The sequence below is a fragment of the Drosophila novamexicana genome, unplaced genomic scaffold, assembly GCF_003285875.2.
Source record: "Drosophila novamexicana strain 15010-1031.04,08,12 unplaced genomic scaffold, DnovRS2.1 tig00000817-arrow-arrow-pilon, whole genome shotgun sequence".
Classification (NCBI taxonomy): domain Eukaryota; kingdom Metazoa; phylum Arthropoda; class Insecta; order Diptera; family Drosophilidae; genus Drosophila; species Drosophila novamexicana.
In genome coordinates, this window is record NW_020824827.1 from 231,824 (window position 1) to 338,509 (window position 106,686).

Sequence of the window (106,686 nt, forward strand, 5' to 3'; positions counted from 1 at the left end):
TCTCAGCATGATTTGTCATTAACACACTCACACGCAGACACACACGCACACAACAATTGCCAGTTGTCATTCAATTGACTCACAATCGGAAATTCTATAATAAAATCGAGCGCGAGTCGGCAGTGCACGGCTAGAAGATACCTTAGACCCGTGTTAAAGCTCCTTCTTACAGTTACACACACACACGCACACACACGCGCACACACACACACATATGCACTCATAGCTTCTTCTTCTTAGAGACACCCCTCATAAGCAGCGCATTCTTGAATAACTTCGGTGTTTATTGTCCGATCTTTATAAAACTTTCAAGGCTTCCAACTTTCTATTCTATCAAATCGAAGCATATCGTTCGAAATTCAATTTCCTGTATAACAAACTTTTCGATATCTTAAGATATTTTAATTCAAGTTTTAGTTTACGATCAATATCTTTCAGCTCTAAAAGAAGAGTTTGAAAGGAGTTATACATTAAATAAAAAATTTTATTAATTATGTATCTTAGCCATGTCTCAAAATAGCTTCATAGCTTTATATAATAGAAGAACTTTGCTGACTTTAGCTCTTATAACTTTTGAGAATTGCTCATAAAACATGATTTCGATAACGATTTTTATCGATTACTTGGAAACTGGCAAGCTTATTGACTATGGAAAATAATCGATAGTATATTATCGATTTTTTGTCTAGTTTCTCGACTCAACTCGTTGTTCTCATCAAGAAAACATGTTCCTAATGGAGCATACATTTGCACAAAACCAACATAGCCTCCTTTTGTTCAAATGCTTGCTGGGTATTTATAAAAAAAAGAAGCACAACGCGCCGCGCTCAGGGGTGGCTTTGGGTGAACAGACATAGGTCAGGCCAGGCCGTGTGTAAAGTGCACCCCGCCAGGGCATAAATTGGACACTTTTTAGTCCAATTAAGCAAATCAAGAGGACCACAACAAAAATAAAACAGAACAACAATATGATTACGATAACTGATTGCGGCCTGGTCGACAGATCGCTGTAAATCGTGCATTTTAATTAGTTAAACACACAAACACACACGAATTAATCTGGAAACGGAAACAGAATCGCGAACAGAGACTTTTCGTGTGACCTTAGCCAATGTTGTTGATCCACAAAAAAAAAAAAACAAAAATATTGCCCGGTCACCGCGCGGCCAACACCTTCGACCGACAATTATGTAAATTACAAATTACATGCCACGCCGATAATTATGGAACGATTTTCCAACAAAACGAAAAAAAAAACAAAAAACAATCTAACTTAAGTGCAACCTTGGTCGGAAAATTATAAAGCCACACTAGATATATATATATACGATATGCGATATCTGCCTAGAATGCGCCTCAAGTGCACTTCAAATGCTGTCTAATCGTTGGATCATACAAAAAAAAAACACAGAAAAAAGCTGCACAGAATGGAACATTAATAGTTTTTTGTTGGCAATTGCTTAGATTTCACCTCATCAACAGAAGCAGCGATGCGATGCGGTACATTAAATCGATGATGTGCAAAGCCAGCCAAAGTGTGCTCAAAACATTTTAAAACTGGGCCGACTAACTGTATACCCTGTACTCGAGCTTCAGCTTTAAGTCGACCTCAAGTTTCATTTGAGTAGAGCTCTGTTTTTGTTACTAGCATAGTTATCGATAAGTATATGCGAGTAATCGATAACCTGTAAAGAAAATATCTTCATCATCATTGAATACTATAAGGGCTCATCTTGCTTTTTATTTGGATTTAGAGCAAACGAGAGGCTATCAAAGCTATCGATAAATATACGCGAGCTATCGATAACTTAAAAATGAACATATATTCAAATATTGACTTCACATTTTGTTCTTCTTGCGTTTATATGGACTAAGAAGCAGCGGAAGGCTATCGTAGCTATCGATAATTATATGCGAGCTATCGATAACTTTAAACAGAAAATGTATTCAAATATTGGCATACCTAATAGCTCTTCTAGCGTTAATAAAGACACAAAGCCAGACATATGAAAGGTTAGAAAGTACTTTATGGGTTTCCAAATGCCTCAGTTTGCCTGCCACAGACATACATCTGCACAAAACCAATACACCCGTCTTGAACCAACTTTAAAGCCTACAGGGTGTTTAAAAGTGGCTAAGAACTCGAGCTGAAAGCAATTGTGGCTGCAATTGTGGCACAAGAATGCAGGCGATCTGCTGCGGACAATGGGCAAAGATGCGGATAGAGAGATACTCGATAGCCGAGCGTGGCATTGTATGCTAAAATGCATGCAAGACACACACACTCTTACACACATGCATACGTGTGTGTGTGTCGACAATTTTCATTTGATTTGTTCAAATGTGTGCAACATGTACGGCTAATTGGGCGCACACGGCGCATACGTAATGCGCGCTTGGGAAATGCTCGCGGAGCCATTGAATTGTGCATATTACGTATACGTACGAGGCACAAAGCCACAAGCACACACACACACATGAATCCCAAACAAAACTGTGGACAGCGCTTGAAGCTGTCAAAAAAAAAATGTATGCCACGCCAAGTCTTTGGCGAACAGCTTTTAATAAACTGAAGCCAAATATTATGCAATCGCGTGTGGAACTTGTTTTGGCGCCCAGAACCAAAAGCCAATTGGCCGCAATTTTCTTGGCGAGAAATCGGAAATTAATTTCAAATAAAAAATAAAAAAAATTCATACATAATTCATAGAGGCAAAGGTTTTGTACTTCCTGGAACTGGGACTGGAACTGGGACTGGGGCAATGCCAATGTAATTGAGCGACATATTTTATAAAAAAAAAAAATAAATAACTAAAACAATAACACAAGGCACTTAATGCAAGCTTCTTTTGTTGTTGATGTTGTTGTGATTTTTAAATGCTTCATTTAAATTTGAAATGTAGCCAGACTAAGGACAAGTTGAGCGGTAATTGCCTGGCTTTATGTCTTTGATTGGAGCTTGACATTGGCAGCCGGAGAATTGGAGAATCGGTTTGTTGTGGAGAACCAGAAGTCGTCTGTCTCAATGGCATTCAGCTGGGCTTTTTATGACATTAAAATGCAGCTTAAAGACGGCAAGACGGCAAGACGGAGACCTCCAACTAAACCAAGTCCGACAGCTTAACGAGACCTAGTCCATTCATTTCACATTCACACTTTGTGCACTTGACGAGCTTACAAACAAATCTCAGCTCATAAATTCAATTTAATATACAAAGTCGACGATTTGGAGAAGCGAACCAGAAGTTGTCAAGAGCTCGAATATGTATCTATAGGATCTTTCAGTTTGGCACAACTTCAAGTTGACACGAATCGGAGAATCTGATAATTGAATAACCAGAAGTTGTCGAGAGCTCGAATAAGTAACTATAAGATATATATTAATTAATATGACAATTACTTTCAGATTTGCCCCAACTTCAATTTAACAAATATTTCAAGTTAAAGTTGAAGAACCAGAAATTGTCAAGAACTCGAATATGTATCTTTAAGATACATATTAATCGATATGACAATCTCTTGCCACAACTCCAGTTTAACAACCATTTCACAAGTTTGTTCGTGCATAAAACTATTAATTGCCGCCATAAACAACAATTTGTAATTTTGTAAATTTGATCTAAATTTTGACTACCTCATACCCTGTAAACAATTAAGCTATGGGTTAGCAGCTGGCTGGGCTTATGGAAGAGCCTAGCCGAGCGCCGAGATCTGGCGCGCACGGACCAATCATTAGCATATACAATCTTTTATTATAGTTGTAAAACTTGATATGCATATGATTAGCACTTAGTTAATATATATAGATAGTTAGTTAGTATTGTGTAAGAAGAGATAGGCGAGGGGGAACGTGCTACAAGTCAACCTATGCCACTTATGCAAGTCCTCCCATCCTCCCACAGCCGAGTCGACATTTCTTCAATTACCCAACTGCGATTGGGGTCATTTAGAGAATTCATTTGTCGCAATCTTTCAGCTTCATATTATGATAGTTGTGTCCACTTACCTAATCCTAACTAATTGTTGTCTCTGCTTCCAGATGGGTTCGCTGCCACAGCTGTCGATTGTCAAGGGTCAGCAGCAGGACTTTGTGCCGCGGGCGCTGCATCGCATCTTCGAGGAGCAGCAGCTGCGCCATGCCGACAAGGTGGCGCTCATTTATCAGCAGGAACAGGCCCCCCGGGCGCCCAGCCAGAGCAGCTATCGCCAGATGAACGAGCGGGCCAATCGTGCCGCCCGTCTCCTTGTGGAGGAGGCACACGGACGCTTCCTGCAGCCGAACAGCGATGGGGACTTCATCGTGGCCGTTTGCATGCAACCGTCGGAGGCGCTGGTCAACACCCTCCTGGCCATTTGGAAGGCGGGTGGCGCCTATTTGCCCATCGATCCGAGCTTTCCGGCAAATCGGGTGCACCACATTCTGCTCGAGGCGCGTCCGATTCTGGTGCTGCGCGACGATGACATCGATGCGCAACGTTTCCAGGGCACGCCCACGCTCTCGCTGACGGAACTCTATGCCAAGTCGCTGCAGCTGAGCGGCAACAATCTGCTCTCCGAGGAGATGCTGCGCGGCGGCAACGATCACATCGCCATCGTGCTCTATACCTCCGGCAGCACCGGGGTGCCGAAAGGCGTTCGTCTGCCGCACGAGAACATCCTCAACCGTTTGCAATGGCAATGGGCCACGTTTCCCTATACGGCCAGCGAGCAGGTGGGCGTCTTCAAGACAGCGCTCACCTTTGTCGACTCCATTGCCGAGCTGTGGGGCCCGCTGATGTGCGGCCTGGCCATACTGGTCGTGCCCAAGGCCGTGACCAAGGATCCGCAGCGTCTTGTGGCGCTGCTCGAGAAGTACAAGATCCGGCGTCTGGTGCTAGTGCCGACGCTCCTGCGCTCCCTGCTCATGTATCTGAAGATGGAGGGCGGCGGCGCGGCCCAAAAGCTGCTCTACAATCTGCAGATCTGGGTCTGCTCAGGTGAGCCTTTGGCCGTGCCGCTGGCCAGCAGCTTCTTCGACTACTTTGATGAGGGCGTGCATCATTTGTACAATTTCTACGGCTCCACCGAGGTCATGGGCGATATCACCTACTTCACCTGCGAGAGCAAGAAGCAGCTGAGCATGTACGATAATGTGCCCATAGGTAAGTGCAGCAAAGGCGCTTTAGTCCAGAGTCCCTCATAGGTTAACTCATTTTCATTACAAAAGATAAGATAAGATAAGATAATGATTCGCACAAATGAAGTTCGAGCTGTTCGAGCCTGCAACATGTTCGATTTGAGGCACAGCCAAACAGACATACTTGTTCGATTGAACCGAACGCTCACTCGAGTCGACCTACTCGACTTTTTCTCTGCAACTCGAACAGCTCGAGATTAAACATTTCGAGTTATAGCTCGCCCTCATATAGCCTCATCTCATATTATATATATAATTCGCCAGGCATACCCGTGTCGAACACTGTCATCTATCTGCTGGATGCGGACTATCGTCCCGTCAAGAACGGCGAGATTGGCGAGATATTCGCCTCGGGCTTGAACCTCGCAGCCGGCTATGTGAATGGACGTGATCCCGAACGCTTCCTGGAGAATCCGCTGGCCGTGGAGAAGAGTAAGTTAATAGCTGCATTCGAATGCTTCTTCTTTAATCCTCGCCTCATGTGATCCACAGAATATGCGCGTCTCTATCGCACCGGAGACTATGGCTCGCTGAAGAATGGCAACATCATGTATGAGGGTCGCACCGATTCCCAGGTCAAGATACGTGGTCATCGCGTCGATCTGTCGGAGGTGGAGAAGAACGTCGCCGAATTGCCGCTGGTGGAGAAGGCAATTGTGCTGTGCTACCGCGCCGGCCATGTGGATCAAGCCATACTGGCCTTTGTGAAGCTGCGCGACGATGCGCCCATGGTCACCGAGCTGCAGCTGGAGGCCCGGCTCAAGGATAAGCTGGCCGACTATATGACGCCGCAAGTCATTATACTGGAGCATGTGCCGCTGCTGGTCAATGGCAAGGTGGATCGCCAGGCGCTGCTCAAGACCTACGAGACGGCCAACAACAATGAGGGCGACTCCAGTATTGTGCTCGACTTTGACTACAGCCAGGTGCCCGAGGAACTGAAGCTCACGGCTCGCGATCTCTTCGAGACGGTGGGCGGCGTAATTGGACGCTCGACGCGCGCCAGCCTCTCGCCGCACAGCAACTTCTATGAGCTGGGCGGCAATTCGTTGAACTCCATTTTTACGGTCACCCTGCTGCGCGAGAAGGGCTACAACATTAGCATCTCCGAGTTCATAGCGGCCAAGAATCTGGGCGAGATTATCGAAAAGATGTCGGCCAATCACGATGCCGTGCAGCTGGAGGAGGAGACCCTCAATGCGTGCCCGCATCTCAAAATGGAGGCGGTGCCGCTGCAACTGGAGCACCGTCAGGATGTGATCGAGTAAGTTGGCGGAGCATCTCTCAAGGATTCCAGTCGTAATAAGCAGATTTTCCTTGCAGCATAATTGTGTCCAGTTTCTACAACAAGGCCGACTTGGAGCAGTGGCTCAAGCCGGGCGTCCTGCGCACCGACTACAGCGATATACTCAATGTAAGTGAAGCCTGATCCACAGCCTGGCGAATGCTCATCCTTCTCCTCTTTTCCGCACAGGACATTTGGAGCGTTCTGGTCGACTGCAAGCTGAGCTTTGTGATATACGATCGGAATACGGAACGCATCATTGGCACCGCCCTCAACTTTGATGCACGCTGCGAGCCCGAGGTGGACATCAAGTCGAAGCTTCTGATCATCTTCGAGTTCCTCGAGTTCTGCGAGGGACCCATACGGTAGGAATAACCCGCTCAAGACGTTCAAGGATTATTAACTAAGTAAAGACTATTTTAGCGACAACTATTTGCCGAAAGGTCTCAATCAGATACTGCACTCGTTCATGATGGGCACCGCGGAGCAGCTGAATCCCCGCGAGAATATCGCCTGCATGCACTTCATGGAGCACGAGGTGTTGCGGGTCGCGCGCGAAAAGAAATTCGCTGGCATCTTTACCACCAACACGAGTCCACTCACCCAGCAGCTGGCCGATGTCTATCACTACAAGACGCTGCTCAATTACCAGGTCAACGAGTATGTCAGCTCCGATGGCAGTCGACCCTTCCGGGATGCACCCGACGAGCAGCGTGCCATCGTCCACTGGAAGGAGGTCGGTGGCAAGTAGGACCAAAGGCCAAAGGTCGCGCGCACTCCTAGCATCTAGACGATCGAATTTAAGACGCACCTGTGTTGTATGTAACCTGTAGTATGTAGTTTGTAGCCTGTAGTATATAAGGTCTATAGCAATAGATCCACCTTCTAGTATTATCCCTAGGCATTGCCCAATGAAATTTCATCAATGTATGTTGACTAGTTATAAGCTTTCAATGCAATTAAACAAAAACCATCACCGAACGATTCAATTTAAACAAAGTCTTTTCATTATCCATGTGACTGATTGACTGATTGCTTGATTGATTGAGTGCTTAATTGATTGACTGATTGATGACTATTTTTAAGCATTTAGTGTAATCGAACATAAAACATTATCTGACGGTTCAAAATAAACTAAGTTCATGTGCTATATGACTGATTGACCAAATGACTGATTGATTGACTGCTCGATGTCCACTAGTTTTCAAAGCAATTAATCGGAAAACACAATACTGAACGATTCAAATTAAAAAAAAATAATAATAATTTTATTATTATATATTTCATGGACTGCCTATTCGGTTGATTGACTGATTGATTGATGACCCGTTGTAAGCTTTCAATGCAATCAAGAACACCCAATATCAAATATTTAGTTCAATAAAAAAAACACATTGTTAAGTGGTTCAAAATAAACTTACCGTTTTTCAAGTTCTTTACGACTGATTGATTCACTGATTGATGACTAGTTGAGAGTATGCAAACATTATTGAATGGGTCATCTGATCCTTTATAAAGCTGATCCATCAATTCTGTAGCACCACGTCCTTGGAAATTTCCCAAAGCTCCAATTTTTCCAACTGAGGTAATGCTCGACATTTCCGGGTAATATTCAGCATTTGTTTACATTGAGAGTCGATTTAAACATTAAAGCCATAAATATGGTTGCTTTATTCTAGTCTATTACACAATTCAAGATTAATATTATTTTTGCTGCAGTTGCTCTTGCCAATATTTTTGTTTTGGTTGTTCTCTTCGTTTTTTCTTGCCGTTTTTTTTCTTGTTTTTTTTTTTTTTTTTCTTTTACATACATTCATAATATTCATAATATTTTATATAGGTTTTGAATTTTTTTGTGTTTTTTTTTTGTTGTAATATTTAAAGTGAGCTCCAAATAAGTATTATTATGCTTCTGGCTAAATTAATTATACATTTTCTTTACTAGAGAACTAATTACATAATGCTAAGTATGCATATATATATATATATATATATATATTTACGTATATATTTGCATATAAATGTGCACAGATAATGTGTGTGTGGGTGTGTGTGGATGTGTGTGGATGTGTGTGGATGTGTGTGAATGTACGATCATTTGCATTTGCCATTCATTTCATCTTTCATCTCTCCAGTCAAGCGTGCTTCTAATCATACATTATGCATATGCTTGGTTTTGTGAAGTGTGTGTGTGTGTGTGTGTGTAAGTGTGTGTATGTGTATGAATGTGTTTATGTTTGTGTGTGTATTTGTGGCATGATTACTAAACGTTTTAAGCGCTAGCATATATACTACATACATATATACTAAGAACTGTACAGCTACTAATTTACGTTAATTGTTTTATAGTTCATTTATTTCCAACATTTTGGAAAGCGGGGGAAAAAACTGGGTAGCGACGTAAGGGGGAGCGAGGGGATGGGATGGGGGATTGGTTAGTAGCCTAATTAGCGAATAGCCAAGCACAGCTGCTGGCCACGCAGAACGAATGACGCACAGACAACTCCAGTTGTAGCAATAGCATTCTAGGGTATACGCACAGCACGGCAAATCGGGGGGAGCCCATCGGAGGTCCACCTAGGATTTGCGCACAATGCGTATGACCCTTGTGGACTATGAGGCAGCCGTCTGATCCAGGAGCCTGTAGTTCTGGAATGTCTTCCATTCGCCGGTGTTGTAGTCCAGGCGGATGTGCGATTCGACCAGGCACAGCGCCGTGTTGCCATCCTCTTGTTGCACTTTTTCCTGTGAACGTTTAAATTAAAGTGAATAAATTCTGGACACAGATCTATGCGAAGGACACGCACCTCGGTTTCGCCCAGTTTGATGACCAGCACATTTTCAGTATTGGGCCGCGGATTCTCGCGTAGTCCGGCCATAAAGCCCAAGATGAGCGCCTTGTCTGGTCGCGAGACGCGATTCGCCTTGCGGAACATCTCGTGCGCCTTGTGCACGTGCTCATTCTGAAGGGGCGGAGAGCGAGAGATTAGACTAGGTTTTTAAATCTGAAGAGTTGGGAAATTGCTTACCGATAGCGACAAGCCGCGTCGCTGTGGCGCCTGCTGTGCCGCCGGAGCTGTCGTCTGCTGCTGCTGCTGCGCCTGCTGCTGTGTGACCTGCACCTGGACGGTGCGCGATATGGCCGCATTGTTGTTGCCCTGCTGTTGCTGCTGGAGCTGGGCGCCCGCGGTGCTCGTCGAGGTGACCAAACGCTGCTGCAGGGCCGGCTTATGCTGCACCAGTATCTGTTGTTGCTGCTGCTGGCGCGGCTGCTGTTGCGACGCCGCCGCCGCCGCTGACTGCGTTATAATCGTACGCTGCGCGCTGCTCGGCGGTGCCGCCTGCACCTGCACCAGCTGCGGCTGCTGGCCAGGACGCTGGATCAGCGTCAGGCCCTGCGGCAGCGTGGTCAATCCTCCGCCCACATTGGTCATGACTGGCCGTATTATCGTCTGCTGTGTGGACTGAAAAGCCATTTGATATTAGTTTCTCATCTCGCACAAACTTAATTCAAAGTCGGATTTCATTTCTTCTTCGCAAAAATGAATATAAACACAGACGGAATTGGACGCAAGCTGAGAGACTAAATGATTATTTATTCTTATTGTCTGATTTAGTCAGATTTAGCTAGATTTAAGCTAGATTTCTTAATCCCCTGCTAGAATAAAACGCAATCAATCATGAGCTTCGCTTACAAACTCTCGGATACTCAAACAATTCATGAGTTCGAACGAGTCATGAGTTCGAGTTGCAAACAGAAAATATTTCTTTCAAACAACTAAGCTCCAATTTTTATCTAGATTTCTAATCCCAATCAAACTCAATAGTCATGAGCTTTGTTCACAAACTTTCGGATACTCGAACATTTTATTCGCTCAAACGAGTCAAAACTTGACTCAAGCTGTTCGAGTTGCGCACAGAAAATCGTTCTATCGAACAAATTAGTTTGAAAGGATGGAACGAACGTTTCGTATGTCTGAGCCAATTGCTCGAACTTGTTGAATGCTAGAGTGTTTCGCTTTTCGCTTAATTCGCTGTGAATTTAGTCTGTGGCACCCAAGATGCAATCTCGAACTTGTTGCTGACTCGGCTTAATCCGAATGACTAACCGTATGAAAAACAACTCAACTGAATACTATATAGAATATATGCCATGTATACGCAGAGGCATTTGATCTGCGGCACCCTCTTGCCTGCCTTCGCTTTATGGCTCTGCCCGCCTCGAGCTGTTGCACTTACATTGCCAATGACACTCGTCGGCGTCTGCTGCTGGACGATGACATGTTGTCCCCCAATCGTGTTGGTTGGTATCAGCGTGGGCATCAGCTGTTTGCCGGGCTGCACGCTCTGCTGCTGCTGCGGGGTCTGCTGTTGCAGCTGTATGGTGTGGGGCTGTACGCTCGTTGACGCCGTCGTCTTGACCAGGCTGGGCGGACCGGCCGCCGTGGTTGTCATGAGCGTAGCGCCCGCACCGAGTCCCGGCAGGCCGCCCACATTGCTAATGGGTATCTGATACATGTCGCCGCCAATATTACGCAATATGACGCCTTTCTGGGTGAGTATGATGGTCTTGTTCTTGCCCGCCGTCGTCGGTGAGACATTCAGTGTGCCGCCGGCTATGGTGCCGCCGGGCTGCATCAGCACCTGCGACAGCTTTGGCTGTTGCGTTGCCGTCGTATTGGCCACAATCGTGTGCTGCGGATGCGGCTGCTGTTGCTGCAACTGTGCCTGCATGTGTTGCTGCTGTGCCGCCTGCGAGGCGGGCTGTATGGTAACCGGCCGATTCGGCAGCTGCACATTTTGTATATTGAGCGTCTGCTGTCCGGCGGCGAGCGCTGCATTGGTGGCCACCAGCGGCGGCGGATTATTGGACACCAATGTTGTCGCCTGCTGCTGCTGCTGCTGCTGCTGACGCAGCGGCGTCATGACCACGCCCGATGTGCCTGTTGTCTTGAGCAAGATCTTGGTGGGCGTCTGGCCGGCGCCGCCACCCGCTGCCGTCTGATAAAGCGTCGCTGTCTGCGGCGCCGGACGTGTCTGCGTGAAGGAGGTGAGCGTGGGCAATGCCGGCTGCTGCTGCTGTTGCGGCTGTGGTGCAGCCAGAATGTACTGCGTGGTTTGAGGATGTGACAACTGTTGCTGCTGCAGCTGCTGTTGCTGCTGCTGTTGCTGCTGCTGCTGCGCGGCTGCTGCCGCTGCGCTGGATGTGGCGCCCTGCTGCTGCTGTTGCTGCTGCTGCTGCTGTTGTTGGGCTCGCTTGGCGGGCTGTATAATGGTCTGCGAGATGATGACCGGACCGCTATTGGCCGCCGTCTTTAGCTGACTCAGCGGCATGGTCTTAATAGCCTGCGAGGGTATTGTTGTTGTTGTCGTGCTGCTGCTGCTGCCGCTGGCGCTGCTGCTGGCTGTCAGGAGAGGTTTCTGGAAAAAGAGCCGCTGCTTTAAAGACCAGACTTGACTTAATTATTGCATGCACTTACCGCACGCTGCGCGCTGGGCGTGGAGGCCAATATGACGGGCGTGGAGCTGTTGATCAGTATGGGCTGCTGCTGCTGCTGTTGCTGCTGCTGCTGTGCAGCTGCTGCGGCTGCTGCTGCAGCCTGACTGCTGCTGCTGCTGCCGGCGCTGTTGCCTGTTGTTGCTGCTGCCGCTGCCGCCGCCGCCTTGGCCTTGGCGGAGGTTATCTTAACAGAGATATTGTTGGGCAGATTGGCCAGCGGACTGGCCGCCTGTCGCAGCTGCTGCGGCGTCAATATGGTGGTTGTCGTGGTCGCTGTGCTGCTGGTGCTGGCGGCGCTGCTGTTGTTGGGCACGCTTGAGGCAGCCGCTGCGCGCAGCATGGGCTTTATGTCCAGCTTCTCCAACTTGATGGTGGTATTGCCCACGGTTGTGGTGGCCGTGGCCATTGCCGTTGTTACTGCTGCTGCCGCATTGTTGTTGTTATTTAGACGCTTCGGCTGCGGCGCGCTGCGTATAAGCAAATTTTGTGCCCGCTGCACCGGCTGCTGCTGTATAATAATGCGCTGCTGTGACGTGGACGTGGGCGTGGTGATCACCTGCGGCTGAGCGACGCGATTGGGCGTCGTCGGCTCAATCTTCTCCAGCTTTATGTTCGCCGGCACGATAATCTCCTCGCTCTTGATCTCGATTTCCTGCTTAATGCGCTTCGGCGTTTGATGATAACTATTATTATTATTATTGTTGTTATTGTTGCTGTTGTTGTTGTTGTTCAGCTTGGCCGCCGTCTTGGCTGCCTTCGCCTTGCTCTCCGCCTTGCGTGTGGGCGTGGCCACCACAGCCGGCGCATTGGTTGGGGTAAACTGCAGCGTAGCAGCTGCTGCATATTCGGGCGTGCCCGGCGTCTCCGGCTGCAGTGCAGCCTTCGCCACCAGCTCGGGCGTCTTGAAGTCCTCGTCCATTTGCTCCTCCAGGCTGCCGCTGCTTTGGTTTAGCTGTGGCTCCAATTTGATTTCGAAACTGTTATTAGCCGATGTGGGCGTGGTTGGCGTCTCACCCACGCTCGCATTGGCCACCTGCGACGCATCCGTGGGCGGACTCTCGCTGTTGTTATTGCAGCTGGCAGCTGCTGCGGCAGCAGCCGCTGCGGCGGCCTGTTGCTTCTGTTCCTGTTTCTTTTGCTGCTCCTCCAGCTGTTGTTCGCGCTTGCGCTTTTTAGCGGCGGCATAGCCCAGCGGCTGTTCGGTGAATTCGAGTATCTTGATGCCACCATCCTTGCGGCCGGCTGGCGTTCGGCTGAGATTGGGCCGCTGCGCGTTGCCCGGCACGCTGGGCGAACGAAAGCCCGTGGTCGGCATGCGTGAGGGTATGCCCTTCAGCGGCGTTGTGTCCGTCATTTTGCGCGGCATGCCGCGTGAACGCAGCGGTATTGTCGGCGCCGATGACTTCTTCAGCGAAGATTGCGCATCCGCCGACTTGTGCAGCAGCTCTGTGCGCAGCTGAGCGCTCTTGGGCTTGCGCTTCAGCGTGAAATGCTTAACTGGCGCCGGCTGTTGGCCAACCTGGAGGAGATGTGCAAAGGTTAAATGCCTGCTGACTGCATTTGTGGGGCTGGGCAACTACTTACCACCGAGATCAACGCATTTTTGTTGAGATACTGGCACTCCAGGGGCAGCATGCCCAGATCTGAGTGCTTGGTGACCAATTTGCGCAGATCGTTGACCATATCGGTGAATATAGGTCGCGTGTCCTCGTAATCTGAGATTTCTGTGTTCAGCGAACTGGTCGCCGGAAATGTTTTCATCGTCTCCGCCAGCATCGAGACCCATAATTCCGAATCCAGACCGGCAACTTCGATTACCTCCTCCAACTCGCTTTTCCACTGCAAATTAAATTGATAACATGCATCAAAGTTATTGTAAAAGAAATTCATATTAGAATCTATAAATTGTGCAAAAACTGTTCATGTACAGTAAAAGCTCGGCGGAACGAACACCTATGATTCCAGCTGTTTTCTCCTTTTCCCGTGAAGGTTTTAAATCCAGTTTTATGTGCATTTTCTATGGTTATAAATCAAACTAGATGTGTGTAAACTTCTTCTTTCTTTTGATCAATATATATACAATCATAAGTACTTCCTGAACGCAAATATGCTTTATTCCGGGTGTTACATGTTTAAACAAGAGAATTAACCCTTTTTTTCCCCAATTTTCAATGAGTTCGGTGCATAAAAATAGTGTTTGCAATCAACGCTTGAAAGTTAAAAAAGTTGTCCACACAAGCGAGCTTTCACTGTACTTTTAAAAAAGCGCTACGACCAGCTTTTGTTATGTTAACAGCATGTTAACATTGCCTACGCCAATGTTTTGATAACAGCAATTTTATTTTATTGTCATTTATCAGCATTATTAATGTGTAACAGGTTTCTGTAATAACATAATTTTTGTTTTTGGGGTAGGGGCACATCTTCATCTTAATAAAATACACATATATGTTTTTGATCAGCAGCAACAACCGCTGTTAAAGTTAACATTGTCCACACACACACACACACATACAAACACAATCAGATTCCCATTAGTTCACAAATAACTGTTTCCTATTTCGCAGTAGTTCATCAAAAAATAAACAAGGGTAACAAATGGCGACACACATTCAACAGTTTTGTATTGACCACCCGCTTAACGCCCACGCATACACACACAAAACCAAAATAAAAAAAAGCACCAACACTGAACTCTCCTATACGCACACATGTGCAAACAAGTCGTTCGCGCAGAAGTGGCGGGAAATATTTGTATCTCTTAGGGCCACAAAAACAACACACAACCAACACTTGTATGTATGCGTTGTCACATATAAATATATAGGGCATATTTGACTTTTTACATTTCACGGTTATTAACAGAGATTTGTTTGCATTTAAGGGTTCGCAGCACCATAAACTCTTCACCAACGCAGCATGTGTGCGTGTGCGTGCGCGTGTTTGTGTGTATGTGCATGTGTGTGTATGTGTGTGCGTGTACATGCTGGTGTACTTTTTTTCCACTTTGTATTACACGAACGAGATATTGAGATTTACCTCTTCGACCAGACGGCGCGGAATATGCAGAAAACTGAGCAGCAATTTTAACTTGACCTGCGTCTGCAAATCGGGAAAACACTCTTTGATGTTGCGCAAAACCTCCTTGTTTAATTGCGAGCATATTGAACCATTTATCCACGAATCGTTTGATGTGCCCAGTTTATTATGCAGCCACAGTGATGTGTCGCTGTCCCTTACGTTCGCCATTTTAACGTTTACGCGTAAACACACACGGCGCACATAAAACTTAGCACGTCCAACGATTAAACACAATATTGCAGCGCAATTTTCAATTAATATTAGTTTTTTCTTTAGTTTTTGACGAAAAACACACACGAAAAACCCGTGGAAAATTGTAATAGGAAGCTACGACTGAAAAAAGTGTTGCCACATGTCAGATATAAGTGTGTACTCATGATGCGCTGAACGTAAACGAATACTGCAACACTGGCTGATAACTAACGATGTATCGATATGCTTTGCAGCCCTGATTTTATTTTATTATTGGTTAATATTTTAAATTATATTTAATAAATGCATTAATTAGTCGAATTATTAATAATTTTTACTAAAAAGGACGTTTACTTTCTTTATTCAATTAATCAAATAATATAAGATGTTATTAAGAGTAACAGCCGGATACACATACGATCAGCTGTGATTTGTTATTGTCTGTTTTGCAATAAAGTTTATGTATATTTAAATGCAATGGAAATTTTAAATGAAAGCGCACAAAAATCTGTTAAGAAACAGAGCATGTCAACGGGCGGTAAACTCCTAATTGGCGTGACTGGTGGCATCGGAATCGGCCTGTCAATTGTGTGCGCCTCGTTTGTGGCGCCCGCCTTTCGCAAATTCTGCCTGCCCTATGTGCCGGCTACAACAGAGCAAATACAAAATGTATTACAATTCCTGCCCAAAAATGCCAGCGGCAAGCTGCTAGACATTGGCTCCGGGGACGGACGCATCGTTGTGGGTGAGTTACAGTTATGGCGCGCTGCAAATCTTTTGTAAAAGCTTATGTAATCTTCTCTAGCGGCGGCCCAGCATGCCAAGGGCCTGAAGACGGACGGTGTGGAGCTGAATCCTTGGCTGGTCTACTACTCCCGGTTGGCTGCACTGCGCCATGGAGTTGGCCAGCAAGCCCGATTCTTTCGACGCGATCTCTGGAAGTACAACATAAGCGAGTACAACTATGTGGTAATATTTGGCGTTGAGCAAATGATGCAGGATCTGGAGCACAAACTGATTGCGGAATGTCCGCACAATGCCAAGATCATAGCCTGTCGCTTTCCGCTGCCGCAGCTGCAGCCGGCGCGCATCATCGAGAACGGCGTCAACACGGTCTGGTTCTACGATCTCCGGGAACAGAGACAACCAGATGGGCTCCCGGCTGCAGTTAATCAATTAAGTTGATATGTTTTATTTATTTCAGTTAAGTTTTATTGCTTTTTGTGCAGAGAAAAACCATATACTTAAATGAAATGCTCGAGAATGTGGGGGAGACAGTCGGATCGATCGTACGCATCGATGTGTACACTGGACCCGATGTGGTCAATACTAGAGGACAGCCGTATAAAAGAGTTTCACGATAAATATATAAATGACAGATTATTAAGATTATTTAAGAACAACTAATGCACATAGACAGTTAATTAGGAAACCATAAAGACCAGATGCGCAGGCAGTGTTCACGTGGATGAGGCCCATTGATGGGGCTTGTGCGCGAGATCTTAGTGTCGACTGCTAAAAGCGCCGCCCCAAATAAATGCACTTGCTGCGCCCGTCGCGATAGACCTCAACAAAGCCAATCTTCGTGTAGAAGTTCATCTGCTCCTTATCCTGTTCGGGCACACAGACGTGCACACCAAAGCAGCCGTTGGCGCGCAGCGCGGCCAGCAGGACGGTCAATAGTCGCTTGGCAATGCCGTTGTCGTGCTGTTCCGCCTCCCTTAGAATGGCGGCGCTTATTACCGCCGGAAAGGTGCCGCACACCTCGGTGGGACACAACAGCTCCTCGTCTCTGTGAAAATCCTCTATGAAACGCACGCTCAGCTTGTGGGATTTGCTGTTGTTGCCATCGGCTACAGTTTCTAGCAAAGCTTTTGGATACTTCTCGCGCAGCTCCGTTAGCCAGCAAACCTCTGTGTTGCGATGAAAGATATTTATGTCCGGGGCAGCGCAGACATATCCAACAATCGCGTCGCTCTGATCGTAGGCCACAAGGCACAGCTCCGGATGAATAGTTAAATGCGCCCCGACTAAGGCATCGGCAACAATATCGCCCAATGGAGCGGGCAGCAAGATCTCATCGCCATCCGGCTCGCTCTGCCACTGCAAATATGTGCGCGTACAGATCTTGTTGACCTGCGGCTCATCGGAATTGTGATATGGTCGCAACAGATAGTAATTGGCCGTCGGTTGCTCGGGCAACTTGTAGACAAACAAATCGTTACCCGAATCGACGGGCATCAGGCGCTGCAAGTCGGCCGTGAGGCCGCCGCGAAACACCCAAGGCTCCTGATCGCCAGACATGAACGCCTCTTTCCAGCCTTTGCTAAACCCTGCAAAGAAACGGGAAACATTCCCAAATGAGTTGCCGTAAATATTGGATATAAGCTCAGCGAACTTACACGTGTAGCTGCCCTCCGTGTAGGAGGACATGTTCGGCGGGAACTGACCCAACGCCAGCCACTTGACATAGCAATTGAGCAGCGACAGCGCACCGGATATGTCCCACACATACGAATACAAATCATGGCATATTTCCTTGTTCTCACAATTTGCAATTTTGATCAACAGGTCGAGAACGCCGCCGCACAGCTTGGAGAAGAATTCGGAGCGTTGCAGCCATTCGCTAATCTCGGGCTTGATGGCCTTAGCATCGGGATGGCCGCCGCCAGCGGCGCGATCGTGGAGCAGCACATTCGCATTGACTTTCAGCCATTGGAACTCGCTGAGCAGCTTCAGGCCACGACTGCCGTGCTCAAAGGGTAAATAGAATAGATCACAGAGCAGGCTTAAATCATCTAAATTAATCTTGTTCTCGCTAGCAATTGATCTGAAAAATAGACTATGTTAATAAGTTGCCGATTGAGTTGAATTAGATGTTTACTTGTTCGCCAAATCTTCCAGCTCCTCCTCCTCCGCCTCGTGCATCTCCGCATTAGACTCTGGCGACCCCGAGGCGCTTTCCACGTGCATGCTCTGCAAGAAAAATAAATTAATCTCAGTTAAATTGTTGAATTTTCGAATGGGCTTTCCCGCTCGGGGAATAATAAAATAAAATATAAATAACAGCCCACGGTAGATACGTAACTCTACCCGTATTAGGGTAGAAATCCCAGCTTATTACAATGCTTCCCGGGTTCCCAGCTTCCCGGCTTGTCAATCAACTGTAAAAGACAGTGTTGCACATATTTAGATAGCTTACATTAACATCGTTGACCGATTCCTCCATGACGACATCATCGCCAGCCAACTTGATAGCTTCCTTTGGCGAAATCTGCGAGTTAATGCTGCTGCTGCACTCCATGGGCTCGTTGGCGCTAGCGCTCAAGGGACTCAGACTGTTTTCATCCAGCATGGTGTCCACATTCAAATTGGCCACCTGGTCGCGCTTCTCAGCTATGAGAATATCATCGGCAGCAGCCGGCGCGATGTCGACTTTGCTCACGTCCGGCGCTGGCTCCAGCTTAGCTGCCGGCTCGAATGCTTCACAGCTCAATTTGATGGTCTCCTCAACGCTCTTGGCCTCCATTATGGGCGCCGGCACAATCGAGATGGGTATCTTTTTTGGCAACTCAATATTGGATGCAACTGTTGTGGGTATGGGATTAATGATCTCGTCATTGGTCACAACTTTCGTCGGCGACACCAAAGAGTTCATCACCGGATTGGAAATGGGCGTCAGCGAGGAGCTAACGGTGCTGCAGACATCGGCCAGCGCCTGGAGCTGGGTGGTGTTCACCTCGGGCACCGTGCGTGTATTTGTCGACGTTGTTGTCGTCGTCGTCAGGGTCATGCATGTGTTAATCGACGGTATTATAGGAATTATGGGCATGACCATTTCCACCTGCGGCTGCGGCTTGGTTATCGGTCCAAAGGCTTCCTTTGCCACAAAAAACTCCGGCAGCCACTCGCTGATAGCATTTCTATAGGATTAAAAGCAACTCATGTGTCAATCCAGTTAATAATATTTCTTCGACTTACTTGAGCGCCAAGCGCGGATGATAGACGTTCTTGGACAGACACTCCACGGGAAATTCGTCCTCGTTTTCAGTCTCCAGCTTAATATCAGCGCTCAGGGAGCTGTTCATCTTTGCGTCCAGACTGCAGCGCGACCAGAAGGCCAGCGTATGCACTGCTATGAAATTGCCATAGAACTCGCAATTCGGATTGGTCATAACACCACGCAGATAGGGTATCAGCTCCGGCGAACGACCCGAGTACGGGCCAAGGAAGACACGTTTCTGATCGTAATCGTTCGCATGGAGATTATCCCAAATGACAGGCGGACGACGCAGTATCTCGGTTATTTCCCGTATCGATTCAATCGTCACAATCTTTGATATCACCTTGTCACCCGTCCAGAGTATGTCGATGTCGTTGTTCAGCTTGGAGCCCAGCGTGTTCAGATATTCCGAATCCGCAACGCTGGGCACAGCACGCGAGGCACAGTATTGCGTGGGGCAGAAGAGAAACTTTGGACTGCCCAAATGGGTGAAAATCTCATTGGTCACCGAGACCTGGGCGTTGGCGAATGTCTGGAACACCTCTTTGTCGGCCTTGGACAGCTCCGATTCAATGTCATCGAAGAGCAGGGCATATGCCTCGCAGCCAAACTGTGATACCTGATCTAGCTTACGCTTGAGCGTGCCAATCTCCTTTGGGCTGCTATAAGTCATATCCAGACCCGGCGACAGGGCATAGTAGAACACAATGCCCGCTTCTTTGGCGGCCGAAATCAGACCTACAAATAATTGCAGCATTTGCAATATGAGCAGGTTTTGGTTGAAATTACAAATAAATACTTGATAAGTGATCCGCCTCCTCGACCGTGTAGAGCTCACGCCAGTAGGCGCGGTGCTTGTAGTCATCTTTGGGTGCGTACATATACGAGTCCATGCCCAGTTTTTTTAATTTGCGAAACAAATCTTTTCGCTGTTCGGTTGTCCATGGTCGGCCGTAGAAGCCCTCAATTACGCCGCAAATGAATTGGCGTTGACGATCCTGTGCGGTATGCTCTAAACTTTCACATTTTTCCCTCATGTGGCCGTCTTCCATTTTCACAGAATCAGGATAAATGCGAGTTAAATGATTATTTATTTCAGCAAGCAAACGCTAATGCGGCAAACGTATTAGTGGCCTTTTGTCAGTGTGACCGCATTTCGCATATGCAAATATTCGGGCGAAAACTATGCACAACTGCAGCATCGATAAGTATCGATAAATATATTTTGCCGATAAGTAGTCATAAAAAGGATTTGAATGTTATATATTATTATTATTTTTAAACTTTAATGGTCGACAAAACGAGTGCCAATATAAGCATTGAATAGATACGATTAGAAAAATAAAAAGCTGAATTACGAATCAGAATACAGAAATGTCGTACACGTAGGTATGAATGAAGGCCGATATTTCCTGGTAGATCTGGAGAATCGAAAATTGAAGACGAAACAGAAGAAGAAATGAATCTATGTCGCCGACAATCAACTTAGGTAGGATTAAGAAGAAACAAAGCAGAAATTGCATCTGAACTAAATTAAGGCTGAAGCCGGGCAAAGCCGGGTAATGCGTACTGGAATAGATTTTCACAAGCAAAGTTCAATTTAGCTTGTAGTTCATAAGATATTTCGCCAGCTTAGTTATCTTAACAAAACTCATGAATCGTAATGATGAACTTTCACAAATATATTATCTTGTGGCCGGCACAGAAACCGCGATACTGAGCGATAATCAACAAATGTTATCAGTTTGGCACAGAGTATATAAATCTGTGGACTCCGTTGAGTGGAAATAGTTAAAGTCCACGTTTCAGTCAAAATGGATTTATATTATTCGCCTTATTCAGCGGCCAGTCGGTCGATCCTTATGACTGGCAAGGCAATTGGTGTTGAGTTCAACAAGAAAGTCATAAACATTGTCGAGAATGAGCACCTGAAACCGGAATTTGTGAAAATCAATCCACAACATACGATCCCTACGATCGTGGATAACGGCTTTGCTTTGTGGGAATCGCGCGCGATTCTGGTTTATCTGATTGAGAAATACGCCAAAGACGATGCCCTTTATCCCAAGGACCCGAAGGGACGTGCTCTCGTCAATCAACGCTTGTACTATGATATGGGAACGCTGTATAGGGCCTTTGCGGATTATTACTATCCTCAGTTCCAGAAGAAGGCGCCAGCCGATCCGGAGCTGTTCAAGAAGTTGGAATCGGCTGTGGAAATTCTAGATATATTCCTTCAGGGTCAGCTGTATGTGGCTGGCGATAGATTGACGATTGCGGACATTGCCATTCTGGCGACAATTTCGACTTTGACAGTCGCAGACTTTGATCTGAGCAAATATTCCAATGTTAGCAAGTGGTACGAGAATGCAAAGAAGGTGACACCCGGCTGGGACGAGAACGAAAAGTCTCTAAAGGAATTAAGGGTTCTGGCTGAAAAAATGAAGGCACAATGAGTGCACATTCAATAAATTGAACTCAACGTATAAGCTTGTGTTTTATTAAAATACTCATTCAATAAATAACAAATCCCTTTGATTTTCGCGCGTTGTTATTCGGTTGAATTCTTAACGGCTTTTTCATTTAGTATTTTTAATTGATACTTGTATCGATAACTCATACTATCGAAAGGCATCGATATGTCTGCACAGTTATGTGCTGCAGTATTTTTGTGATATTCGGCTTGCGGTCGCACTGCTTGCTGGTGTTTTTATTTTGTTTTCGTTTTGCATTAAGAGTTTAAGGTTTTTAATTTAAGTAGCAACAAATGCAACCATTTATTGTTATACGCAACTACCGGGAAGATGACGAACTCAAATGCCAAGAGCTGGTGCGCGATTACATCATGTCATTCTCCTCAAAGTCTTTCTTTGCGTTCTGCTTTCGTGAGGTAAGCCGACAATTGCGTGACTTATCTATGCCCCAAGCGTGGGCGCATCTTGTTAAGCCGCCGCCCTTTGACCCGATCAAGTGGTGATATTTGTAAATCTAAATTTCAGATAACACTACAATTCATAGTCATCACTTGGGCCATATTCTTCATATTTCTGGGCGTGCCGCTGCTCTTCTGCGTGCTCACGATACCCGGCTGTGTGTTCTTTCTCTTCACCAGCACCTACTTCTCCTTCTACGCCAAGGCAGTGGAGCTAATGAGGGTATGTTGTTAGATAAATCAATGCCTAGTATTGCTAACCTTACGGTTTTTAGGAGAAGCCAGCCCAATCCTTGGTTGCCGAGTGCTACGAACCGTTCATTTTTCGGTGTGCACCAAACGAGGCTAGCTATCAAATCTTTATGGATCAAGCTCCATATGATGAATCGTATAAGAACAAGTTTCGTCGACGCATTGTGGCCACCATTAGCGTTAAGAATCACCATGCTGTCTACAATGCCGCCTGGATATATCGCTTTGCCATTGCCAAGCTGTATCCACACAAGAAGATTATGGAGCCCATGATCAGTATTGTCTCGAAGAACTGCGTCAATGCCGGCTACGCCTCGCTGGAGTGCACAATATCCGAGTGGCAGGAGAGCGAGCGTGACTTCTACGACGACCTAGGCTTCGTTACCCGCCAGATCTATCACAAACAAATCATTGGCAGCAGCGTGACCGTAATGAAAACCCAATTGACGTACAATTTGAAGACAGATGATGCGCTGCAAAAGCAAAACTAGTAGGATGTAGAAAAAAGACTACATAGAGAATCTCGGGAAACTTAACTGTGAAACATAAAGCAATATTATATTTGTTTGTAATTTATATTCATATTGTATTGTATTGTATAAACATTCCCAAACACGCGATGTCCGCAGTCCACACGAATTTATTTATGTCCCATAAAAGACATCGCATTTTGTATTAAGTGAAAGATGTTAGTTTCGTTTTGTCCTGCTTTATTATATATATATCTTGTTTATTCTTTGACATATTCTATTTAAATAAATAAAATATATATTAATAAATAAAACTTGCATGCAGCTAATTATACACTTTCTTGAATTTGTAAGTAGGTACATTTATTTCTCTTTCTTTGATGCATTCCTCTCGGGGATTAGCCGCTGTAGTACTCTTTAATTGTATAAAAAGCTTTGCCAGAGTTGTTTAACTAATTGCAATTTGTATACATTTCTGGGCTACCCTGGCAGAGCTCCTCTAGCTTGGGCTGGTCGTAGATTAGATTGAAAGTTTTATCTTACAATATCGGACTCTAATTGGCAGACTTATTTTCTTAAATGCTTATGTAGTTCTGCTAGGGTATTACAACTTCGGCCGGTGCCGATGCCGATGATGTTTCAAGTTTTGGTTTTCTTATAGAATTTAAATAGTATCAGCGCAACTAATGCTTAAAAAAATAAACTGGAGCTGCCGTGTGGCGCAGTCCGTATTTCAAATGTAACTATTTATCTTTTTTTTTTGTTTCTTCATGTTTCAACTATATATTTAAAGCGTGTTTCGAAAACTGGCTGTGAAATTAGCATAGTTTTTCTTATATTTTTGTTTTCTTTTGTTATTGTTTCAGGCCATTTGCTGCCATTGTTTAATAGTTAAGAACCACTCAAAAAGTTTAGGTAATTAATTGTTTTGGTTTCGTCGCAGGCTGCAGCTCGCTCGGGGCAGCGTTCAGCCATTTAGAAGAGCTTAACGCGTCGCTTCAGCTCGTTGCGCCTCCACTGGGGCAGCCTGTAGAACTCAGATCTGGCGCACTGCAAGATGTGCTCGAACTCGATGTCGGACAAATGACGCTGTGGATTGAAGGGAATATTAGAATTTATAGATAAAAAAAATCTGGTTATCAAATGGAGCCCACCTCCAGGTTGCAGCGATCAACGTCGGATGGTAGACGATAGTTCGTTATAAGCAATATGTGATACGGATAGATCTTGGCCGGCTCGTGCACCAGCATCGAGTGCGCCATATTGGGCAGGCTGCGTCTAATGAGTCCTGCCTGCGGATAATGATAGGACAAGGCGCCCGAGTATGTGCTCGAGGCGGGCAACTCACCGCCCATCAGAGCGCGCCTATCGCCCTCAGTAATTGAGTCCACCGAAGCTGCAAAAAGAAGTTAAACATATTAATCTGTAAAACAGAAAGCAAAGATAATACATTCTCCCCAGTTGTGACAGGAATTTCCCGAATTTCCATTCAAAATTCTCACTGACATCACAAAAGCTAACTTCTGTACAAAATTAAAATTTCTAGCTCCTTCGATTTGGCCAGCGCGTTGATAATCAATCAGTCAGTCAGTCAGTCAATCAATCAGTCAGCCAGGACAAAAAGTCTTAAGGAAGGTAACCCAATATGTTGATAAACTTCAAACTTACCCTCTGATTTGCCGCAGCTCAAGTCCGTGCTGTGCGTTTTGTCGCCCAGACCTCCATACGAGAAGTCCTGTGTGCAATGTGGAAAGGTAAAATCGATTAGACTGATGTACGCAGGACTTTGAAGGCATGCCAGAAACCGAAATGAAAAGGAGAACAGTGCGTGACTACGAAAGTGTGCGTAAGTGTGATTGATGGCTTGGTGACCAACTAGAAAAGAAGAAGCTAAGGCATTCCAGGTAACAAAAAGCTCTACGAGAATCGAGATAAAAAAATAAAAAAAAAAGGGTGGAAAAGCAACAACCAAAGCATTCTTACGGTGGCACCATGCATCGTGGCGGCGGCGGATGTTGTGGAACTGAATGTGTGAGAGCGTGGGGCCAAGCCGTATCCGGGTTTGGGTACATGACGCAGAGCGCTCACCACTGAGCCCGAGTTGTGTGTGTGATGTGATGTGATGTGATGTATGTAAGATGTATGGCATGATTGATGTAGTGTGATAATTGTTAGTGATAGGTGTGGCAGGCACATAGATAGCATAGGCAAAAAACGCACACACACACACACACACACACACAGATAAAGACACAAGGCACAAGGAAGCAGCAGACCAACCAGTTGAGATTATAGTTAGTTAGTAGACCGAACCAAGGAACCGAGCCGGAGCGCAGCAGCCGCATCAACGGGTGGAGAAAGAGAGAGACAAATGGAGTTTTGGGTGAGTGAGCAACAGGAGTTAGGCAAGTGTTACTTAAAGATACGACAGTTACAGAAGGCTGTTTAATTTGGTTTAGCTACAAAATGCCAGGACAATTTGACTCAGACAGGCAAGCAGGGAGCAGCCAGTCCCAGTGCTGCCAGCACTTACGGAGCTGTAGCCGTTGCGTATGTAGGGCGGCATGGTGCTCGTTTTGAATCCATATCCGGGCTTGGGCGGCGAGCGATAGGAATGTATTGCTATAAACGTAATTGGTCCAGATATAATATATATATATATATAGGTTGACAAAACTGAACCGAACGAAACGCGCCTACGATCAGGTTCTACAAACTAGCCCTAGCAACAGGGCTGCAAACCTATTCAAAGCCTAGCCGGTTCGATAATCTACACAATTACTCTCTTCGAACTTGTACAAATAATTTAATAAATATTTTAGCTACATTTTTAGTTTCAGAAAGGACTAACAATTCATGCTCTGAATGTGTGTGTAATATAGATTCAGATTAGGTTCCATGAAAGAGGTTCTATTGGAAATTTTAATTTTCCAACGATTGTTTATTTTGGATCCATATAGTAATGCTCCTCAGTATATCTAGAATATATATAGAAAAACAAAAACGCTTTTCAAATAAATCTATAAATATTACGAGAGGTTTCTTTACATAGACAGACAGACGGACAGGAGACATGGCTAAGACCTGGCTATATCGTCTTGGATACTGAACAAGAGTATGTATACATATGGAGCTGTCTCCTTGTATGCTATATCCCCTTAATTACAAACTATAATACCCTCTAATGGATTACATAATAAATTGTCCCGAACTGCTCTTCGAACACAAATCGAGCCTCAAGGCTATTTTTGTGAGATTTGCGGCCGTGTCTGGCACTTGTCTAATGTTTACCATTGTAGCTGGGCGCATTGCCCAGCGATTTGCCCAGTGAGCCGCGATAGCTGGTGGATCGATCGAACATCTCATCCTCGTAGAAGGGCTTCTGATGATCCAGATTGCGCGACGGCGACGCGCCGATGGGCGATTCGTATCTGTTCGACGCACAAAGTTTAGATTCGTATATTAAAGATTTACTTGAGAGGCCTACCTCAACTTATATACCGGCTCCTTGGAGGCTGATGGCGTGCGCGAGGCATTGCGCGGATCCAGATTGTTTTGCTTCCATTTCCTGTACTTGGCGTGCTCCTTAAGGTCCTTGGCAATGACCGAGCAAATGCCCGAGTTGAGCTTCTCCAGCTGCTCAGCCTCCCGATGCAGGCGTCTAGAATGCGAAATTCAATTAGAATCGGTCAAAGTGGTTTAACAGATACCCTAGCGCTTTTTTTTTCTTTTCTCTGCTCCAATACGAAATTTTTCACTCTTGATTAACTGTTTTTACGATTAGATTAAATCGATTAGATCGATTCGGCATTTTTATCGATATTATGAAAATGGAAGAAGGTATCGATAGATTAAATCGATTGAAACGATTCGGCTTGAATTGATTCTTATCGATATTATAAAAATGGATGCAGATACCGATAGATTACATCGATTGAATCGATTCGGCTTGAATTCATTGTTATCGATATTATGTAAATGGTAGTAGATATCGATAAATAAAGAAGACCAAACTTGAGCGCGAATACGGTATTGTTTTTCTTCTATTTCATCAACTTTTTGTTCTGATCGCGAATATATATACCCTATAAACCTCTTCTAGACAGTTGCATACATTAACAAACACCCTACCCTGTAATCGAGGTTAACTTACGACTGCTCCTCGCCATTTTTGACCTTGCCATTGGTTCGCTTGCCGTTCTCGTTGTCCTCATCATCGTCATCCGATACGGGCACACCCTTGTAGGTGTCGCTGTAGCGCCGCCTGCGCTCCGGATCCGTATAGGGATAGGGCGGTGCCGGGAAGTCATCTCTTTCGATTTTGGGCTGTTCGCCCGGTGGCGGCTTCTTGGCCGCCGGATAGTGCGACAGCTCAATGGGTTCCTCGTTGTTCATGCCGGGACTCTTCGGACGCGGCGTCTCCGAGCGTATGGCATCCACCAGCACCTTCATGGCGCTGCGCGTGCGCGAATGTGGACGCGATGGCGGCCGGCTGCCGGCCACGGAGCCCGCATTGCTGGTCGTCGCATAGGAGGCGGGCCTATGGAAATGCGGCGACAGTGGCGTCTTGTCGTACGGATCGATCGGCTTGCGCAGATAATGCGGTGCATCTGTCAGATAGCTATAGGTATAGATGCGCGATATATCCTCGCCAATCGGCCGGCCGTACTCGCGCAATATCAGACCCGGGCTGACGGTGCGATAGTGCTGCAATACAGAGAAGAGGGAGGGGGGAAAGGGTATACATATAGTCGATCAAGTGGCAAATCGTTGTCTCTTTATATAGTGTGACATGCGGTGCTTGGGGTTTTAGTTAAGCTTGGCTATCGCAGCTAAATAAATAAGTAAACAAATAGAACTTAAAAGTTGTTTAAATAAAATCATAAAACAAACCTTGCGGCTAGAGGAATAAACTGAACCATTAAAACTCGGTGTTCTGGAACGGATGTACTGAAAACGAACGAAAATAAATCAAAACGCAAGCTCCAAACAATTAGAAAAAAAAAAACTTAAATGCACAAAAAAAAAATAAATAAAACAAATCATAATAAAAAAGAAAAGAAAAATAAAGTGCAAAATAGGTGCGAAAGGCAGGTCAAGGTGTTTCGACAGTTGTGTGTGAGTGTGTGTGTGTGAGTGTGCTTGTAAGTGTTTGTGTGTGTGAGTGTGCTTGTAGGTGTTTGTGTGTGTGAGTGTGCTTGTAGGTGTTTGTATGTGTGAGTTTGCTTTTGTTTGTGTGTGAGGTTATGTTTCTACACTCAGAGAAAAACGGCCTAGGAAAAATTAACTTATTCCTAGAATTTTCTTACTTCAAATAAGTAAAAACATTCTCAATGTAAAAATATATGAAATTTGTATCTTATATTTAGAATTAAAGAATGTAAAAAACTTTTTAAACTAAGTTTTTTATTTTTAATTTGGCCTTGTTAGGATTCTAAAGATTTTACTTGAGTTGAGAACAAGATTTCTGAATTTTTTCCCTTGATGCTTGATTTTAACAGTTAAACTTGATTTTAAATCCAAAACAGTCTTGAATTTTTAAAATAAGATAGAAATTATTTTTAATATAAGAGTTTTGCTCTCAGTTTAAGGAATTTTGAATTTTGCCAACGTTTCCACTTGATTTAAATCAAAAATTCTTGCATTTAAAGCATTTGGAATCGAATTTAAAGGTTTAATAATTGTAAATAGTTTTTTGTTTAATAAAAACTTATACAAGATTTCGGATTTTAGCTAAATTTTGAAAGTTTTACTTATTTTGAGAACAAAATTCTTGCATTAAAGTTATTTGAGTCTTAAATTTCGGGTTTTTGGAATTATAAAGATTTTTTAAAAAACATTTATACAAAATTTTGTACTTCCGCCGAACATTTTTCCTTGATTCTAATTTTTCTAATTCTTAAGATTTCTTGGATAGAGCAATGTCCGACTCTTGCATTAAGAAATTTTGGTTATAAAATATTCTTAAAACAAGAACTTTCAGAAATTTCGAGCTTGTCACGCTTGTACGCGATTTTTTCTCTGAGTGTAGCTAGGCATTCGTATTAGTAGCAGGAGCAGGAGCAGGAGCAGATGTATTACGCATCCTGGTGCCCTATGCCATTCAGTTGACCCGAGCATAGTTTAGGGATTCCCTAGAGTCGCCCCCGCACCTACCATGTCGCTAAGCGCACTGGAGCTCATGCGATCGCATTCGGTGTCTGTAAAGTTGCCATTGGAGACGCCGCCGGTGACGGATGTGGTGCCCGGCCTGGCGCCGCCGGCACCGTTCAGTATGATGCCGGACTCGGAGGGACCGGGACCGCAGCGCGGATGCCAGATGGCGCTGCCCTGCAGGTACATTTCCTCGCCATCGCCAAAGGGATCGCCGCACTTGGTGCAGCGGGCACAGGTCGGATGGAAGTGATGATTGTCGCCTGCCTGGAGCACCTTGCCGCTAATGAAGCGATTGCAGTAGGCGCACTTGACGCCGAAGCTCTTCTGATAGCACTTCTCGCAATATGGTACCCCATCCTTGCCCATATACTCGCCATTGAGCACCGCATTGCAGGACTTGCAGCGGAAGCACCAGACATGCCATTGCCTGTCCAGAGCGACCAGCGCCTGGCCCTCCTTCAGCAGCTCGCCGCAGCCGGCGCAATCATTCGGATCATAGTCTTCCTTCAGATGCGCCTTATGCGACAGCACACCGCTCGTCACCTGCTGATGGGCGGTCGCCCGTGTCGGACTCTCCGCCGGCGGCGCCGGTGACGCAACAGATGCCGGCCGTGCTGCCGCCGCCGTTGTTGGCGACTTGACGACCGATCCGCCCGTGACGCACTGCTCGCAAAGCACCTCCTTGCCGGTGTTGGTCACCTTGCTGCCGGACTTGAAGGGCAGCTGGCACTTGGAGCAAGTGAAGCATTTCTGATGGTACGTCTTGCCCATGGTGCTGACCACCTCGCCCTCCACATACAGCTGACAGGTGGCACACTTTGTGCCATACAACCGCTGATAGTCCGGTATGCAATAGTAGGCGCCATCCTTGGTAAAGAAGCCGCCCGTGGCCAGGGATTTCTTGCATTGGCAGCACTGGAAGCACGCCTTATGGAAATGATTGTCAGCCACGCGCAGCACCTCGCCGGAGCATTTCTTTGTGCATTTTGCACAGTAGATTTTTTGTTTACCTGCAGTTAAAAGGTAGGGAGAGAGAGGAAGAAAATTAGAGAGATTACTTGAATTCATTCACGGATTACGTATACGCCGCATTGTACATATACGCTGATGTCATATGCATGTGATGCGATAATACCCCAACCTTGTGCCGTTTTGAAAGACTCTTGTCTGAGCGCAGTTCAGATTTCTTATAAATATATATATATAGATATATAAGTATATATAGTTTTTGCTTCTATATAGGTGTGTGTGTGTGTATGTATCTTATGTGACAGTCAGTCTTTCATCTATAAAAGTATATATATTCTATGTGTCTGTCTAATAAGTCCAGGCCCACTCACACACACACAAACACACACACACACACACTTAACTTATTATTCGCATGAGTCATGCGCATGGCGAGCAATTAATCTTATCATTGATAAGGCCAAGGGCGACCAAGATATCTATGTCTACAAATACACTGAAAGCTCAACTAAAGAACCTCACATTAAAAAATTAAAAAGAATATATTAACAAATATCTGGACATGTTCTGACAGCAATATGTTTAATTTTCTTGAAATATATTTTGTATATATTTCTTAAATAAATATTAAAAAGCAGAAAAGAAATGAAAAGAAATATTTTTATATGCCAACAAATAGCATTTTTAACATCAATTCTTTTGTGTTATCAAATTAGTTTTCTCAAAATAAATTTGATTTATATTTTTACAAATATTAAAAAGGAGAAAAGAAAAATTAAAGAAATTTTTTTATAAGCCAACAAATAATTTTTTCAAAATCATTTCTTTTAAATATTAAATTTTTTTAAATATATTTAAAATTTTTTTTAAAATATTGTTTACCCATATAAAAAAAAGAAAAAAATTATTGTGAAATATTTTTGTTCTTTACAATTCTTTTGAATATTAATTTTCTTAAAATATATTTTATATATTTTTTTAACAATTTTAAAAAGATAAATAGAAATAATAAGAAATTTAAATTAATAGAAAGGATATTTTTCCTCGCTTTTCTGTTTTTCTCTCTAACCTAAATATAATCAACAGCTAACTAAGCAGGACCACTGTAGCGAGCTTTCACTGTACATATACCCTATAAGGTAGGCGCAAGTGTCTAGTTGTTGTATCGGTTTTTGTGTGCACAAGTGTGGAACAACAGGTAAGCCGCAGAGCACAGGCGAGAAAGGTCTGCTCCATATGCAATTATATTAAGCTATTAGGGGACTTTCTCAACAGTTGTCTTTTGTACAATATGTATCTCTATCTGTATCTGTATCTGTATATATATATATTTACAATCATATAACATATGTTTGTATATAGATAGGAAGTCAACAAGGTGACACAGAGGTTCCCAAAGGTGCAAAGATAAGAGATAAAATAACCAGAATACAGTTTAAGCAAGCAGAATGATCGATAAGTGATAAGTGAGCGCAACAAAGACAGCGAGAGAGAGCGAGAGAGGGAGAGAGGGAGAACAAGAGAGGGAGAGCTTAGCTGATAGAGTATTTTGTTAGCCATATTTTGCGGGAGTAAAAGATATTAAATAAGGAAAAAATGTTGAAATAATAATATAAAGAGGGGGAGAATCAAGAGAGGAAGTTTATCTGATAGATAACAAGAGAAGGGGGGAGAAACAGAGCAAGAGGAGGAGGCAAAAGAGAGTGAGAGAAGGCGAGATATATATAAAGGGAAGTAGAGAGAGGCAGTGAAGTAAAGAGAGTAAAGAAGAGTAGAGATTAAACAAGTAGAGGGAGAGAAAAGAGAGAGAGAGAAGCGAGAAAGAGAGAAATAGATAAGAAAACAGAGAGGGAGAGAAAGTGAGAAATAAAGAGAGGGACGGAGAGCACATAGAGAGAGCAAAAAAGAGAAAACAGAGCGATGTAAAGGGAGAGAGGGAGAGAGAGAGAGAGGGGGAGATTGAGAGAGAGAGAGAGAGAGGCAGAGAGAGAGCGAGAATAAGATCGAGAGAAAGATGACTGGAAATATGTATAAAAACAGATTAAGAGAAAAGTCTAACAAGTGCAAGAGAGACAAATATAGAAAGATAAATAGAAAGCAGAGCTGGAGAAGTAAAGATAACGTGAGAATATATGTAATACCCTCTAAAACCCGTTGGATTTAGCCATGTGTTGTAGGATTTAAATAATATAACTAAATATCTCTCTGATAGCTCATTAAAAATGTTCCTAGTCACAAGTATTGAAAAGAAGTCAAAGTCCAAACACTTTTATATTGTCTCTACATTCAAAAATGATTCCAAATCGAAATAATTCTTTTTTAAAGGTAAAAATGCATCAATTGAACCCTGAACCCTGAACCCAACGCAACTTTTCATTATTATTTTATTTTATTTTGCTTTCGCAACGCTTTCGCTGCGAGAATATCCAAAGCATAATAAATATAAAATAGTTTAACCCAAAGCCAAAAAAGCTTTTTCTAGAACTAACTAATGTGGGGCCGTGGTGGGGTCTGTGCGGCGGACAGGGGGTAGAGGGAACGGGGAGAGATGGGGGAACTGAGGGAACTGCGACAAACACGGTCGGAACAGGTCGAAACAGAATGGAACGTAACAAATTGCCGGCCATGACGGATGTGTTGATCTTTTGTGTCGAGCCCAAAAGCCTCGATTGTTTTCAAAGATAACGAAAATAAAAATAAAACAAGTGAGAGGTTCTAGTCGGGAGCTCCCGACTAGGTGATACCCTGAACCCTCTTCTTCCATCATCGAATGCATATATATCTATTCTATTTTAGAAGCTATATGTCAAGTTTTGTGACTCTAGCTCTTATTATTTACTAAAATTGCCCAACAAAACGGGATATCGATATCGATTTTTATCGATTGCTTGAAAACGGAGTAAGTTATCGATTATCGGAAACAAACTCGATCTGCGCAGGCACTAGGAGCACCTACATCTAACATTTCTCTAGCTCTTATAGGTTCTGAGATCCCTGCGTTCATACATACGGACGGACGGACGGACAGACGGACAGACAGACGGACATGGCTAGATCGACTCGGCTATTGATGCTGATCAAGAATATATGTATATACTTTATGGGGTCGGAGATGCTTCCTTCTGCCTGTTACATACATTTGGATTTTGCACAAATACAATATACCCTTATACCCATTCTTAATGGGTTCAGGGTATAAAAAGCCAAATAAATAAAATGTGCACAAAGAACAACAATATATTGCTGCACTTTTCATGGGCAAACGGGAAAATACAAAAGTTTGTTCATTATACAATTTTCATGGAAGCTATTTGGATATGCTTATTATTTTTTCTTGTTGTTTATTTTTGGCCTTTTTTTCGTGCGTGTGGTTGACTTTGGGCTACCCTGTAAAGGAAAGCATTGCTAACGTCATAATGTATATATATACATATATATATTCCTCTATATATATGCCTATACTCCCCGATCCTAGGAGAATTAAAGAGCTATAGATCTCAAATGTTGAATAAAAGTATTGCATTCCCCATAAAAATTATCTTAAATTATCAATAGATCGGAGGTTTCATCATCGATAAATGCCGATAAAATATCCAATTATCGATAGTTTGGAAGTTTCTGTATCGATAAATATCGATGTAAAGCAACCGTTTTTTATAGCAATATATAAATGTAGCATGCACATTTTATGGCTACTTCAAACTATCGATAACTTGGGGAGAGTATTGGGGAAAATATCGATAAATATCAGTCGCAGTTTTTGAGCATATCTCAGAGATTAAACAGATGGCAATATTACGTATAGCCAGACTTTTCTTATATAAAAAAAGACGCTCTCGCGGGTAAAAAAAAAAAAGTGGCATACAAAGGTTTTTCGTGATTTTTCCCCACATGCGGTTGGAATTTCCCACATAAGGTAACTATGGTAAAAGTTTTGGATTCCTAGCTCAATCAGTCAGTCAGTCAATCAATCAGTCAGTCAGTCAGTCAGTTGGAAAAAACAGCATGTAGACATTAGAACATACACAAATATTATATAAGAGTGACAGAAGATGGACAATAGCTACGTTTGCTTAAAGAGAAATGCGATTAAGAAAAGACAGGGTATCAGGCAGTCGATCAGCTGTTTTTTTCGTGTTCGTTGTTGACTTTTTTGAATGATCATATTTGATTTTCCTTGTTGTTTTTGCTTCTCCTTTTTTTCTGAACTTTTGCAGTTCGCTTTTGTGGCGCTGTTTCGGTTACTTTTTTTTTGCTGTTCTCTGCCTCCAAATAGAATTTTTATTGATAAGCAAAGCCGCGCGCAATAAATAGCAAAAGGAACAGCAACAATACCGTTAACCCAATACCAATACAGTTGCATTCAAATGGTGACGTCTGCTCGCTGAACGAAGCTCGCAGTTAGCACACGCACGCACACACACACGTACGCACACGCACGCGTACGCTCACACATGCATACGCGCGCACACACACACAACACACTCGCGCGTAATACGCATACGTGTGCTTCGTTTCAATTAAATTTATTTTATTTTTTTTTAATGCTGCTCGCTGCTGTTTATTATGCAATCACAGACATTTTTTTTTCAGCATTTCGCATTTTGTTTATTGACTCTAAATACCCCCACCCCCTGACCACTCACCCCTCTGCCCTTTCCCCAACCCACTCTCGTTTAGCAGCTTTATGTTAATTACATGAGCCTCATGAGTTTTTCTCTGTAAACTGTGGCGAAAACTGTTATTATTTCCATGGCAGATCATCTGGGCTGCGGCTCTCGCTTTTCAGTCCCGGCTAAATAATGGAAAAAAGTTTTTATTGTAATTACGGCAGCGATTTTGTAGTGCCTCGGCTCCGGGCATGATGTCATCCGCATCGTCGTTGTCGTCGTCATCGGAGAACCGAATGCGACCCACCACGAAACGCGCGTTGAGTTCAAGTTATTTGGAGTTGTGCCACAAAAAAGACCTCACAAACTGGTTATGGGAACAACAACAACAACAACAACAACACTCGGCAGCGAATTTGAATTCAAATTTGAATTTGAGAAACAAACAAACTTGTTCCAGAGCCAGACGCAGGCGCGGGGGCAAGTCCAAGGTTTAGTTGTTGTTGTGCATATCGTTGGGCTTTGCTGGCGCTGAGAGGTCAACTGCAGGCCGCATTTTTAATTAAATCAAGCCGCGCCCCGCTCTGGCAGAACATTCCTAACCTCAAAAAACATAGCGACGCCGTTTGACGCAACCGACTGCGCAATACTCTGTTTGCAACGTAATAGCCGATGCAAACAATTGGAATGGTGTCTGCTTGGGATGAGTGCCTTCAAACTGTAGGTCAGTGGCTTTGAAACTGGAACTTAAACGAGTTGCTGGAAATTGTGAATTCGGTAGATCTAAAACTGTAAGCACAGCTGCAAATACTCTCAAACTGCGTCTAGAAAATATCGATCGTTTTGCTACGATTTGTGGGATTGGACGGGAACCTTCTTCATTAAGAGGCGAATGGCTCCAAAACTGTAGGGCAGTGGCTTTGCAACTGTGATTAATATAAATTGCATTTTGCGAATTGCAAAACTGGGCGTGGTTCGATCTATTTGGAGTATAATAACAGTCTCTGCAGATTGTGCATACGGTACGGCTTTAAAACTGTAAGCGATGTCTAGAAAATATCGGCCTTCCAAAGTATAGAGTGAGTGGCTCTAAAACTGAGAGGCGAAAGGCAGTGACCCTCAAACTGTGGTGTTGAAAACTATTTATATATCACGATTTGTTGGATTGGGCGTGATTCGATCTGTACAGGTAAAAATAGTTGAAGAAAAGTCTTCATGAATATGAAACCAGTGGCTCTAAAACTGTAAGGCTTAAGCAATGACGTTCAAACTTTGATATTGGGAAATTGGGTTGTACGATTGGGTATGATTCGACCTGTGCAGATTAAAATAGTTAAGAAAAAGCCGAAAATTGCTTTCAAACTGTAAAAGACTCCTTTATCTTCTAATATAACTGATACGTTTAAAGCACGTATTTATTCATATATGTATATGTATTCGACGGATTAAGTCTCTAGCCTCCTCAGAAATTACATTTATACGGACAGGCGGACTATGCGCATAAGCAAAATACCCCATTCCCACATCGTACAGAGCATAAAAACTGTGCGAAGACCCTGAAGAGGCCAATGCCAACTCACACAAACACACAAAATACACTCAAAGAGCTCGCAGGTTGCACATTTTGTGTGCCCCAAAACCAATCCCAGCCCCGGATCTCTGTCAGTTAAATGTGCGTCAAGTCCGTGACACACGAAAGCTTTGCGTATCGGGATAATGTCGAGGACAATGCAGGTCAAGGCTCAACGGAAAAACCGGTCATATTTAACAGACAGCGAATATTTTGTATATTCTGTAGATTTTCCATTTTTCAATCAGCTCGCAAAGCCACGCCCACACACACTCGTATGCCAAATGGCTCTACACCAAATACATGAGTATCTGTTTTTATGGTGAAGAGCCATAACATAATCGAAAATACATATGCACACTCTTATACACGCACTTGTGTGTGTATTCAACGAATTACTCATCAAAAATTCAAATTTCTTTGCAAGTGTTTTTTTATGCGCTGCTCTACCTGGCGTATACGTAATATTTTATGGCTTTTCTACATACAATACACCCAGTAGAGCCAAAATATAGGGTATGCGTTGCTAGTATCCATTAACATATGAGAAAAAATTATATATAAGATAATAAGATGCCTTTTGGTCGAAATTTATATGCCTAAACTATTTAAAACTTACTCTACATGTGATATACCCTATTAATCAGATATAGGGTATCCTATGTATATACTATATCTATATCTATATCTATATCTATATCTATATCTATATCTATATCTATATCTATATCTATATCTATATCTATATCTATATCTATATCTATATCTATATCTATATCTATATCTATATCTATATCTATATCTATATCTATATCTATATCTATATCTATATCTATATCTATATCTATATCTATATCTATATCTATATCTATATCTATATCTATATCTATATCTATATCTATATCTATATCTATATCTAAATCTATATCTATATCTATATCCATATCTTTATCTTAAGTGTGATAATCTCGCGAAAGTCGATTGTGTAAACTTATTTTTTCTCAAACTCATTCTCAAAGATCTTTGTGCTAATTCATTTGAGAAGTGTTTCACACTTTATCATATAAGTCATCCTTTCTGTGTGGAAATTAGAGGTCAGGTAGAACTCACTCTTAAGGAATTTTGAGGTTCACCCCAGTGAAAAGTGGACAGAAAAGTGTTGAGTGTACTTTTTTCTCCTACATCCGATCGACTTTAAACCCATTTTCAAACACATATGATCATTACACATCTGTCATCTATTATAATTTGGCTAAATCAGTTATATCTAAAATTTAAAGAAAAAGCCGAGTAAATGATATGCTAGTGCGATTGCAGGGTACATTTTTAGTCTTGCACTCTCTCGACAATGGTCACTTTTACGGTTATTTCATTTGCTGTTGATTGTGTTTCCTGTATGCTTATTAGACGAAAAACTGAGAAAGTGAAAAGAAAAGCGCAGCGCAGCAAAGTACGTAAATGCGAGAGATGATGATGACGCTGCGTCTACGAAAATAGCATTCAATTAGTCGAACGGACGCCGCGACGTCGTATTCCCGGCTGAAGAGTAGCTGAAGAGGAGTCGCCGTCGCTTTCTATGCAAGTGCTCTGACCTATATAACCCGTCCGAGGGGGAAAGGGGAGAGCGCAGCATGAGAGACAGACGTGAACAAATCAACGGCCAAATAAATGAGAAAAGTGCCACTATAGTGCACTATAGGGAAGCGAGGGGCGCGGAGGGTACAACAAGCGGGGGCAGCTAGTTTTTGCCCCCTTTGGAAAAAGGAAACTAAGTAAAAAAAAAAAACATCAAAAACCGCAGCCAAAAGCGAGGCCCAGTGCGAAGTCAATGCGCCCGACATGAATTCATGTTGAGCAGCAGTTGTTGTTGTTGCTACTGTGATACCCTGTACACATTGTAAATGGGCACAATATAAGGGTAGTTGTGGTAACAGCCAGAAGACGGCATAGCTTGCATAAATTTATATATTTAATACGATTAAATGTAATTTTTATGTTTGTAATATTTAATAACAGCCGCACAATAAATATACTCGCCTACAGGGTATCTCTTAGTTGCACACCCTTGCCTCTCTCTTCAATGCAGTTGTTGTTTTTTCTGGCTATTGTTAAGCCTTTTGCGCAGAGATCGTTGAACGAGCGCTGCACATTATGGACATGTCGCCATATTGGGCGAGGGGGTGTGAGGGTGTGAGGGGCGCCCAAGTCAATTAGGCATTTTAAGCACGCACACAACTACAAGTGTTCGCTGCCGCAGTCCAATAGCCGAAAGCCGAGAGCCTGAGCACATGCACTTAATTAGGGCCAGAGAACCGGACGAAGAGCCAAAGCAATTAATCATAAACAATTGTAGAAGAAGAAGTAGTAGGAGAAGCAGACGCAGAAGAAGAAGCAGAAGCTGAAAAAGGGCTATGCAATTACAGGCTGGGCTAGCGGCTAGGGTTACCATCGGAATCCCAGCTGCAGTTGGTTCCCAGCGACCGTGGCGAACGGTAAATTAACAGGTATTCATGATGACGACGCCCTAACGGTATCGTGTGTAATTGCAGTTGCATTTTGAATCTGATTCGCCTGATATGGCCGACAATTTGGGGCGCTGTCCGGGTGTAGTGGGGCCAGTGGGCAGGAAGGTATCGTAAAACCGAAAAAAATAACTTGTTCTTACAACAATTCTGACGTCATCGCAGCTGAGAACCAACACGGGGAGTGGACGATGATACCCAATCGTATAAATATATATATATATATGTGTGTGTGTGTGGTTTATTGGTGTTGCTCTCTCAGATGACGATGGGCTCTACCAGCTGGCCAATATTGATTAACAATTGCATACACGCAAACACACAGACACAGCACTATTTTACTGGTTTTTCTTATGCCGTGCCATAATACGCGACTAATGCGTTAATACCATCAACTAAACTATATATGTACACACGCACACATCCATAACTATGAGAGCACACACAGAGAACGAAAATGAGAGCGAGAGAGAGAGAGAGAGCTGGCGGCACTGGCCACCCTCTTTCACTGGCGCTCGTGGTCTTTGCCTTTGCCTTTGCGCAATTTCGTACGCTCAACCACACACACACATACGCAGTAAGACAATCGTATTCAGTGTCGGCATTACGACTACAAACAACTTACCCATTGCGAGAAATACTGCTATGCTCTTCACACTAGCGCCTGCAATATGGGGGAGGGTAACACACACACACACGCACGCACGTATAGAAAGCAACAACAACAACAACCGCTATATAGGCGCACAGGTCACCACTACTAATTCAGCCTTCCCCTTCAATTCACTTCACTTCACTACACTAACAATTTTTTCTTCTGCTTAGAATTTTTTCTATTTGTATCTTTCTTGTATGCATTCGCAATTCACGTGTATTTATGTATCAATTGTAGGTGGCTGGCGCAGTGAGTGTATGTGTGTATGTATGTGTTTGACGCGAACTCGATGCGCATTCGGCTTTTTTGCATTCATAAAATGGTATTTATGTCCAAATAACCGACAAAATCACAGTGAAATTATATTTTCGGGTTTCTTTCTATGTACTTCTTGCTACGATTGCTTAACAAATATATATTCCAATTTGAAGCTATCCACAAAAAAAACCCCGCGCAGCAACAAACGGCACCGACAAGCGACGACGACGGCAGCAACAAAGCGACTATCTTTTAAATGAGCCGCATTGAGAGAATATCTCAGATACAAATAGGGATGAGCCAGCCAGACTATCGATAACCAGCGCCGAACTATCTATCGATATCAAAGGCGGTCGTTCTAAACGAAATGAAAATCTGTTTTCTTATAAGTTTTATTTTGTTTTTAATGCGTTTTGCGTGTACATTTGCACAATAAGCTTTCTTAGACATTAGAATAATAATAATAATAATAACATTACTAACAAAACTATTACAATTAGAATAAAATTCATAATTCATATTCACCCACATTGGTGCTCTCTTTCACAAGTTAAAATTTAATAGTACATCGAGATTTTGCATAGTTTAAAAGTACATACATACTTAGGTAAATTTATGAATCATATACATATATAATTTACTGTGTTTATACTCTGTTTTTTTGTTTTTCAATTTCCATTCGCGCTACGATCATGTATTGAATTAAAATATTCATCTTTTTAATAATTTAAACTACTGTATAATATTGAATTATGGATTTTGTTTTTTTGTAATGTTGCCTCGTCTGCCCCCGCTGGCGCGCAAATAAATTTGACTAAAATCCACTAACGTTAATGTGGAAACGGATATGAAATATGTATGTATGCATGTATGTATATATATATATATATTATCAATTTATGTATTTTAGTACTTTGCTGCTTAACCTTTAGTTTGCCTGCAACTACAACTTAATAACTGCTATATTTATGTATATATATACATATATCTATATATATGTATCTTGTTTTTCTCTATATAGATTCCATTAGCTAATTGCATGTGCATAGGAGCTGCTATTGCATTCAAATCAACCGTTTTCAATTGTTGCCTGCTACCAAAGTAAAATATAAATTTCTTGTTTGTTTGTTTGTTTTTTCGTATATGTATAGACTCTCTTTCATAACCAATCCATTTCCAAATCCATCAACCAAGCGAAAATTGCATCAAAGAAGACCCGAGGCCCTGTTTACTGCGTCCTCCTACTCCGCTACTCCTCATCCGAGTCGCCATCGCTGGAGTAATGGGTTATCTGCGGTCGACGCACAAACGGCGCTGTTATCACTTGTCTAAAATGTTGAATCGATCAATCAAGGCACATTCAAATATTTATATATTAATATCTATCAATTGAGCTGCACTCACGCAATGCGTCTGTAATGATTCAGCCATTCTTCGAGCATTTGTGCCACCAGCAGCGGACGCTTGGATAACTTTTGCTGTGCCACCAACAGACCCCCATCCGTGACACAAACGTCCAGCCATTGACGCATCATGGTCTCCTCATTTCCGACCTACAAGCAGAAAAGATGGTCAAGTACAAGGCAAATTCGAATTTCGCAAACTCACCTCCGTTTGGGTTAGAAAGTGTATGGGCAGCAGCTTCAGCTCGCAGTCCATAAGCGGCAGATAGGTGACATCCTCGGCCTCGTCGCGTCGCCCATCGATCCGCGAGAATGGCTCCATAGGCACCAGAGCGCTAAAATGGCCACGCGTGTAGCCCAGCGCAATGGGTGATTTTGTACAAAAGTTTTGTTCCCAGAATAAAGGTAGATAGACGCCTGGAAAAGTGAATGTTAGGGAATTTGAGAGCTCGTATTTATAGGCAAAGATATTATTAATGTTGCCAAGGTCCCAAGTGCGAGGGATTCTTCGAAAAGTGATCAAATATATATATATATATATATATATATAACTTATCGGATCGTAGATGTCTTTTTTAATGCATTACACATGACAAAATAAATATGCCCGTTTTAAGGGTAAAGAAAATCATACTGGCACGCACCTTCAAATCGGGCGTAGCCAATGTCCTCGCCCCGAAAGCTCTTCACGTATTTGACGCCATAGACAATAATTGGACGTCTTAGGATGTGGGCCAGGGCGAAGATGTGCAGCTGTTCCAATGACGAGCCCGGCTGACTGGCCAACGATAACAGCGTGCTCCAGTCCTCCTCCCACTGTGAATCCTCCAAGGTGAAGTGCAGCATGGACGCCTGCAGCATTTCATACTCCTTCCAGCGGGCAAAGAAACTAAGTGAATCAAGAATAGTAAACGATTTTCGTTGAAGATTGCATCAGGTTCACTTACACATGACCGCACTGGTGTAGGGTGTCGGCCAGGGCGCGCCTGAGTATGTTGTCGCGATCGAAAACACCCCAGGTGGCCTGCATTGCCGAGTCCAGGAGGCAATCGCCGGCACTGCGATTCCACAGGACCAGCAGACGTGAGCTCAGGCGTGCGGTTATCTCTAGCGACCAGTTAAGGGCCGGCGGCGGCATCTCCAACTGTTTTTGGGCATCGCGATCGAGTAGCTCGTCATACAGCTGCTCCTGTATGGGTATGGGCAGCTCTTCGATCTCCGAGGGCAGCGCAAAGGTAGCATGTTTCTGGACATAGTGACAGGGCAGGCCGGATTTGCGTATGCGCAGCGTATTGGAAAAATGCCGGCGTATATCCGCTGCCAGATCGGGCGCCACATACGAGGGCACACGCTTAATGCCCGGCCCAGAGCCCGAGATCTGTGCCAACAGCATCGGAAGCATTTCCTCGCGATGGAAACGTATGGCCAGATGGATGAGCGTGTGGCCCACATCGAAAGCCGAATTACGATTCAATGCGGCAATTTCATTACTGGTCAACGAACGCGCCGGATTGCCGCCGCACGACAAATACGCCTCCACGGCGCTATAGTTGTTCTCCACAACGCCCAGGCATGCGTTCAACCATTGCCAGTCGACCTGCCGCCTGATCTGACGCTGACGACGCTCCTGGCGTTCCTGCAGCGTATCACAGTTGTTGATGGTTTCCGAAGAACCTGTTGCAGGCAGAATAACGAAAAATATTAAACGGAATTTTCAACCGACACAACATATGCATATAAGTATATATAATACTCTACGGATTAGGAGAGGTATCCTACATACATTATACATTGTGTAAGAACTAGATTTATGGCCTTCTATATGACCTTCTGCCTACCTAGTTGATAAATATGCTTCTTATTGAACGAGTTGTTGACACTGACGGTGTCCGAGTTCTGCTGCTGTTGCTGCTCCTCCTGCTGCTGCTGGTTCAACTGCTTGTTGCTGCCGGATATGCTGCTGGCGCAGGCATGCAGATCGCACTGTGATCCCGAGCCGCTCAGCTCGCGCGTCTTGCCGCACATCGAGCACTTCAGACTCTTCGGCCAGTTCTCGTAGGTGCATGACTAAGTTATAAAGAACATTATGTTAAATATATATTATTGCTATTATTGGACTGGCCACTCACATTGCAGGCCCATTTTGCCACGTAGCAGTGCTTCTGCTGCAGCGCAGAGGACGTGGTCGAGTTCTGCTGCTGCTGCTGCTGCTGTTGGTTTGTCAACTGCGGCTGCGACTGCGACTGGGACTGCTGCTGGCTGTGAGATGTGTTCGCTAAGTTATTGAGATGCGTTGAATTGCTGCAGATTTGCGGCTCCATGCTGGGATTGCGGCGATTTGAGTTGGATGCAGCAGCGCCAATCAGTTGCCTGCCGCTGCTGCTATTCTCCGTACAATTCAGTTCCGTATCGGAGCCGCTAATGCGCAACGCTTGCAGCGCCTCGCCCGCACTGTTCGTCTCCTTGTCCGCAGCTGGTTCCATTGCGGCGGCGCCGCCACGCTTGGTGCAGCATTGCACGCAGCGCAGGCTGCGCGGCCAGTTGAGATAGGTGCACACCTTGCATGCCCATTTCTCGCTGTCAGCTACGTTGCTGTGTCGCGCCAGCTGCTGCTGCTGGAGATGGGGCTGCTGTTGGGGCTGCTGCTGAGTCTGAGCCTGGGGCTGGCGCGCAAAGCATGTGGATGTGGGCTCGACGGGCAGACCAGCTGCCGCCTCCTCCGCGCTGTAATTGTCGTGTATTGTCTGCGCTGGACTGAGACTGTCAAGATATATCAAATTGTGACTAACCAGTTGGCACAGATGTTAAATGTCAAATGCTTACCGAAAGATATCCTCGTTAAGCAACGGCTTGGATGCCTGGCACATTGTGCATTTTAGGGAGGATGGATAGTTCTCATAGGTGCATATTTCACATTTCCATTTCTGCGCCTTGTCGCTGGTATCGCACATCTTTTGCGCGACAACAAAGTAGCTTTAGCTGTTTACAGTTCCGACTTCCACTTTTTCCACGGGCTCTGCTCTGCTATCTCTCTCTCTCTCTCTCTCTCTCTCTCTATCCGGGCGCCGTTCGTTCAGCCACAAAACTGTCGACTTGGACGGTCAACTGTTGTAAATAAAATTGAATAAAATATATAGAACATTAACACACACGCACACACACACACACATATAAATATATACATGTATATATAAGCTTTAATTGAGCTTAAAAGATGGCCTTGAACCCCGAACCCTCGACACCCGACCCCAGCAGCTTGTGCGGAGATATGCACAGAGTGCAACAGAGCAGATATTAACAATTCGGTCGATGATTTGAACTTTTTTTTATTGAACTGCGGCGGGTATTATAAATATGTCACTTGATGTGTCACGATTTAAATGGAAAATCGCCATATATAATCAGTATTAACCACCGATTCAATTCTTTATAATACATGGCATTATATTCAATATCATAATTAAGTTCATGTATAAAAAACATTGAATTATTCAAGATATATTGAACGAATGAGCCAAATCTTACGAACATTGGACAACATTATCATATATCTGAATATCTTGAACATTTTTGAGTTTTTTCAACTTTGAACTTCACTATTCTTATCACATATGTGCAAAAGCAAAAGCCATATGTCTACAAGGCCGAAGAAATGCGATTTTTTGTTGGTTAGTTTTTCACACTTGTTCGCAAACAACTCAGTAAATGAGTAATTATGAAAACACTACAGAACTATAACGCACATGTGTTTTATGTATGCAAGGGTATTTAATCTTCGGCTGCGTCGAAATAACTGTTTCTTTCTTGTTTTCCACTGTGGTGTCGTCACAGGCAGCCTTCGGGCGCTGCGCTGCCTGCAATTGTTGATAGCCAGTGTGGGTTAAGGTGGATTTAGGGGGGGTGTTGGGTAGGGGTTGATGGGTTTGGATGTAAATAGTTTCGCGCTAGTTTGTTTTTTTCTGTCATATTCTTCTTCTGTCTTATTGGTACCTGGCGCAAATAATACAAGGCCAATTCAGGGGAGACGACGCGATTTATATATATAAATCGAAAATTGATGTCAGCCACGAGCAGCGCTCATACCGTGCGAATATTGGCTCAAAAAATGGCAGCAAGACTAGCCAAGAAAAAAAAAAAAAAAAACAATTACAATTACAAAACAAAGGCGAGAAAACTTTCACTCGTTGAGGCTATTTTTTTTTTATTTTTTTTTTAGATTGGGGACAAAACAACAAATTTGGTTGCACTTGCCCTTGCTAGACTGTGGCTGAGCGCACAGTCTGTTTATTTGCGAGCACAAACACAGCACAATTTGGAAATTTGGAATTTTAATTAAACGTCGTAGCGTAGCTGTTGTGTTACATATTAATTAAACGTCGAAATTTTTTTTTTATTTATCGTCACATCATCTATCAGCTGCTGCTTGCGAAACTTACCAATACTTATCGATAACAGCGCCAGCCGATTACAAACAGCTGCAACCCTGGATCCAGCACAACAAGAAAAAATGGCGGGTAAGCGTTTTGTGCTGCGCATATACTACGTTGTGATTTTTAATTTTTATAAGTAAAACAAACGTGTAATTACGCATTTTGAGGCAAAATGGTTAAAGCAATTCAAAGTCAATTGCGCAATAAAACTGCCGCAAGTAGAACTGAAACTACAAAAAACCCACGATTCTTGGCAACAGGCAACACAAAGATAAACATAGAAGCTAGCGCAGATGCGACAACAATAAAGCCGCTGACAGGGCTTAACACTAAAAAATTAAGTATAAATCAAGTAAATTGTGTGCGCAAGTGTTATGTTAGACTTAAACGCCTTAAGTTAAGAACAAACAACACTGCGGCGCAGAAGTGCAATGTAAATAAATCGGCTTCAGGTAACGGTGATAACTTGCACGATGTAAGCGTATTCGAGCCAGGTCGGAACTCCACCATGTGCCAGTCCAGAGTCCAGGACATAGGTAAGCGACTGTTTAAGTCAAGTACAATATGCGTCTAAACACATGCTTTTAGGTGCCATCATATCGCCCTGTCGCGTTCGCATCAGGCGCGCCGTACAGAAGCATCCAGAAACTTCCGAAAAGGCGCAGGAAAACATGACAGTATCGAAACGTGTGCATCGCTTTTTTCACCGAGATCAGCCGCCAGCCCGAAGCCGTTCCTCCGTCACACGGCACGTCTATGAGTTTCTTTCGCAGTCGCAAATCGAGGACAACGAACCGCAGGATCCGGCGGCGGACATAATCAAACAAATGGTCGAAGACGGACGAGCCTGCGTGATGGTCCGAAACAAGGGCAAGACGCGCAAGCGGACTGTCAAGAAAAAGGTTCGACCAGTGGGCAAGCGCAAGCAATGCTCCGTACGCAATATAGCTGAAAAGCAGCCAAACATGCCAAGCAGCAACAAGGCCCCTGGACGGCAATTAACGCCCGTTATCGAGCTGGACGGCGATTCAAGTGATGACAATATGGAGGCTGTGCATGTTGAGGTGCCCGCCCAGATACACACGCCTCCAGCAAAACTGGCGGCTGCCATTGCAAATCGAACTAATATCGAGGGCGCCTACAGCCCGTTGGCGCGTTCGCTGATGCTGAATCAAACCAAGGCACATCACCAGCAGCCGCAGGAATCCATGGAAAGGCGACGAGAGCTCTTGAACATGGCCAAGAAATTTGTCAGCACACCCGTGAATCGCAAAAATAACACCGTCGCGAGTATAAATACAACAAAATTTTCCCCGATTTTAGATAATGCCAGCAGTAGAGCTGGAAGTCTAAGAGCTGGCTGCTCTCCCGGCTTTAAAGACAGTTCGCCGGCAGCTTCAGCTGGTGCTGCCAGTGCTGTATGCTCTTCCGGCAGGCGACATATGCCGCTGGCAGCTTCAGCTGGTAGTCCCAGCGGCGGCTGTTCGCCTTGGCGTGTCTCTGACGAGGTGCCCTTGCCAAACACATTCTCATTCGGCTTGAATACATCAAATTTGCCATCGTATTCCAGTGACTTTATACGCAGTCGGCATATCTATGTGCCGGATGAGCCCGAGCCGGCGGAGTCTAGTTGTCCAGCGCCCAACGAGCAGGAAACTAGCTGCGCTGCCAACGACTCGAATGGCGAAAATATGCCGCCTCCAGTTGTAGCAGTCGCACAGGCGACGCCTATTAAACCAAGCGAGGACCAGGAGAACGAAAATTTTGAGAACTATGTGCAATTACCAAATCCGCGACGCACGCTACAGCATCGCAGTCCCTTAAAGGACATCAATATATTGGAAGTGGTCGTTTTGCCTTCGTGGAAGAAAAATGCGCAACCAGACAAGACGCCCACAAAGGTCTCCACGGCCAAAAATCAGAACAATGTAGCCATCAGCAGCCCCAGAGAGCAGAGTGCGCGGGCACAGCAGCCACCCTGCAATCTCTTTGGCTTTGAGGATTTTCTCGACGAGGAAGATGAGGAAAATGCCAATGCTCGTGCAGCTAGCCAAAATGTGACATTGCATGAGAAGCTGCAGCGGCTGAAGGGTCTGCGGCCCGCAGAGGAGGAGCTGCCACAGACAAACAGGGCACCGTTGCGGCATGACTACGATGATCTGCAAGCGCGTGAGCCCAAACAGCGCAATATCAAGGAGATGCTGTGCTCGACCATGATTGGCACGCCGGCACGCGTTCCGAGTACGGACGAGTCGGTGGCGTTATTCAAAGACAACGACCCGGAAGTAACGTTTGATGAAAAGGTAAGTTGTAAAATTTGACAGATCGCTGGAACAGACTTCCAGGCTAACTTGATTCTTAATGTCGCGCTCGACAAGACGACGACATTGTCCAGAAACGTAAATGTTCTCGTTGTCACTGCGCTAAATTAATTCCAAATCGAGAATGTTATTTATTTCGATTGAGCCAACAGGGCCGCAAAGATTTAAGCCCATCTTTATGCGGTAGTAAGCAGCTCGCACAAATTTAAACGCACAATTCTAAGTTTAAGCAAGCTAACTAAAACTATTTTAATTTTCAGCAACCGCGGCGCACCTACGTCCGGGAGCGGCCGAAGCGGAAGCGCAAGCAACGCGTTCATGTGCTCTTCATTGACTCGGATTCGTCGGATGAGGAGGGGAATGAGCAGGACTCCAAGGACAAGAGTGGCGAGTCACCAAGAAAGGCGATGCCGCCGCAAAAGCGCACTCGCAAGGATGTGGAGCACGAGGCCAAGCTGCAGCAGTTCATCACGAGCTTCAATCAGGAATGCGCCGAGGTCGAACGTTTTCCAGTGATCGTTGAATAGCCACGCCCAAAACGTTGGCGTTTAGTTCATTTGTTTTCCTTATTATTATTATAATTTTTTATTTTTTTTGGTACTTTTAAAACATGGTTCTTAACTTGAAGTTAAGTGAGATTTGAAATGGAATTCCGATGAAGTATTTTAAAATCGTTTCATTTAGTTACAAATACAAAATATTCTTATCTATAAGTACAAAGAGGGCTGGATGTATATTTACGTATATATAAATAATAATAAAAAAACTTAAGCGCTCGATCAGAAGTACAATATATAAAATTGTTTATATATATTTTTATATTAATATGCCTGTACTTTTACTTATTGAAATTTGATATTATCTAGCTACCACATTAAGCATAAAATTCGAACAATACAGGGTATTAACAGACCAATCATTTTTGTTGCCCCCATTTTATATTGTCCTGTTAAGTGGCAACACTGGCATCAAACAGCTGTGCCAGCCACAGTGGCAACACCGCGGCACAAGCAAAACAAACTTTAAAACTTATTTTAAAACGAAATATAAGAATGGATCCACCGTACGCGCCTTTAAGTGAGTCCTGTGCCAAGGCGCTGGGCGACAAAATGTACGACAAGCGGAAAGTGGCCTCCCAGGAGATTGAGAAGTAAATAATCAGTGCAAACGCCCCTCGAATAGAACTCAAACTAATAACAAATACACTTTCTTATGCTTTACACACAGAATGGTCATTGAGTTTAATGATAAAAATAATGCGACACAAATACGAAAACTGATCGAGGTGCTCTCCAATGACTACGCCACATCGCGCGATGCCAATCGCCGCAAGGGTGCGCTCATCGGGCTAGCCGCAACGGGCTTAGGGCTGGGCAAAGTAAGCAATTGCTCATCTATTAGTCATTGTTATACCCTTGCAGAGGTATTATGAATTTCTTCCTCGGCGTGTAACCTATTGAAACAAGTCTCTTTCAAGTATTTACCATATTCGTGATTCAGTATCAACAGTCGGACTTCTAATTAATAAAAGAGATGCTTAAACCGGCAGTTGGCAACACTGATGACTAAGCGTTGCCAACTGCCGCTCGAAGCATCTTGCCGAAATCCAATTGGCAATAAATAGAGCTGCCAGAGCTGGCATTAAAATGCCAAAAATGGCTAACCCGTCCTGGCTGATGACCTGTCAAAATAGCCAATTTAGTTGGAAAATAGCTGAATTGGCAGCACTGGCCATGGGAACAATTTGCAGAAAATGGAGTTTTTATATGAAAAACTTAATTTTCTGGATATTTATTTTATGAAAAATATAAATAAAATCGGAATATTTTATAGGATAGTTCCCATAAGTTTAAAAATGTATTGCACCTCTTCTATATCTCTGCAATGGTATTTAATCTTCGTCTACAAGTTGAATATTAATGTTTTTTTTTTTTTTTGCTAAGGATTCGGATAAATATGTCAACGAGCTGGTGACGCCCATTATGAGCTGCCTGTCCGATCCGGATTTGCGTGTGCGCTACTTTGCCTGCGAGTCCTTGTACAATGTGGTTAAGGTGGCCCGTGCGGCCATTATACCCTACTTCCCGGAGCTGTTTGCGGCTTTGTCGCGTCTGGTTACCGACTCCGATCAAATGGTGAAGGACGGCAGCGAGCTGCTGGATCGCTTGCTAAAGGTTTGTTGTGCTCGACATTGTATATATATTATATTTAATTATGTTCATATGGACGCAGGACATTGTCACGGAATCGTATGAGACCTTCAATCTGGAGGCTTTTATACCCTTGCTGAGGGAGCGCATATATGTGAATAATGCCTTTGCTCGGCAATATGTGATCTCGTGGATCTCAATATTGAATGCTGTGCCCGATATAAATATGGTCAAATATCTGACGGATATTCTGGACGGCCTCTTTGTCATGCTGGAGGATAATACGCCGGAGATTCAGCGCATGTGCGAGAACACAATCAGCCAGTTCTTAAAGTCCATACGCAATGATTCGTCCTCGGTGCGCATGGAGGATATCATCAATACGTTAATCACACACGCTGAATCCCAGAACGAGCTAATCAAGTCGATTGCCATCACCTGGATACGGGAATTTGTGCAAATCTTTGGACCCAATGTATTGCCCTACGCAAGCGGCATATTCACGGCCATTCTGCCATGCCTGGAGTACAATGTGGAGTCCAAGCGCAGTAGGTGGACTAAGGCTTAGACTAAATCCAGTTATTAAAGGCTTTCTTTTCAGGCATCAAGGAATGTGCCGTCTCGGTGAACAACTCCATGATGCAGCTGGTCTCGTCAAAGGAACTGAAAACCCAAAATGTGGCCAAAATTGATTTGCGTTCCATTATGGAGGTACTTTCGCAATATCTCACGCACAACTCAACGCACACAAAGATCGCGGTGCTGAAATGGATACATCATCTCTTTATCAACTTTCCCAATGAGATGTCGCTGCATGCCAACAATCTGAACAACAATCTGCTGGCCACGCTCTCGGACAACTCGGACGAGGTGGTGCTCCAAAGCTTGTGTGTGCTGGCCGAGATTATCAACTCGCAGGACACAAAGGGTGCGGGCACAGTTGGGACTAGGCCCATTGCAGATACATATTTACAATTTAATCTTTCTCCAGATCTGGAGGATTTCAATAAGCCGCATTATCGCAAGTTTCTGCTGAGCCTGCTGAATCTCTTCAGCGAGGAGAAGGTCATACTGGAAACCAGAGCCAGTCTAATTATAAGGTGAGCCTTACCTATTATAACAAGTTGATGTTAACTCGTTTCTCTTCGTTAGACAACTTTGTGTGCTCCTCAATGCCGAGTATATTTATCGCACCTTTGCCGAGATCATAGCCGAGGAAATGCCGAACCTGAAATTTGCCTCGACAGTTGTCCGGCTGCTGAACAACATTTTGCTTACCTCCACGGAGCTGTTTGAGCTGCGCACCAGCCTGCGTGACATATCCAATGAGAAGTCCGCGGATCTCTTTCAATGCCTCTACAAGAGCTGGGCCCACTGCCCGGTGTCCACGCTGTCACTTTGTCTAATCGCCCAGTGCTATCAGCATGTCTCCGAGCTGGTTATCTTATTGTACGTCTCCAATCTGTTCCTTTTGTTCGATCGTAGCTAATGCCTTGACTTTCAGCGCCGATGTGGAAATAACGCTGGAATTGCTGGTCGAGCTGGATAAGCTGGTGCAGCTCATTGAGTCGCCCATCTTTGCTGCACTGCGTCTCACGCTGGTGTCCAAATCAAATAACTGCGCCGATGCCCAGTATTTGGCGCATGCGCTCTTTGGAATTCTCATGCTTCTGCCGCAAACCTTGGCTTTTGATACGCTCCGCAATCGCCTGCAATGCGTGCCCAACTATTGGGGCAAACAGCCCCTGTGAGACACCTTGACATCCTCAATCTGTTATCATAATAATATTGTATTGTATATCTCTTTGCAGAGATGAGCGCAAATCCGTAGAGTTCAGCAGCGGCATAGACTTTGCTGCACTTCGCGCCCAGTTCGTCGAGCGCCAGAAGACGCATCGCGCCCAGCGCATAATCCAGCGCAAACGTAGTGTAATTACGCCGGATAGTAATTAATATTATATTAAAAAAAAAAAAATTATATTATATCTGTGATTAAGCTAACAATAGGCATAAAGCGTAATTTTTATTGCAAGATTCATGTACATCATGTCTAGAAATTTTTTAAGCCTAGCCTTAGGAAATTGGTTTATAATTTGTAAAATGCCTCTCAAAGAGCGAGGAATACGATAAAAAGGCTTAATTGTCCACCAGCTGCATAATATAGATATTCCATCCGGCCAGATCCAACCAAAAGACTCCCTGCAATAGAAAGGCGGAGCTAAGCATAGTTTCATGATGCTGATATCATCAAATCTGAGACAAGTTTGGTTGGATCCGCCGTAGTTACTGATCCAGATTAAATATATGTATATATATATATATTATACGTTTTACATTTTAGTACAATATTATTATACAAGGGTTCTACGTTCTACAAAATTGTCTAGCTAAAGAACTTTCAACAGAAATCTCACGACCATTCGCTCAATCTCAATCCTTTCCAAGTTGTTTTTTAAATCTTTTAATTTGTTGATTTCGCAACAATTTAAACCTTGCTTTTGCAGCCATATTCTAACAGATAATTTATTTTGATTTATTTACTTCTTTTTATTATTAAAATTGTCCTTAACTTTTCCATAGTAAACTGTCGTGGTGATATTTTGAACAAAAATTGATATAATTATTTCTTTAGGGCGCCCATACGACTGGCATCCTGGCTGGGATAGGGCATTTGGCCAGGCGGCGGTGGAATGGCATCGAGATTCACACCGGAGGTACTTGCGGCTGTTGAACTAGAACCGGAGGCAGCTCCACTGCTGCCCAGGCCGCTGTAGGGCGCAACATAGGTGGGCTGAGCGTACATTTGGTATGCCGAGGCAGGCACCAGATTGGAGGGCAGCTGATGCAGCTTCATGCCGGCGGGCATAACGTTGATTTGCTCCTGCCGCAGATTGAAGTAGTCGTTGGGCTTGGCGCTGGGCGGCGGTATGCCGGCGACATCAAAGCGTCGATCCGTCTTGGCGGCGGTGCCCTGTTTCGCCTGAGAGTGCGCCCACTTGATGCTGACCTTGCGGCCGTGCATCACCAGTTTGTTGAATGTGCGCTCGGCCGCCAACTCGGCGGCGCTGCGTTTTGTGTACTGCACAAAGGAGCATTGCTGGCGCGGCACCAGCGCAATGGAACGTATCTCGCCATACTGATAGAATTGGTCACGTATTTCTGGCTCGGTAATCTCCTCCGGCAAATTGCCCACATACAGTGTGGTTATGTTGCGATCCTCGGGCGGCTCCAGTGTGGGCAATGAGGCGGCACGCTTCATTATCTTCTCGGCGACCGGATCGTTCCGACCGTAGTAGCGATCCTTGATATTTTGCTCGCACAGCGGATCGTCAGGTTCGTTGGGCTTGTCGTGGCGATAGGGACACTCCTCGCCACGCTTGCACTCGCCCTTCACCCAGAAGGAGCAGATGTGCGGCCTGTTCCGTTTATAGTAAGGCGCCGTGCGCGCCAATTTGGACAGCATTTCGTTGGCCGCCAAGGAGCGACCCACCGCGCCGGCCGCCTCTGTACCATCGCCATCCTGGAGCTGAGCATCAATGTTCTGTATGTAGTACTCCTTGTTGACATCGCTTTGGGGCATATTGTCCGCCACTTTTAGTGCCGCGTCGCGCACCTGGATGGGCAGACCGTACTCCAGATCTAGCAGGCATGTTTGGCACACGTTCTTCAGGCGGGCACACGTCTGGCAGACCTCGGTTTTCTTAAAGCGCATCCGAGCACCGGGACACCAGCGGAATATGGTGAATGGCCGCGTGCAGATTTTGCATTCCTTGCCGAAGCGCTCTTTAATCATGCGCACGTACGGGTTATCGCCCAGGCAGGTCTGGCAGAGAATTGGGAATTCGGCATCCTCCCAATTCTGCCGGTTGTACGTATTTGTCGTCTTTGACATAGACATTGCTACGTCCCAATTATGTTTGTTACTTTAATAAAAAAATTACAATGCAGAACATAAAAAAGACTTATCGGAACATGTTCGATAAAACGATTCACCAGCGATATATCGTTTGTTGCCAGTATTTTTCGGTATTTACTTGACTCGATATGGTAGCCCTCTCGGGTCTAGTGGCAATTCCTATTATAATTTGATTTAAGCAACGCAATCATATTTTGTTTTGACAAGATACAACATAGCTGAGCCGACTTTTGGCAATCTGAGATGAATATAGAGAACAAATCCTTTTAAACCACAAAGCTTTTCAATATCAATTATATAAAATAATGGCATTATTGCAGTTTCGCGCTGTCGGCAAGTAATTAATCGATCATGGTGGCAAGGCTTTTAATAAAATGTAGGCTATGTGGCAATGCCTTATTCGCGACATCTTTTCTAGTACGATAGTACGATATTGTAATTTATCGAAAATGTGCAGTGTGCACTTATCGATTCGAACCATGTGGCAACGCTCAATAGGCGAAAACGTTTGGTTGCAAAGAAAACGTAAACAAAAACAAAGAATTTGTTGATGAAATTGACTAAATATGGGACCACCAATTAAGCGTTACAGACGTAACTCAAGGTCATCCGATGAAGACGAGAAGGATGACAGCTATGTGCCCTACGTGCCGGTCAAGGAGCGCAAGAAGCAGCATCTAATGAAACTGGGCCGCATCGTTCAGCTGGCAACAGAGACAACACAGCCAAAGTCTTCCAGTGAGAATGAAAACGATGATGATGCACAAGGCGCCCAGGATGCGGAGACCTGGGGCCGTAAATACAACATCAGTTTGCTGGACCAGCACACAGAGCTGAAGAAAATTGCCGAGGCTAAGAAATTGAGCGCCGTCGAGAAACAGCTGCGCGAGGAGGAGAAAATTATGGAGAGCATTGCGCAGCAGAAGGCGCTGATGGGCGTCGCGGAGCTGGCCAAGGGCATACAGTACGATGAGCCCATCAAGACATCCTGGCGCCCACCACGCTATTTAGAAGCTATGCCGGAGGAGGAGCGGCAAGCGATACGCAAGCAGCTGAGAATCTTGACGGAGGGCGAGAATCTCAGTCCGCCCATACGTAGTTTTCGCGAGATGAAGTTCCACAAGGCCATACTCAACGGTCTGGCCGCCAAGGGCATCAAGAAACCAACGCCCATACAAGTGCAGGGCCTGCCCACGGTGCTGTCTGGCCGGGATCTCATAGGCATTGCGTTCACCGGATCCGGCAAGACGTTGGTCTTCGTGCTGCCCATTGTGATGTTTTCCCTCGAGCAGGAGTTCCGATTGCCCTTTGAACGCAACGAAGGTCCATATGGCCTTATCATATGCCCGTCCCGCGAGCTGGCCAAGCAGACTCACGAGATCATCCAGCACTACAGCAAACATCTGCAGCTGTGCGGCATGCCGGAGATACGCTCCTGCCTGGCAATGGGCGGACTGCCTGTTAGCGAGGCGCTCGATGTGATATCGCGCGGGGTGCACATTGTGGTGGCCACGCCCGGCCGACTGATGGATATGCTGGACAAGAAGATATTGACGCTGGACATGTGCCGTTATCTGTGCATGGACGAGGCGGATCGCATGATTGACATGGGCTTCGAGGAGGATGTGCGCACCATATTCTCCTTCTTCAAGGGCCAGCGGCAGACGCTACTCTTCTCGGCCACCATGCCCAAGAAGATTCAAAACTTTGCGGTCTCTGCGCTCGTCAAGCCCGTGACCATAAATGTGGGACGTGCGGGCGCGGCGTCCATGAATGTCACCCAGCAAGTGGAGTATGTGAAGCAGGAGGCAAAGGTGGTCTACCTGCTGGACTGCCTGCAGAAGACGGCACCGCCCGTGCTCATCTTTGCTGAGAAGAAACAGGATGTGGACTGCATACACGAGTATCTGCTGCTCAAGGGCGTTGAGGCTGTGGCCATACATGGCGGCAAGGATCAGGAGGAGCGTTCGCGTGCCGTCGACGCTTACCGTGTGGGCAAAAAGGATGTGCTCGTTGCCACAGACGTCGCCTCCAAGGGTCTCGATTTCCCCAACGTGCAGCATGTCATCAACTACGACATGCCCGATGACATTGAGAACTATGTGCATCGCATTGGTCGCACGGGTCGCTCGAATACCAAGGGCCTGGCCACCACGATGATTAACAAGATTACCGAACAGTCCGTGCTGCTGGACTTGAAGCATCTGCTGCTTGAGGCCAAGCAGGAGGTGCCCGATTTTCTGGACGAGCTGGCGCCCGAGGCGGAGCACCAGCATCTCGATCTGGGCGACTCGCACGGCTGCAGCTACTGCGGCGGTCTGGGCCATCGCATCACCGAGTGCCCCAAGCTGGAGGCGGTGCAAAGCAAACAGGCCTCCAATATTGGAAGACGAGACTATTTGTCTAACACGGCGGCCGATTACTAGATTTAAGACTACACTATCTTACAAAATAAACAAGACAAATGTGCAAAACATATCCTTCACTTTTGTAATGTCTTTTAAAGTCTTGAATTTTGGTTGTTTTTTAGTAAGCATAGATAGTTAAATATATTTACTAGAATTTGTATCATAGGATATGTCTATAAATAATATCCATCCAATTGAGTTATTTTTAAAAATTCCTTCATATCGTATGTGAAAAGCTTTTTAATAATTAAAAAAAATATTTTTCTTAATATCAATTAACTTCATTCTTTAAAAATAAGTGGATATTCATTTTCGATAAAAAAAAACTAACAAAAAAATTTTTTTTTCATTCGAACAAATTTGTTGCATAGTGTTTTAAGGTTAGCCTAGAGTACCTAGACCTTAGCGCGCTATGTTGAAAGCTGGGAATTCGCAGCCAGTGACATTTAACCTGGTTTCCTGGAAAGCGTCAATTGTGTTTTTCATTTGTTTACAGTTTGTTTTTGCATAGGTACTTTTTGTATGCGGCGCGCGCTTATCGGCCGAGCTGCGTCTTATCAATCAGCTACGTTAAGCCACACTGAGAGAGAGAGAGAGAGAGAGGGAGAGAGCAACAGAGTGCGAGTTAAAGTCAGCTTTGAGCGGCCTTTTATAAAGTCGACGACATTCGTTGAGTTTCGTTCAGTGTCTCAAGCTGCGTTGCTTCGATCACTACACGCATCCCGAGTTCGTTTAGTCGCTACCAAGGCCTGGAAGCGGTCAGTTCATTGCAGTGAAGCAGAGCGTAAGTGCTTTATTTGCATAGTGTGTGTGTATGTGTGTGTGTGTGTCTATGTATTTGTTTTGTGTATTTTGTAAATCAAGATAGCAGCTGCCATCTAATACGTAAGCCCAATCGAAATAGATTGAATTGAAAGCAATTAGATCGGATATCATTGAAAAGCTCTATAAACCTATTGATAACCTTAGTGCCTAGTATAAAATTGAAGAATTGCTCAATTGTCAACGGTATTAGGCTCGACAGTGTGCACATAGTATAACGTATTGTATGCCAGACATACATACATGCAGTCAATCAAATTGATTAGGCTTATCAATTGTTTTGAGCTTAGCTTATCTTGGGTTAAAACCTTCGGGCTAGCCTTTGATAGACATGCCTATACTAGGTACTACTATACTACTAAAAGTGTTGTCACTTGTATATAAAATATGTTTTTTAAAACATTGCTTTTTATAGCAAATGTTAAGCCATTTAAAGTTCCTTTTATGATCACGACTGGAAGTCCTCTAAAAAAAAACAGTTCCAGTGGTTCGGTTCATGCTGCGAACTAGTTTCGTTCAGTTTTGCACATACTTGAACCCAGGCTAGGGTTCAAGATTCTTTTTTTTAATTTAATTTAAATACATTTAATTCAAGATTTCACGTAAGAAAATTATTAGAAAATATTACAAAAAGTATTTAATTAAAAAAAAAAAAAACATTTTTCGAATAAATTATATAAAAATATAAAAAATATATACTAATTCCGGGCTTTGAGTGTATTTATTGTATAAATTTAGTTTAAACAAAGTTTCCAGTTTTAGCAAACCTATAAATAATACCACAATTTTTTCTTTAGCTTTTATATACAATCTACGTACACAGCTAAAAGGAAGTGATATTGTTTCTTAATTATTCTTTTTTTTTTTTTTTTAACACATTTATAATGACATATTAAAACGCAGTTGTTCTTATCGCTTTGTATATTCGAGTAAATATTTATTTATGAGTTAACAAGTTTTTAAGCACAATTCCTAATGAGATTTTAAACATGAATTTTTGTGAGTTCTTTGCGTGCGGCTAACTCTTCAACAATTGTGATAAACGAGCTCCAAGTGGAAGCTGACGTTATTCGTGGTAATTATAATAATAATAATAATACTTGGAATACCTATGGGCAGATATTTGTTTATTATGCAAGGCATGTTTACATACATTCCCCAAATAACAAGTCGAACTTGAAAATGGCACACAAAATTGTACAAATACGGCAAAATTAGGAATGTGTGTGCTGTCGCTTATCATAAATCATCATAATATAAATATAGTTTTTTTTTTTTTTTTTTTATAATACCCGCGACCTAGTTGGAAAAAGAGAAAAGGGCTTGCCCGGCAATCTCCTCAATCGTGATATCATACGAGACACAGAAAATGTCGTCAGTCGGCAAAACTAATTACTTAAAAAGACAAAAATAACAACAATAAACGGGTAAGAAAGGCTATCTTCGGCACGCCGAAGATCTAATACCCTTGGAGACCCAACCTTTTCATGATGCTTATAGTGCTTTGACCGTATCTAAGAAGCACAGGGAAAATAGTTAATGCCGAGTTTGGGCAAGATATCTTGATAAACAAAATATTTGTTCATACAAAAACTTAATTTTTGACCGATCGTTCCTATGGCAGCTATATGATATAGTGGTCCGATCTTAACAGGATTTTGCATATATATGGGGAGTATAGTAAAGCTAATAAATGCCGAGTTTGGTCAAGATATCTTGATAAACAAAATGTTTTTTCATACAACAACTTAATTTTCGACCGATCGTTCCTATGGCAGCTATATGATATATGATAGAAAGACGGACTTCTGCAAAATTTCATTAAGAAAACTGAGAGACTAGTTCGCATAGAAACAGACAGACGGACAGACGGACATGGCTAGATCGACTCGGCTGTTGATGCTGATCAAGAATATATATACTTTATGGGGTCGGAGATGTCTCCTTCTATGCGTTACACATTTCACGACAAAATTGGAATACCCTCTGCAAGGGTATAAAAAAACACATGCGTGACATGTTTTAATTTACAGTCTCAACGAATGATATAAAAAAAAAGCAAAACTATAAATGAAAATTAGCCAAAGACAAATTTTAACATATATATTTCTTGTTGTCCAAATAATAATAATTATTTTATTAATTCTAATATTTTTATTTAATATACACAAAAACAAGATAAAAGTATGTTATTTTATTTTTATTATATTTATTTTATATGTTAGTTAACAATTTCAGAGAACTAAAAATATTGTTATTAACTTGTCAAAAACGAACTTTTTTTTATTTTCAAATTTAAAAAACATTTAAAAATAAAATAACAACATTTGTAGACTCAAACTACAATATTTAAATATATATATATATACATATATTTATATATATACATATATATTTTTTTTATAAATTATATTTTTTATTTAAATTCTACATATATATAATAAAAACTATACTCAATTAGAAAGCTTTTAGAGTAGCGTAATAAAATAAAAAAAAAATTAACAACAAATTATAAATATACTTATATTGTATTATGCTTGATTATATTAATTTTGGAGCATTAAATAATATTTATTTGTATTATTTATTAATTAAAACTTCAAATTTAATAATTTAAGCTCTTTAATCTTAAAATGTTCATTTAGTTGGATTTAATTTATTTTATTTATTTACGTTTGAGTTGAAAGCTGGAGCGAAGTTTGTTCTGCAGCTGATTTATTATTTTATATACTATATATATTATTATTAACCGCTTTATATCTTTATTGTTTCCTATATATTGTTGCAAGCTTAAGCATCAAGAAATCTTTGTTTATGTTTGTTTTTATAACTTGTTGCTTCTTTCTTTCTCTTTTGCAGCTCACGCGCGCTCTCTCTCTCTCGCTCTCTCTCTCTTTTGGTTTGAGTTGGGAAAGATAAAAACAAAGGCGAATACTACATAATAATAGCAACAATTCACCCGATACAAGTTGTTATACACGCACACAATTGTGTATATATATCAAGAAACAATAAACAAAAGCGCCCCCCCTCCGCCTTCTTCCCACCCCGCAACCGGGCAGTAGTCAACGCCGCGAAATGGCCAGGCAAAGCGCCGCCCGTCATCTGGCAGTCATCTGCAGGTAATGCAAGCGAACAGTTCAGCTAGCTAATAAGCTGCCGTCAAAACTAGAGTACACACAAGTGCAAATACAAAATATTACTCATACGTCGCGTGTTCACAAAAGTCACTTAATTATACGCTCATAATTGTAAGTGGCCAATACATATATATATTTCTGTGCAATTAGACGTGCAGATGGGCTGTCTTAAATTCAAGAAATAGTTCACAAAATGTAGTCTGTAACCATGTTTGGGTGACCTTTTATGAGGTCATGACTCACGGCCAGGGTCGGGTCAGCTCGTTGCCTGTAAAAGGCGTCAACTAGTTGACTTGTCATCGCGCTTGACAATTGTGAGCTGAATAATTTGAAGCACTTTATTTACTTTACAGCTTGGTCGTGTTTATCGCAATCTCGACCAGTTTCTGCTCAGCCGGCACATTTAACCAACGTCCCGCGTTCCCCGTCCAAACCGGTCAGATTCAGCCCTCGAGTGGTAACAACAACAACAACAACAAGCAGCCAGGTCGACGCGTCATGCATCCAGCCTTTGCCAATGCCGGCCGCGCTCCTGGCCTGGAGATCTGGCGCATTGAGGTAAGTCCAACACAAAATATCAATAAATTTGTGCTTAAATTAAGTACAAACTGTCATCATTTGTTTTGGGTTCTTTCGAAAAATGTCTGCAAAATTTCTGTAAACACGAGCCAATAAATACTGTACTTTATGTTCGAAATGTACAGTTAATGCTCGACATAAACAACCAAGTATTTTCCACTCAAATCAATATATTTGTGCTTAAATTAAGCACAAGCTGTCATCATAAACTTCTTTATTTAAGAACTTTCTGAATGCAAGAGACGTTAAAATACTGTACTCTTTGCACGAAATGGTACAGTACAACAATCAAGAACTTTACACTCAAATCAAGTACAAACTGTATTAAAACAAAACTCAAATGTTGTGCTTTGAGTGAAGAAGAAGTCAATAAAAATTCTGTCTAATTACGGTCAAGTGCAAAGTATCTTTATTAATGTATAAGAAACACATTTCATAAACACTTTTAAGTCCAGAAGTGCTTAATCTAAAGCTTGAATACTTTAAAGTGAGTCAAGAATTTCGTACTTAAATCAAGTACAAACATGCTGGAAAACCAGACAAGGCCGAATTAGTTCAAGCTGTCAGTAGACTTCAAACTTAGTGCTTGAATTGAGTTTGTTATGTTCAGTCTTGAATTAAGTATGTTTAACTTAAAACAAGCACATTTTTCTAATTATGCTAGCGAACAATTTCAAAAGCAAGAATGAATCACGATTAATTAAAATTTCAAATGTAGTTCGACACTTTTGAAAGAAAATCTTTTTGTTTTATGCTAGCAAAGTAGTGCCAAATATTAAGAACTGGCTGTTCCGCTTAAATTAAGTATGTTTTACTTAAAACAAGCATTTGTTTTGTAACGAAAAATTTTGAAAGCAGGAATGATTCACAGTTAATTAAAATTTCAAATATACTTTGACATATTTGTAAGAACATTTTTCTGTTTTATTTTAGTCAAAGTCGTGCCAAATATTAAATTAAGTATGTCTTACTTAAAGCAAGCATACTTTTCTAAAGAAGCATTTCGAAAGAAAGAATGAATCACGTTTAATTAAAATTGAAATTTACTTTGACATTTTTGAAACAAAATCTTTTTGTTTTATGCTGTTCTAGGCAAAGTCGTGCCAAATACTAAGAACTGGCTTTTCCGCCGAGTGCATCTTTATATTATTTTGAATGTGCTCACATTTTCACTTTTGTATACTTATTTTGTATACTAAATCTGCCCCATTTACGAGAAAAGTTGATATAAATAGTTGTTGCTGCTGCATGTTTACATCGTTTGGGGGAAAGTTCGCAGCTGCCCACGCACGAATGCGTTGCTCATCCAGCTTGTGGCATTTGGCATGCAAAGTATTGCCTCACACACACACACACACACACACACACCTGCATACCTGCACACCTGCAGAAACACCTTCACTCTGGCATAAAGGAATTATTGACTTGTGCCTGACTTGATTTTTCTATTCGCTGAGCACACGCAATTTTAAGCAGCAGCAGATGCTTTTCTTTCTTCACTAGCGAGTCTTCACTGTAGCAAAACATGTGTACAGTAAACATCAGCATATGCCCGGCTCGTGTTAATTAACTTGGGGAAACATTAGCAAAATTTATGAGACGCCGCTGCCGGCACATGCAAAGTTTTTCTTTTTTGTTTTGTTTTGTTTATAGAAAATTGCTTTCGATTTTTTCACATAAATATTTTGACACTGCCGGCAGCCGAAAAGGCATTTATATCTATATATATATTTGTACATATATATCTGTCTATCTGAATATTAATGGTTTTTTTTTTGCAATTTTTTTCTATTGTCTAGAATTTCGAGCCCGTGCCGTATCCGCCCAACAACTATGGCAAATTTTACACTGGCGATTCCTTCATAATTCTGAATGTAAGTAATAATTTATTATAAGAAATTAATTATACCCTGAACCCATTAGAAATGGGTATAAGGGTATATTGTATTTGTGCAAAATCCAAATGTATGTAACAGGCTGAAGGAAGCATCTCCGACCCCATAAAGTATATATATTCTTGATCAGCACCAAAAGCCGAGTCGATCTAGCCATGTCCGTTTGTCCGTCCGTCCGTCTGTCCGTCTGTCCGTATAGATGAACGCAAGGATCTCAGAACCTATACAAACTAGAGAAATGTTAGATGTAGGTGCTCCTAGTGCCTGCGCAGATCGAGTTTGTTTCCGATAATCGATAACTTACTCCGTTTCCAAGCAATCGATAAAAATCGATATCGATATCTTGTTTTTTTGGGCAATTTTGGTAAATAATAAGAGCTAGAGTCACCAAACTTGACATATAGCTTCTAAAATAGAATAGATATATATGCATTCGATGTTGGAAGAAGAGGGTTCAGGGTATCCCCTAGTCGGGAGCTCCCGACAAGAACCTCTTACTTGTTAAATAGTTTTTTAGTATTTTTATGCTATATATAGGAATAATTGCTTTTGTTGAGGTCAGTTTACAGCTCGGGTTTACTTGTGGCCTTTCCATCTGAAAAACTGACTCATTTTAATTGCGTAAATGGAAAAAAGCATCGCTACGATTGTAAAAACTGGCTAACAAAGATTCTTTGTGTAAATATATACACTTTCTAGATAAGTTCAGAAATGTATTTAGCATTATTATGACTAACATATGGTGTTTAGGTTCTCATCAAATATAAAACAAATATTAAGTTAATTTAAATGTGGGAATCGGGAACTTATAAATATTTAAACAGTTGAAAGGCTAAAGAATCGTACAGCGTATGATTGGGTTAGCCTATAAAATTTCACAAATAATTTATTTTGGTTGAAACTAGCTTTGGTTACAGTTTCTCTAATAATTGGAATAAAAGTAGGGTTAGGTTTATTTTAAGGTTAAGTTATGCATTTTGTGAACTGGTTTAAGAATTCGTTTCATTAAACAAAGCTGAACTATTTTAATAATTATTTTATCGGTCGGTTTTAGGTTAAGTTATTGTGTTGTTGTGAACTGGTTCGGTTCAGGGTTCAGCTCGGTAATAAAATAAGAATTCGGTATTTAAACCGGTTTTAGAATTCGATTTTTGAACTGGTTCGATTCATGAACAGTTTTTTAAAGTTGAAGAAACGTAGGGCTATGTTCGTTTTGTAGGTAAAGTTATTTTTGAACCGGTTCGGTTCAGGTTTTGAATCGTTATACATAAAAAAAAAATTCGAAATTTGCACTGGTACGGTTTTAGGCATTGCATTTATATATCAAAATCGGAAACATTAAGATAAGGTCTATAATTTTTGAGATTTAAGTTAACTAGAAAATATTTGATATTTAACTAAACAAATATCAAGAATTTTGTTTATTTTATTAGTTTTTATACTATATAAAAAATCAATTAATTAAATACTTAACTCTTTTTTTGCGAAATTTTCACAGACCAAGCAGAACCCGAAGGACAAGCAGCTCACATGGGATGTGCACTTCTGGCTGGGCTCGGAGACCTCCACGGATGAGGCTGGCGCAGCGGCTATATTGACCGTGCAGCTGGATGACATCCTCAATGGCGGACCCGTGCAGCATCGCGAGGTGCAGGATCACGAGTCCCAGCTGTTCCTCGGCTACTTCAAGAACGGTAACTAGAGCTTGCTTCGTACTTGGTTCGCATTTAAAACTGGCTCGCTTGTTTCAGGTGTTCGCTATGAACAGGGCGGAGTTGGCACCGGCTTCAAGCACGTGGAGACAAATGCTCAGGGCGAGAAGCGTCTGTTCCAGGTGAAGGGCAAGCGCAATGTGCGCGTCCGCCAGGTGAATCTGTCTGTCTCCTCGATGAACAAGGGCGATTGCTTCATACTGGATGCCGGCAACGATATTTACGTCTATGTGGGCGCCCAGGCCAAGCGCGTGGAGAAGCTGAAGGCCATTAGCGCAGCGAACCAGATTAGAGATCAGGATCACAATGGACGCGCCCGCGTCCAGATCATTGACGAGTTCAGCACAGATCTAGACAAACAGCAGTTCTTCGATGTGCTCGGCTCCGGCTCGCCCGATCAGGTGCCCGAGGAGTCCACCTCCGACGAGGACGGCGCCTTCGAGCGCACCGACGCCGCCGCCGTTACCCTCTACAAGGTGTCCGATGCCAGCGGCCGGCTCCAGGTGGACACCATTGCCCAGAAGCCGCTGCGTCAGGCCATGCTGGATACGCGCGATTGCTTCATTTTGGACACCGGCTCCGGCATTTTTGTGTGGGTGGGTCGCGGTGCCACGCCCACGGAGAAATCGGATGCCATGGCCAAGGCGCAGGAGTTCCTGCGCACCAAGAAATATCCTGCCTGGACGCAAATCCATCGCATCGTCGAGGGCGCCGAGTCGGCGCCATTTAAACAATATTTCGATACATGGCGCGATTCCGGCATGGCACACACACGACTCGTGCGCTCCGCGCTGAACATCGGCTCGGACGAGTCACTGGATCTGGACGAGATCGATGCGGTCGTGCAGCAGCTGAAGAAGAGCGGCGGCCGTGCCATCGGCTTCATGCCCGATCATGGCCAGAACAGCATTGGCGACATCGTCCAGTATGTGAGCGAGCCGGGCAGCAATGAGGTGCTGCGCAACCGTGTGCCCTTCGAGGAGGAGTTGCCGCTGCTCGGATTCGGCTCCTATGTGCTCAGCTACAACTACGAGGCCAACAACGGTGACAAGGGCGTCGTCGTCTATGTCTGGCAGGGTGCCAAGACTAATGCGGCCGTCAAGGAGCGCGCCTTCGAGGACGGCCTGGCGCTGGCCATCGAGCAAAAGGCGCTGCTGGTGCGCACCACGCAGGGACACGAGCCGCGTCACTTCTACAAGATCTTCAAGGGCAAGCTGCTCGAGTCGTACACGGCGCTGCCCGTCTCCTCACAGCTGTTCCGCATACGCGGCACCGTCGAGAGCGACGTCCATGCCAGCGAGGTGCCCGCCGACAGCTCTTCGCTGGCCTCCAGCGATGCTTTCGCGCTGGCCTCCACCAAGACGCACAAGGTGTACGTCTGGCATGGCCTGGGCGCCTCCAGCTTCGAGAAGGAGGCGGCCACAGCACGCTTCGCCCACTACTGGAGGGATGCTAAGCTGGAGCTGGTCGAGGAGGGCGCCGAGCCGGATGAGTTCTGGGAGGAGCTGAACGGTGAGGGTCAGTACGATCGCAATCTGGAGGATCATACGGCGCCGCTGCTGGAGCCGCGTCTCTTCCACTGCCGCCTGACACGCACCGGTCGCGCCAAGGTCGAGGAGGTGGCCGATTTCCAGCAGGAGGATCTCGACACGGACGATGTCATGCTGCTCGATGCCGGCGACGAAATCTACCTGTGGGTTGGCGCCGGCGCCACAGCCGAGGAGAACGGCAAGATCTTGGACATGGCACAGGTAAGCCCAGCACAAGCCCCATTGAACTTCTCTTTAATCTTCTTTCCCCTCCATTTTAGCGCTATATCGGCTCGGAGCCCACCGCCCGAACCATGGACACCGTGAGCATTGTGCGCGTCACCCAGGGCCACGAGCCGGGCGCCTTCAAGCGCATGTTCCCCGCCTGGGAGGACAGCTACTGGCAGGTAAGTAGATCGCTGCCCAACTGAATCGCATGCCACATTCAATTACATAACAATCGCCTGCTTTGCTTAATCTTGTTCTCGCTCACGCTCACACTCATGCCTGATCCCAAACACTCGACTTGATCGGTGAGTGAGTATCTCGGCGTCCACAAGTCCACCAGCTCACAAATCATTCCACACTCTCCTCCATTCCTTAAACACTTTATTGATCTTCGCTTTTTATCACAGTCCCTGCCCTCCTATGAGGACATTAAACGCCAGATTATGGATGCCAACAACGAGGTCTGATGTGGAACTCTCAGCTAGAATACTCAGCAAAACTGACCAAAAAATTTATGTTCGTTTTTGCCTTCAAAAAAATACGAAAGAAAAAAAAAACTTCAATGTAATGTATTGTTTTTTCTATGTATTAAATGGAAATGTTTTTTACTCACAAAAATTATTTGTAATTTTTTCAAATTTCATATTTTATACGGTTTTAGAGAAAAACATTTTTAAGAGATTACATTATCTGGAAAAGCTCTTTTAGCAAAATTGCCTTAAAAAAATACTAAAGAAAGTAAACTTTAATGTAAATCCATTTTTGTGTAATAAATGAATATATTTGTAATCTTATAAAGTTAAAAATTTTAAATGGATAAAACTGTTTTAAAGAGATTCCATTCTCTGGAAAAACCTATTTCCAAACTAAAAAACCTCATAACTCAGTAATAAGTAAAACGAGAAAATGTTTATTTTTTGGTTGGATTCTATTTCTATTTGTGAATTATTAAATAATTTAGAAATCGTCAGCTGCGGTCTGTGCGAGACATAGTCTTAAATTAGATTCAGTTTTCTGGAACACCCCACGCGACTTCTTCGATCCAGTCCAGGTACGTAAATACACGGGTGTAGACACTTGGGTAGCTGCTGCGGCAGAACACGCCGAAGGAGGTGATGCCAATAAGATGATAATGGATGTGCTGATGTCGGCGACCCGGCAAATTCAGCTGGAGTGGACCGCCCGAGTCGCCTTGGCAGGTGTCCCGATTTTGAACAAAGTCCTGAGCGCATATTTGACTGTCTATAATGCCATTGGGCGTCTCTGCGAAAACGGGCAGATCCCGGTTGCACTCCTCGTTGGGCACAATGGTCGCATTCAGATGGGTCAAGCGATATGTCATGCCCTTGCCAAAGCTAGTGGAGCCATAGCCCATGGCGAATGCAATCGATGTCGGTATCTCCCCGCGGACCCACAGACGTATGGGGCGAACGTACTCGGTCAGACTGAAAGGAAACCAATTTGAAAGAATGTTCATGTTCTACTTTTACTTCTACTTCTACTTCTACTTCTACTTCTACTTCTACTTCTACTTCTACTTCTACTTCTACTTCTACTTCTACTTCTACTTCTACTTCTACTTCTACTTCTACTTCTACTTCTACTTCTACTTCTACTTCTACTTCTACTTCTACTTCTACTTCTACTTCTACTTCTACTTCTACTTCTACTTCTACTTCTACTTCTACTTCTACTTCTACTTCTACTTCTACTTCTACTTCTACTTCTACTTCTACTTCTACTTCTACTTCTACTTCTACTTCTACTTCTACTTCTACTTCTACTTCTACTTCTACTTCTACTTCTACTTCTACTTCTACTTCTACTTCTACTTCTACTTCTACTTCTACTTCTACTTCTACTTCTACTTCTACTTCTACTTCTACTTCTACTTCTACTTCTACTTCTACTTCTACTTCTACTTCTACTTCTACTTCTACTTCTACTTCTACTTCTACTTCTACTTCTACTTCTACTTCTACTTCTACTTCTACTTCTACTTCTACTTCTACTTCTACTTCTACTTCTACTTCTACTTCTACTTCTACTTCTCTACTTCTACTTCGACGTGACGGGCACGGCGACGGCGACGGCGACGTCGGACGGCGAGGCGACGGCGACGGCGACGGCGACGGCGACGGCGACGGCGACGGCGACGTGCGGACGGCGACGGCGCCGGCGACGGCGACGGCGACGGCGACGGCGACGGCGAAGGCGACGGCGACGGCGACGGCGACGGGCGACGGCGACGGCGACGGGCGACGGCGGACGGCGACGGCGACGGCGACGGCGACGGCGACGGCGACGGCGACGGCGACGGCGACGGTCGACGGCGACGGCGACGGCGACGGCGACGGCGACGGCGACTGGCGACGGCGACGGCGACGGCGACGGCGACGGGACGGCGACGGCGACGGCGTGGTACGGCGACGGCGACGGCGACGGCGACGGCGACGGCGACGGCTACGGCGACGGCGACGGCGACGGCGACGGCGACGGCGACGGCGACGGCGACTGTCGACGGCGACGGCGACGGCGACGGCGACGGGACGGCGACGTCTACTTCTACTTCTACTTCTACTTCTACTTCTACTTCTACTTCTACTTCTACTTCTACTTCTACTTCTACTTCTACTTCTACTTCTACTTCTACTTCTACTTCTACTTCTACTTCTACTTCTACTTCTACTTCTACTTCTACTTCTACTTCTACTTCTACTTCTACTTCTACTTCTACTTCTACTTCTACTTCTACTTCTACTTCTACTCTACTTCTACTTCTACTTCTACTTCTACTTCTACTTCTACTTCTACTTCTACTTCTACTTCTACTTCTACTTCTACTTCTACTTCTACTTCTACTTCTACTTCTACTTCTACTTCTACTTCTACTTCTACTTCTACTTCTACTTCTACTTCTACTTCTACTTCTACTTCTACTTCTACTTCTACTTCTACTTCTACTTCTACTTCTACTTCTACTTCTACTTCTACTTCTACTTCTACTTCTACTTCTACTTCTACTTCTACTTCTACTTCTACTTCTACTTCTATTTCTACTTCTACTTCTAAATTTCAACCCATTTATACTCACATAACATCTTTCTCCAGTTTTAAAAGTGCGATATCATTGTAGTAGGAGTCCACTCTGTAATCGGGATGCTTGGATATGCTTTCAATTCCAAAGTTCTGCGGCTTAACCCGCGCCTCATCGATCAACAGATTCAGTCCGCCGATTCGCACCCATTTCGGCGCGGCGCTACAAAATGTTAAATGGGCCACAGGCCATCAGAGAGAACCCTCGACCCGACGCTCGTTCCCAACTCACCCCTCCACCTCGGTGCAATGGGCCACAGTCAATACAAAGTTCTCACTTATCAAACTGCCACCGCATTTGTAGTCAATTTTTTCGGAGTTCGTCGCAAAGCCGAGAGCTGCCTATAAAATTTAATTGACCGGGTTCATGTTATTGTTCGTCTTATAAAAGCTACACTCAGAGAAAAATGTGGCTGACGAATTTGCACTTCAAATTAAAAAATTCAGGTTTTTGTTTGATTATTTTTGTGTATACCTAAGTTAAGAACTTCTAAATGATGAACTCTAAATTGAGCGTCAATCTTAGAAATAATGCTTGGATTAAGTTGTTTTATGCTTAAGATAAGCTTAAATGTATAACTTTTCTTAAATTGAGTTCTCAACTTAAATCTAGTATTCAAGAATTTGGAGCTTCAACAAAATCTTTGGATAGAAAGCTTGTTTCAGCTCAAGAAATATTACTTATGTTTAATTTTGTTAAAGTTTCTGCTTATTTGAAGTAGAAAGTTTTTGGTTTCTTGACTCAAAAAATTTCAAAATTTCCTAGATTCAAGGATCGCATTTGGGAGTTTCAGATGAAACAGAAAAGGGTCATGGGAAAAGGGTTGCAATTCTTGATTTCTCATTTTTCTCTGAGTGTATTCACAAAAATATTTTATTATCAGCTGAGCTGCCTTTTTACCATATGAGGGTATTCACCAGGCCGAGCGAGTACGCGTCCATCGAAATCTTCATCATTGGCGTCTTCCGTTACGGCCGTATCGTTGGGAAATATGCGCTCCACATACTCGGAGTACTCTTTGGCAGAATATAGGGTATACAGTTGGTGAGTGATTAATAACTAAAAACAAGAACTCACTTCGCTCGCAGAGGCGCCGCTGCCTGTTTTTGCGCTTCTTGTGCCGATGACCATTTGGCGGCGGCGGAAAGGGTTGACCCGGCCGATAGGCATGCGGATTTAGCTGGCGGGCGGGCGGCTCCGGCAGCTCCAGGCTATTATCGGGGCTGCCCACCAGCTGAAAATCGCTTATTTTGTACAGTGTATCGAACTGTTTGGTGCCCGGAAAAACAATGTCCTGCTCCCGGGGAAAGAACATCGGCTGATTCATGGGCAAACGCTGGCCCAAAGCCAAGCAGCTGAGCGCAGCCGAGAGGAGTGCCAAAAAGCAGCGCATTTTTTTTGTTTTTTATTATTTATAAATTATAAATTCGGATTACTTAAATTTTGTTTTTCGGGCGCACAATTGCGCACAGTCGGAGCTGAGAAGTGAGACTAAAGCGGCGAAGAGCCGAGCTCCGGCGAGCCGAGCCGGCGGCTTATCAGCCTTATCAGCATATTGAAATGGTCGAAGAGATTGTCACAACAATTTGTTATTTATTAACATATTTATTTTTTGGTCATTTAAATGTGGATGCCCAGTGTCTGGGGATTGACGAGCGTCGCAGTGCGCGGTGCATGAACCTGTGTGCTGCCCCCCAGTTGTGCCTCATATTGCGCAATTATCGAACGCTGGATCTGCTCCAGTTCCTGGTCATTACGGTATCTCAGCACGTTGACGGTGGGCTCATTGTCAGGCGTGGGCGCGGGGGCGGGGGCGGGCGCGGCATAGACGAGCGCCAGCAGGGCGAACAGCAAAAGTAGCTGACATGAAAAACCATATAACATTCTCTATATATCTTTTATATATATCTCACATCTGGCACTTACGCAAATAGTCTTCATTTTTGTGCAGTTCTTAAAGCAAAACTAAAACGCGCGCTTGCCGACGCAGGCGCTTTTATAGTCCGAAAAGAAACAAAACTTTAATAAAACTTAAATAATAATATCATTTTTTTTTTGGGGCTCAAAACTTATCGTTGTGTTCATAATCAAATTATAATTTGCAACTATACGAACTTGAACAACTTGAAACGTTAACGAAACGAGTTTTGGAAACTCATTTGTTTAACATAATATCCATGGCTCGATTGTCAGGCAAAATCGATCTGACAGTATTGAGCCCTGATTTTCCAGTAATCGCAAAGCGGGCTCTCAGTATACCCTGTACATATTGAGATTGCTTGCGAGCAGGGTATTATAATTTTGTCGCAATGTATGTAACGGGTATCACAATATTGTCGATAACGATAAATATCGATTATCAGCTTAAGTTTGTCGAGCATATCTTATGTTATTATCTGGATATCTTCCCTCCATTCCCAGTCCAATCAAAATCATTGCCAGAGATATAATATTATATGTTTGTGGCAATGTGTGCTCGTATGTCATATCGATAAGTATCGAGTTTATCGATTATTTTACGGCATGCAAAAATATATTATTAACCGAATACCAGCTTCCTTTAGTTCGGTGCTGCATATAGGGTATCTGCCAGTCGAGCACTCTGACTTGCCGGCACAGATTTCTTACGATGAGCTTAATTATTCCTAAGACTACAAATTGGCGTGTTTTTGTTCGAATTCGATTTTGCTTTGTGTGAAAGCGAAACCATCCAACTGGTTTTGTTAGCATGTAAATTAAAATAGAATGTGGGCTATGGTATTGAAAAAAAAAAAGAAGCAAACTAGTCGCTGATATGCTTAGTTAGCTGCCATATATCAATAAATCAATCACAAGTTCACTTTCATGCTGATTTCTTTATTTTATTTTATTTTATTTGTATTACTTCAGCTTGTTTTACTTTTAATGCTCCGATTATAATATGTTGTCATAGTCGCAATAATATGTTGAACAAATATATTAAAAGTTCGAACGCGCACTTTTCTGTTCTCTAGCTCAATTTGGCATCTAAATCTGGCAACATAATACCTGGTCAAAATTAAAGTGGAAATGTAACCTCCAAGTCTCAAATATCGTACATAGACATAGGTCAAAATTTCCCACCCCCCATAACTCTGTCAAAAACCAACAGATTTTCATAAGGTTTGGCTTTTTGTTCATGGTTTGGTGTGGGAACATTAATCTTGGTCAAAACTCATGTAGCCATACGTCAAAATTGCCCACTTAGGTCAAAACCCATCCCCATAATTCGGTGAAATCTCATCAGTTTTTCACGTGGTTTGGTTTCTTGTACATAGTTTTTCATCTAAATCTGGCAACATTATGCTTGGTCAAAATTCATGTGAAAATGGTACCCGAAAATCTTAAAGATCCTTTATACTCATAGGTCAAAATTTCCCATCTCACAGTATCAAAGGCTGTTTCCCATTTCGGACTCAAGAAATTTGTTTGTAAGAAAAGTGTTGCATATTTTCGGGCTGCTTGCGAAAATAAATTGCATATAAAAAGCAAACATTAAATTGTAAGATAAATGTTTATTTTTGAAATTCTTAAACGTAATATGCCACAAATTTTTATTAAATTATTTAACATTTAAAAAAATATTTTTATATTTTAACTTATGCAAGTATGCGCAATATTTAAGTCCACATTTTCGGTCTTTGGCAATTTTGGTAAAATTCCAAAAATGTAAATTTTATATATAATACTTATTTTAATAAGCCGTCTGCCGACAGTCGCGTCTTAGATGATTCCCGAAAAAAATGCATTGCCGACACACAAGTTGACATTCCAGCTGGGCCCCAGTTTTGGACAAACCCACAAATCTGGTCGCCAAATTGGACACCCAGCCGTAATTTGAATACATTTACACATTTTCCGGCTCACCAAATCTGATGTGTGTGTGTTTTTTTTTTTTCATTTTTGAAGCTATATGTTCCAATTAAAAAACGTTTGGCATTTTGATTGGAACACGGGGTCTGATATTTGTTGCCCAATGCAGCAGCGCATTTGCATGCTGTTGCATCTTTGGGATGCAGCCGCATCTTCATATAAATATCGGGCGGAGTTGCAATTGGCGGACACACAGACACAGCCCAGCAGCTGCACAGCACACTCAGAGCCAAGAAATAGCCTACGGTGTGGAAAACTCAAGCCCAAGCACAACAATGCGCGCTTTTATGGTAAGTGCCACAGCCTAATCCTCGCCAGAAATTAGGTTAAGCCCTGCCTTATTTGCAGATGCTTTGCCTGGTAGCCGTCGCCCGTGGTCAGTATGATTATACGCCCCAGTCCCATGCCGGGGATGGGCGTGGCGGTCTCATAGGCAGTCCCGATGTCGGCGCCGCCCAGCTGTCGGAGCCCATACTCATTGCCAATGAGTTCAACAAGGAGTTCTACACGTACAGCGCGCCGGAGCAGGAGTTCGACAACGGGCCCGTTAACGAGCAGATCGCCAATAGTCTGCGCAAGAATCTGCGCGTGCTCTTCATCAAGGGGCCGGAGAACACGGGCCTGGAGCAGGCGGCACTGCAGCTGGCCTCGTCCGCCTCGGACGATCGCACCGCCATCTATGTGCTGAACAAACAGGCCGATATTGGCGAGCTGGCCAACAGACTGAACCAGGTCAAGCTGCAGACGAACAACAAGCCGGAGGTGCACTTCGTCAAGTATCGCACGCAAAGCGATGCGGAGAATGCACAGCGCATCATCCAGGCCCAATACGATTCGCTGCCCGGCCGCTCGACCAATCACAATGCCGGCTCCTCGGCGCCAGTCTTGGACTTTGCCACAAAGAATGGCCCAGTTGGAGCTGCAGCCACAGGCGAGGCACCATCAAATAGCGTGTATTTGCCACCCAGCCGTAGGTTTTAGATATAAGCAAATGTTCATTATAGCTAGTATACACTGTTAAAAAAATATAATTTAGTTTTTCCCTAATTCGATTCGATTTGAGTACGTTTTTTCGCTGGGCAAAATAGTTAACTGCGCCAACTATTAGAGGCAGGCCGACTATTTTCGACGCGACTGTTGCTATATCTTATTGCAATATTTATTTGAATTAGTTAAAAAGCTTGAGTTGCTTACTGTAAAGCTGAGCCAACTATTTCGAACGCGACTGTAAGCAATATGACTAAATATGACCAGGTCAACAATTTTGAATGCGACTGTAAGAGATGTGGCTGTGTCTTGACAAAAGGCAAACATGATTTTGTCTAAAATGTCGAGTCAAGCTGGTCAACAATTGTGAACGCGACTGTAACAAATTTAGCCTCTCGTAAAAGACAATATATTTATGTTTGCTTATTTAATTAAAGTGCTTTAAATTAGTCACAAATCCTAAAATGTTGCTCTTTAATAAAAATAAATAGTAATTACTTTTAAGTGAGTTGCTGATACTTTAAGCTGGGCCAAATATTTTTAATGCGACTGTTATAAATGTGGCAACATTTTAGTTGGGCAAAATAGGTTGAGCAAAGTGACGTTTTTGAGCGCAACTCTGGACAGTGTTGCTCTAGTATAAAAAAATAATAAAATATAAGTTTAAGTCAAAAGGAGTTAACAGGCAGAGACGTGACAGTGTTACCACAATTAATATCGACTTTAATCGAATTAGAGATACGTTAAATTCAAAAAGGTTTTATATAATATTTTTAACCCAAATCATGAATTAATGTGTTTTATACCCTGAACCCATTAAATATGGTTGAAAAGGGTATATTGCTTTTGTGCAAATTTATGTAACAGGCAGACGAAAGTATCTCCGATTAGCATCGATAGCAGAGACGATCTATCAATATCTGTCTGTCAGTTTGTCTTACCTACAGCCCGCACAGTGTAAGTTTGTTATCGATAAACGATAACTTGCCCCGTTTACAAGCAATCTATAAGAATCGATTTTGACTTGCTGTTTTTTGAGCAAATCTCGTATGTTATAAGAGCTAGAGTCAACAAATTTGATATTTAGCTTCTTGAATAATATATATATATATATATATATTAAATATCTTTCATTTTTAGCTACCCACAACCTAAAGTAAATAAATAAACCCATTGACATCATCAACAACTGTAATTGACTTTTGAAGAATATACGAATATTTTATAAGATCTGCTGTTGAAAATTTCATCAAGATCGGTTAAGAAACACAGAAGTTATTAAGTACAGTTGTGTTTATGTTGACACGTGTCGCCTTTATAGAATTCTAATAATAGCACTGCAATTGCGATTGTATTGTATTCTGTGTTGTGTCTATGTGCCGCTATTTTAATTCGGTTTTAAGTTGTTGACATGGCTGTCGAGTAGAGGCGCTGGCAAGTAGCGCGCTCTGTTACGGGTTCGAGTCTTATTGAGGGAAGTAATATTATTTTTATTCTTTTTTTATATATTACTTTTTTTTTATTACTACTAACGCAAACGAGCTGGAGTAGGGTTCAGGGTATCCCCTAGTCGGGATGCAGATTAGGCTGAAGTTGCTTGCAAATCTTCTGCTTCAATTGTTTAACCTGCCGTATGCGTGATATACGATGCACAATATTTATAGACAAATTGTAAACAATTATTACACGAGCTTTAACTGTGGGCCTCTTCTATCAAATAGCTGGTAGAATAATTAGCATAATGTCGCTCGGCAAAGACAATGAATGGGGCTCTTGTTAGGCTTTTATTATATTTCGAAAGCTAACGACGCTTCAAATTGTGTAAAGCTCGAATTTAAAATTGTGGACGAGCCAGACATGAAACCATAAACTGCTTTCTTTGGCAACAAACATTTGTTTACATGTTTTTTTTTTGTATTTTTACTTTGACTTGAATTAATTTATGCACATTTGGCAGACGCAACCGGTTGAGGGGGGATGGGGTCATCTGCTCCGCACAAGTCAACGAGCCAACTAATTTGGCGATCAGTTAACGTTTTGGGTCTTGGCCAGCTGCATATGCATGAAAGAAATGACTTTCTTTCGTTATTTGTCGCATTTACCAATAATATTTCGCATTAATTCCGCATTGGCGTTGAAATATTATGAGATTATACTAATTTGAATACCGAGTCGCTGGGCTAGCCCGGGTTATATAACGGTCCAACTGAGATGCATCTATCTAATCTGAATATTTCCGAATATGGTTCCGTGATTTGCCAACCACATGGCTAGGCCGTCCGGCGCTTGGGCAGCTGGGACAATAGATTCGATAATTTTATACCCAAATTTCTATTGGGCAGGGAAACGCTGCGACATATTGCGAGCTCTTATAAAAACATTGCCGGCGCTCGATTGGGGCATCAGTTGAGTTCAATCTGCTCGGGTCAGTTGAAGTAGAAGTTCACAGTCCGCCAGGCTCAAAAGCAAAAATGCAACAATTCTTCCTTCTAGTGGTAAGTCACAGGGTCTTATTGGTTTGTGCCACACCTCAAGCTGATCTCCTCCATATTCGCAGTGCTTGTCGTGCGTGGTGCTCGTCGCCGCAGCTCCGCAGGGCTACAAGTATCAGCAGCCAGCTCTGCAGGCGGGCAATCTGCGTCCGCAGACGCCGCTCTCGGCAAGTGGAATATACAACGTGCCCGCCCAGCAGCCCGTCTACAATAATGTTGTGGAGGCACCGTTGCCACAGCCTCTGCCCCAGGCCCAGCAGATTGTCTACCAGCAGCCGCAGCCCCAGATTCAGCAGCAATTTGTGCCTTCTCCGCCCCAGCAGCAGTTTGTGCCCCAGATCCAGCCTCAGCCCCAGATTCAGCAGCAGTTCGTGCAGTCACAGTATCAGGCGCAGCGTCCCTCGATTGTGACCAAGGATATCTATATACACTCCGCACCGGATGACACCGAGGAGCTGCAGTCGGCGCCTCAGTTGGATAACACGCCCATTCGCAAGAATTATCGCATTGTGTTCATCAAGGCGCCCACACAGAATCTGAAGCACACCGCTGCCGCGCTGAAGCGCGCCCAGGCCAGCAACGAGGAGAAGACCGTCATCTATGTGCTGTCCAAGAAGCCCGACATCAACGAGATTCACCAGCACCTGCAGCTGAACCAGAACGAACCGAAGGTGCACAAGCCCGAGGTCTACTTCATCAAGTACAAGACCACGGAGGAGGCACAGCGCGCCCAGCAGGAGATCCAGGCTCAGTACGATGCTCTCGGCGGTGCCACACACATCTCGGACGAGGGTGTTGCGCCCATCACCAGCTTCTCCGGCTCCGGCTCTCTCAATCTGGGCAACATTGTGCCGCAGCACATCCAGCAGCAGGCCCAGTCCCAGGCCCAGAGCGTGGGCATCCAGCAGCAGAACTTCCAGAGCGGCAACTTCCAGAGCTCCGGCGGCTTCCAGAGCTCCGGCGGCTTCCAGAGCTCCGGTCTGCAGACCTCCTCTGTCTCTTCCGGCGCCAACTTTGGCGTCAATGTCCCATCCAAGCGCTACATCCCAGCCAAGTCTAAATAAGGTGGACATTCCACCGCATTTCTTTCATTCAATTCCAACAATCGCCGCATTTTAGTTTATTTTAATTTATTGTCAAATCAATAATCAAATCAAAATAAATATATCCAATATCTTAGCCAGACATAAATATTTTTAAATTTTATAGTTAATTGAATTGTATTTGAATAGGATTTATTTTCTGTGAAGAAACTAGAAGTACTATATTTTTTCTTCTGTCTCTTTTTCCTATTTTTGTCCCTTTCTTACACGCCCCTCATTAGTTTATTTATCTAAAACAAATCTTTAAGTTGTCCAAGGATAGGATATATCCCTTTCCCTTTCGTCCCCTTCTCTCTCCTTCCCTCACTCTCTTTTTCTCTAAATTACAAGTTTTAAGTGCTTGAACACCCTCTTTCTCTCTCACTCTTCCCCTTTCTAACCCTCTTTATTTCTTCCTTTGTCTCTATCCCTCTCACTCTCACTCTTCCGATTTCTCACTCTGTATTTTTCTCTTCCTCTATAGATCTCCCGCTCTCTATCTTTTCTTCATTTTCTCTTAGTCTCCTTCCCTCTCTCGCTCTCCTGTTTCTCTCTCTCTATCTCTTACTCTCTTTCCTTCATTTTCTCTCTCCCTCCTGCCCTCTCTCTCTTTTTATCTCTCTTTTTCTACCTCCCTATTTCCCTAATTTTCCCCCAACTCTCTCTCTTTAAGGTCTCTCTCACGCTCTATCTCTATCTTTTCTCCCCAGTCTGTCTGTCTCTTATTTTCTGACTCTCCCCCAATACTTTTCTCTCCCTCTATAGTTCAATTGGTTAAAGGAGTGGGTCCCTCTGACAATTCACCTCGCCTTCAGCTAGTTGGAGTCCTAATTAATAGCACAAGATGTTGATTAGGTTATATTTCAATCAGAGAAACTGTCTGGCCTATGCAGACCGTGATCCGTCGTTAAATCTTGTGCGTTAATTGAGTGAACCTAATGATTATTAACCATAATTGTAAAACCTGAAAAGATCATTTATTCAAAAGCTTAATTGCTTAATTAACACCTTTTTTGGATGAGTTCGCTGAGGATACTTATCGATGTCTTAATAGGAAACTGCAAAGCTGAGCAGTCGCTTAACCAGGCTAGACCTTGATAAAAGCAGGGCCGTAAATTTAAATATATTTTTGGTGGGGAATGGCTAACGTCTCACTTTAGGTTTGGTTCATGATCTGGCTTTTCACTTTTATCAGGCCTAGTATGAAATTCTGGGTCGCACCTGGGTTCGTCGCAGTCATCCTTGTCGCATCTTTGACTGTTTGCCTTGACTGAATGCTTGATTATTAATGCATTCTTTGGGCTTGAAAGTGAGCGCTAAGATGGAGTTTGAGGGAAACGGGATCTTCGATTAGAAGAATGCGTTGGCTTAAACATCAACAGAATCGCAAAACATTCAAACTGTGAGACGCAAGCGTAGCCTAGATGAGCGTCGAACTATCAAGTGGGAGGTCGCCGGTTCAAATATAGAAGCAGTTTTCATCCAGCAATGAGCACTAAGATGGGAATTATGGGAAATGCGATCTCCGTTTGGAAGAAACAGAAACATGAAGTCTAGCATCGGACTATCAAGTGTAAAGTCGCTGGTTCAAATCTAGAAGCAGTGTTTAATTCCTATAGTTGTTTATTTAATTTATTATAATTCACAATTATAAAAGCATATTTATTGTCTAAAAAACATCAACAGCAACACGAGGTCTAAGTCTTCGAACTATCTGGGGAGAAGTCGCTGGTTCAAATATGGAAGAACCTTAAAATTCCTATAGTTTATTTATTTAATTCATATTTATTTATTATGTATTTAGCTTATTATTATTCAAATAATTACACAACCTGCCGCATTTGAGCCGAGCTTGGGTAATATCTTCTATAATATCTGATGAGGGTTTATGCCAGTATAAATTATAGGCCCTAAAAAGTGTGAGCAACCACTTAGTGACTCAAGATATTGCTCTGCACGATCATTATGTAGATTTTGGGATTATGCAAGGCAAATCAAATGCTAATCGATGCGACCGGTTTTCCCAGCCCGGCTAAATCAATGTGGCAATGTGCAGAGGCATAAAACTATTTTGTTTTTTTTTGTCTTTGATTTTTGTTTTCGTGATCGCCTTTGTCAAGTAACAATTGTGAAAGATGCGCCTGAAGGTCGCTGCGGAGTCGGAGGGGGAGTAGGAAAACGAAAATATTTATTCAGCTAGATATATTTAATATAATATATAGTTAGACAATTTGTTTGTTTTTTCTTTTTTTTTTTTTACCTATGACTACAATAACAACAACAATTCTTGAGTTCTCAGTCAATTCTCAGCATCACGCACGCAGATGTGCGGGCAAATATTTGCTAGGCACGGCGCCCGTGAGGCCTGCCGTGCTACCAATCCCTGCACCTGTGCCCACCTGATTATCCAGAGCACCGATAACCGATGTGACCGGTGCCACGCCCTCGTCGGAAACCTGCGTGGTGCCGCCCAGCTGATCGTATTGAGCTGCAAAGAAGACCAAATCGATAAGCGAAAAAAACCCGGCAATAGAGGTTAGCCTCCTCTCCAATTCTGTTGACCATAAAAGCGACTCGCAAGGTCTTGGCCGTATGCAAAGTTTGTCTTCCGTGGCTTTTGTTTTGGAACTTACCTTGTATGGTGCGCTGCGCATGCGCCGCTTCCTCCTGCGTTTTGTATTTGATAAAGAACACCTCCGGTTTGCTGATGGGCTTCGGTGCCGCCTCCTCGATGGCCGTTTGCAGCTCGAGCGGATCGGGCTTCTTGGTCAGCACATAGATGATGGTCTTCTCCTCGACGGGCGCCTGCTGCACCCGGACGGCCGCCTTGCTCACGCTGGGCGTCGGCGCCTTAATGAACACAATGCGATAATGTTTGCGTGGTGGGCCCACGGGCAGCACGGGCTGTGGATAGCGCTCCTCTGGCTCCTCGGCGGGCGGCACGTGCACATAGATGTCCTTGGAGACGACGGGACTGTAGGACTGCGGCTGTTGATTGTAGCCAAAGCTGGAGACCTGCTGCTGGAAGATCTGCTGCTGCTGCTGCTGCTGCGGCTGTTGCTGGAAGATCTGCTGCACCTTGGGCGCCTGCAGCGCCTGCTGCACGAGACGCTGCTCATCCACGCTGGCCGCCTGCTGTTGCAGCCCGGCTAAGCCGGGTATGCTGGGTATGCCGGGCAGCTGCAGATTTCCCCCCGCCTGGTAATTGTATCCTTGTGGCGCCGCCAACGAAAGGCCCAGCAGGCACGTAACCTAAGCAGAAAACGCGATCCATTAGACAAATGCTACAGAAGATTCCAACCAAAAAGCGCTTACAATAAACACGCGCATTTCCGTTTCGATTTGATGGCCGACTGAAGACTGAGCACCGGGTTGCTTGGCAAACAGAAACCAACTAAATGCTAATCAGTCGCCGACTGTCACTTATAAGACGCCGACGCGAATCTCTGTCGTGATGCTGCAGCAGCAGCTGGAGATGGAGCTGGAGCTGGAGATGGAGATGATGATGAGAGACGACGCAAAGTTCAAATGAAACTGAAACTGAAACAGAAACCACAACAAAACGCACGCAGTGCGAGGGCCAATAGATCTCACAAGCGACAACAAAGCCGCTTTTCAAATACCCTGTAATCAGTGAGGAGGGCTATATTGTTTTTATGCAAATGTTTGTCACAGGTAGAATGCGGCATCTACTTTTCGATGATCTGCATAAACAGTCGTGTGGTATTTAGGTTCTGTTAAGCTCATATTAAGCGTTTTGCGATCGATAAATATCGATAAATAACATCTTTTTTTGAACTTTGTTTATAATTCTTAAGAGTTGGATATTTAGTTTCATTTATGAAAATACTTAAATCAATTTCATTGCGACTTTACCCAATATCGATAACCGCTTGCTTTAAGCCTTGCGATTTTCCTGAAAATCGATAAATATCTAGAACCTTTTTTTAATCAAACTTCGAAGTCTTTCAAATGTTTTGCATTTTAAATTTGGCATTTGGTTTTTCGTTGTTTTATTTCTACATTTTTAATTTGCATATGCAAATAAAGTTTGTTGTGATTTCCTTCAAATTGATAAATATCGATATCCATCAGCTGTTTCTCGAGCATATTTTTAGGCTCATAGAAGACAGAAGCTCCAAGCTTGTCATTTAGATTTAAAATCTTAAAATCACGTTACCTTATCAGATCAACTATATATCTATATTCTCACAAAATCGATAAATATCGATCTAGATAGATGTGTTCTATATGTTTTGAGCATCTCCCAAAGTGAATAGAGAAAGACACACCAAGCTTTGTACTTAAACCAGATCTATACCTATTTGTTTTTATATTCTAGGCAAATCGATATTTATCGATATGCGAATCCTTCTCTTAGCACATCTGGAATATATTACTTTTTAGCTACCATTCGTTTATCTTTCAGTTACCCAGCTGCCTACAGGGTATCTGGCCGTCAGTCAGTCTCGAGACTTAGCTATTTTCTTTTGAACAACCTTGAGACGATATCTTCAGTCGGCGCAGACTCACACTCTCCGCACGCAAATGCCTGCGTCATCATATTTTGGGGCTTAGCGCCAGGCAATACAGACACAGACACGCTGCCCAACACGCCGGAAGTCATATGTGAATTAGCATATCCATTGTTATGGGGCCAATAGACAATTTCGCCGAAGATCTCTCGATGCTGGGCAACAATAATTAAACATAACTTGCACAAATCGCCGCAAAAAAATAGTTATCATTAGTGACGCGCCAAATTGCGCAGATTTTGGCCGTTTTATAAATCGCTTTTGATGGTCATCAGGGGCCTGACCCAGTTTGGGCCCGAACCGAGCCCCAGTTCAATTTGCAGCTCTTGCCAATTTAATTGGACTATGCGCCGTTAAGGCCCGCATTGCATAATGCCCTCTATGTGATATGGGCATTATTGTTATTACCATTTTTTTTATGTAATTTTCTTTTTAGCCAAACGAAAGAAATCAGCATTAGGGCGCGAATCACTTGATTGTAATAATCTATCTGAGGCACAATCATATTTGATTTCGAGCTAACAATTTACCTAAATTAAAGTCTATTATATTACTTCACATTGGTTCAACTAGTTAGATTAAATTATGTTCGCACAGGAAAATGTTAATTATATTTGATTTTTTTGATATTGGCATTTAATAATTTTGCAGATTAACACTTTGAATGTGTATTTGGCATGGCTTTAATAACTGTTATTAATAAATTTTTGCTTTTGATATGTGAACAGGAAAATAATACTTATATATATTTTTTATACCCTGAACCCATTAAAAATGGGTATAAGGGTATATTGTATTTGTGCAAAATCCAAATGTATGTAAAAGGCAGAAGGAAGCATCTCCGACCCCATAAAGTATATATATTCTTGATTAGCATCAATAGCCGAGTCGATCTAGCCATGTCCGTCCGTCCGTCCGTCCGTCTGTCCGCCCGTCCGTATGTATGAACGCAAGGATCTCAGAACCTATAAGAGCTAGAGGCATGAAATGCAGGTGTAGGTGCTCCTTGTTCCCGCACAGATCGAGTTTGTTTCCGATAATCGATAACTTGCTCCGTTTCCAAGCAATCGATAAAAATCGATATCGATATCCTGCTTTTTGGCCAATTTTGGTAAATAATAAGAGCTAGAGTCACCAAACTTGACATATAGCTTCTAAAATAAAATATATATATGCATTTGATGTTGGAAGAAGAGGGTTCAGTGTATCCCCTAGTCAAGAGCTCCCGACTAGAACCTCTTACATGATTGTATTGCTTAATTGAGATTTATTAAAAAAATTTATTTTAATTTAGCAAATTGTGCAGGAAAAAAAAATACGAAAATAATAATCATATTTGATTTTTTGATATTCGCATTTAATATATACACACCTTAAAGATTAACACTTGGTATATTTAGTTGGTATTGCTTTAATAATAGTTATTAATATTCATTTATTATACTATATTTTATTTTGTTTTTTTATTTTCTTTTCAAAATCAATCAATGTCCGTCACTGGCTCTGGAAATTTGGGTCATAATTTGATTGTGTGCGAAGATGAGATGATATTTTGACGTATGTGCGCAGATTAATCAAATATCCCAAATGCTGCGGGGCTTCCTCCACTCGTGCATCTGTCGTAAGTTATATTATTTTATATATTATTTTATTGTCTTATAAATACTCCTGAAGCCAGCCAAGGCTGGTTATATAAGCCCAGTGTGGTAGGCGTTCTTTTGTTTAATGTACTCACGCAACGGTAAATACTCGATGCTGCTTTGCCTTAAGTTGTTGTGCAACACTGTTAGCCGCTTATTAGCGTTTTATTGTTGCATAAATTCGAAAATTTCTTTACACCCGCCGAGTGCTTTAAGTGCTTTTATATATATATATTGTATTTTATTTTCACAGCTCGAACTTTAATCAATTTCACTTTTATGACGATCGCGTGCATAGAAAATTAACATGGTCAAGGCTGTTGGCGCTAATATTCGACAATTACCAACACTATAAACACAAATGTGCATATATACAAAAATCAAATTTAATAATTAAAATATTATCCATCAAATTTAGATATATATATATATTTATAAAAACCTGGCGAAAAGTGATGATAAAAATAATGAGCTATTAAATGCCTTTATTGAGTTTTCGGCAAGCTTGCAGTATTGCATAACGAGCTTTAAATTTTTGAAAAATTCAAATATTATTCAAAACGGTTTTACTCTTCAAATTGCGCATTTCATTCAATTTGTGGGCAACTTTTAATTGATAAATTTGTCGAAATATGCAAAGCTTTAAGTTTTTTAATGTCAACTTTTGGTTTTGATATCGAATAACGGTTGTGGACCAAGCTTTTGCGCAAGCCAAAAGCTTTGCAAGCCATTCAGCGTGTGGAATACATATTAACTACTTTATTGTAAATTATTAATATAATGAATTTGTATATGCCAAGTCTTGAATAACAAGAATCTATTCTTATACAAAATTATTTTCATTTGTCAGGCATTTTTTTAAATTTAAATAAAAAAAGATAAACTGTCAACTTAAGTCTTGAAAAACAAACAAGTTTTTCTTACAAGAAGTTCAAGAACTTCAAGAAAAATATTTTTATTTTGTAACCTTTTTTTTTTAATTTTTATATTAACTAAAAGATTGGCCGTCAATTCGTTAAAATACTAAAATACCTAGGAAATATTTACATAAAGATATAAAACAAGTAAGAGGTTATAGTCGGAAGCTCCCGACTAGGGGATACCCTGAACCCTCTTCTTCCAACATTAAATGCATATATATATTCTATTTTAGAAGCTATATGTCATGTTTGGTGACTCTAGCTCTTATTATTTACCAAAATTGGCCAAAAAGCAGGATATCGATATCGATTTTTATCGATTGCTTGGAAACGGAGCAAGTTATCGATTATCGGAAACAAACTCGATCTGTGCGGGAACTAGGAGGACCTACATTTAAGATTTCATGTCTCTAGGTTCTGAGATCCTTGCGTTCATACATACGGACGGACAGACGGACGGACGGACGGACATGGCTAGATCGACTTGGCTTTTGATGCTGATCAAGAATATATATACTTTATGGGATCGGAGATGCTTCCTTCTGCCTGTTACATACATTTGGACTTTGCACAAATACAATAACCCTTATACCCATTTTTAATGGGTTCAGGGTATAAAAATTACATATTATTATAAGATTTTGTTTATGTTTGTCATGTTATTGAAAAATGCTCAAATATATTATTAATATATATTATTTATGCGTATAATTATAGAAAAACAAAAACATATTGCCTTTAGATTTTGTTTTTTATCAATTATATTATTTATTATTTGAATATTTGGCTGTTAGTCAAATAATTTCTCCCAAGACTTGAGCTTGTGCGAGCTGTGGCACGTTTCATTGAGCAACAGCCTCCAGTTGCGGCTTAGCCCCGACCTCAGACACTTGGCTTAGGAACCCGTTAATGAAGAAGCGTTGAGGGAGCATCGCATGTTCATTAGCCCGTCTAAGCTGCGGTTGTCCAACTGTCCGTCCGGCTGGCCAAGTAAACGGCTCATTACATCGACCACAAATGGAGCTGGAGCTGGAGCTGTAGCTGAAGCTGGAGCTGGGCGTCACGTTTTGGGCCAACAATTGCCGCCGTCTCGTCTATATTGACAAAGGGCTTTTGTCGAAATAATCAAAAGTAAATTAATCTTCAGCTGGAGGCAGATGTGTATGTTCAGCTGAATGCTTGGGCAGCCCAATGATAAATGGCCAACATTGCAGCTCACATGCAAAATTTTCAAGCTCGACGGGTCATTAATTAACCCAGGCCAAATACATGAGCTGCCCGGTGTAGGGTCGGAGTGGGGCATGGGAAAGGGGGCGGAGGGGGGAGGTGAAGGCAATTTCTCAGTTGTAAGTTGTACTCAAATTGATTAGGTGTTTATGCAATTCTGGCTTTTAATAGCATTTAATCGATGCGTGGCCCAAAGGCTGCGCAGCCGACCGCATAATGGGCAGCTGGGGGTGCCGAAACTTGGACAATTAAGAGAAGAAGAAGAAGAAGAAGAAGAAGAAGAAGAAGAAGCAGCAGATGAAACCAAAAGCCAAAGCTTGCAGGGGGAATCACGCTAATTGGCCATGTCTTTCGGGCAACTACAAGCAAGTCGCCGCATTTAATGAGAGTCGCGTTTTTTTTTTGTTGTGTGTGTTGATTTTGAAAAGCAAAGACGAAGGCGAAGGCGATTTGATGGACAACTGCGTCTAGCCAAATGTTTGGCACCAAAAACAATGAACATGCAACAAAAAGATGAAGAAAAAAATAAAACTGAAGCTGAACTTCACTTATTAAGTTGTCGATGGGGGCAGAGTATAAAAGTCAGCCGAAGCTCTGAAAAGTCAAACAGTTCGCAGCGAACAGCCAAGTCTTGCAAAAGCCCAGCCCCAGCCCTCAGAGTCAGCTCAGCCAAGTAGAGAAATGCGTGGATTCATTGTAAGAGCACGGCACGGGCAGCAGGATTAATAACCGACTAACAAATACTCTTGCAGGTCTTGTGTTTAAGCGCCGTGGCTTTGGCCGCACCGCAGGGCTACAATTATAATCCTGGCCCATCCGCTGTGGCCGCCGGCCTGAGCAGCGCCAGCGGCAGCGGCGCCAGCTTCTTCCAGGCTGCTCAGGTGCAGCAGCAGCACTATCAGCAGCCCCAGCAGCAGCAGCAGCAGGCCTTCTTCCAGCAGCAGCCCGTGGTGCATCATCAGCAGCAGCAGCAGCACGTGGAGCAGCATCAGCAGCCCATCGTCTCTAAGCGCTTCTTTATCCACTCGGCGCCCGAGGATGTGGATGAGGAGTACAAGGAGCGTCATATTACTGTGGGCGTGCCCAAGCGCAACTACAATGTGGTGTTCATTAAGTCGCCGCAGCGCTCCAACAAGAAGACCTCCATCAAGATCAGCCCCGCCGTCAACGAGGACAAGACCGTCATCTATGTGCTCAGCAAGAAGACGGACGCCTCCGATGTGCAGGCCGAGGTTGTTGAGCAGGCCAGCTCCACCAGCAAGCCGGAGGTGTTCTTCATCAAGTACAAGACCAACGAGGAGGCCGCCCATGCCCAACAACAGATCCAATCCCAGTACGATGCGCTCGGCGGCAGCAGCCAGCTCACCGATGAGGGCGTGGCACCTGTCACCTCTGTCATTGGCGCTCTCGGCGGCGGAGATGCCGCTGGCGTCGCTGTCGGCGGCACAGGCATTGGCGGCGGCGCCTCCTCGCACACCTCCGCCGTCGGCGGCGTCGGCCAGGTGATCTCGCATCAGACAAGCAATGCCTATCTGCCACCCAGTTTCTAAACGGTTGAGCACCAATCCTTCAAAATAATTGTTGTTGTTAATAAATTTGAATTGTTGTTAAAAAAAAATAAGCGTTTGCTTTCTCTAAACAAATATTTAATAAGCTTAATCAATTTTTCAGCTCAGCTTTATAATTTTTAATTATTGAGCTTGTCGGAGATTAGCCGCTTCTTCAGCTTCTCCGGCAAATCAATTAAGTGTTCAAGCCTTTTGAGGTCAGGGACAGACCCGTAGACGAAGTCTCGAGCAAAACATAACTCTAGTGAATGTCGGACAACAATCACAGAAGCCAACTTTCTTAGTCAGCAAAAAATGTAGCTGAAGATTATGATAAGACAGCCGCAACGAAGTTCAAATACCCTATCCACGAGCTGAGAAAAGTTGATCTTCAATTTGAGTAACTATATATTTGTTTATATTATTTCTATACTTATATACTATACCAAGTATTTATACTATACGATTTTATGCTATGACGCTGCGAATGAGATGAAGGAGTCTCTAAATATTAGATTGGTCGGGATACATGTTTATTTGGTTCTCGAATTTGAATCATATTTCCATTTGCCATAAGCCCGGGCTTGTCCAACTAGTTTTCCATATAATACCATGACCCGTATTTGATTCAACGAATGCTGCTCCTCAGTTTAACATTACTTGCGAATTTGAACCAGCGACTTGCCGCTTGCTTGTTCGACGCTCAGACACCTAAGCGACACAGGCTCACCTAAATTTTAAATAAAACAATTAATAACAATAAATAATAGTTAATAATAATTGTTTACAAGCTATCTCTTCTGTCGTTCTGCCTTAAGGTTCGGTTCGTGAACCAGGTTTCGGGCTTATACCTTGGTTTGTCCAACTGTCGGTGGAGTTTACATTTCAGTTCATGCATAACAATAAATAGGAATTCTGCAACTGAGTCAGACTCGAACCGGTTCGTCTTTGTTACTGGCACATTTCAAAGCGCTTGAACAATCTAAAAGACCCGCTGTAAGGGCATAACACCAAAAAAAAAACGAACTGTAATTGCAAAGAAAAGAAAAATATTAAATTTTTTGCGCGCGTTATTTTTGTGTATATTACGAGAGTTGCGAGTACATTGATTAGGTTTTGATTGCGGACAGGCCGCGGGTTATATAAATACAAACTGAAAGCTTTCGCTTTAAAGAGTGGAGCTGGGCGGTGGGCAGGTGGGCGGATGGGTGCGTCCCCCCCGCCCAGTTGGCCAATTAGTGTCAGCAATGATAATTTATGATGTCAACACATCAACGAGTGTCCTGGCAATCACAGTTATTAGCCGTAAATAAGTCACGACCCGAGCCGCAAAACAATGTCAAATGTACAATTAATTGAACAGGCCGTCAATTAAAATGCGTGTGTCCAGCTGTATATATAAATCCAAGATGGGCTGCAGGCGCACAATATAGCTGGAGTTGGCCATGTCGCGATTGTTTCAGCTGCAGGAGAACTGTCTGCGCCTGATGGGCCACAATCTGGAGAGCTCTGGTGTTCCGGGCAGCTTCTCCCTTGGCCTAAAGCACATCGCATCTCTACTGTTTGTGCTCTCTGCGGAGTATCCGATGTTGTCGTATGTGATCTATCATCGGGATGACATGGAGCTGATTACCGCCTGCCTGAGCGTGGCCTTCACCAACCTGGTCACGGTCACCAAGATCTGGACGTTTCTGCTCTACAAGCCCAACTTTGGCCAAATGATGCAGCGCTTCAGGCAGCTCGACTCCAAATGTAAGCCACAATTTATTGATTGACACCTGGTTTGTAGCTCAAAAAAAAAAAAAACCTTCTCCAGCTCAGCTCGAGGATGGAGGCAATGGCTATTTGGCGCGTGCCAACAAGCTGGCCGCCTCGCTGGGCCGCGCCTATTGCATTTCCTGCGGCTTCACTGGACTCTACTTTATGCTCGGACCCATTATCAAGATCATCACCAGCAGCTGGCGGGGCGTGCCCTACGCCCGAGAGCTGCCCATGCCCATGAAGTGAGCATACTTTTGGCAGACACTTTTTATTTCTTTACACGCGCAGGCACTTGGGAGTTGGACTGAGCTGGTCTGGTAAAGCCTTTAGACGTTGCTGTAGCTCTTATCTGTACCCTGGACCATGTCCAGTTTAAAGGAGCCACAAAAAGCAACCTCCTTTGTCCATTTAATTTCCCTTAAACTCCTTTTAAGTCGCATTCAAGAAACGATATCTTGCATTTATCTATCAAATGTATCTTCAAGTAACCTACTTTTGTATATCCTGTTCGCAAAGTGCAAAAGAGTATATGGATTTTATGCAATGTCCGTCCTGCAGTCCGTCTGCATATGTTGACCACGCCCATTAGAGACAGGCATAGCCCAACTTTTTTCAAATTCCCATTAAGATCTAGTGTTAACAAGTCTTGCAGGTCGATTTATGAAACTCACTTCCTTAACCAGCCACGCCCACTTTCATCACCAAGAATTTAAGAAATGTTTATTTTGTTATTCACAGTTTTAAAGTCACTGCGAGTAATAGTTTTACTGGCACCAATAAAGAGTAAAGATTATTTTATCAGACTCATCTCGAGTTATCCAACACTGAACACTGTCTAACAGTTTAAAAGCAACTGCTTACGGGCTTATAGTTTTAGAGTCACAAGTGAAACAATGAGGTAGACTCTTTGCCATATTTTTTTGCTTTTACAACACTGTCAACAGAGTATTGCGCAGTCGGTTGTATTGGTCAAAATCACGAAATTTCCTTTTGTCTTTTGCCACAGTCATTTACCTTGCCTCAGACCAGCCCCCTTTCCTCCATCCGCAACTCTCAACCTCGAGCCTAGCCATTTTTATGACCCAACTAAGCTTCGCAATCTTTGTTCCTTTGTCGTCGCTTTCATTTCAGATTTCCTTTCAATGATGTGGACAGTCCCGGCTACGAGTTTGGTTTTATCTATACGCTGTTTGTGACCATCGTCGTGGTGCTCTATGCCTCGGCCGTGGACGGGCTCTTCATAACCTTTGCCATTAATCTGCGTGCCCATTTCCAGGCGCTGCAGCAGGACATTCGCGAGCTCAACTTCGACCAGGCCGAACAGCTGGTGCAGCGGCAGCTGGTCGAGGTGGTCGACTACCAAGTGCTGCTCCTCGACCTGTGCCGGCGGCTGCGACGCATCTACACGCCCATCGTGTTCGGCCAGTTCTTCATCACCTCGCTGGAGGTGGGCGTCATCATCTACCAGATTGTGACGGTGTGTGTATCCAGAGTATGTCTAGAGTGTACCAGGAATACTTTTCCTCTCTCTTTCACTTGCAGCACATGGACTCAATCATGGCCCTGCTCGTGTATTTCTCATTCTTCTGCTCCATAATGCTGCAACTCTTCATGTACTGCTACGGCGGGGAGATTATCAAAGTTGAGGCAGGCTAAAAACTATACATCTCTATATATAAAACTCTTTGTCCTGACTGACTGACTGGCATAATGAATGACTTGCTGTCTGACTGACTGACTGACTAATTGACTGACTGATTGACTGACTGACTGATTGACGGGCTGACTGACTGATTGATTGACGGACTGATTGACTGACTGACTGACTGATTGACTGAATGGATGACATACTGTCTGACTGTCTGATTGACTGACTGATTGACTGTCTGACTGACTGATTGAGTGACTGATTGACTGAGTCATTAACTGACTTTCGGGAAATTCCACCCGCAAGTGTTGAAAAATCGCCAACAACGTTTGTATGAAACTTTTTTGTTTATTTTATACGTGCCACGGCAAGGCCGGGCTATATCCGCTAGTAATCTATATATCTAATTATGTATATATATATATATTCATATCTCCTTTAGAGCCTGCAGGTTGGCATCGCTATCCAAACATCCAATTGGCACTTGGCTTTGCCCAAGCAGCGGCGTTCATTGGTCTTCATGATGCATCGTTCCCAGCGGGAGATGCTCATCAAGGCGGGCTTCTATGAAGCTTCGCTTGCCAACTTTCTGGCGGTAATTGACAGCTTGAGCTATTGATAGATGGATATTAATAAATAAACGCCATTCTCTTTGATTTCTTGCAGATTTGTCGGGCCGCCCTGTCGTTTATAACCCTTATTCAGTCCATTGAGTAAAGGGCACAACAACAAAATGAAACAAAAGACATAAATAGCCCCCATTTGAGGTATGTGAACTCTCGAGTGCTTTACTTGGGAAACAGTCTGTGGTTTTGCTGTTAACAGGCCACTTACAAATGCATCTATGTATATATGCGTTTGTTATTCGGAAAAACCACAATTGGAGATCAAATAACAATTATAGACGGTTGTACTCTAAAATGCACTTTGTAAGTGTAATCAAAATAGGTCGAGTTAAACTTAAGGTGCTTTAAATTTTCCAGATAAACAACAAGAAATTTTCTTGACGAGCATCTCCAATAATTAATACTCTGTACTCAATGTAGAGTTCCGAGTTACACTGTGGGAGAATATTCATAGCACAAATGCTCAAAAAAATATTCGTCCGACAATTCCGAATCAATCTAAAGTATTTTAGTCTTACCTGATATAATCCTCATGTCAACCGTTCTGATATCCTTTGCAAACCAGCTTTAACTTTTTTGCAGTGCATGTCAATTGCATATAACAAAAGTCAATAAATATATACAACAAAATTGTATTTTCATATATTCAATAAATGGGCATCGAGTTTCAATAAATAGTATAAAAAGAAGCAAGAGATGCGCCAGTCGAACATGCTCGACTAGTAGATACCCTTCTCTTCCCTTTGCTGCACACATGCATTCTTGAATATGTTTAATTAAAGTTGTTACCATAATAACCGTAAATCATAAAAATAATAATAAATAATAAATAAAAATAATAATAAATAAAAAATGATACAAAAAATGCATTCTTGATTAACTTCGGTGTTTACAGTTCGATCTTAATGCATTTTCACATATGTTACAAAACTGTGTATATGCCAAGGCTCTACTATTGTGAATTTAATTTTTTGTTTAATTTTGGAAAAGTAAAAACGAACGCTTGTATTCGAAATGTAAAATATTACCCCACATATCTAGGGCTTTTAATATATACATATATAAAATAGGATTGACTTTATTTGAGAGATATTCCAAAAACTCATTAAAAAAGTTTAACTTTACAAACGAATCGTTTTCTGGTCCACAACTTTTTTCAACCCATTGATTTTTGATCTGTTTGAATGCCAATTGATAGTAGGAATCCTCACGAATTCAAAAATGTAAAACATTTTAAATCAGACAATATTTAACCGAGATATTTCAAAAAAATCTTCAAAAAAGTTTTCATTTTCGAAACGATCCCAGTTTTGAGTAAAAGTTGACAGATTTCTTCTTCCCGATCAAGAATATACAAATTCAATATACCCTCTTTAGTAAACGTTAATGAGTTCGGGCTATAAAAATTAAATTGGAAAAAAAAAATAATTAAAAAACCACAAAGGAGATCGCTGGATCGATTGATAAGCACTGGAAAATCGAGCTATAAAATGGCAAAACTCGCGAACAAAACTCATCACTCGGCATCGAGTCGAGCTGAGGGCGTGCCTGTCTGGAACGAGATGAGCAACAGTGGGTGCAGAGCGACAGGACATTAATCCGCTGAAGTCCTAATTAAAGCCCTTTGGCATTTCTCGCAGAGCTTACGCTGGGTCTGCTGCAGCTGCCCGTGGGCGTCGATGTGGCGGCAAATGTGCGTCAGGCTGTGGACAGCATTACGCAGCTGAAGGCTGACAATCCGCAGCTACAGCTGGCCATATTGCCGGAGAGCTTCAACGGACCGTATGCCATCGAGCATTTTGGCCGGCATGCGGAGCGCGTGCCGGAGGGACGCACATGTCAGGCGCTGTCCCAGCTGGCCCGGAAGCTGGGCATCTATATTATTGGCGGCAGCATAATTGAACGGGATGACCAGAATAAGCTGTACAATACGTGCACCGTGTGGGCGCCCGATGGCCAGCTAATTGGCAGACATCGCAAGGTAAGAGTGCTTTGCAAAATAATTAAACAGCTTCCACGGACTCGACATCCCACACACAGCTGCATCTCTTCTGCGTGAACATCGGGCCGGAACAGCTGGGCGGCTGCCAGTTCGATGAGGGCGACGCCTTGACAGCGGGTAACCAGCTGACCCTGGTCCAAATTGGAGCACACAAGGTCGGCATTGGCATCTGTCATGACAAGCGCTTCGAGGAGCTGGCACGCCTCTATCGCAACCAGGGTAAGTGAGGGGAGGGGCGGGGTGAGCAGAGTTCCAACTTCAAACGGAGTTATCTTTTTAGGCTGCTCGATGCTGGTCTATCCGTCGGCCTTCTGCATCTGCCAGGGTCCCATGCACTGGGAGTTGCTGCAGCGCGCCCGGGCCACAGATAACCAACTGTTTGTGATCACCTGTGCACCTGCCCGCAACAATATGTCCGGCTATGTCGCCTACGGGCATTCCATGATTGTCGATCCCTGGGCGCGTGTGCAGCGCGAGGCGGGCGAGGGCCGTGAACTGATTGTGGAGACTATTGGTAAGTTCGGGTAAGGGGCAGGGAGAGGGACGGAGAGAGAGAGAGAGAGAGCGCGATTTGATCTGCCCCACTCCCTCACAGATTTCGACATGGTGGATGAAGTGCGTCGACAGATTCCCATCTACAAGCAGCGCCGCATCGATGTCTATGAACGGGCCGGAGCGGACGTTTAAAACTGGGCTGCGATCGAAAATGTAAACAACTCTTAATAAAATATAAATATTGATGTGCTCGATAGGTTGATACCCTGTACAACCTAGAGTATCCTTCCTCAAGCAGATTTTTGCATCACTTTTGATAATAGAAAACCGATCATGATCAGATTTACGAGCTATTAGGATAAATACTCATATAAAAAATCAAAATCAAGATTAATTCTGTTTTTAGAAAGCTTATGCAGAAGGTCACGACTCTCGTGTGCTTGAATGCCGATTCCAAGATACCCTTTCGCGTGTAATTATGTTTTTACAGGTCATAATTAAGTGAACTGAGCGACGGGAGAGCAATTTAAAAGCAACTGATACGACTCGACAGCTCTTATCGGCGCTTAAGCTTGGGCAACGGCGGATGCCGCCGATAGAGCTGGCTGTGGATCTAGCTGTGGAGCTGGCTGCGGATCTGGCTTCAGTTTGTGCCAGTGCGCGATTGGAGAACAACGCGAATAGCTGAGGCCATAGATTGAGTGAGAGCCAGAGACAAAGATGTGGACCACTCTGCTGGCGGCCGTGCTGGGCGCCTGCCTGGGCGCCGCGGAGTCGCAAATAGCCTACACGGGCCACCTGTCCGAGCTGCGCATCAAGGAGCTGAGCCACCTGGCCATGCGCATGGAGCATTCGATTAATTCCAGAAAATATGCCTGCGACAGCTACTACGATCACGTCTGCAGTCGCAATCGGCCGCTCTTCTCGGTCATGGGTAGGTAAAGCACTAGGTGGCGAGTTGAGCTGTAAAAAAGTAGGTTCTTTGACACCCTGTATTTAAGTTGAGTGCTTGAAAAGGGCTATAACTGTGCTGCAATCTCAAAAAACAAGAGCTAAGCTCTTTACGAGTGATTCATTTCAATATCCAGACACCTAAATACCCTGTGTTCACTGAAAGTAGCTAAAAGAGGGTATAATAGATTTGTGGTTCTGTCTGTGCATTTCTCTAAATCATGAATGAAATCTCGTTTCACTAATCGATAAATCGATTACGGCCTTGGTTAATTGAGCATATCTCTGAGATTATAAGAGCTAGAGTGTATATATTGTCGTAGGCTCAGACTACCCATTCGACAGCTCAGAGCTGGGTACAGGGTATCTCCTGTTCGTTTACTTTCGACTTGTGCACACAGTTGTTTTTTAATAATACATTAAAATCCAGCACTAACCATAATCAATCCATGCAGGTCACATGCCGCAGAGCAGCGATCTGATCCAGCTGCTGACCAGGCTGCAAAATGATCCGGAACAGTTCGAGGCTAAGCAGAAGCTCATCGATTTTTTCATCTCGTGCAACACACTGAAGTCTCTGCAGGATTGCTATCGTGAGACCTTTGAGTACTTTAAGCCGCTGTTCGGCTACATTATTACGAAGGATTTGGTGGAGGGCAGCTCGCACGAGTTGCGCGAATTCCGGGAGCTAATCCAACGTTTCGTGGAGCGCAGCAAATCCGTGTTCGGCACGGATGCACATCCTCTGCGCAATCGGCTGCAGACGTACAAGGAGAAGTTCGCCTCGCCGAAAATCTACTTTTATGCGGGCGATCTTAACCGGGAGTACGCCGGCCTGCGCATCTATCGGGAGAGCTATGAGCACAATTTGCGTAATCTGGAGCAGCATCGGAAGCGCAACTCAACCTACGAGCTGGGCGTGCAGCGGACGATGCTCGACTGGAGCCTGTATCTCTACCAGAGCCGGCACAAGCCCATGTCGTATTATTATCCCACGTTCACGGTGCATCTGTACATGACCATGTTCAATATAAGCGAACGCCAACGGGATCCGACCCACTTCCGGGAGGAGGTCGAGTGCCTCAAGTTGCCGCAGTACGTCAATGTGCTCAGCGAGGCCCGATTGTTGGCCATCATCTACCTGAAGAGCTTCCGGCACACCTGGCAGGAGTACTCCGACTGGATACAGTCCTCGACCAAGCATCGAGAGATCTACGACCACGAGAACGAGATCCTTCGCCAATATCAGCTGAGCAACAAGCGTCTCTTCTTCACGCTCTACGCCCAGAACTTCTGTGAGTTTGGCAAGGAACTGGCCGAACATGTCTTTTACCTGGGCCTCAAGGAGAACGCCGACTTCTTCAATACCTACTCGTGCGGCTATCAGACAGATACGGCCCGGAACTGTGTCTAAATTCCAACTAGTTGTAGTTCAAGCTGTAAGCCAAGCTAAAATAATCAATAAAAGTACATAGGTCCATTAGCAGATACCCTTTACTGAAATTTAAAATGTTGTAAAACTGTTAAATAATATCTTATTTTTAATATTTTTGACATAGGTAAAAATTTCCCCTATAACTCGGTGGCAGTCAAAACCGTAAGAGCTATGATGCCGAAATGCTATATATACATATATGCATGCATGCATGTAGGTATGTATGCATGTAAGAAAGTATGTATATATGCATGCATGCATGCATGTACGTATGTATGCATGTAAGGATGTATGTATGTAAGTAAGTATGTATGTATATGTATATATATATACATACAAATATACATTTATGTATATATACATATGCATATTTGTATGTTTGTTTGCATGTATGTACCTATGAGTGTACGCATGTGTGTGGGTTTGTATGTATGTATGTGTGTATGAATGTGGGTACTAATGTATGTTTGCTTGAATGTATGTATGCGTACACAAATTTATGTATGTTTGTATGTATATATGCATGTGTGAAGGCATGTATATATATGTATATACGATTGTATGCATACATTATGTATGTTTATATGCAAAAATTAATTTTCGTCTAACTGCCCTGCAAATTTAAAAAAAAGACTATTTCTATCTAATTGCCTTCTACGCGATTCTCATGAATTCAAGTAAGTTTGATAGGCTTCACTTCAAGTAGAGGTGGCGATTGCGTTGAAGGAGACGGCGCCTTTGGAGGAGACGGCAACCTGAACAAAGGAGGAGGCAGCTGCATGAACAACGAAGGAGCTGGCTTCAACTAAGGAGAAGGAGGATGCGGCGGCTTTAACATTGGAAGAGAAAGCAACTTAAGCAAAGAAGGCGGCGGCGGTCTCAACTATGAGACTTTAAATTTTGGAGGAGGCGAATTCAACTATGTAGAAAGCGGTATCTATGGCTTTGAAAATACTGGTATGTAGTATGCCCAATTTCATCATCTTTATCAGATCAGGATAGGTTATAGATAATGTACTTTTCAACATCTTTGTCAGGATAGGGTATAGATAAAGTACTCTTCGATATTTTTTTACAAAATTTAATAACAAATAAGCGTATTTTACTTTATAAAGTCTTGTTCCAAGTTTTTTCAATATACCCATTTGTAAGCTGACTTTGCCAGGGTATAGTAAGTGCTTAGCCCCTAAGATTATGCTCATTAGTGTGTGTCCTTTAAAAGAAACGCTCTATCCTATTAAACGGCCGCGTGCATTTAATCCTTTTGCGGTTGCGTGTTGGCCACAGTTGTTGCCGCCTTCTCCCGTCGAAACCTGTGCACCTGGTCGAAGTAATCCCCGGCTTGTTGCCGGCGATAAAGTTTGGCCAAATCGCTGCAACTTTTGCCAAGAGCGTCCCGAGCTGTTAAGTCGGCGCCGTGGGTAACCAGCAGCTTGATAAGCTCCAGGCTGGCATCCATGACGACTGGCAAGCGTGATAATGGGAAGGGGGGAGGGGGGTTATTCCAATTGGGAAATCCTGTTTAATTCTGTGCACTCACCTGCGCGCATCAACAACGTCCACTGGCAGTCATCTCTCGCCTCCGGATTGGCGCCCGCTTCCAGTGCGAACCTGACCATGTCCAGCCGATTGGCATCCACGGCACAGTGGGCGGGCGTCATCCCATTGCAGTCGGTCGCCTCCAGCTGCGCCCTTTTGTTCAGCAGAATGCGCGCTGCGGGCAGATGACCATGATAGAAGGCCAGCTGCAACGGATCAGGCACACAGATAGCATCCCCGCAATCCCAAATGCTGGCCAACTCACGTGGAGCGGACTGCGTCCGTTGTGCGGATTGCCCAGCTGGACACTGCAGCCGGCCGAGAGCAGGACATCGATAATGCACATCTCGCCCTGCATTATGGCATTGGCCAGCGGCAGATATCCATTTGGGGCCGGATAGTCAACCAGACTGGGTCGACGGCGCAGCATGCGCTTCACCAGAAACTGCTGCGATTTGCGAATGGCGCGATGCAAACAATTTGTCGACGGCAGCGCAGCCTCTGTGGTTGCCTAGATGTGTACAAGGTGTTAATTATATATTTATTTCAAATCGAATATCACAGAATAATGAACGATTCCCCAAAAACGGACCATCACTGGCCTACAACAATTCGAACACCCTCTGCAAGGTTATAAACTAAAGTAATTTTTGTACCCAATTCTATTAGCCACATTTGTTATATTTTTTGTCAATCTAATATTAATATTATGTGCTTCAATTTCTACCCTGAAGTCAAGTCTAATCTGGAGACAAGTCAAATCAAACAAAATATTCTTTTCTGAACATTTTTATATGCATGATGCATAATAAGCCACAGCATTTCATGGCTATTGGGCATATCCAAAATTAATATAAATAAATGTATATTTATATTTTAGTTTCTTAAAAGTTTTTCTTTAGATAGACTTTTAAACTCCCATCAAATACTTAAGAGTACAAATTAAGATTATCAGTTCCCATAAGATATATACATATGTGCGTGTGTGCATGTGTATGTTTATGTGTTTGTATGTCTTTGCATGTGTGTGTTTTGTGTGTAAACATGTATGTGTTTATAAATGCCTGTATGTGTATATATATATATATATATATGCATGCTAATTTTACATTGAAATAATAATTTTCATTATTAAAATATCGCTCTTCTATGCGATTCTCATGAATTCAAGTGAGGCTTAGAGGCATATAATAAGCCCTCTGTCTCTTTATCTCCCTCACGATGTCTCCCTCTCGATGTCTCTCTCTCTCTCTCTCGCGATGTTTTTCTCTCTCTCTCTCTCTCTCTCTCTCTCTGTTTCTCCCGCTATCTCTCTCTCTCCCGCCCTTCTTTCTCGACCTCGCCCTTCCTCTCGCACTCTCTCTGCCAAAGCTCCTACTCTTATTACAACGCTACTTTCTTTCTCTTAGATATTTCAAATACCCTCGACTGCACTGACTACGCTCTCGAATATACCCCACCAAATCTCTGTCATAAATCGAGGATATTTTAAACACAATTAGGTCAATAAACGTTTTACAATAATATCCGGCGAGATGGCTAACGTCTCGTAGTGGCTGCCATCCGGTGCGGGCCGCAGCGCTCGGATGCGCAGTCGATGGCCAAAGTTCTCCTCCAGCTGGTGGATAGTTTGCGGACTAGTGCTCGTCCAGAGCACCTGCTGCCAGCCGTGTCGCCTGTGGTACTTCTCCACAGAGTAGACTGGGGCGGGATTAGGGCTGGGCGTCCAGTCGAGGCAGACGCTGTGCACCGTCTGCTTCAGAAGGCGCGCCTCAAAGTTTGGCCAGGCGGCGGGCGGCGGCGAATTCGATGACATCGATTGGTTTGCAATTTTATTGTCCTGATTGTTGTTTATGTTTTCGGACATGGTGCAAGCCGTATATACACATTTGGCCAATTTGCCAGTCTTATTGGTTTTGGCCACACACCGACTGAGCCGGACTGAGCTCTGAGCTCTGAGCTCTGATTCCTATTCCCAATACCATTTCCCCATTTCCCAGGCAACGACAACAACCTCGGCATTGGCTTTGTCGATTTCACTTTTTCCGCTCCCGCTCAGCTTTTTGCCCTCTTTTTATACACTTGCAAAGGGCATTCTCAATTTTTTCACTAAATATGTAACGCAAGGAAGGAGATATTTGCGATATTACTAAAGCTATCTATATTCTTGTTCAAGGCGAATAAATAGGTACAGTTTCTTAGTTAATTTGAAGGAAAACTAATTATCTTTTATCTTATTTTTTTTTCAGCTAAGGGTATTTGGTAGTCGTGGACTGCCTGCAGGCACTAGAGCACTCTGGCTAGATTGTTTTTTTTTTGTGTTTTTTTTGTTAAATCAATAAATTCTTGCAACATTGCTGCCTGTTGGCTGTTGATTGCTTGTCCTGGCGCCCGTTTCGCTGTCCACAGCAGGACTCTATTGTACGGCCATGTTGGCTGCGGGCATGTAGGGGAAGGGGCAAGGGGCAAGGGGAGAAGAGGGGTGGGCCTTGGTCAGCCCAGATGTACGTAGTTTTTGGATCAACTCAAACTGAAACTGAAACTTTGCTGTGGATTATATCAATGTGCAACTGTGTGTGTGTGTGTGTGTGTGTGTGTGTGTGTGTGTGTGTGTGTGTGTGTGTGTGTGTGTGTGTGTGTGTGTGTGTGTGTGTGTGTGTGTGTGTGTGTGTGTGTGTGTGTGTGTGTGTGTGTGTGTGTGTGTGTGTGTGTGTGTGTGTGTGTGTGTGTGTGTGTGTGTGTGGCAGCTTACTTACTTAACGACCCTTTGACACACTCTGCAAGTTTTGTGGGCGGTGGCTGCAGGGACTGGGGCGCGGTGTTTATCTGTCGCGCGCATTGTGCCAACTCATCGACCACTACAAAATTACAGACTCAAAGGCAGCGTGGGTGCAGAGAGGGGGGAACTGGAGAGATATCGTACTTGTAGCTTGGATGACATGGCAAACACAAAAGCTATCGCATACAGCCTGCCACACACACACACACAGGCAGGCGGGCATGCAAAAAAAAATTATCATTTGTCAAAATCACAACATGAAACCGTTTTAAATTAAGCCACTCCGCCGTGTACAACAGCCACCAACCCCACTCCCCCCCCCCCCCCCCCCCCCCCCCCCGTTACCTACTAAGTCAAGCACGAGCAACCGCCCCCGCCCCTGTGCTGGTTTGTGCTTTTGCCACCAAAAACATGACATTGTCTGCGAGTGAAGTGAAGTTTAGTTGTCATCTTTGGCGGCTGCTCTTGAATTCACATTGATTGACGACGACCGCAAATGGACCTCCCCCCACCGCTCCACCATCAGCTCAGGGGTTAGGGGGAGGATACGCTATCAGCTTGTATTAAGTATCAGGGCTGTCAGCTGGATGAGGGTAAATTAACTTGATCATTTCGAATAGCATTTTGCCTATGCCAGTGAAAGAAATCAATTTGCGGCCCAAGTGCGATTGCTCCATTGCATTTTCCATTTTTCCATTGACTTCCGATTTCAAAGCAAACAATTTTCCAGCTACAAAACAAAACAAGAAAATGGCCACATCAAAATTGGGCTGAAAGCGACTCAAGAGAGGTAAGTGTATTTAAGTAAAACATTTAATTACCTCGGTGAACAAGAGTCTTATTTTGTAATTCAACACTGAACGAGGCAGGCTGTGCGCATTAATCAACACTTAAAAGTGTTGGTAGAGTGGCTTTTAGGTAAATGAACTTTCAAATGGACTCACAACAATAGAAGCTATATTTATTTTGCATTTTACAAGAGACAAATAAAAACAAATTTGATTTTCTTTGTTGATATTTTCATTATTGGACCTTTTCATGAAATTTGATTTGTCTGAGAAAAACATTTAAAAGGTACATTTATATACATGTTAAATTATAAGCATATTTCTCATATTGTAGGCCCTGGTATAATTAGCTCGCCGGACAAGAGTCTCATTTCGTAATTCAACACTGAACGAAGCGCTCTTTGCGCATTAATCAACACTTAAAAATGGCCATACTTTGCTTAAAGTGGATTTTAGGCAAACGAACTTTAAGAGAATTCATCAAAATGGGCGGACAGCAATAAAAGCACAATTTATTTTGCATTTTTCCACAGACAAATAAAAGAAAATGTATTTTCTTTGATGGTATTTTCATTATTGGACCTTTTCATGAAATTGCTTTTATGTTAAATTTGATTTCCCTGAGAGCTAAATTATAAAAATTATAAAATTCGGTAATATGTTAAATTATATATTCTTGAAATCTTAAAGAATTCGTGTTGCAAAACAAATTATGAATATGAGTTGTCCAAGAATTCCAAGTTATGTTTGAGGTAATTCCACCCGCATTGGGCGTGGCACGGGGCTTTCCAGTTAAGACGGGCGAAATTTGAAGTATAAACTCACATTCAAGGATTTTCCTGAAAGTTAATGTTGATTGTTTTTCAATAAGATTCATGCTTTTCAATAAATCCACCCTAAATATGTGGATTATGTGGGAGATGAAGATTCAAGTATCTTTGCTTGGCTCGGGCTAGAAAACTCGGCTGGGTTAGAAATGCAGAAAACATGGCCCGGGCAATGCCGGTTAATATCCGCTATTTATATATTAAGTAATCAATCATTTGTGGATTACTTAAGAGTATTAGAGCATCGGTCATACAAAATAATATTTATGCTCGATGGGTGCCAGGGGAAAAGAGGCTCCAGGGAAAAGAGGCAACACCCGTGGCAGCGGCAGTAACAGTTACAGTTACAGTTAGAGTGGAAGCAGCAGCAGAAGGAGCAGTGGGAGGTCCTTCTCCCAGCAGTCATTAAGGCATCCGACAAAGCCGAAAACTGCTGGCACGCGCCAAATGTAGCCAATTTGCTTTGGCGTCACGGAAGAGGCGGCAAAAGGCAATGCCAAAAGCAATCATAACAAAACCAATAGACGTGCAAATTGTGGGCGACAGGACGGGCAGGGGGCGGGGGCGGGGACAGGTGCAAAAAGAATAATGAAGGAAACCCGCTAAAGACAGGTGGCATAAAACGTAATGGGTTTGATTTTAATCTAAATAATGGGCTTTATGCCGCGCGCTGACGTACATGGCTTAATTAAATAATTTATATAAATTACCTATACGCCTCTTACACGCACACACAGACGCAAATACACACATACGCAGGCAGATGTAAGTGTAGCAAAGCGCGCGCGCGTTCTCGCCAAAATTCGATGCCAGCATGTGTACGTGTGTGTGTGCGTGCGTGTGATGCGGTGTTGCCACCTCGCTTGTAAAAATTTCATTCCTTTTTTTCGAGGGGCGGGGGGCGGCTTAGCAAGACAACCAGGCCTTAGTCTGTTTTATCAGTGTACACTCGACAACATCCGGTGTGTGTGTGCTACAAATTTACAAGCGGAACAGCGCCAATAAAAAAGCCAAACGATAAACAACAACAACAACAACAAGAGGAAGAACAACAACACACATACACCCGTCGCCGGTTGCCATTTCCGTGCATTCGCTAATCAGCCAACAATTTGCCCGTGTGTAAGCAGCTGCCAGTTACATTTAAAGATTAATTTAACAGTTAACATTTATCTTATTGTCGCATTGCTGCACTATCAGCCTCTCTCTTTTTTTTTTTTTTGATTTTTGGCTAGCCAATTTGCAGGCAGCAAGCTTTTTTCCGGCCAGAGCTTTCGTTTGGGGTCAACTGTCAAAACTGACAGCCAGCCAGTGGGCGGCCAAATTGAGAGCCACTCGATAGGCGCTCTCGCTCTGGCACGCGCGCTTCCGCCGCCAGCTGGCTCTGTCGCACGCCCGCTCTCTCTCTCTATCATTCGCTCTCTCGCTAGTTTGGCGCTCTTTGCATGTTTCCGTTTGCATAGGATAACAGTTATTTGGCATTTTCGTTGTAGTTTGGCTCGAGAAGAAGAACAAAAAAAAAAAAAGAAGCGTGTTTGTTTGCTGTGTATGCCAGTGGCAAAACGGATTTGTTGTTGTTGTTCTTGCGCCGCGAGCAGAGCAAAGTGAAAAATATAACAGAGAATTTGTTGTTGTTGTTTTGTAGTGCGTTTAACGGTGCCTTCAACGGTTGTAGGTAAGCTGCTGCTGCTGCTGCTGCCAGAAGCGAGTCCCGTTGCGACTCATCAATATAAAAGCAAGTGCAGACATTTTTCAACATTTCCCTTTCGCTATTACATTAAAAACAAAGTAAACGCCGTCGCCGTTGCCCACGCATTACCCAAGGGAAACGCAATTCGCCTGTGGCCAGAACGTGACATTCATCTCAAGCAGAAAAGTAGCGCAGGTAGCGGCCCGCGGGGGACGCGACGGGGTGTGGGCGGGCGCTCGGTAATAAGCAATTTGTGGCGAGGCAAAAAAAGAAAAATGAAATAATCGAAGTATAAATGAAAGAAAATATAACTGATTACTATATAAAGCAGAGGCACACACACACACACAGAGAGAGAGACTATAATTGATAAAGTGCAGAACAATAAAGTCGAGCATTTGTTGGATTTATATCACACTAATTAGAATTCTTGCCAGAGACAGGCTGTGGCCCTTAAGGCAATTGATGCACTTGGCTAAATGCTGACCACAGCCGAGCCGGACGTGGCAAAGAACTTTGCAATTTCCTCCATTCAAGCTGTGCGCTTCCGTTGAGCCACACAAAGTTAGACGCATGTGTGTGTGTGTGTGTGTGTGTGTGTGTGCTAATGGCAAGTGACAGGCGAACAAAGGCTCAGGCAAAAGCGGGCATAACTCTTTAGCAGCTGTGCCATATGCTGGGCTTATCAGCGCCAGTTGGGGACAACGTTTTCTTTCACTTCATTTTTTTTGGGGTGCCCATTATCTCAACAACAACAAATCAATAAAGCATAATGTGGCCATATGCAGTGCTTAGCGTAAAACTTGGCAAGTCGTCGCGGACTCTCCATTTGCGTGGCGCAGGCGCCGGGCGCAAATAAGTAGGCAACGCTTTTTTATTTCAAAGTCAAAAAGTCAAGAGAGAGCGAGGGCGAGAGAGAGATGGCGCCAGCAAAAAAAAATTATGTAATAGAAATAGAAGTAGACGAACGCGACGGCAAATAAATATATTATTAGTTAAAAAGCCAAAAGCTATTATGTACGCACGCACACACGCACACTTTCAGCCAGCCGATTGATGTTGAGCCGACTCGAAGAGCGCGCTGCGCCCATGCCGCAGCCTATGCGTTAGAGCGGCACAGCTAGTCGGCACTCACTCAAGCAATTGAGCGGGGAATTTCGCCAGAAAGCTTTGGCCAGCCAGCATTTGGTTGAGCGCATTTTGTGTGTGAGCGCTTTTTAGCTTTCGCCATTGTTGTTGTTGTTGTTTTAGGCGCCGTTACGGCTGCGACGCTGACGCCGGCGCCGCTGCCAGCCTACAGCTGGTGTTCGCTGCTCTGCTTGGTGCGCGCCGCAACGGCACGAGTTTTCCATGTAGGCGACTCGGCCGTGCGACACAGAAGAGTGCGAACATAGCATGAAGTAAGAAGCGCCCCGTATTAAATACCATTGCGAAAGTAAAGTGCACAAAAGTATTAAATAAAAAAAAAAAAATAAAAAAATACCAGCACATACGCACTTGCCAGTGTGTGTGAGTGCGTGCGTGTGTGTGTGTGTACATTATATGCCTGAAAACGGACGCTGCGTAACAGAAATAATATACATATAAATACATAAACACACACACGCACACACACACACACGGACACACACACACACAGATGCACTGCTCGAAAATGAGGCACAACAATAAAACAAAAACTAATTCAATTATAAACAATTAAATTGCTGAGCGCTGAGTGCAGCTGCATTGCTCGAATCGACGGCGTCAGCAGCGACTGCGGCGACGGCGACGGCGGCGGCAACGGCGGCAGCTTTATGTAATCGGCGGCCTGAAAGTGTCAAAGTTCTTCAAAATTTGATTAAAACAGTCAGCAGCAGCGTGTGTTACGTAAAAGTATTGAGCGTGTGTCTGTGTGTGTGTGTGGTTCACCTATATGCTCCCTCCTCCCCGCCGCACCCCCCACCCTTCCGCTCGCCCCAGCCTCGTAATGGGCACTTACGTGCACGCTCGCATAAAAGAAACCCTAATAAAGAAATATCGATAAAAACAACAAAACATGAACACACACAAACACACACACACACACACATGCTCAAAATAACAAGATATAACAGTTATATTTGGGGCAACGAAGTTTAGATACTCTGCATTTAGATAGCAGTTGCCTTGTCTATATACTTATTAATGTAGTCCGATTCGTAAAGTATCTAAACTTTTAATCGATTGTTCCTATGTTAACCCTATGATATCATGGTCCGATATTGATCGGGTTTCATCTATAAGTTAAGTTATATGATCCAAGCACATCCGATATATGTACTCTCTGATAGTTATCAACAACTTAACTTGAAAGAATATAAAAGATTCCAGAAAAAATCTGATCAAATCATAAGAAAAAAGCCGTAAAATAAAACTAAAGTGTTGTAAGACGCTTGAATATTATAAGAAAAGTATTTACTTAACATTTTTAACTATTTAGAAAATAACGAATACGCCTATAAATGTGCCCGCTGCCAGATTTTACCAAGTACAATTTTACCAAGATTTATTTGAAGTACAAAGCTATAGCTTTTTTTTGAGA

The 106,686-nt window shown here is 43.4% G+C and overlaps 23 protein-coding genes and 1 non-coding gene across 27 annotated transcripts; 15 read left to right on the forward strand and 9 right to left on the reverse strand.

The window, feature by feature from the left end:
* Positions 1 to 4,039: 4,039 nt before the first annotated feature.
* LOC115764030 (mycosubtilin synthase subunit C) lies at positions 4,040 to 7,428 on the forward strand. The gene is made up of 6 exons (XM_030706861.1): positions 4,040 to 5,141; positions 5,441 to 5,608; positions 5,669 to 6,440; positions 6,500 to 6,590; positions 6,651 to 6,826; positions 6,885 to 7,428. The coding sequence occupies exons 1-6, from the start codon at positions 4,040 to 4,042 to the stop codon at positions 7,210 to 7,212; spliced, it is 2,637 nt and encodes an 878-aa protein (XP_030562721.1). The 3' UTR covers positions 7,213 to 7,428.
* Positions 7,429 to 8,505: 1,077 nt separating this feature from the next.
* LOC115764110 (negative elongation factor A) lies at positions 8,506 to 15,410 on the reverse strand. Its single transcript, XM_030706970.1, has 7 exons — positions 15,001 to 15,410; positions 13,546 to 13,800; positions 11,942 to 13,480; positions 10,701 to 11,882; positions 9,491 to 9,925; positions 9,269 to 9,424; positions 8,506 to 9,206 (listed from the first exon to the last, which is right to left on the reverse strand). Exons 1-7 carry the CDS (start codon positions 15,208 to 15,210, stop codon positions 9,075 to 9,077), a joined length of 3,909 nt encoding a protein of 1,302 aa, XP_030562830.1. The 5' UTR covers positions 15,211 to 15,410; the 3' UTR covers positions 8,506 to 9,074.
* A 192-nt stretch (positions 15,411 to 15,602) lies between these two features.
* Positions 15,603 to 16,434, forward strand: LOC115764073 (ATP synthase subunit C lysine N-methyltransferase). The gene is made up of 2 exons (XM_030706921.1): positions 15,603 to 15,979; positions 16,040 to 16,434. Exons 1-2 carry the CDS (start codon positions 15,712 to 15,714, stop codon positions 16,417 to 16,419), a joined length of 648 nt encoding a protein of 215 aa, XP_030562781.1. The 5' UTR covers positions 15,603 to 15,711; the 3' UTR covers positions 16,420 to 16,434.
* A 300-nt stretch (positions 16,435 to 16,734) lies between these two features.
* LOC115764072 (protein O-GlcNAcase) lies at positions 16,735 to 20,359 on the reverse strand. Its single transcript, XM_030706919.1, has 6 exons — positions 20,037 to 20,359; positions 19,216 to 19,975; positions 18,437 to 19,157; positions 18,119 to 18,210; positions 17,637 to 18,064; positions 16,735 to 17,567 (listed from the first exon to the last, which is right to left on the reverse strand). The coding sequence occupies exons 1-6, from the start codon at positions 20,287 to 20,289 to the stop codon at positions 16,750 to 16,752; spliced, it is 3,072 nt and encodes a 1,023-aa protein (XP_030562779.1). The 5' UTR covers positions 20,290 to 20,359; the 3' UTR covers positions 16,735 to 16,749.
* A 686-nt stretch (positions 20,360 to 21,045) lies between these two features.
* On the forward strand, positions 21,046 to 21,693 carry LOC115764177 (glutathione S-transferase 1-1-like). Its single transcript, XM_030707063.1, has one exon. It carries the CDS (start codon positions 21,052 to 21,054, stop codon positions 21,691 to 21,693), a length of 642 nt encoding a protein of 213 aa, XP_030562923.1. The 5' UTR covers positions 21,046 to 21,051.
* Positions 21,694 to 21,927: 234 nt separating this feature from the next.
* On the forward strand, positions 21,928 to 22,925 carry LOC115764221. The gene is made up of 3 exons (XM_030707135.1): positions 21,928 to 22,127; positions 22,237 to 22,392; positions 22,445 to 22,925. Exons 1-3 carry the CDS (start codon positions 22,005 to 22,007, stop codon positions 22,910 to 22,912), a joined length of 747 nt encoding a protein of 248 aa, XP_030562995.1. The 5' UTR covers positions 21,928 to 22,004; the 3' UTR covers positions 22,913 to 22,925.
* A 923-nt stretch (positions 22,926 to 23,848) lies between these two features.
* On the reverse strand, positions 23,849 to 39,863 carry LOC115764220 (actin-binding LIM protein 3). Of its 3 annotated transcripts, XM_030707131.1 has the most exons (10): positions 39,344 to 39,859; positions 29,048 to 30,057; positions 27,785 to 27,841; positions 27,045 to 27,598; positions 26,379 to 26,552; positions 26,183 to 26,322; positions 25,425 to 25,513; positions 24,560 to 24,626; positions 24,046 to 24,287; positions 23,849 to 23,980 (listed from the first exon to the last, which is right to left on the reverse strand). In XM_030707131.1, exons 1-10 carry the CDS (start codon positions 39,345 to 39,347, stop codon positions 23,867 to 23,869), a joined length of 2,451 nt encoding a protein of 816 aa, XP_030562991.1. In that variant the 5' UTR covers positions 39,348 to 39,859; the 3' UTR covers positions 23,849 to 23,866. The 3 variants fall into 3 exon arrangements, with proteins under 3 accessions (XP_030562991.1, XP_030562992.1, XP_030562993.1); XM_030707132.1 differs by lacking the exon at positions 27,785 to 27,841; XM_030707133.1 differs by lacking the exons at positions 23,849 to 23,980; positions 24,046 to 24,287; positions 24,560 to 24,626; positions 25,425 to 25,513 and adding an exon at positions 25,541 to 25,869 and having other exon boundaries at positions 39,344 to 39,863.
* A 484-nt stretch (positions 39,864 to 40,347) lies between these two features.
* Positions 40,348 to 45,138, reverse strand: LOC115763982 (ubiquitin thioesterase trabid). Its single transcript, XM_030706794.1, has 9 exons — positions 45,025 to 45,138; positions 43,858 to 44,139; positions 43,164 to 43,794; positions 42,873 to 43,101; positions 41,982 to 42,708; positions 41,679 to 41,923; positions 41,240 to 41,451; positions 41,036 to 41,184; positions 40,348 to 40,959 (listed from the first exon to the last, which is right to left on the reverse strand). Exons 2-9 carry the CDS (start codon positions 43,983 to 43,985, stop codon positions 40,881 to 40,883), a joined length of 2,400 nt encoding a protein of 799 aa, XP_030562654.1. The 5' UTR covers positions 43,986 to 44,139; positions 45,025 to 45,138; the 3' UTR covers positions 40,348 to 40,880.
* A 152-nt stretch (positions 45,139 to 45,290) lies between these two features.
* LOC115763983 (protein dalmatian) lies at positions 45,291 to 48,548 on the forward strand. The gene is made up of 3 exons (XM_030706795.1): positions 45,291 to 46,000; positions 46,053 to 47,767; positions 48,046 to 48,548. The coding sequence occupies exons 1-3, from the start codon at positions 45,637 to 45,639 to the stop codon at positions 48,310 to 48,312; spliced, it is 2,346 nt and encodes a 781-aa protein (XP_030562655.1). The 5' UTR covers positions 45,291 to 45,636; the 3' UTR covers positions 48,313 to 48,548.
* Positions 47,829 to 47,989, forward strand: LOC115764233. The gene has a single exon (XR_004018015.1).
* A 236-nt stretch (positions 48,549 to 48,784) lies between the features above and the next one.
* Positions 48,785 to 51,904, forward strand: LOC115764004 (protein VAC14 homolog). The gene is made up of 9 exons (XM_030706823.1): positions 48,785 to 48,935; positions 49,013 to 49,163; positions 49,729 to 49,959; positions 50,018 to 50,483; positions 50,537 to 50,863; positions 50,927 to 51,035; positions 51,088 to 51,384; positions 51,440 to 51,682; positions 51,747 to 51,904. The coding sequence occupies exons 1-9, from the start codon at positions 48,838 to 48,840 to the stop codon at positions 51,886 to 51,888; spliced, it is 2,064 nt and encodes a 687-aa protein (XP_030562683.1). The 5' UTR covers positions 48,785 to 48,837; the 3' UTR covers positions 51,889 to 51,904.
* Positions 51,905 to 52,476: 572 nt separating this feature from the next.
* Positions 52,477 to 54,016, reverse strand: LOC115764006 (pre-mRNA-splicing factor RBM22). The gene has a single exon (XM_030706826.1). The coding sequence runs from the start codon at positions 53,831 to 53,833 to the stop codon at positions 52,556 to 52,558; it is 1,278 nt and encodes a 425-aa protein (XP_030562686.1). The 5' UTR covers positions 53,834 to 54,016; the 3' UTR covers positions 52,477 to 52,555.
* Positions 54,017 to 54,141: 125 nt separating this feature from the next.
* Positions 54,142 to 56,435, forward strand: LOC115764005 (ATP-dependent RNA helicase abstrakt). The gene has a single exon (XM_030706825.1). It carries the CDS (start codon positions 54,418 to 54,420, stop codon positions 56,275 to 56,277), a length of 1,860 nt encoding a protein of 619 aa, XP_030562685.1. The 5' UTR covers positions 54,142 to 54,417; the 3' UTR covers positions 56,278 to 56,435.
* A 3,534-nt stretch (positions 56,436 to 59,969) lies between these two features.
* Positions 59,970 to 66,765, forward strand: LOC115764007 (gelsolin). Of its 2 annotated transcripts, none has more exons than XM_030706827.1 (7): positions 59,970 to 60,203; positions 60,575 to 60,779; positions 62,600 to 62,674; positions 64,194 to 64,389; positions 64,447 to 66,158; positions 66,218 to 66,343; positions 66,572 to 66,765. In XM_030706827.1, the coding sequence occupies exons 1-7, from the start codon at positions 60,160 to 60,162 to the stop codon at positions 66,629 to 66,631; spliced, it is 2,418 nt and encodes an 805-aa protein (XP_030562687.1). In that variant the 5' UTR covers positions 59,970 to 60,159; the 3' UTR covers positions 66,632 to 66,765. The 2 variants fall into 2 exon arrangements, with proteins under 2 accessions (XP_030562687.1, XP_030562688.1); XM_030706828.1 differs by lacking the exon at positions 59,970 to 60,203 and adding an exon at positions 60,228 to 60,332.
* A 405-nt stretch (positions 66,766 to 67,170) lies between these two features.
* LOC115764178 (serine protease snake) lies at positions 67,171 to 70,654 on the reverse strand. The gene is made up of 5 exons (XM_030707064.1): positions 70,339 to 70,654; positions 70,162 to 70,277; positions 69,493 to 69,602; positions 69,259 to 69,423; positions 67,171 to 67,609 (listed from the first exon to the last, which is right to left on the reverse strand). Exons 1-5 carry the CDS (start codon positions 70,652 to 70,654, stop codon positions 67,171 to 67,173), a joined length of 1,146 nt encoding a protein of 381 aa, XP_030562924.1.
* Positions 70,655 to 70,881: 227 nt separating this feature from the next.
* On the reverse strand, positions 70,882 to 71,202 carry LOC115764179. Its single transcript, XM_030707065.1, has 2 exons — positions 71,188 to 71,202; positions 70,882 to 71,121 (listed from the first exon to the last, which is right to left on the reverse strand). Exons 1-2 carry the CDS (start codon positions 71,200 to 71,202, stop codon positions 70,882 to 70,884), a joined length of 255 nt encoding a protein of 84 aa, XP_030562925.1.
* A 2,225-nt stretch (positions 71,203 to 73,427) lies between these two features.
* LOC115764180 lies at positions 73,428 to 74,133 on the forward strand. Its single transcript, XM_030707067.1, has 2 exons — positions 73,428 to 73,442; positions 73,501 to 74,133. Exons 1-2 carry the CDS (start codon positions 73,428 to 73,430, stop codon positions 74,131 to 74,133), a joined length of 648 nt encoding a protein of 215 aa, XP_030562927.1.
* Positions 74,134 to 76,610: 2,477 nt separating this feature from the next.
* Positions 76,611 to 77,695, forward strand: LOC115764181. The gene is made up of 3 exons (XM_030707068.1): positions 76,611 to 76,634; positions 76,697 to 76,849; positions 77,000 to 77,695. The coding sequence occupies exons 1-3, from the start codon at positions 76,611 to 76,613 to the stop codon at positions 77,693 to 77,695; spliced, it is 873 nt and encodes a 290-aa protein (XP_030562928.1).
* A 2,330-nt stretch (positions 77,696 to 80,025) lies between these two features.
* On the reverse strand, positions 80,026 to 81,043 carry LOC115764182 (mediator of RNA polymerase II transcription subunit 15). The gene is made up of 3 exons (XM_030707069.1): positions 81,029 to 81,043; positions 80,347 to 80,965; positions 80,026 to 80,201 (listed from the first exon to the last, which is right to left on the reverse strand). Exons 1-3 carry the CDS (start codon positions 81,041 to 81,043, stop codon positions 80,026 to 80,028), a joined length of 810 nt encoding a protein of 269 aa, XP_030562929.1.
* Positions 81,044 to 86,716: 5,673 nt separating this feature from the next.
* On the forward strand, positions 86,717 to 87,585 carry LOC115764183 (probable serine/threonine-protein kinase DDB_G0280133). The gene is made up of 2 exons (XM_030707070.1): positions 86,717 to 86,731; positions 86,788 to 87,585. The coding sequence occupies exons 1-2, from the start codon at positions 86,717 to 86,719 to the stop codon at positions 87,583 to 87,585; spliced, it is 813 nt and encodes a 270-aa protein (XP_030562930.1).
* A 1,442-nt stretch (positions 87,586 to 89,027) lies between these two features.
* On the forward strand, positions 89,028 to 91,708 carry LOC115764147 (odorant receptor 82a). The gene is made up of 6 exons (XM_030707023.1): positions 89,028 to 89,334; positions 89,372 to 89,585; positions 90,475 to 90,820; positions 90,886 to 90,990; positions 91,434 to 91,586; positions 91,658 to 91,708. Exons 1-6 carry the CDS (start codon positions 89,028 to 89,030, stop codon positions 91,706 to 91,708), a joined length of 1,176 nt encoding a protein of 391 aa, XP_030562883.1.
* A 1,424-nt stretch (positions 91,709 to 93,132) lies between these two features.
* On the forward strand, positions 93,133 to 94,408 carry LOC115764050 (omega-amidase NIT2-like). The gene is made up of 5 exons (XM_030706891.1): positions 93,133 to 93,189; positions 93,258 to 93,598; positions 93,658 to 93,838; positions 93,900 to 94,133; positions 94,215 to 94,408. The coding sequence occupies exons 1-5, from the start codon at positions 93,180 to 93,182 to the stop codon at positions 94,304 to 94,306; spliced, it is 858 nt and encodes a 285-aa protein (XP_030562751.1). The 5' UTR covers positions 93,133 to 93,179; the 3' UTR covers positions 94,307 to 94,408.
* A 348-nt stretch (positions 94,409 to 94,756) lies between these two features.
* On the forward strand, positions 94,757 to 96,565 carry LOC115764044. The gene is made up of 2 exons (XM_030706884.1): positions 94,757 to 95,048; positions 95,521 to 96,565. Exons 1-2 carry the CDS (start codon positions 94,835 to 94,837, stop codon positions 96,477 to 96,479), a joined length of 1,173 nt encoding a protein of 390 aa, XP_030562744.1. The 5' UTR covers positions 94,757 to 94,834; the 3' UTR covers positions 96,480 to 96,565.
* A 1,157-nt stretch (positions 96,566 to 97,722) lies between these two features.
* Positions 97,723 to 99,906, reverse strand: LOC115764184 (ankyrin-1). Its single transcript, XM_030707071.1, has 4 exons — positions 99,559 to 99,906; positions 98,305 to 98,550; positions 98,041 to 98,245; positions 97,723 to 97,964 (listed from the first exon to the last, which is right to left on the reverse strand). Exons 1-4 carry the CDS (start codon positions 99,904 to 99,906, stop codon positions 97,756 to 97,758), a joined length of 1,008 nt encoding a protein of 335 aa, XP_030562931.1. The 3' UTR covers positions 97,723 to 97,755.
* Positions 99,907 to 106,686: the final 6,780 nt, after the last annotated feature.

Bases quoted from the DNA above. Each gene is read 5' to 3' on its own strand.
- LOC115764178 (XM_030707064.1), bottom strand. From the start codon at position 70,654: ATGCGCTGCTTTTTGGCACTCCTCTCGGCTGCGCTCAGCTGCTTGGCT. The intron at 70,278-70,338 runs GTGAGTTCTTGT...ATTCTGCCAAAG, and splicing joins GCGGCGCCTCTGCGAGCGAA to AGTACTCCGAGTATGTGGAG. The intron at 69,424-69,492 runs GTGAGTTGGGAA...AACATTTTGTAG, and splicing joins CATTGCACCGAGGTGGAGGG to CGCCGCGCCGAAATGGGTGC.
- LOC115764182 (XM_030707069.1), bottom strand. The intron at 80,202-80,346 runs GTAAGTTCCAAA...TCTTCTTTGCAG, and splicing joins TGCGCAGCGCACCATACAAG to CTCAATACGATCAGCTGGGC.
- LOC115764004 (XM_030706823.1), top strand. From the start codon at position 48,838: ATGGATCCACCGTACGCGCCTTTAAGTGAGTCCTGTGCCAAGGCGCTG. The intron at 48,936-49,012 runs GTAAATAATCAG...CTTTACACACAG, and splicing joins GCCTCCCAGGAGATTGAGAA to AATGGTCATTGAGTTTAATG. The intron at 49,164-49,728 runs GTAAGCAATTGC...TTTTTTGCTAAG, and splicing joins CGGGCTTAGGGCTGGGCAAA to GATTCGGATAAATATGTCAA.
- LOC115764030 (XM_030706861.1), top strand. From the start codon at position 4,040: ATGGGTTCGCTGCCACAGCTGTCGATTGTCAAGGGTCAGCAGCAGGAC. The intron at 6,441-6,499 runs GTAAGTTGGCGG...TTTTCCTTGCAG, and splicing joins CACCGTCAGGATGTGATCGA to CATAATTGTGTCCAGTTTCT. The intron at 6,827-6,884 runs GTAGGAATAACC...AGACTATTTTAG, and splicing joins TTCTGCGAGGGACCCATACG to CGACAACTATTTGCCGAAAG.
- LOC115764177 (XM_030707063.1), top strand. From the start codon at position 21,052: ATGGATTTATATTATTCGCCTTATTCAGCGGCCAGTCGGTCGATCCTT.
- LOC115764050 (XM_030706891.1), top strand. The intron at 93,839-93,899 runs GTAAGTGAGGGG...TTATCTTTTTAG, and splicing joins ACGCCTCTATCGCAACCAGG to GCTGCTCGATGCTGGTCTAT. The intron at 94,134-94,214 runs GTAAGTTCGGGT...ACTCCCTCACAG, and splicing joins ACTGATTGTGGAGACTATTG to ATTTCGACATGGTGGATGAA.
- LOC115764220 (XM_030707131.1), bottom strand. The intron at 27,842-29,047 runs GTAGGTGCGGGG...GTTCGTTTTCAG, and splicing joins CCAGTGCGCTTAGCGACATG to TACATCCGTTCCAGAACACC. The intron at 24,288-24,559 runs GTAAGTTTGAAG...TTCTTTTTGCAG, and splicing joins GAGCTGCGGCAAATCAGAGG to CTTCGGTGGACTCAATTACT.
- LOC115763982 (XM_030706794.1), bottom strand. From the start codon at position 43,985: ATGTGCGATACCAGCGACAAGGCGCAGAAATGGAAATGTGAAATATGC. The intron at 41,452-41,678 runs GTGCGTGCCAGT...TCACTTTTCCAG, and splicing joins TGGCTACGCCCGATTTGAAG to GCGTCTATCTACCTTTATTC. The intron at 40,960-41,035 runs GTGAGTGCAGCT...TCAACATTTTAG, and splicing joins AATCATTACAGACGCATTGC to ACAAGTGATAACAGCGCCGT.
- LOC115764007 (XM_030706827.1), top strand. From the start codon at position 60,160: ATGGCCAGGCAAAGCGCCGCCCGTCATCTGGCAGTCATCTGCAG. The intron at 64,390-64,446 runs GTAACTAGAGCT...CGCTTGTTTCAG, and splicing joins CCTCGGCTACTTCAAGAACG to GTGTTCGCTATGAACAGGGC. The intron at 66,159-66,217 runs GTAAGCCCAGCA...CCTCCATTTTAG, and splicing joins AGATCTTGGACATGGCACAG to CGCTATATCGGCTCGGAGCC.
- LOC115764221 (XM_030707135.1), top strand. From the start codon at position 22,005: ATGCAACCATTTATTGTTATACGCAACTACCGGGAAGATGACGAACTC. The intron at 22,128-22,236 runs GTAAGCCGACAA...TCTAAATTTCAG, and splicing joins TTGCGTTCTGCTTTCGTGAG to ATAACACTACAATTCATAGT. The intron at 22,393-22,444 runs GTATGTTGTTAG...TACGGTTTTTAG, and splicing joins AGGCAGTGGAGCTAATGAGG to GAGAAGCCAGCCCAATCCTT.
- LOC115764110 (XM_030706970.1), bottom strand. From the start codon at position 15,210: ATGGCGAACGTAAGGGACAGCGACACATCACTGTGGCTGCATAATAAA. The intron at 13,481-13,545 runs GTAAGTAGTTGC...CATCTCCTCCAG, and splicing joins AAAATGCGTTGATCTCGGTG to GTTGGCCAACAGCCGGCGCC. The intron at 9,207-9,268 runs GTGCGTGTCCTT...AAACGTTCACAG, and splicing joins TCAAACTGGGCGAAACCGAG to GAAAAAGTGCAACAAGAGGA.
- LOC115763983 (XM_030706795.1), top strand. From the start codon at position 45,637: ATGGTTAAAGCAATTCAAAGTCAATTGCGCAATAAAACTGCCGCAAGT. The intron at 46,001-46,052 runs GTAAGCGACTGT...ACATGCTTTTAG, and splicing joins GTCCAGAGTCCAGGACATAG to GTGCCATCATATCGCCCTGT. The intron at 47,768-48,045 runs GTAAGTTGTAAA...TTTAATTTTCAG, and splicing joins AAGTAACGTTTGATGAAAAG to CAACCGCGGCGCACCTACGT.
- LOC115764005 (XM_030706825.1), top strand. From the start codon at position 54,418: ATGGGACCACCAATTAAGCGTTACAGACGTAACTCAAGGTCATCCGAT.
- LOC115764181 (XM_030707068.1), top strand. From the start codon at position 76,611: ATGCAACAATTCTTCCTTCTAGTG. The intron at 76,635-76,696 runs GTAAGTCACAGG...CCATATTCGCAG, and splicing joins AACAATTCTTCCTTCTAGTG to TGCTTGTCGTGCGTGGTGCT. The intron at 76,850-76,999 runs GTGGAGGCACCG...ATTCAGCAGCAG, and splicing joins AGCCCGTCTACAATAATGTT to TTCGTGCAGTCACAGTATCA.
- LOC115764184 (XM_030707071.1), bottom strand. From the start codon at position 99,906: ATGTCCGAAAACATAAACAACAATCAGGACAATAAAATTGCAAACCAA. The intron at 98,551-99,558 runs GTAAAACGTTTA...GTACACATCTAG, and splicing joins CCATCTCGCCGGATATTATT to GCAACCACAGAGGCTGCGCT. The intron at 97,965-98,040 runs GTGAGTGCACAG...CACGCTTGCCAG, and splicing joins GACGTTGTTGATGCGCGCAG to TCGTCATGGATGCCAGCCTG.
- LOC115764006 (XM_030706826.1), bottom strand. From the start codon at position 53,833: ATGTCTATGTCAAAGACGACAAATACGTACAACCGGCAGAATTGGGAG.
- LOC115764044 (XM_030706884.1), top strand. From the start codon at position 94,835: ATGTGGACCACTCTGCTGGCGGCCGTGCTGGGCGCCTGCCTGGGCGCC. The intron at 95,049-95,520 runs GTAGGTAAAGCA...CAATCCATGCAG, and splicing joins GCCGCTCTTCTCGGTCATGG to GTCACATGCCGCAGAGCAGC.
- LOC115764073 (XM_030706921.1), top strand. From the start codon at position 15,712: ATGGAAATTTTAAATGAAAGCGCACAAAAATCTGTTAAGAAACAGAGC. The intron at 15,980-16,039 runs GTGAGTTACAGT...AATCTTCTCTAG, and splicing joins GGACGGACGCATCGTTGTGG to CGGCGGCCCAGCATGCCAAG.
- LOC115764147 (XM_030707023.1), top strand. From the start codon at position 89,028: ATGTCGCGATTGTTTCAGCTGCAGGAGAACTGTCTGCGCCTGATGGGC. The intron at 89,586-90,474 runs GTGAGCATACTT...CTTTCATTTCAG, and splicing joins GAGCTGCCCATGCCCATGAA to ATTTCCTTTCAATGATGTGG. The intron at 90,991-91,433 runs GCAGGCTAAAAA...TATCTCCTTTAG, and splicing joins GGGAGATTATCAAAGTTGAG to AGCCTGCAGGTTGGCATCGC.
- LOC115764072 (XM_030706919.1), bottom strand. From the start codon at position 20,289: ATGGAAGACGGCCACATGAGGGAAAAATGTGAAAGTTTAGAGCATACC. The intron at 19,158-19,215 runs GTAAGTCGAAGA...TTAATCCTATAG, and splicing joins CATCCGCGCTTGGCGCTCAA to AAATGCTATCAGCGAGTGGC. The intron at 17,568-17,636 runs GTAAGTTCGCTG...GTTTCTTTGCAG, and splicing joins CACGGAGGGCAGCTACACGT to GGTTTAGCAAAGGCTGGAAA.